The 129082-nt window shown below is 40.9% G+C and overlaps 3 protein-coding genes across 5 annotated transcripts; all 3 read right to left on the bottom strand.

Moving 5' to 3' along the window:
* Positions 1 to 8718: 8718 nt before the first annotated feature.
* Positions 8719 to 54590, bottom strand: gopc (golgi-associated PDZ and coiled-coil motif containing). 2 transcript variants are annotated; one of them, XM_026318186.1, is made up of 9 exons: positions 53910 to 54590; positions 39196 to 39360; positions 38505 to 38528; positions 28972 to 29147; positions 24078 to 24243; positions 23886 to 23981; positions 22764 to 22928; positions 22521 to 22686; positions 8719 to 10693 (listed from the first exon to the last, which is right to left on the bottom strand). In XM_026318186.1, the coding sequence occupies exons 1-9, from the start codon at positions 54168 to 54170 to the stop codon at positions 10578 to 10580; spliced, it is 1335 nt and encodes a 444-aa protein (XP_026173971.1). In that variant the 5' UTR covers positions 54171 to 54590; the 3' UTR covers positions 8719 to 10577. The 2 variants fall into 2 exon arrangements, with proteins under 2 accessions (XP_026173971.1, XP_026173972.1); XM_026318187.2 differs by lacking the exon at positions 38505 to 38528 and having other exon boundaries at positions 53910 to 54589.
* Positions 54591 to 60215: 5625 nt separating this feature from the next.
* On the bottom strand, positions 60216 to 107053 carry cfap206 (cilia and flagella associated protein 206). 2 transcript variants are annotated; one of them, XM_026318184.1, is made up of 13 exons: positions 106887 to 107053; positions 106506 to 106589; positions 105633 to 105723; positions 104799 to 104987; positions 104416 to 104583; positions 97432 to 97646; positions 97156 to 97275; positions 96396 to 96594; positions 92230 to 92370; positions 85659 to 85721; positions 61193 to 61386; positions 60892 to 61035; positions 60216 to 60493 (listed from the first exon to the last, which is right to left on the bottom strand). In XM_026318184.1, the coding sequence occupies exons 1-13, from the start codon at positions 106986 to 106988 to the stop codon at positions 60272 to 60274; spliced, it is 1932 nt and encodes a 643-aa protein (XP_026173969.1). In that variant the 5' UTR covers positions 106989 to 107053; the 3' UTR covers positions 60216 to 60271. The 2 variants fall into 2 exon arrangements, with proteins under 2 accessions (XP_026173969.1, XP_026173970.1); XM_026318185.1 differs by lacking the exon at positions 85659 to 85721.
* Positions 107054 to 108440: 1387 nt separating this feature from the next.
* LOC113137240 (uncharacterized) lies at positions 108441 to 125604 on the bottom strand. Its single transcript, XM_026318756.1, is given in 15 exon segments — positions 108441 to 108786; positions 108788 to 108890; positions 109008 to 109141; positions 109643 to 109827; positions 114735 to 114854; positions 114933 to 115043; positions 115232 to 116581; positions 117273 to 117380; positions 117556 to 117652; positions 119399 to 120340; positions 121042 to 121295; positions 123080 to 123262; positions 123462 to 123590; positions 124968 to 125070; positions 125526 to 125604. Coding segments are annotated over 15 exon segments (4005 nt in total). The 5' UTR covers positions 125585 to 125604; the 3' UTR covers positions 108441 to 108659.
* Between the last annotated feature and the right edge of the window lie 3478 nt (positions 125605 to 129082).

The raw sequence follows: 129082 nt of genomic DNA, 5'->3' as shown, positions 1-129082 counted from the left end.
ATCAAAAGCTGAATACAAGACTAATAGATTAATGCCTTCTGACCCATTTAAAGGTCAAATGGTGTTTCTAGATGAAAGTATGCTGACACAGTTAAAGCTGAAAGGGGACAAAGTTGAAAACGATTTGAAGAGGATTTGAATATTTTCTCCATTCATCTCTATGGGAATTTTTTTTGGAAAAAGCTGAATATCTTAAAAAATATGAAAGATATCAAAAAGCTGAATACAAGCAGAAATGTCCTTAAAAAGCTTGATTTTGATACCTTTCTAGCACAAAGCATGCAGAACAAGTTAGTGACCAAAAAAAGGGGGGTGGGGGTTGGATAATAAAGATTTGGATAACAATAGTGTGAATGCTGTACTATGGCCTTGTCCTGTTTCAATCTCCCCAGCTGCCTCTTCACTTGGCTGGTGGAGACAGGGTATAGAGGGAGCTACCAGGTTTCTGGGTATGGTGGGTGGAACAACTAGGGGAAGATGATGGAGCTGTGCTCTTTTGTGTTCCTTGTGCTCTCTCCCTCTCTGTCTGTCCTCTCTCTCTCTCTGTATATGTGTATATTGCTGATGTGCAGTTACTGGCCCCACCAACCTGCAGCGTCTTATTTGTTGTTTATTGTTGCTGTTCTTTTCTCTCTCCTCTATCCACTTATCCCAACTGGTTGAAACAGATGGCTGCCCAAACTGAGCCCGGTTCTGCTGAAGGTTTTTTCTTCTGTTAAAGGGAGTTTGATTTGGCGCTATACAAAATAAAAATTGAAATTGAGTTTTTCCTCTCCACTGTCGCCAAGTGCTTGCTCATAAGGGAATTGTTGGGTTTTTAGTTTTTGTAATGTGCATTGAGATGATTTGTATTGTGATTTGGCGCTATACAAATAAAATTGAATTGACTTGAATTGAATAGAACTGTCTTAACTCTTCATGGCGTAGATTCAATAACATTCCTCAGAAATTTTTATATGATAGCATCATGCAGTTGCTGCAGATTTGTCGGCTGCACATCCGTGATGTGAATCTCCTGTTCCACCACATCCCAAAGGTGCTTTATTGGATTGAGATCTGGTGACTGTGGTGACCATTGGAGTACAGAGAACTCATTGTCATGTTCAAGAAAGAGATGATTTGAGCTTTGTGACATGGTGCGTTATCTTGCTGGAAGTAGCCTTCAGAAGATAGATACCCTGTGGTTATAAAGGGATGGACATGGTCAGCAACAATACTCAGGCTGGCTGTGGCATTTAAACGATGCTCAGTTGGTACTAAGAGGCTCAAAGTGTGCCACGAAAATATCCCACACACCATTACCACCACCACCAGCCTGACCTGCTGATGCAAGGCAGGATGGATCCTGCTTTCATGTTATTTATGCCAAATTCTGTCCCTACCATCTGAATGTTGCAGCTGAAATCGAGAATCATCAGACCAGACAACGTTTTTCCAATCTTATTGTCCAAGTTTGGGGAGCCTGTGCAAATTGTAGCCTAGTTTCTTGTTTTTAGCTGACAGGAGTGGCACCCAGTGCGGTCTTCTGGTGCTGTAGCCCATCTGCTTCAAGATTCCATGTGTTGTGCATTTGGAGATGGTGATTCTGCATACCGTGATTGTAACGAGATCCTTTTAGTCACCCACGGAGCGGATCCGCTCTAAAAGTTGTATGTTTCTATTTTGTCACAAAAAGATCGTCGAAAAATGTGGATAAAGTACAATACATTTTATGTCTAATAAAACCTTAAAGTCTCACGATTAAAATGGCATAAAGCAATTTAGGATCGAATAATCACAGCGACTACAGTTTCTTAATATTTAACAACAGTAAACATACAGTACAAAACGCCGCTCTTTACCTTTCTCTCGTGTAACTTCATAGGTGTACTCAAACATGGAGTGCCGCATATCGTTCTGTTCGTTAGAATCCATAGAACAAAGTGCACCCATGTTTTAGTCCAAAAAGACGTAATATTGTACAGTAAATCCATAAATCCATCGTCCTCCTCATAATAAGCCGTAAACCGCTTCGTTTTACGGCTGTTTTGTCCGTTTATTCAATAAAGTTTGACATAGCAAGCTTCTGTGAATCACATGAGGCCTCAATCAAAACGTGTGGTTACGTTTCACAGCGTAACAAACGGTAAAACCAATAGAATTCACATCCTCAGAGAAAATCCCAGTCAGGGGGCATAGTCTAACTTCGATTGACAGGAGAATTAGTCAGTCAAATTGTTCGTAAATGGTGACAGACGCATCTTGTAGCCAATGATGAGGCCTAAAAATCAACATATCGCATGTCGTGCCAGATGACGCAACAGTGGGCTTTAACGCAGCCCCCACTCCTACTGTAAATGTAGCCATGACAACACTGGGCAGGCAGCGCTCGACGCTAGAGGGGGAGGGGAGTCATGTTTCACATTCTACAGCGCGCCGATAGAAAACTGGGACGCTTTTGCTTCAATCGGCACCAAGGCCGTCAATATTACTCTTAAAATGTAAGAACAACAGCTAGTTTTATTTATCTACGTGTTGTCGGCCATTAGCAAAAAAAGGGGGCGGGGTGACTAAGAAGGAGCTTGATTATGAAGGGATTTGTATGTGAGAAGAAGGATTTTAAATTCTATTCTATATTTTACAGGGAGCCAATGAAGAGAAGCCAGTATAGGAGAAATATGATCTCTCTTGCTAGTTCCTGTCAGGACTCTGGCTGCGGCATTCTGGATTAATTGGAGGCTTTTCATGGAGAGATTGGGACATCCAGATAGTAATAAATTACAGTAATCTAGCCTTGAGGTAACAAATGCATGGACTAGTTTTTCTGCATCATTTTGAGACAGGAAGCTCCTAATTTTGGAAATGTTGCGCAGGTGAAAGAATGCAGTTCTAGAGATTTGTTTTATGTGTGAGTTAAAGGACATGTCCTGGTCAAAAATAACTCCAAGGTTTTTTACAGTAGTGCTGGAGGCCAGGGCTATGCCATCTAGAGTAGCTATAATTTTAGAAAAGTTATTTCTGAGATTTTTTGGCCCAAATATAATGACTTCTGTTTTCTCTGAGTTTAAAAGTAAAAAGTTGCTCTCCGGGTAAGCGAATCACTTTTGTCTTGCAAGCGTATCGTGTTGTGTGTGTTGCATAGTTCGTCTACAGACTAGCAACAGACTAGCGACAGACGAGCTATAGTTTAACACACCTAAAAACTAACTAAACTCTAAACAATTCATTAACTGCTACATTCCGGTACTAGTCGAGTACATTTCTATTTTGACCGGTATTTATTGCTATTTCCTGACTTAGCGCTCGTTAGCCTACCGGTTAGCTTAGCTAGCTAGTTTGCTTAGCTAACATGGCCTCTCCCTCTCTTTCTTGCTCGGTGTGCCACATGTTTAGTTATTCCTCTGCCTCCTTTAGCGATAATGATACCTGTAATAAGTGTAAGGTTCTGTTAGCCTTGGAGGCGAGGATCACTGATTTGGAAGCGCGGCTCCGCACCTTTGAACAAAAGCCAGCTAGCCTAGCCCTGTTAGCTGGTGTGGAGCCACCGAGCTCAGGGTCTGTTAGCGGTCCAAGGGCAGCTCCGGAGCAGCCCGGAGAATTAGCCTGGGCGACAGTCCGACGGAAACGTACTCCTAAGCAGAAGCCCACGGCTCATCACCTGCCTGTTCACGTTTCTAATAGATTTTCCCCGCTCAGCGACACACCCGCTGAGAAACCGACTCTGATAATTGGCGATTCCATAGTCAGGAACGTGAAAATAGAGACACCAGCGACCATAGTCAAATGTATTCCTGGGGCCAGAGCGGGCGACATCGAGTCAAATCTGAAGCTGCTGGCTAAGGCTAATTGTAAATATGTTTTTGTGTTTTCCAGTTTGGATGTGAGAGACTAAGGGTGAGGCTCTCAAATGAGTAATAACTGCTCTGAAGATGAAAGTTTAATAGGTTTGAGTGGAAAATTGCAGCTACTCCTCCACCTCGACCTGTGCTTCGAAGAACATGACAATGACAATTTTTATGACTGAGGGGGGTTGATTCATTCAGGCTGACATATTCATATCAAATCATTTACTAACAGAGATTTAGATGAAAGAGACCTAATATTTAATAATCCACATCTGACTGTTCTGTTTTTCTGTTCAATAAGAGGAGTGGTCTTAATTTTTATTAGGTTTTTATGAATAACTCCTCTTCTGTTAACTTCTGATTTATTTGATTTATATATTCAAGGGGCTGACACAATCTCTATGTGTGGTTTGAGGGGGGCGACGGCTCTAAGGAAACTGCAGAGGCGTTTTAGACTGAGTCTCTGTGTCCCCACTCTGGATTGTCAGGCTTTAGGTTGGCTAATAAACTCGGCCAGATTTCTAGAGATGAGAGCCGCACCATTCAAAGTGGGATGGATGCCGTCTCTCGCTACCAGACCAGGTTTTCTCCAGAAAGTGGTCCAATTGTCTGAAGCCCACATCGTTTGCTGGACACCACCTAGACAGCCAGCGACGGAACGATGACATGCAGCTAAACATGTCATCGCTGGTCAGATTGGGTCCAGAGAAAACTACGGAGTCCGATATTAATTTGGCAAAGTTACACACTGACTCAACATTAATTTTAGTGACCTCCGATTGGCGTAATCGGGTGTTATTGCTGCCTTTTGTTTTGTCTTTTTCCACTTTACTTTGACCCAACTTGTTGATTGTTTTCACCTGTGCCTCGTTTGTGTTCTTCCCTTCATGTACCTCGTTTCAGGCTCAGTTCCTTGCTAGGTCATCTGCCCTCATATGCGTTTGTCTGCCATTACTGCCAGATCTGCCGTCTCTGCTTTTTGTTCTCCTGGGTTTTAGATAAGTTTTGTCTGCCTCTGTTGTATGTGTGTTTCACCATGTCTCGTCTTCTTGTTTACCTAGCCACATGTTTAGTCCCTCTTGTTTTTGCTTTGTCCCTTTAGTCTGTGCGTTTGTTTGTGTGAGTCTGGTGTGTCCTCCGAGGTGTGTGTGACCCCAGGCCTTCGACCTTGTTGTTTGTGTGAGTCTGGTGTGTCCCCGAGGTGTGTGTGACCCAGGCCTTTGACCTTGTTCGTTTGTGTGAGTCTGGTGTGTCCTCCGAGGTGTGTGTGATCCCAGGCCTTCGACCTTGTTGTTTGTGTGAGTCTGGTGTGTCCCCGAGGTGTGTGTGACCCCTGACCTTCAACCCTTGTTTGTTTGTGTAAGTCTGATGTGTCCCCTAGGTGTGTGTGACCCAGGCCTTTGACCTTGTTCGTTTGTGTGAGTCTGGTGTGTCCTCCGAGGTGTGTGTGACCCCAGGCCTTCGACCTTGTTGTTTGTGTGAGTCTGGTGTGTCCCCGAGGTGTGTGTGACCCCAGACCTTCAACCCTTGTTTGTTTGTGTAAGTCTGGTGTGTCCCCTAGGTGTGTGTGACCCCAGACCTTTGATCGTGTTTGTTTCCCCCCTTGGTGTGTGTGACCTTGACCCTCTTGTCTCGTCTCCTTGGTTTGTGTTGTCTTGACCCTTGGCCTATGTACCTGTGTCCCTTTAGTTCTCTAGGTTCATGTTTTGGCTTTTTGAGTTCTGTCTGAAATAAAGTTTCGTTTTAACCTTGAGTACCAGAGTGGGCAATCCTTGGTCCGATTTCTAACCCCCTCAGCACCAACCCTGACAGTACTAGCTCAAAAGGATGCTTCTACTCAATACTGAGCACAGGGTCTGAATACTTATGACCATGTGATATTTCAGTTTTTCTTTTTTAATAAATTTGCAAACATTTCTACATTTCTGGTTTTTTCTGTCAAGATGGGGTGCTGAGTGTACATTAATGAGAAATAAAATGAACTTATTTGATTTTGCCAAATGGCTGCAATGACACAAAGAGTGAAAAATTTAAAGGGGTCTGAATACTTTCCGTACCCATCTATCTATTGATCCATCCATTTATTCATCCCTCTATTGATCTATCTATCCATTCATCTATTTGTCTATCTATCATCCATCCATCCATCCATCCATCTAATGCAACCACAAAGTGACATTCTAGGTTGAATGTCACTAACCTTGTGCTCTCTCTCCCCTAGTTTGTGCTCTCTCCCTCTCTCTCTGTTCTCTCTCTGTACCTTCTGCAGGTGTCCCTGGTCCTGGAGCTGTATATGTCTGATGTGCAGTTACTGCCCCACCAACCTGCAGTGTCTATTTGTTGTTTATTGTTGCTGTACTTTTCTCTCTGCTCTATCCACTCACCCCAACCGCTCGAGGCAGATGGCCGCCCAAACTGAGCCCGGTTCTGCTGGAGGTTTTTTCTTCCGTTAAAGGGAGTTTTTCCTCTCCACTGTTGCTAAGTGCTTGCTCATAAGGGATTTGTTGGGTTTTTAGTTTTAGTTTTTGTAAAGTGCCTTGAGATGATTTGTATTGTGATTTGTCGCTATACAAATAAAATTGAATTGAATTGAATTGACAAAGGGGCACAATCCAGTGTCTTCTTGTGCTGGTCCCAAGTCCAGATAAATGCAGAGGGTTGTGTCAGGAAGGGCATCCAACGTAAAATCTAAGCCAAATCAAACATGTGAATCACAAAGATGACCTTCCATACCGGATCGGTCGCGGCCCAGGTTAACAACAACCGCCACTGGTGCTGTTGACCAACAGGGTTCCAGTGGAAATTGGACTACTGTTAGTCGAAGAAGGAGAGGAGGAAGGCATGTTTGTAGGCAAAGAGAGAAGAGGAAGTGGTGACTCTCTGCACTGGGCCATTTTTAAAGCTTTGTTAATATTAAAACAACTTCTAATCAGAAAACAGCAAAGGTATGCCAAAATTCGTAATCACTTCATAATGAAACATTTATTTCTGCAGTTCTTTGGCTGGTCTTTCAGTGAGTTTTTAGTGGTAGAAAAATAGGACTTGTACTGCTGGAATCTGCTTAGTGTTGATGCATAGCTTGTCGCACCAGCATATGTTTTATGAATTTGTTCACAACATATTATAGGTGTCATAAATTATGTGCCCATTTAACTGCTCGTTTTTAATTATGGTTCTTTTAACTAACCTTAGTTTTAGTGGACTTTCTGCTGGATATGTGGATGAATAACGTGTATATTGCTACAAACCTCTCGTGTCTGGCGTCGTAAAAACAAGGACGCAGCCTGGCTGCCCCAAGTACAGGGTTGAATAGGTTCCACTGGTAGAAGCAAATCACTGCAGACCAGTGACAAAACGGAGCAGCAAGTGGGTGGTGTTTAGATATAAAACGTGTTTCGTATTTTTTGTTTCCACATTGGCCACTAATAACACTGCTAAATACTTCAATTCAATTCAATTTTATTTGTATAGCGCCAAATCACAATACAAATCATCTCAAGGCACTTTACAAAATAAAACTAAAAACCCAACAATTATGAGCAAGCACTTGGCGACAGTGGAGAGGGAAAAACTCCCTTTAACGGAAGAAAAAACCTCCAGCAGAACCGGGCTCAGTTTGGGCGGCCATCTGCCTCGACCGGTTGGGGTGAGTGGATAGAGCAGAGAGAAAAGAACAGCAACAATAAACAACAAATAGACACTGCAGGTTGGTGGGACCAGTAACTGCACATCAGCGATATACAGCTCCAGGACCAGGGACACCTGCAGAAGGTACAGAGAGAACAGAGAGAGAGGGAAAGAGCACAAACTAGGGGAGAGAGAGAGCACAAGGTTAGTAAGATTCAATGGTGGAATATACATGAGGTGGGAGGAGAGAAGAGAGGGGACGGGAAGGGAAAGGGGGGGGGTTAGGGTAGGGGAGCTCAGTGCACCGATGGTCCTCGGGCAGTCTAGGCCTATAGCAGCATAACTAAGGGATGGTTCAGGGTTGCCTGAAGCCAGCCCTAACTATACGCTTTGTCAAAGAGGAAGGTTTTAAGTCTAGCCTTAAAAGTATAGAGTGTGTCTGCCTGCTGCGGTCAAACATGCCCTAAGATGTGTAGTGCTTACTGTAAGGTGTGCTGGATATTGTGTTCACTTACTTGTTAGACACTACATTTAACTGGAGTTCTGGGGTTTTGTTTGGGTTCTGTTAGATTGTAGAAAAAGGTTAGTGAAGTTTGGTTTTGTTAATTTTAGTTTATTTGGGTACAGTCTGTTCTAACATCCTGCATCACATTATTTTGGTGTTAATACTTTAGTTTTTTTAATCTAGTGATTATTGTAACTGTTGAAGGTCCTCTGGCGGGATTTCACCTTTCACAAAAGGTGACAGGTCAGTTTCAACTGCAAACAAAATCATTTTATATTGTATTATGTATTTTTACATTATGGGGGTTTTATACTTATTAAAGCTTCCTGCAACCTACAAAACTTTTAGTTTTATATTCTTGACCATCCCAATGTGTAAAGTATGTTAGCCAAGTGAGAACATGTGGGCAGAGCCAGCAGGAGAAACACTAATGTGAGCTGTATGATGCAGAAACAAATTCAGCAGTTAGAAATGTTATGTATGCAAATGTCTTGCAAGTTGACCAAACTGGAACCAAACTTTATTTAAAGGTTAAATAAATTGCTGAGTTTGAATACATTATTTCTAAAGAAGCACACCATGTGACCACGTCAACAGTTTAGTGATGCAAACCAAATGCAGAAACACTAACAAAAAGCAAGATGTGACTGTTTTAAGATCACAGTCAGAGCATACAGACAGTTCTACTCATTTTCCACTTATGTTCATGTAAGTCAGAATATTTTCAGATAGCATGGGTGACACAAGGTACAGACACAAGAGTTGGGTACAATAATGTATTCAATTTAATATCTTTGCACCAAACAGTACGTTGGAAAGGCTTTTGTCAACAACCGATTGATTAAAATCTTTACAAAGAGTGTGATTTGCTTTTGTGTTTTACTCAATTATATTGGGAAGTGTTTCTAACAAACCACAATTACAACAAAATGTAAAAGAAGTGCCCTATTACTAAAAATTACTGAATTCAGTTGTATTACATCATGCAATTGTTATTGTGCCCATCCCTATATCAAACATATAGTAACATATGAAAACATATGACATACTGTATGATAATGATAAAACTAATTTAAGAAGGTGGGAGAACAGGTCAAGGGCACATCTACCTTAAAATGTCCACCTTATAATTATAATACTAGAACAGGATTGTGAAGTCAAGTACAGTTACTGAAATAACTGCAGTGTCCTCAAGGAAATGGGAGCATATTTGCAATGTTAGGCATTAAAAGTTACAACATGCTTTTTAACTTTTATGAATAACAGATCATTTAGTTATTCCATGAGCCTAAAACTGACATATCCCTTTGTCATGTCTTTTGTTTGACTGCTTTGCTAATTATAGTTCAGAACACACTATGCCCTAAAAAGTTAGAAAAAACAAAAAACATTGCAGCTCCAGATGGGATTACTTACAGGAAATGCTTACTTTAAAGGTAACCTGTGCTGTAGGATGCTGATACTTTTGCCTGTAAGTCTCTGTTAACAAAAAGGCAAGAACAATCAGCCGAGGATAAAGAGGATCAACTGAAAAGCCGCAGTTACAGATTTGTATGTGAAATTGACTTGTGTAGCCAAGTATGGTGACCCATACTCAGAATTTGTCACCCATCCCAAAGTGCACACATACAGCAATGAACACACACTGCGAACAAATGGAGCTGTCATCGCCGGGGAGCAACCATCAACCTCAGTCGTGATATTGAAGGTGGCTATACACCGACAATTCATGCCGGTCCTGAGACTCGACTTGTAACCCACAACTTTCGGGTTACAAGTCCAACTCCTTATCCACTAGGCCACGACTGTGACTGAGTAGCAGTTATGCATTTTATGGAACTAAATTTCAGAGCCAAAAGTAGCTGTTCAAGCATTCTATGAAGATGTTTTACCAGTTGTTCCTCCTGGATCCCAACATACTGTATGTTCATTCATATGGTTGTTAAATTAGAAAGTGGATAAAATTTAACAGGGTACCTATCTTTTTGACTTGCCTTTAAACATGTTTTAAAAACGTATACTGGTGATGACATTTGACATTTATTCCACAGCGTTTTTCAACTCCACATTTTTACTGAATGACCATGAATGGCGTTTTTCTTGCCAACTGGTGACCACTTGTGTCTGACAGGATGTCTTTTTAAAATAAACACAAAATATTTTTTCATTTATGTCAAGACCAGAATAATTTTTCAATAATGAGAAACCTTTTCCTTCCTGATGTCCATATGCTGTTTTCCCATCTAGAGCTGTCCTGCCAGTTCCTATAAATATTTTGATAAGATAGAAAACACACACACGTGTGCACTTACACCCTCTCTCTCTCTCACTCTGTCTCCCCACACACACACACACACACACACATATCAGTATCACATATCTCTTCTAGATATCTTACACCTCTGCTTTTTCAGACATTTGTACTTTTACCCCCAGATCACTGCCACATGCCCAGGCTAACACCCAAAGCCCATCACCATAAAACCAAGAAAGAAAAGAGAAAATGGTTTCTGTTCGTGTTTCCTTCTTTGTAGCTTTGCCATAGAATTCATTTCAGTTCTTCTTTGAGACAAATTTTCCCCCCAGTCCTGTCATGTCTCCAAACACTAATGGCTGAACATCTAGGAGGCACAGTCAGTCTGAGGAGGCTTTGATGTGGTTTCCTCTGAGGGTGTCTCACTGGGGATCCTTCTATCTCCACTGTCTGGTCCATTGCTTAGTGACATCTTCTCCAGAGCTGCAGGGTATGAACAGATTCAGGTATATAATTAGAAACATGTTCTAGAAAAAATCCATCACAACAGAATTCTGTTTTAATCAGCAGCTTGAGGTGGCAAGAGAGCATAATACATTCCTAGTGTATCAGTACAGTGCTGTAGCCTTTAGGAATTGCTGTCATTTATTGTCAATCTTGATGAAAATAAGTACTGTAAGAATTATCATCTGTACATGTATAGTGCAGTCAGAAAGTATTCAGACTCCCTTCACCTTTTTCAGTTTTGTTATGTTACAGCCTGATACTACAATTACTTAAACCAGGGCTCTCAAACTTCAGTCCTAGAGGGCCGCTGTCTTGCTTGTTTTCCAAGTATCCCTACACCACCCATTGCTGATGACCTGGATCATGTGTATTCATCCAATTAGAAGTTGCAAGGGCAGGGATAGTTGGAAAACAAGCAGGAAAGTGGCCCTCTAGGGCTGGAGTTTTGAGACCCCTGGTTTAAATTCTTTTTTTTTTTTTTTCACGAATCTATACTCAGTGCCACATAGTTTTAGCAATGTTTTCACATTTATTTAAAAGAGAAAACTAAAATATCACATTCGTATTCAGACCATTTGCAACAACAACAAAATTAGCTCAGGCTCCTCCCGTTTCACTTGACTGGTGCTCAGATGTTTTTACACCTTGACTGGAGTCCACCTATAGTAAATTATACTGACTGAACATGATTGAGAAAGGCACACACCTCTCTATAGCAGACCTCACAGCTAGCAATGCATATTAGAGAAAAAACCAAGCCATGAGTGATGGAAAAATATAGGGTACTCTGCAAAGATTTATTAATTTAGTTATTCTCTTAAAGTCAAGCATTTACGGCCCCCTCTACTAACACCTTTAGTCGCAGGATAGCCTTTGACCCTGGGAGGATTTCTTAAACAATGCACAGGGATACATTTGATGTCTTTATAATTGTAAAGTAAATCACACCTTATCTGTAGTTACTTCCTTGGTGTGTCCCACATTCTTCTAACCTATAAAATAATATTTCTAACACTATAGCTACTTTAGATGACACAGTCCTATCCTCCAGGACTACTGTGAAAAACCTTGGAGTTATTTTTGACCAGGACATGTCCTTTAACTCACAGATAAAACAAATCTCTAGAACTGCATTCTTTCACCTGCACAACATTGCCAAAATTAGGAACATCCTGTCTCAAAATGATGCAGAAAAACTAGTCCATGCATTTGTTACCTCAAGGCTAGATTACTGTAACTTATTACTATCTGGATGTCCCTCCATAAAAAGCCTCCAGTTAATCCAGAATGCTGCAGCCAGAGTCCTGACAGGAACTAGCAAGAGAGATCATATTTCTCCTATATTAGCGTCTCTTCATTGGCTCCTTGTAAAATACAGAATAGAATTTAAAATCCTTTTTCTCACATACAAATCCCTTCATGATCAAGCTCCTTCATCACACTCGATCTTGTGCTTGACATATGGCTTTTCTCTGTATGATCTTGAGGTAGCCGATAATGGGTTTTCTGATCATAAATCGGTTATGTTTTCTGTTCCTTGGGTTTCTAATATTCCCAAAGTTACTCAATTTACTCGTCATTCTCAATTAATTACCTCCTCTACTAGTAGAGCCTTTTGATTAGCTTTCTCTATTATATCAATAGATGTCAATCTGTGTGATCTGAGGGTTGATGAGTTTCTGTCTAGACTTCAGTTGCTCCCGTAAAATCTTCAAAGCTTAAACCCAGATCAGAACCCTGGATTGATGACAACATATGCTCTCTGAGGAAGATGTGTAGGGGAGCGGAGCAAAAGTGGAAAAAAAGATAGACTCCAAATTTCTTTTGAAATCTTAAGAGATTCATTATTCAAATTTCAGAGGGCAGTCAGAGCAGCAAAATCCAGGTATCTCAGGACTCTTTTTACTATTTTCAATGCTGTCATAAATCCTACTGTTTGTGAGTATCCAGCTTTGTTAAAAACTATGTGCAATGACTTTCTTAGATTTTTTTTTTTTATTAATAAGATCCATGATATCAAACTAGGGATTTCTCCACCTGCTTCTGCCCTTCTATTTCTTCAGTCCGCTTGGTTGAATTCAGCCAGTTTGAACCTATTTCTCTTACACATCTTCAAGAAATTGTGTCAGTTAAAGCCGTCTGGCTCCTCCAATGATGTCCTCCCACCATACTTCCTTAAACAAGTTTTTGATGCAGTGGGTCCCTATCTGGTGACTTTGGATGAAGTTTCGCGACTAGTACTGTAAGTGATGCGCTAAAGCTTGCTACTGTCCACCCTTGCTGAAGAGGCCGAACCTAGATCTCTCTGTTTTAGCAAACTATAGACAGCTCAAATCTCTCTTTTACTACAAAGATCTTAAAAAAAGGTGTTTTGCAAAAGCTACTGATATTTTTAGATGAAAATAAGATTTTTGAAGTTGAAACCTTTCAATCAGGTTTTAGAAAACACCATTCAACTGAGACTGCCCTTTTTAAAGTTTTAAATGATATTTTATTAACTGGTGATGCTGGGGATCATGCTATACTTGTGCTCTTAGATCTGAGCTCTGCTTTTGACACTGTCGATGATGCTGTTTTACTTGCCCGTTTGGAGCACTATGTAGGCATAAAAGGGAATGCTCTCAAATGGTTTAAATGACAATTCTCCAATCAGAGTTTTAGAGTCAACATTGGTGAATATTCATCTGAGGTAGAAAGCGATCACAGATGTATATTCCAAAAAATATGGTGTCCATATACAGTGGGTACGCGAAGTATTCAGACCCCTTTAAATTTTTCACTCTTTGTGTCATTGCAGCCATTTTCCAAAATCAAAAAAGTTCATTTTATTTCTCATTAATGTACACTCAGCACCCCATCTTGACAGAAAAAAACAGAAATGTAGAAATTTTGGCAAATTTATTAAAAAAGAAAAACTGAAATATCACATGGTCATAAGTATTCAGACCCTTTGCAGTGACACTCATATTTAACTCACATGCTGTCCATTTCTTCTGATCCTCCTTGAGATGGTTCTGCTCCTTCATTGGAGTCCAGCTGTGTTTAATTAAACTGATTGGACTTGATTAGGAAAGGCACACACCTGTCTATATAAGACCTTACAGCTCACAGTGCATGTCAGAGCAAATGAGAATCATGAGGTCGAAGGAACTGCCCAAGGAGCTCAGAGACAGAATTGTGGAAAGGCACAGATCTGGCCAAGGTTACAAAAGAATTTCTGCAGCACTCAAGGTTCCTAAGAGCACAGTGGCCTCCATAATCCTCAAATGGAAAAAGTTTGGGACGACCAGAAGTCTTCCTAGACCTGGCCGTCCAGCCCAACTGAGCAATTGTGGGAGAAGAGCCTTGGTGAGAGAGGTAAAGAAGAACCCAAAGATCATTGTGGCTGAGCTCCAGAGATGCAGTAGGGAGATGGGAGAAAGTTCCACAAAGTCAACTATCACTGCAGCCCTCCACCAGTCGGGGCTTTATGGCAGAGTGGCCGACGGAAGCCTCTCCTCAGTGCAAGACACATGAAAGCCTGCATAGAGTTTGCCAAAAAACACATGAAGGACTCCCAGACTATGAGAAATAAGATTCTCTGGTCTGATGAGACCAAGATTGAACTTTTTGGAGTTAATTGTAAGCGGTATGTGTGGAGAAAACCAGGCACTGCTCATCACCTGCCCAATACAATCCCTACAGTGAAACATGGTGGTGGGAGCATCATGTTGTGGGGGTGTTTTTCAGCTGCAGGGACAGGACGACTGGTTGCAATTGAAGGAAAGATGAATGCGGCCAAGTACAGAGATATCCTGGAAGAAACCTCTTCCAGAGTGCTCAGGACCTCAGACTGGGCCGAAGGTTCACCTTTCAACAGGACAATGACCCTAAGCACACAGCTAAAATAACAAAGGAGTGGCTTCGGAACAACTCTGTGACCGTTCTTGACTGGCCCAGCCAGAGCCCTGACCTAAACCCAATTGAGCATCTCAGGAGAGACCTGAAAATGGCTGTCCACCAACGTTCACCATCCAACCTGACAGAACTGGAGAGGATCTGCAAGGAAGAATGGCAGAGGATCCCCAAATCCAGGTGTGAAAAACTTGTTGCATCATTCCCAAGAAGACTCATGGCTGTACTAGCTCAAAAGGGTGCTTCTACTCCATACTGAGCACAGGGTCTGAATACTTATGACCATGTGATATTTCAGTTTTTCTTTTATAATAAATTTGCAAAAATTTCTACATTTCTGGTTTTTTCTGTCAAGATGGGGTGCTGAGTGTACATTAATGAGAAATAAAATGAACTTTTTTGATTTTGGCAAATGGCTGCAATGACACAAAGAGTGAAAAATTTAAAGGGGTCTGAATACTTTCCGTACCCACTGTATACTGTGGAAAAGCTGGGGTTTGTTCACATGCTGAAAGTTTTGGACCCCAGGTATGTGCTACCAAGCTGCAAAAATTTTCCTGAAGTTGCCTTGCCTCACCTATATACACGCCAACGATCACTGGGGAATTGGAAGGGGTGTCACTGTAATCAGCACAAACTAGGCTACAATAATATGTGAGCAGCATGTTCATACATAATTGTGTTTTTGAGAAAACAGTGTTTATGCATGGTTAGTGAAAAACTACAATTTTTCAGTCACTGAAATAAGACCATAAAACACAAAGAGAAACATTGGTTCACAAGACATCTTGTTCACTCATTGAACATCAATGATGAACAAAGTATATAGGGTGGTGTGAAAAAGTGTTGGCCCCCTTCCTGATTTAACACTTCACACTTCAATGTTTCAGATCATAAAACAAATTTAAATATTAGTCAAAGATAAGAAAAGTAAACACATAATGCAGTTTTTAAATTAAGGTTTTTATTATTAAGAGAAAACAAAATCTAAAACTACATGGTCCTGTGTGAAAAAGTATTTGCGCGCCCTGTTAAAACATAACTTAACTGTGGTTTATCTGAGTTCAATTCCTCTAGCCACACCCAGACCTGATTACTGCCACACCTGTTCGCAATCAAGAAATCACTTAAGCCTCTGGGGTCTGAGGGGGTTTTGGGGCCTGGACAAATTTTGACATGTCCTGACATTTGTGCTTTTTTCAGTGTTTTTTAAACATATTAATGTCTAAAGTCTAATAACACTGTAATCAGCACAAAATTGGCTACAATAATATGTGAGCTTCAAGTTTATACATTATTGTGTTTTTGAGAAAAAAGTGTTTATGCATGGTTAGTGAAAAACTACAATTTTTTACTCACTGAAATAAGACCATAAAACACAAACAGAACATTGGTTCACAAGACTTTGGAGACCAGCATGTTGTAGGCTAAAGTGTTTACTTCAGAGTGCTGTGAATGTCATCTTGTTCACACATTCACAGTAAACAATACACTGATTTAAATTTTCTAAGACACTTTTTGTCCAGAAAGGCCATATGCAAGAGGGTGTGTCTGAGGATGAATAGTCATGTGATTTACCTGAGAACACAAAAGACGCACTGAACGACCAGACAAAGACGCGCATAATGAGCCTTTCAGTCAATGTAGATGGGACGGATTAGTACTGAAGCACAATTAGCACAATACAAAACAATGAGGAGCCAAACGATCCTCATTTGAGTTAAAATCAGTGTTTTTACTCTGAGGACAAACTAAACTATTTGTCTCTGTGTGGAATATAAGGAGCGCCGCTTCACATGCGTAACGCGCCATCATCCAAACGCGCCGAAAAAGTGAGTAAATTCTATGATGAAGTTTGATATTTTGTGTCATTTCTCGGGGGTGTGCACATATTTACCTGGTTCATCTGAGATTATTTACATGTGAACAGTGGACAGTGTACAAGGTGGGACCGCATTACCTGTAATGAGGTGAGACAGGAAAAAACGGACTTCTCCTTACGTTCATACGGATTAAATAAAAAGTGATGATTTGTTTTTGACTTGAATTGTTTCACTCAAAAGAAAACATTTCAAGCTTTCTAGCAATATAATTCTTATTTTTATGAGGCAAGTATTGTCTGTGAAGAGAAATGGCAGAGAAAGAAAAGTCCGAGAGCACACCCTGTCTGCTTTCTTTATTTAAAAAAAGCACAACGTTTTGTTTTTATTATGATGGTACACCACTAAAACTAGACCCTTTACAGATTTGAATGATATACTTCTTTTATCTGTACGATCAGAATTGACGGAGTAATTTAAGTTTGTTTCGGCCTTATCAGAAAAAGATGCGTCAAAACGCGCCGGCGCGTGCGTCGACCCCAGAGGGTTAAATAGGACCTGCCTGGCAAAGTGACCAAAAGATCCTCAAAAGCGAGACATCATGCTGAGATCCAAAGAAATTCTAAAACAAATGAGAAAGAAAGCAATTAAGATCTTTCAGTCTGGAAAATGTTATACAGCCATTTCTAAAGCTTTGGGACTGCAGCGACTCACAGTGAGAGCCATTATCTACAAATGGCGAAAACAAGGAACAGTGGAGAACCTTACCAGGAGTGGCTGGCCGACCAAAATTACCCCAAGAGCGCAGTGACGACTCATCCAAGAGGTCACAAAAGACCCCACAACAACATCCAAAGAACTGCAGACCTCACTTGCCTCAGTTAAGGTGTCCATGACACTGTCCATGACACCACCATAAGAAAGAGACTGGGTAAAAATGGTCTGCATGGCAGAGTTCCAAGATGAAAACTGCTGCTGAGCAAAAAGAACATAAAGGCTCGTCTCTTTCTTCCGTTAAAGGGAGTTTTTCCTCTCCACTGTCGCCAAGTGCTTGCTCATAAGGGATTTGTTGGGTTTTTAGTTTATGTAAAGTGCCTTGAGATGATTTGTATTGTGATTTGGCACAATACAAATAAAATTGAATTGAATTGAAATTTGTTTTATGATCTGAAACAAAGAATGACAAACATGCAAAAAAATAAGAAATCAGGAAGGGGGCCAACACTTTTTCACACCACTGTATCTATCTATCTATCTATTCATAGAAAACAATACACTAATTTAAATTTTCTAAGACACTTTTTGTTTAGAAAAGACATATGCAGGAAGGTTTGTAAATGTGTGGTTCACCTGAGAAGACAAAGACCCATATAATGAGCCTTTCAGTCAGGAACGTGGCTGAGAGGGAATTACTGCAATACAATGCAGATGCAAACGTTCGTCGTGTTTTTCCTCTGAGGACAAAGTAAACTCTTCATCACTGTCTGGAACATACGAAGCGCTTCTTCACTCGTGTAGCATGCCATCATCCAAACGTGTAGAAAAAGTGAGTAAATTCTATGAAGCTTGATGTTTTTTGTCATTTCTCGGGGGTGTGTACATAATTACCTGGCTTACCTCAGATTATTTCCATATGAACAGTACGATCAAGTGCTATATTAGCTATATTAGTGCGATCATTAGCTATAATGAGGTGAGACAGGAGAAAACGTATCGCTCCTTACTTTCATATGGATTAAATTAAAAGTGATGATTTGTTCACGACTTGAATTGTTTAATTTAAAAGAACATACAACATACAACATACAACAACGACAAAACGTGGTTCTCTGGAAAACTCAGACAGCTTCGTAAAGCCAAAGGAGATGCCTACAGAAGTGGTGATTGGGTCTTGTATAATCAGGCCAGGAACACACTGAATAAGGAGATCAGAGCAGCTAAGAGGAGCTACTCCAAAAAGCTGGAAAACCAGTTTACAGCTAACGACTCTGCTTCAGTGTGGAGAGGCCTGAGGAAAATAACCAACTATAGGACTCCATCCCCCTCCTCAATAGGCAATCAAACGCTGGTGAACTAATGAGTTCTATTGCAGATTTGAATCACCCCCCACCCCCTCTGATTGTCCTCCAGAGCAACCATTAACACCTCCAACCATCAACCCCCTCTCCCCCGCTCTGATACTTCAGACCAGTGTGGACGATGTGTGTCGGCTCTTCAGGAAGCAGAAGAGAAGGAAAGCACCAGGACCAGATGGGGTTTCACCAACATGCCTCAGAACCTGTGCTGACCAGCTGGCTCCCATCTTCTCTCTGATCTTCAACATCTCTCTGATCTTCAACAGATCACTGGAGCTGTTTGAAGTCCCTGCATGCTTCAAACGCTCCACCATCATTCCCATCCCCAAGAAGCCAAAAATCATGGGACTCAATGACTACAGACCAGTGGCTCTGACATCTGTGGTCATGAAGTCCTTTGAAAGACTGGTGTTGGCCCACCTGAAGAACGTCACTGGACCCTTCCTGGATCCCCTGCAGTTTGCCTACCGATCCAATCGGTCCGTGGATGATGCAGTCAATATGGGGCTGCACTACATCCTGCAACATCTGGACAAACCAGGGACTTATGTAAGGATTCTGTTTGAGGACTTCAGCTCGGCATTCAACACCATCATCCCATCACTCCTCCAGAATAAACTCTCCCAGCTCTCCGTTCCCGACTCTACCTGTCAGTGGATTACAAGCTTCCTGACCGATAGGCAACAGCTAGTGAGGATGGGGAAATTTACTTCTGGCTCCCGCATCACCAGCACCGACGCCCCCCAGGGGTTTGTTCCCTCCCCACTGCTCTTCTCCCTCTACACAAATGACTGCACCTCCTGTGACTCCTCTGTGAAACTCCTGATATGCAAGAGGGTGTGACTGAGGATGAATAGTCAAGTAATTTACCTGAGAACACAAAAGACACACTGAACGACCAGACAAAGACGCGCATAATGAGCCTTTCAGTCAGTGTAGATGGGACGGATTAGTGCGGCTAAATACAAAACAATGAGGAGCCAAACAATCCTCATTTGAGTTAACCCTCTGGGGTCGACGCACGCGCCGGTGCGTTTTGACGCATCTTTTTCTGATAAGGCCGAAACAAACTTAAATTACTCCGTCAATTCTGATCGTACAGATAAAAGAAGTATATCATTCAAATCTGTAAAGGGTCTACTTTTAGTGGTATACCATCATAATGTTGTGCTTTTTTTAAATAAAGAAAGCCGACAGGGTGCGCTCTCGGACTTTTCTGTCGCTGCCATTTCTCTTCACAGACGCGTAAATAAAACAACCAGAATCTCAGCGAATACTTGCCTCATAAAAATAAGAATTATATGGCTAGAAAGCTTGAAATGTTTTCTTTTGAGTGAAACAACTCAAGTCAAAAACAAATCATCACTTTTTATTTAATCCGTATGAACGTAAGGAGAAGTCCGTTTTTTCCTGTCTCACCTCATTACAGGTAATGCGGTCCCGCCTTGTACACTGTCCACTGTTCACATGTAAATAATCTCAGGTGAACCAGGTAAATATGTGCACACCCCCGAGAAATGACACAAAATATCAAACTTCATCATAGAATTTACTCACTTTTTCGGCGCGATTGGATGATGGCGCGTTACGCACGTGAAGCGGCGCTCCTTACATTCCTCACAGAGACAAATAGTTTAGTTTGTCCTCAGAGTAAAAGCACTGATTTTAACTCAAATGAGGATCGTTTGGCTCCTCATTGTGCTGCACTAATCCGTCCCATCTACATTGACTGAAAGGCTCATTATGCGCGGCTTTGTCTGGTCGTTCAGTGCGTCTTTTGTGTTCTCAGGTAAATCACATGACTATTCATCCTCAGACACACCCTCTTGCATATGGCCTTTCTGGACAAAAAGTGTCTTAGAAAATTTAAATCAGTGTATTGTTTACTGTGAATGTGTGAACAAGATGACATTCACAGCACTCTGAAGTAAACACTTTAGCCTACAACATGCTGGTCTCCAAAGTCTTGTGAACCAATGTTCTGTTTGTGTTTTATGATCTTATTTCAGTGAGTAAAAAATTGTAGTTTTTCACTAACCATGCATAACCACTTTTTTCTCAAAAACACAATAATGTATAAACTTGCTGCTCACATATTATTGTAGCCAATTTTGTGCTGATTACAGTGTTATCAGACTTTAGACATTAATATGTTTAAAAAACACTGAAAAAAAGCACAAATGTCAGGACATGTCAAAATTTGTCCAGGCCCCAAAAACCCCCTCAGACCCCAGAGGGTTAATATCAGTGTTTTTACTCTGAGGACAAGCTAAACTATTTGTCTCCGTGTGGAATACAAGAAGCGCTTCTTCACGTCCGTGACGCGCCATCATCCAAACGCGCCGAAAAAGTGAGTAAATTCTATGATGAAGTTTGACGTTTTATGTCATTTCTCGGGGGTGTGCACATATTTACCTGGTTCACCTGAGATTATTTACATGTGAACAGTGGACAGAGTACAAGGTGGGACCGCATTACCTGTAATGAGGTGAGACAGGAAAAAACGGACTTCTCCTTACGTTCATACGGATTAAATAAAAAGTGATGATTTGTTTTCGACTTGAATTGTTTCACTTAAAAGAAAACATTTCAAGCTTTCTAGCCATATAATTCTTATTTTTATGAGGCAAGTATTCGCTGAGATTCTGGTTGTTTTATTTACGCGTCTGTGAAGAGAAATGGCAGAGACAGAAAAGAGCGCACCCTATCGGCTTTCTTTATTTAAAAAAAGCACAACGTTTTGTTGTTATTATGATGGTATACCACTAAAAGTAGACCCTTTACAGATTTGAATGATATACTTCTTTTATCTGTACGATCAGAATTGACGGAGTAATTTAAGTTTGTTTCGGCCTTATCAGGAAAAGATGCGTCAAAACGCGCCGGCGCGTGCGTCAACCCCAGAGGGTTAATTGCATAGATTTTGCACCCTTCATTCACTTTTTCTCAATTATTCAAACTGAGTCAGGCAATTAATTAACAAACTGTTTAGCAATCAGCAACACAGTTTACGTCAAACTTTTATTGCAGCCAGCAATCCCAATGGAATTTCTTCAGAAATTGCATTTTCTAGTTAGCCCAGGGCCCCAAAATACCCTTAGACCCCAGAGGGTTAAGGGAACAGTGTTAAAGTGCTTACAATCTTATTTGTAAGACCGACTCCAATTTGTTGATGTCTATGATGAGCCTTCCATACGCACAAAAGTTAGTCATGGAGTTCCATAAGGTTCTGTGCTAGGACCGATTCTCTTCACCTTACACATGCTTCCCTTAGGCAGTGTTATTAGGAAGCACTCTATTAATTACCTTTGTTATGCAGATGACACTCAGCTATACCTATTGATGAAACCTGATAACACAAACTAGCTAGCCGGACTTCAGGTATGTCTAAAGGATGTCCGGCGGAGTCAGCTGGAACACAACGCGGCCTCCCCGTGGATGTCCGGCGGGTCCTCGGCCCCAGAGTGAGCTGGAACACAACGCGGCCTCCCCCTAGAGGGCCGGCAGTCCGGTACACCGGAGCCAGTCGCAAAGCGACGCGGCATACCCGTAGATGTCCGGCGGGTCCTCCGCCCTGAAGTTAGCTGGAAACAACGCGGCCTCCCCGCAGATGGCCGGCAGCACAAAACGCTGAATTTGCGCGTTGTATGAAACTATCGTGGTCAAAGAGTCTGTCAATGTTATTCCCTTAATCTCCCTTAATGTACAAACATGTGCATATCATTGTGCATCATATATACTTCTGGCATTCATACATTCATAGTGCATCCTCATTCGAGTGGTTAGGTTAAAGTAAGATTAGGTTTAGGTTAATTTTGCGTTTGGAGTTTACAAACGGTTGTAGTTAGAGTAAGTCTATGAAATGTCTGCAAGTGAATGGAAAAAAGTAGTGTACACTCTTCCCACTTCACAGATTTATTTAAATAAAAGTCAAACTATAGCAGTTACATTGCATCCACCTTGTAGTTCTAGTATTAGTAAACAAGTTCCAGTAAACAAGTCTTGCAAACTCACCCTGTATTGACGCAGAGCTGTTGCTAGGCTGTGTTGTGTTGCTGTCATCCAGTTCATCCAAATAGAGTCGATAGCGATGGCCACTGTCGTCTTCATACTCCACATTTTCATCATCGCTGTCCACCTCTGGAGCCACATAGACCACCTCAAATTCTATCTGTCCTCGCTGACACAGAAACCAAGAATGAGTATTCAGGTAGAAATGGTATATAGTGAATGCATATATGTGCACGCTTGTGTTACCTGCTGAGACAGAATGGTGACAGCCTCCTTGTGTTTGGCATCTCGCAAATTGATGCTGTTGACAGCAAGGATGGCATCTCCAACATGCAGACCTCCACATCTGTCTGCAGGTTGACTTGGATGGATCTCTGAAATTAGGATAGGAACGCCATGCTCTTTCCCACCCTGATAAAAACAGATAAAGGGTTAATTAAACTCATTTAGCATATGATTTTTCAATCAATAAATGAGCAATGCTTGAATTTTATAATTAATTAAATGCACCACAGATATTGATATCAAACGCGACAATGTGACTACAGTCAAAAAAGTCACGCTACAAAAAATGTATTAAGAATCAAACAACGATGAACTACAGTGAATATTACTCATTACTCTCAATATTGCATCTAATCACACATGAATAATGCCAAAAATATAGTATCTCTGTTTTAACAGCATAGTAACAGATGATATGCTGTCATGATTCTCTGATAAATGGTAATGAACTGTAACATTATGTTTTACGTTGCTCATTACACTGTACACTATTTATGATAAAAAATGTTGTATGGTTATAGTTATATTATCAAGTTTTAGGGAGTTTAGATGTTTTTGATTCTTATCACACACCATCAGGTGTCCGTCTGATCCCAAATTCATAGTGCATCCCACTGTGCAGGACAACATGCCTAAAAAGAACCAATTACTGAACTACATAAACTATTTCTAGGGGCAAGAAGAACCAGGAGTCCTACAGAGCCCTGATCTGGGCAGTGTGGAGTCAGTCTGGGATCAGTTAAAGAGAGATATGTCACTGGGACAGCCTGAATCTACAGAAGAAGTGCAGCAGCTTCTCCAAGGTGCTGCTAAGTACCAGGAGAAACTGTGTGAAGGACAAACTAGAGAGACCTGCTGTAAGCTCAATGGGAAGTGCTGCAAATACCGATTAGATTTAGGTTTGATTCCATTTACTGCACTTTGCATGAAGTTAACTGATAAATTAAAAACTATTCATGTCATTTATGTCAAAAGCATCTCCTGTGTGTTTTAAGTGCCTAAACCTTTTGCACAGTACTGTATAGTCAAAGCACTAGTATCAATACTCCAATCAAGCACACACAAAAAACTGTGACTTCTTACTGTAATGGAGATTCCCAACCCCTCATGATCATCTTTGACCAGAACCACCTTTCTGATAGGGCCTACTCCCTGGGATCTCTTCAATATATCTGGGTCCTGTAATTATATATGCACATTAAACTTTGAAAGCACGAATTAAGTTTCAACTGCTTTGTGCTTTCGAGGTCAACTGCTTTGTAGTTTTCCACTCACGTGACCCACTGGAGAAGAAAGAGGTTTCTTAGGATCACTGCGTCCTCTACATGCTCGGATAACAGTCTTATGGCGGTGAAGGTGTATCTCTGCCTCTAATTGGTTCCACAGCTTGTCATGTGCTGGCCCTTTCATGTCACGGCCCAGTAATTGGATCTGCTGTACCCTGAAAGACAAATCAAAAGATTCTGCTGTTATTAGGTTTAGCTAGTAAATATATAGACATATATGTATAAAGTGGATGTTACAGAAGCCCATAACAACATGCCCAAACATTACTAACAAAGCACCCCACAAGCATTACACAAATAGCACAAAAAATAAACAAAATAAAAAATTAAAACTTGAATATATGGAAAGATGATTTAATGATGATGTCAGTGAGTGAGTGAGTTAGGCTACTTCCTGCTTCTGAAGAGTGCAGACGCTTCTCTGCTTGTCCCTGCTTCTTCCATTTGCATTTATTCCTTTTAATTTTTATCCAAAGATTTTATAATACACTTTTTATATTATTTTTACTTTCTTTTAATAAGATTTGAGATTTAAGTAAGGGATTTTTACTTTTAAAAGTTGTTAAAAGTAAAAATCTGGCCTACTGAGTGACTACAGCCATGGATTGTTTATTTTTCAACATGTCTGGAAAAGAAAACACATTGTGCCAAAACTGCCAGATTTATCTTCAGGAAATCAGTGTGTTACAAATGAAGATTCTTGCTTGAAATCTGAAAAAGGACTTCACGACACGCTCCTGTTCAGACCCAGTGGTAAGAAGGCAAAACCTACCATCAATATTAAATGCTATGTTGACCAAAATGCTACTCTGGACCTGGACGATACAATATCTTTCCCAAAACTTTCAAAAGTGGGAATTGATCAGAATAAAGCCATCTGGCATAAACTTTGGTGGCAAACCAAAGCATCACAGAATTACAAAGAAGAATGCTTATGTAGCATCATCAAACATACAGCTCAGTAACAGGTTTCAACCACTGTCTGAACTAAATTCTAATGAGCAAGAAATGTCTGCTGTGAGAAAAACACAAAAAAGTAGTTATTTTAAAAATCGGAGCCATGGAACTAGTCAGTCACTTGTGACAGAGACAAAGAATCTGTACCAAATGTAGAGGACAGAGATATCCGACTGCTTGGGGACGGTGCTGTCAGTGACATAAACAACAGCAGAATTATTACATGCAGCTACCCAAGTGCCATAGTCACTGATATAGCAGCACTCCTCCACCAGGTCATCTCAAAACACCAAGTAGTCAAATAGTTGATCCTGCATGTGGGTGCAGTGGAGACCAGAAAGGGGGAATCAGACGTTTTAAAACAGGACTTTTCTAAATTATTAGAGAAATTTGACAACCTGAAAATCCAGCCATTTGTCAGTGGACCTCTCCCAAACAACGAAAGGAGGATTAATAAATTCAGTCGGCTGCTTGTACTGAACACATGGCTGTCCAAGCCCTGTGAGATAAGATAACTGCATTTCATTGATAACTTCACACACCATCCCTTTTGCCACCCAGGAACAGGACCTCTGTCCCTCTATCCACCAAACTCCACCAGTTCCACCACCTCAGCCAACACCTACAGGCTTCCTCAAAACACCCCTGTTAAACCCCTCCTCCATTAAATCACCCCCACTTGCTCCAGACCAAAAACCCTGACTAGAATCAATGCTGCTAATAGCGACTAGGACACCCAGGGCCTCTGCATTCCCAGGACTTATAACCATAATAAACCACTTATCGACTTGAGGCCCAGGGAGAAAGCAGTCTCCCCTAGTGCTATAGCTCCAGTAAAAAGTCATATAGTGGATAAGAGAGTGACAGACTGTCCAATCAGAGAAATCTGATTCAAATCCCTTGTAGACAGATAGTTTAAGGTTCTTAATCAAACAGATTCGAAACTTGCAGTGCTCAATGTCAGATCTTTATGTAAAAAGTAATTTTTTTGGGGAGAGTGTAGCCAGACAGCATAGGATGGTGGTGTGTAGGATGACTCTGGTGGTGAGGAAGATGAAGAGGACAAGGGCAGAGCAGAAAACCAAGTGGTGGAAGTTGAAAAAGGAAGAGTGCTGTGTGGCTTTCAGGGAGGAGCTGAAACAGGCTCTGGGAGGTCAGGAGGTTCCTTCCAGATGACTGGACAGCTACAGCTAAAGTGATCAGGGAGACAGGTAGAAGGGTACTTGGTGTGTCATCTGGAAAGAGGAAAGCAGATAAGGAGACTTGGTGGTGGAATGAGGAAGTTCAGGAGTGTGTTAAGAGCAAAAGGTTATCTAAGAAGAAGTGGGACACAGAGGACAGAAGAGAACAGACAGGAGTACAGGGAGATGCAGCGTAAGGTGAAGGTAGAGGTGGCAAAGGCCAAACAAAGGGCGTAGGAGGATTTGTATGATAGGTTGGACACTAAGCAGGGAGAGGTGGATTTGTACAGGTTGGCAAGGCAGAGAGACAGAGATGGGAAGGATGTGCAGCAGGTTAGGGTGATCAAGACAGGGATGGAAATGTATTGACAGGTGCCACAAGTGTGATGGAAAGATGGAAGGAGTACTTTGAAGAGTTGATGAATGAGGAAAATGTTAGCAAGCACAGAGTAGAAGAGGCGACTGTTGTGGAGCAGGAAGTAGCAAAGATCAGTAAGGATGAAGCGAGGAAGGCGTTGAAGAGGATGAAGAATGGAAAGGCAGTCAGTCCTGATGACATACCTGTGGAGGTATGGAAGTGTTTAGGAGAGGTGGCAGTAGAGTTCTACTTAACAAGATCTTGGAGAGAGAGAGGATGCCTGAGGAATGAAGGAGAAGAGTTGTGGAAACTACAGAGGAATAAAGCTGATGAGTCACACAATGAAGTTATTGGAAAGAGTAGTAGAGGCTAGGCTGAGGTCAGAAGTGAGCATTTGTGAGCAGCAGTATGGTTTCATGCCAACAAGAGTACCACAGATGCAATATTTGCTTTGAGGATGCTGATGGAGAAGTACAGAGAAGGCCAGAAGGAGCTGCATTGTGTCTTTGTAGATTTGGAAAAACCGTATGACAGGGTGCCGAGAGAGGAGCTGTGGTTTTGTATGAGGAAGTCTGGAGTGGCAGAGAAGTATGTTCGATTGGTGCAGGACATGTATAAGAGCTGTAAGACAGCGGTGAGGTGAGCTGTAGGGGTGACAGAGGAGTTCAAGGTGGAGGTGGGACTGCACCAAAGATTGGCTTTGAGCCCCTTCTTGTTTGCTGTGGTGATGGACAGGTTGACAGATGAGGTTAGACAGGAATTTCCATGGACCATGATGTTTGCAGATGACATTGTCATCTGTAGTGAGAGCAGGGAGCAGTTGGAGGAAAATCTAGAGAGGTGGAGGTTTGCTCTGGAAAGGAGAGGAATGAAGCTGAGCCGCAGTAGAACATAGTGCATGTGTGTAAATGAGAGGGACTCAAGTAGAATGGTGAGGTTATAGGGAGTAGAGGTAAAGAAAGTTAAGGATCTTAAGTACCTAGGGTCAACAGTCCAGAGCAACAGAGAGTGTGGAAAAGAGGCGAAGAGACGTGTGCAAGCAGGTTAGAACGGGTGGAGGAAAGTGTCAGGTGTGATGTGTGACAAAAGAGTGTCAGCAAGAATGAAAGGAAAGGTGTACAAGACCAGCAATGTTGTCTGGTTTACAGACAGTGACACTGAGAAAAAGACAGGAGGCAGAGCTGGAGGTAGCAGAACTGAAGATGTTGAGGTTCTCTCTAGGAGTGAAGAGGATGGATAGGATCAGGAATGAATACATCAGAGGGGCAGCTCATGTTAGATGTTTTGGAGAAAAAGCCAGGGAAGCCAGATTGAGATGGTTTGGACATGTTCAGAGGAGGGACCTTTACCAATGTATTCAACATTGGTAAAAGGATGCTGAGGTTAGAGCTACCAGGAAGGAGGCCTAGAGGAAGACCAAAGAGGAGGTTCTTGGATGTAGTGAAGGAGGACATGAGGATAGTTGGTGTGGATGTGAAGGATACAGAGGATAGGGTAAAATGGAAGCAGATGATTCGCTGTGGCGACCCCTGAAGGGAGCAGCCGAAAGGAGAAGAAGAAGTTTTCCATTATTCAATCTGTTACAAATCCTTCTGTTACCCCCTTGCCTGGTGACTCTAATGCTCTCAGTGAAAGCTTCTTCAGATGTTTTAGTGACAAAATTACTAACTTGAGACTTGCCCTAGTGTTTGCCCTACTTTAACTGTTTCTCCAATCACGTCTTCTGCACCTGCCTTCCTGGATGTTTTTGAACCTATGAACCTCCTGGAATTGAAGGAGGTGATTGACTATCCTAGTGATATCACTCACCCGAGATTTCTAAAATTAATTATTGACTCGATTAGGCCAGGTCTGCTGTCTCTTGCTAATAAGTGTCTCCAAACTTGCTCTAGTCCTGCCAATCTCAGAACGGCTACAGTCACTTCCCTGCTCAAGAAGCCAATTAATAATTCAGGTTTTGGTGAAAATTATGCTGAATCAACTTCAATCTATAAAGTTTTTCAAAGCACTTTGAATTATTGTGTATGAATTGTGCTATGCAAATAAATTTACCATGTCCCTACTGTACTGTACTGTATTTCAATTCACTAAAATCTTTAAAACAATCAACATTAGTAATACATTTTCATCAAGCCAGCTTACATTAGAAGTTACATTTGCAGAGCAGATACCCCAGCCTAAAACTCCAAAAATATCCTACTCTATTTAAGGTTTCTCTCTGTTGCAGAGATAAAGAGAAACAATACACATCATTTTGCAATATGTACTTAAACCTGCCAATAAGTGTCCTGGTAGGATTGTGAAGAGAATAACTGACAATTGGACTATAGGGTCTGCTGACAAAGCAGGCCTTTACCCCAGAAGTGTTAGGAGCTCTATCTACTTACCTGCCAGCCAGTTCCTTGTCCAAATATTTGGCAGCAAGTCTAGCTCCGTAAACTTCAGCCTGCAGGACTGCCATGTGCCTGCGAAGTGCCTCATTTTCTTTCTTATACAGTCTCACTTCTGCCTCCAGCTTTGTCACTGCTAGTTTCTCCTTCTTACTGGCTTCAAGCTCCTGTTCCTAAAACAACCATATCACAGGTAAACACCACAAACAATGTTCACTAAAAGCAAGATATAGCCACATTCCACAGACTCAGGACCTGTTCATGCTCTTCCTGCTCTCTCCCAACTTGGCGCTTATGCTCAGGTCAGGAATAGTCGGGAATTTCCTGAATATACGCTTTACCCACACATTACTCACGCTTCAATCACGTTCTACCTCCGACCAATACGCTTAACTTATGATACATATACACTTAAACCCTGAGTCAGTTGCTGTTCGACTGGTTTATGGGAACTTGGAGGCGTTGTTTGGTCGGCAGTCAAAATCAGAATGAGTGGCAGTAGTCGGCTATCTGTTTTATATAACACAGACGGTGTGAGTTAGTCTGCAGTTGGGTGCGGTTTAACTTACAATTGAGTGGGAACGGATCTGATTGGGCAGGGATGAGTGGGTGTTAATGAGGAGGTAATTAACGGTGGTCAATGAGCGTAATGAATTAGGTGCTAAACGGGACCGTCGGGAATGGATCATGATGGACCAAAGTCACTTCATTCCCGTCCTCGTGGGAACATCCAAAATTTCTAGGTCAGGAGTAGAGATTGGTCTGTGGAATGTGGGTAATAAGTAAATGAACAAAAATCTTATTGCCAAATACAGTAATACTTAAAACCAGCCAAATGTTACTAAAACATAAATTTAAATATATAAAACACACACATTATGGAGTTTCAGATATTTTTACAAGAAAAAGAGATTTCAAAAGAATTCCCAGTAAAAAGCAAGATTAAATGAGGTTAGATTAGGTCCTAGTTACATTTATCTCCATTTAGTAGACCTACCAATAAACGCAATAATTCTACGTTACTGGCTTAAAGTTGTTAATGGTGTCACTAACTTTGTGCTCTCTCCCTCTCTCTGTGTACCTTCTGTAGGTGTCCCTGGTCCTGGAGCTGTATATCGCTGATGTGCAGTTACTGGCCCCACTAACCTGCAGTGTCTAGTGGTATCTAGCCTTGGATTTACCACTACATTTAACCCTCTGGGGTCTGAGGGGGTTTTGGGGGGCCTGGACAAATTTTGACGTCCTGACATTTGTGCTTTTTTCAGTGTCTTTTAAACATATGTAGTAGCTTGAGAGTTGCTAATTCTCAGAGGAAGCACTTTGTGCTTTTTAAACATATTAATGTCTAAAGTCTAATAACACTGTAATCAGCACAAAATTGGCTACAATAATATGTGAGCAGCAAGTTTATACATTATTGTGTTTTTGAGAAAAAAGTGGTTATGCATGGTTAGTGAAAAACTATAATTTTTTACTCACTGAAATAAGACATACATAAAACACAAACAGAACATTGGTTCACAAGACTTTGGAGACCTGCATGTTGTAGGCTAAAGTGTTTACTTCAGAGTGCTGTGAATGTCATCTTGTTCACACATTCACAGTAAACAATACACTGATTTAAATTTTCTAAGACACTTTTTGTCCAGAAAGGCCATATGCAAGAGGGTGTGTCTGAGGATGAATAGTCATGTGATTTACCTGAGAACACAAAAGACGCACTGAACGACCAGACAAAGACGCGCATAATGAGCCTTTCAGTCAATGTAGATGGGACGGATTAGTGCAGCACAATACAAAACAATGAGGAGCCAAACGATCCTCATTTGAGTTAAAATCAGTGTTTTTACTGTGGGAATGCAGACACACTCTGTGACTAGTATTGCAGTATAGTGTAATCCTATATGTTTAGACACGCGACAGGGTCACCGCTCTTCACTATGTCTTCACTATGAGGGAAGGTAAAGGGAATAACAACTCCATATATGGTAATGGTCCGAATTCCTTTTGTGGAAAAGTACTGCCATGTAGGGTGGTGACCAAGTTACAAGGTCTATACATTCTACAGATTTCGCCTAGAGCTCAGATCTCTCCGTGTGTCCCATGAGGGTTGATCTCCAGAGCGCTCTGTATAGTTTGAATAAAACCTATAATCAGCTGAACCACCCCAGCCGCCTCTGTGTACTTCCTCATCAACGGACCTGTGTAAAACGTGAGTATTCAACAATTTGGTGGCCCGTACGGGGATGAGGAAAATTGGATTGACTGCCTGAAGAACGCATTGACAATATACAGTGGGTACGGAAAGTATTCAGACCCCTTTAAATTTTTCACTCTTTGTGTCATTGCAGCCATTTGCCAAAATCAAAAAAGTTCATTTTATTTCTCATTAATGTACACTCAGCACCCCATCTTGACAGAAAAAAACAGAAATGTAGAAATTTTTTACAAAAGAAAAACTAAAATATCACACCCTGTGCTCAGTATTGAGTAGAAGCACCCTTTTGAGCTAGTACAGCCATGAGTCTTCTTGGGAATGATGCAACAACTTTTTCACACCTGGATTTGGGGATCCTCTGCCATTCTTCCTTGCAGATCCTCTCCAGTTCTGTCAGGTTGGATGGTGAACGTTGGTGGACAGCCATTTTCAGGTCTCTCCTGAGATGCTCAATTGGGTTTAGGTCAGGGCTCTGGCTGGGCCAGTCAAGAACGGTCACAGAGTTGTTCCGAAGCCACTCCTTTGTTATTTTAGCTGTGTGCTTAGGGTCATTGTCCTGTTGAAAGGTGAACCTTTGGCCCAGTCTGAGGTCCTGAGCACTCTGGAAGAGGTTTTCTTCCAGGATATCTGTGTACTTGGCCGCATTCATCTTTCCTTCAATTGCAACCAGTCGTCCTGTCCCTGCAGCTGAAAAACGCCCCCACAACATGATGCTCCCATCACCATGTTTCACTGTAGGGATTGTATTGGGCAGGTGATGAGCAGTGCCTGGTTTTCTCCACACATACCGCTTACAATTAACTCCAAAAAGTTCAATCTTGGTCTCATCAGACCAGAGAATCTTATTTCTCATAGTCTGGGAGTCCTTCATGTGTTTTTTGGCGAACTCTGTGCGGGCTTTCATGTGTCTTGCACTGAGGAGAGGCTTCCATCGGGCCACTCTGCCATAATGCCCCAACTGGTGGAGGGCTGCAGTGATAGTTGACTTTGTGGAACTTTCTCCCATCTCCTTACTGCATCTCTGGAGCTCAGCCACAGTGATCTTTGGGTTCTTCTTTACCTCTCACCAAGGCTCCTCTCCCACGATTGCTCAGTTTGGCTGTACGGCCAGGTCTAGGAAGAGTTCTGGTCGTCTCAAACTTTTTCCATTTGAGGATTATAGAGGCCACTGTGCTCTTAGGAACCTTGAGTGCTGCAGAAATTCTTTTGTAACCTTGGCCAGATCTGTGCCTTTCCACAATTCTGTCTCTAAGCTCCTTGGGCAGTTCCTTCGACCTCATGATTCTCATTTGCTCTGACATGCACTGTGAGCTGTAAGGTCTTATATAGACAGGTGTGTGCCTTTCCTAATCAAGTCCAATCAGTTTAATTAAACACAGCTGGACTCCAATGAAGGAGCAGAACCATCTCAAGGAGGATCAGAAGAAATGGACAGCATGTGAGTTAAATATGAGTGTCACTGCAAAGGGTCTGAATACTTATGACCATGTGATATTTCAGTTTTTCTTTTTTAATAAATTTGCCAAAATTTCTACATTTCTGTTTTTTTCTGTCAAGATGGGGTGCTGAGTGTACATTGAACTTTTTTGATTTTGGCAAATGGCTGCAATGACACAAAGAGTGAAAAATTTAAAAGGGGTCTGAATACTTTCCGTACCCACTGTATGTATAATGTTCTCTCGTTAACTAAGTTCTCTCTCTTTCTCCGTCTCACTTTACAGTTTCTCTCCCTTTGTTTTCTACATGTATCGCTCTCTTTCTTTTTCTTTGTACTGTCTTTTCATGCAGTGTTGCCAACTCATCAGTAAGGAAAGTAGCTATTGGCTGTCCTAAAAGTCGCTAGAAGTCGCTGAATGATGTCATCGCGTAATTTGCATAATGTTCATGGCACATGCTGTAATTGTGATGGACGCTTTTGCCAACTTCAGAAATGGAAAGTAAGAGACAATTGTGATTCCTTATAAGAAATAAGGGACAGAATAAGGGACACTCAAAATATTTGTACTGTGCTATATAATGTAGCATGACGGCCTGCAGTTAATAAGTTCTCAGAAATTAATACATTTGCCTTGCTGTAAATGACTGAGGCTGTTTGAGTCAAATGCAGTGATTTATTTTAGACAAAGAACCTTTTACTTTTTTTTAAATTTTATTTTATTTTTTATTATGCCATGCATCAGTACAGATCATGCACATACATGATCGCACGCGCGATTCATTTGCAGTCGGGACGCGGAGGCGTGAACATTTCCTGCTGTGACTGCAGCTGGGAGGGAGGGACTGCTGCGAGAGGACTGGGCCGCCTGTGAAGGCTTTGGGACGGGGGAGGGGCCCGCGGCTGCAGCTGATTTGCCGTCTTGCTGCGGCAAATTGAAAAGTGTAAGAACGGTGCAGTACAGACACATCCTAGTCTCCAAAAGTCTCCAGTAACACCAGAAAAACTCACCAGATTTGTCGCTAGTCGCTTTTTTAAAAAAATGTGTCACTAGAGGAGTCTGAATACTCGCTAAATATAGTGACAAAGTCGCTAAGTTGGCAACGCTGTTTTCATGTGTAACTTGCCTCTGGCGCTGTTTACACTGTAGAGTCGTAATGTTTACCACCTGGGATGCACAGACTTGATTGGCTGAGTGGTATTACGTGGAATGGCTCAACTCGCATGCAATTGGTCTGTGCGTTTCTACTACTGTAAAGTTTAAAAAAGCTGCGCCAGTGGAAATAGAAGCGCCCCGTTAGGTTTTAAATCACAATCTTCTGTTTTGGCTGTAGGTCCGGGTCCATATGGGGCGGCTTCTGGGTCCGCACCCGGACCGCGGTCCGCCTGTTAGTGACCTATGGTATAGAGGATCTGGATGATTTGTTGAGCCAGCAGAGTTGCTTTCCCTAGAGGTGTTAGACCAACTCCTCTTGCTAAATTTGCTAGCTACAGGACAAGTCAGGGGGTGGGGGGCAAAAAGGTATAGGGATAGATATAGATACAAGAGAGATAAAGACATAACAGAAAACAACAACTGCAGTGATGCATATACAGTATAAACAATAATGCTTATACAATATCTGCAATGCAATGTGAACCAAAGTCACCTATAACAATGCATTACTATTGTCAGTGATAAGGCAATACAATATTGTTAAGAGTAACATTAACAATGTTGCTCATAAGGGTATTCCTGGGTCTCAAGTGCCTTGAGGTGTGATTCAAGAGATGTGCCTTGTATTGTGATTTGGCACTATACAAATAAAACTGAATTGAATTGAATTAATAACTATAATTATATTGTTAATAATGCAATTTACAGTGTCAGCAACGACACACAGAGATGACAACTACCATATAAAGTGTGAATAGATGAATTTGTGCATAAGTATATATGTATGTGAGTTTGTGAGTGCGAGTGTGCGTGTGTATGTGCAAACTTGTTACTTGTTGGTTGGTACCTTGGTGATTTTTTTTTTTTTTTCCATCTTGGAGGAGCTCAGGTATTACTTAATTACTATCAATGACATAACCAAAAGTAATTTTTCTTTTTCTTAAAAGAGCACAGTTATCCAAGCCACTGCCCTGCTTGTTATCTAACTATTCCTGCCCTATCCACTGCTGATTATCTTGATCAGGTGTATTCAGTCAATCAGAAGCTGGAAGGGCATTCATTAATTAGGATAACAAGACTTTTTTTTTTTTTTTTAGTAAAAAACTGCCAGGAGGTAGATGGATGTCCCAAGTGGTTGGTGGAAATTCCCCAGATTTTGTATAAAACCCTTGAGATTTTGAGTGTTGGGGCTGACTTTCTGAGGTGCCTCGGTACTCTCTGTCAGTTTAGAGCTAAAGTTTGAGGTGCAAGATTGTCTTTGAAAATAGGGGCCCAATCTAATTAAGACAAAGCTGTCATGTGAGTGACTTGATATCAATTTTGCTCATTATAAATTTAAATTTGTGTATTAATCCTTATTTTCTGCTGATTGTTTGAACCTTATTTTTATACCATTTTGATTTTATATTTTTTCATTACCCTTTTTCTTATTTTGTGAAACCTGAATACTCCTTTCTGAGAAAATAAATGGAGTGTTGAGCTACTTAATCTCAGGTCTTTTACGAGGAACATTTCCTCTGTGCTCCTCTTATCTCTGACACAAGGATATGGCTGAATGTTATTAAACGCAATGGGTTGCCTGAATAAGGTCTCAGTTTTGACCCTTCTGAGACCATTTGGCTGCATCTGAAGAATTTGGAATACTCTGTCTGCTGGATTATGATATTTTAATAGATTTTGTTGTTTACAAGGAGGTGGCAAAAGGGGTGCATGTCAGTGCTTGCTAGGTTCTATGGGGATTTGTGTAGGGTGTTCAACTAGAAAGAACTAAAAAGTGTCAACATAAATACTCACCGGCTGAATAATAAATAAAATAAAATTATATTCATGTCAGAAAGGAATAAAAAGGTAGATGTTAAATAATATTAAAAGGGGAAACTAGTCTCATGTAGGAGTGATATAAAATGAAAATTATTACACTGTTTTCATTCGAAGCCAGTTAGACTAGGTTAATAATCTTTAAGTCTCATGCCACACTGGGGAAAGTAAAATAATTAACCTCTGGAAAATTTATCTGAAATAAAATTACACCATCTTGTAAACAGAGATTATGTGTCTTCCAATCTAAAACACCCTACACACAGGTCTACAAGTGAATAGAAGCAGAGGACACTAGACACTGAGGAGTAGCAGATTTATGAAAATTTCCCCAACCGCATGTAATCCCTTGACCGTGCTACACCCTCATGGAAATGCATCTTCTGTCTTCATCGTTCCTTTTTACAATACCGGGAGTGTGTTCACTTGCACATTGAAAGTGCTTTGTTTGCAAAGAGCACACAAAGGAAGAACACCTGGGACTAGGAAAAACTACAGCCTAAAACTTCCAACAGAAGAGGAATATTGTAACCTATGGGTTATGTTGGGGTTATACGGACAAAAGTTCAAATTGTTGCCATTGTGGAATTAGATCTGAAGATAGGATGTTTATGTGAGAGGTCTGTTTCTCCAGCTGACCTCCATAACCTTATGACCCATGATGAACTGAAGTTTTATTGCACCCAAGTATCCTGTGTCTGGTTTTGTTCCCCACTATATAAATAAAGGACTGCTAAGTGAAAAGAGTGAGAGAAGGGTGAAAGTCGCATGGGGAGAGAAGAAAGTCTCTTCTCTCCGTTTGCAACTGAGGCGTTTTTCACTTGCAGACAGATACTCGGTACAAAGTTGTCGTGTGTTTCATTGCCTTCAGGAAAAGAACCATGTCAGTGTAGCGTAAACCTGACAGGTTACATCATAGAAGACACAGTAAAACTAATAAAGTATTAAAAAAATAAACTCTTTGAAAAAACTGAGTTCAGCTGGATTGATACAATAAATGATGGATTGTGGTTTATCTGTGTTCACTGGATGTACTTCTCTATTTTGGTCAAATTTTGTGGAATACTGTGTTCAGAATTAGAGATTTCTGGATTTATGCTAAAAATCTGTACAGGTTCAGTGTTTTTAAACACAGAAAACCGATCAGGAATCTATAAAAGGGAATTGATAAAAAAAAAGAACCAATGAGCAATGAGAACCAATGACATCAGTATCAGTAAAATCTTATCAAGTCTTGTCACTTCTATTGAACATTTACATTTGCATGCAACTTTGAGGACTTTCGCAGGACATGCATGAAAATCAGTCACAAGGGAGGGGCAGAATTACATAGCACATAAATAGTTTATGTATTTGTGTATGGATTTATATGTAGTAATATGCAAAGAAAAATGCCTGTATTTTTTGTGGTTCTCATGCATATTAAGAAAAAAAAAAACATTTACATTAAGGAGTTTAACCCTCTGGGGTCTAAGGGTGTTTTGGGGCCCTGGACAAGTTTTTGACATGCCCTGACATTTGTGCTTCTTTCGGTTGCTTTGAAAAACAATGGTTAAAGACTGATAACACTGTAATCAGCACAAACTGGGCTACAATATGTGAGCAGCAAGTTTATACACGATTGTGTTTTTGAGAAGGCCATAAAACACATACAGAACATTGGTTCACAAGACTTTTAAGAACTGCATCTTGTAGCCTAAAGTGTTTGCTTCAATATGTTGTGAAAATCATCTTGTTCACTCATTCACAGAAAACAATACACCGATTTAAATTTTCTAAGACACTTTTTGTTTAGGAAAGACATATGCAGGAAGGTGTGTCTGATCATGAATAGTCATGTGATTTACGTGAGAAGACAAAGACCTGCACAAAGATCCTTTCAGGCAGGAATGCACCTGAGAGGGAATTGGCGCTAATCTTACTTTCATATGGATTAAATAAAAACAGATGATTTGTTTGCGACTTGAATTGTTTCATTTAAAAGAACACATTTCAAGCTTTCTAGCCATATATTTATTTTTATGAGGCAAGTATTCGCTGAGATTCTAGTGAATCTGTCTGTGAAGAGAGATGACAGAGTAGACAGAGAGCGCACCCTGTCTGCTTTCTTTATTTTGCAAAAGCACAGCATTTTGTTGTTATGGGTGTATACAAACAAAAGTAGACCCTTTACAGACTGGAATGATATATTGCTCTTATCTGTATGATCAAAACTGATGGAGTAATTTAAGTTAGGCATTATCAGGAGAAGCCACAAAACGTGCCGGCGCATTTGTCGACCCCTGAGGGTTAAGGAAAATCAAACGCAATAGTTTGTTGTTCTGATTCAAGAATTTGAAATATCAGTACATTTTCAGGACTCTTTTTATTTACAATATAACTATTTTAATAATTTTTAGAATTTTTTATAATATAGAAAAACAATGAGAAATACAAATTTCAGCATATGCATACAGTAAGCACTGTAAGTCAATGGTATCTGGATTTATTGTTTTATAAAACTTCCCCCTGCAATTCCCCTGCACGGAAACATCCAGTGATACACAAAGAATTTCTATTATGTGCTAAATTTATTGTTTTTTCCATTTTACTGTAATTTAATAATTCTGTACCAGTCCTCCCTATTTGCTGGTTTTGTTTTATGTTTATGTTTTTATTTCATGTCTATCTACAAAGTATCTGTGCTTAATTCCAACAAGCACTTGCATGTATGTGTACCTAATATGCTCTGGAAAACATTCACATGCATGCAGTCTTACTTAAAACATGTCACACAAGTATTTGTCTGACCCACTGGACAGCTGAATGTCAAATGGCATTAATAGTAGAAAGACTGCTATGATACGACTGTTCTACTTGTGTTTTCAACATTTTCTGAAAAACATATGCATATGCAAACTTACCATCTGTTCCATTGTTGGTACAGGCTTTACAAGAAAAGAGGCAGAGAAACAAAAGAGATAAGAGATTAGAGAAATTTTAATTTAGAAACAAAAGAGACTGTAAGCATACAGGTTGCAGATGTACTGTAGATGTACGGGGGTGGTGTGAGAGTAGTAGTAACCAAAGGGATTGGAAGCAATGGGAAAGCAAGAGTAAGGAGCACCAAAGCAAAAGCAGCTTACACTGGCCCCATTAATGGTCAGTTCATGAACACCACTGCAAAGTGAAATGTAGTTTTAGACTTTATATATCTCTTTCTTACTTACATGAAACTTCTTTAAATGTGTGTTAAGCTATACAGTTATATTAGTTAATGTTTGCTTTTAATGAGCAAAGAAATAATTCTCATAATTCTACTAATTTTCCATGGACATTCTTTTAAATTCATTTGTAGTATCTGCGTGACATAGTCTTAAGGAAGGAAACATACAAATTTTGTTCAAAATAATTGTTGACGGGATAAACTGAAGGTGTAATCAAATGATTCCCCTTGTCCTGGACTTTGCTGACAAATAAGCTCAGACCTTTGATAGGTCGTACCTTTCTGAAAGTAGCTGTTTTCAGTATCTCTATCGTCTTTTATCAAAAAAGGAAAATAATATTGTAGTTTCATTGCAAATCTTGGGGACACCATCTCCTCCTCCAACGTACCAGTCTTTCTTTGATGGTGCCTGAGTCCTCAGCCTGGCCTTGTTTAGCATGAAGCTGGAGCTGAAGAGCATGAAGCTGCAGGAGCTGATCATGGAGCTCCCTTTCTACCACTGCCCGCTCACCCTTAGCCTCAGTCAGTTCGGAACGTAGGTCCACCAGCTGAGCCTGGAGTTTAGGGGTGGATGAAAGGAGTAAAAGAAGATTGTAAGAAGCAGGTTAATAGGTACAATACCAAAAATCAACAGTGCATTTAAAAAAAAGTGGACAATGTCAAATCTTTCACTAACAGCAGGATTGTGTTAGGTTATATAGAGGCTGGAAAGGAAGTGGCACTCTACAAATTTAGAGGAATTGTATCTAGCCTGGAAAAACAGTCTATTAACATATAAAAAAGCTCTCCGTAAAGCCAGAACTGCATATTATTCATCACTAATAGAGGAAAATAAGAACAATCCCAGGTTTCTTTTCAGCACTGTAGCCAGGCTGACAAAAAGTCACAGCTCTGTTGAGCCCAGTGATAATAATAATAATACATTTTATTTATAATGCACTTTATATTTGAAGCCAATCTCAACGTGCTAAGTGTTCCCTTAGCTCTCAGCAGTGATGACTTCAAATAAAATCACGTATTAGAGATAAAATTCAGCAGATGCTTCCTATATCTACAATAAATGAATCTTCTACTACAGTAGCTCTTGAATCATCTGTAAGACTTCAGTTATGTTTAGACTGCTTCTCTCCCATCGATCTCTCTGAATTTACATCAGTAGTTGCTTCATCGAAATCATCAACGTGTCTCTTAGACCCCATTCCAACTAGACCGCTTAATACCTACCCTGCCACTAATTAACTCACCTTAATTAGACTTGGTAAATTTATCTCTAGTATCAGGCTACGTACCACAGGCCTTTAAGACTGCAGTAATCAAACCCTTACTCAAAAAGCCTAGTCTTGATCCAGGAGTCTTGGCTAATTATAGACCAATATCCAACCTACCATTTATTTCTAAAATCCTTGAAAAAGCTTTCGCTAAGCAGCTATCAGACCACTTACACAGGAACGAACTATTTGAAGATTTTCAATTAGGATTTAGAGCACATCATAGTACAGAAACTGCACTTTAAAAGTCACCAACGATCTTCTCTTAGCCTCAGATTTCTATACTTGTCCTCCTAGACCTTAGTGCTGCGTTCGACACTACTGACCACAACATCTTATTACAGAAACTGAAGCATGTGACTGGTATCAGAGGAACAGCATTAAAATGGTTCAAATACAATTTATCAGACAGATTCCAATTTGTTCATGTCCACGATGAACCTTCCACGCGCACAAAAGTTAGTTATGGAGATTCTGTGCTAGGACCGATTCTGTTCACCTTGTACATGCTTCCTTTAGGCAATGTCATTAGGAAGTACTCTTAATTACAACTGCTATGCAGATGACACTCAGCTGTATCTATTGATGAAACCTGTTAACACAAACCAGTTAACCAGACTTCAAGCCTGTCTAACTGATATCAAGGCCTGGATGACCAGTAACTTTCTACTTTTAAATTCAGAGAAAACAGAAGTTATTGTATTTGGGCCTAAAAACCTCAGAAATAGCTTTTTCTCACATGTATATTCCACCATTGAATGTCACTAACTTTGTGCTCACCCTCTCCCCTAGTTTGTGCTCTCTCCCGCTCTCTCTCTGTACCTTCTGCAGGTGTCCCTAGTCCTGTAGTTGTATACTGCTGATGTGCAGTTACTGGTCCCACCAAACCTGCAGTATCTATTTATTGTTTATTGTTGCTGTTCTTTTCTCTCTCCTCTATCCACTTCACCTCAGCCGTTTGAGGAAGACCCAAACTGTGCCGGAGGTTTTTTCTTCCGTTAATGGGAGTTTTTCCTCTCCACTGTCGCCAAGTGCTTGCTCATAAAGGATTTCATATTTTTGATATTTTTTTGTTTATTTGTAAAGTGCCTTGAGATGATTTGTATTGTGATTTGGCGCTATACAAATAAATTGAATAGAATTGAATAACCCAAGAAGATTTTATATGTATGTCGCTAACTGGGTCACGTGAATCAGAGCATCCACACACCCCAACCAATGGCAGCATGTCCCAGCTGAGCTAACTCCAGCTGATCAAGCCACGAGATCTACTCCAGCAGCCGAGCTTCAAAACAGTAACTTGTTTTCAGGCCCAGCCTTCCTGTATTCCGACAAACTGGCAGTGTCGCACAAATCCAGTCCTTTCACACTGATTGAACCTGAAACTGATAGAGGTACGTCCAGACGTTACTGCACTGGTAACTGCAGCATCACCTCAGCTGGGCTCTCAGCGCTTCTGGAGGTATTCAAGTTGGACTACACTTTGTCAAGCCATAGCCAGACTCATTCATGTCATTTTTCAAACAAGAGATTAGTAATCAAAAAGGATGGAAAGGTTTCACTGAAACACCCAGTATCAGAGAACTGGCATAAGCCAATATTGTTATCACTCAAGATGTTCGCCACAAAACTTTCAAAGAGACATTCAAAAACATTAAAGGAGGAAAACAGACACAAAACATAAAAACATGACACTGTTGGAAAAGAAAAAAAACTCAATCCGATCGTTGACAAAGATGGCCTCCTACGAGTTGGTGGGTGTCTCTCTTCTGCTGACTTCACAGAAAACAAAATGCATCTTCTGATTATTCTATCTGCAAACCACATTGCCACATTACTTGTTAGACACTTCCATAAACAAGTGGCTCATCAAGGACGACATATTACTGAAGGAGCTGTCCGTGGTGCCAGATACTGAATAGTTAGTGGTAAGTGTCTTGTGTCCTCAATCATTTTAAGCGTCTTACCTGTCGCAAACTGTGAGGCAAGATAGACAGTCAGAAAACGGCAGACTTGCCTGCAGACAGAGTCACTCCTGAACCTCCTTTCACTGGTGTTGGTCTAGATGTTTTTGGGGCCATGGTCTACAGTTACACATCAAACAAGACGAGAAACTCTGTCTGCATTTCTTACGTAACTCCAGTGTGGCAACTTGGCGAAAATGTGTACGGGAGGGCATGTGCCACTTATCCATACATGCAGGCTTGGTTACCATACTGAGGGGCATCATATCTTTCACTATGAACTCTGTTATTGCCTGATCTTTCACAAGCAGTTGTGAATCAAGTCCACTACTGTACTGACCAAGCTAGTGAAGTGGTTAGCACACAAAAGTTTTTGCCCACCTTTTCAGAAAGTTCACCATCAAAAATAAAGTTCAGCCATTTAGACTTTGCGGAGTCCAATGGTCGATGTCGTACTAACGACTACAGTGATGTGTTAATATCCACTCCCCAGTGTACACAATATCATTAATTCTTTCACTCTTCTAAAAACCAGATCTGGTTCTTTTCCCTTTCTGCACAATGGTTTACTCCTGGTCTGCGAACAATGAAAGCTAAAGGATGACAACTTGAGCAACTTTACAGGAAAATTGGCCTCGTTCACTCAGACATGTAAAAAAATCACATATCACACTATAAAGACTGCATTGCAAAAGCCAAATCCAACTGTTATTCTTCCATAACCTGTACTGTTGAGGTGGAATTAAAGTGATGAGGTGTGCTTTCTTTACATCTTCAGGATATTAAGAAGAGGATATTAAGTTGAATGCTGAATAAAAATGTACTGATAGAAAAGACGAAAAGATTAAACTGATTGGTTATTGCAGTTAAAAGTTCCTATCAAATTGAATTGAGTCTAAGTTCAAGTTTAAAATATACTGGAAACTTTTTACCGCTCTGTGCAAGCCACACAAGGTAACAGTGTACATAGCTTGCATGCACATTGAGCGGATGTCAGGTGGCGAATTGCATAAAGAAACTGTCATCAAGATTATACGTATAAAAACTAGTATGAACCAGTCCAAGTGGGGGATTTTGGCAGTGTTCACAGTGGGGAAACCCACCCAAAAAGACTTATTTAAAAGGTCATTCTCCGGTCACTCAGCCCCCCCACAATGTTCCAAATTTACCACAACTAGTCTCAATCGTTTGTGCTTCATTTGTGCTGGTTTGTGCTGTAAAAATTTTCGTTTGTGCTGTTTTGGTTTTTTAGATATAAAAGATTTATTTAAAGGTCATTCTCCGGTCACTCAGCCCCCCCACATGCTGCAAATTTACCACAACTAGTCTCAATTGTTTGTGCTCCGTTTGTGCTGTAAAAATTTTCGCTTGTGCTGCTTCGGTTTTTAAAATATTAGACATTATATTTTTGGTGATGACGTCATCAGCCCCCCTACATGCTCCAAACTCACCCAAAATAGTCTCAATCGTTTGTGCCCACAAACCAGCACAAACGAAGCACAAACGATTGAGACTAGTTGTGGTAAATTTGGAGCATGTGGGGGGGCTGAGTGACCGGAGAATGACCTTTAAATAAATCTTCTATATCTAAAAAAACCAAAACCACACAAACGAAAATTTTTACAGCACAAACGGAGCACAAACGATTGAGACTATTTTTGCGAAATTTTGCGTTGGGTGGGGGGCCAACTTCACGGAGGTTCTCTGAAGCACTCGAATTTAGTTACCTTGTTTTGAAAGCCTAAACCAAATATACTGTGATTGATTAAAACAGAGTGTTAAACTCTTAATACTTGTTTTTTTTCTTCTGACAAGAGAGCCAAAAAGCTACACAAGGACCAGGGTCTCCTCAAAAGAAGACTCAGATGGGCCCCCGAAGGTGAGCTGATGCAATACTCACACCATGGCACGCACACGCACACACACGCACGCACACACACACCTCATATTTTGGATTGAAAATCTCAACGGATCCTTTTCTTTAATTTAAATTTCTAGTTTAAGAGCTGCCTATAAGTATTAGGGTCTTCTAGGAAGGGAGTTTCTGTAGGATTTTTGAGTTGAAGTTACAGACAGGTTTGTGAGGTCCTTTGGCTCCAGTCAGCCGCACAACAGACCTGTAAGAGAGGGTGTGCCACTGAGGAGACAGACACTGGAGAACAATATTCACGCTTAGACTGCTGAGGATAATAGGGGAAGATGTATGTGTTCCTTTTGTCAGATGTATGTCCTGTAAATTTAATGGGCAGAGACCTCATGTGTGCACTAAGGGTTGATGTTAAATGTGAGCCCACAGGCATTAACATAACTTGTGCAACAGCCGGTCTCTATCCCTTCTCTTTGTCACAACCTGCCTGTTATTACTCATGGGATCTCATACAGTTCCCTGACATAGATGAATTATATTCAATGGTGCCACAGATAACACAGGCACCTGCAATCCTACAATATATTTCTCATGTTTCGGCAGAAAACAGAGATATCACATATGAAGAAGCATGGACTACAACTGACAAAGACACACTGGAAATAACCTCAGTATTAATTGGACACAACTGTGCAGCAGCTGTAGTAAGCCTCTCTAAGTCACAATTAGCTGTGTTTACAGAAAGGGGTTTTGTCCCACACATTGCATTGACAAAGCAACCATATCAGTCCTGGGAAGATATAGGTGTGTGGGTTAAAACAGCCCTAGAGGCTACAGACTGGCAGCCAGAGTGTGATGGTAGATTACATTGCAAATCATTGAACATTACATCCTGCTCCTTACATATCCTAGTACCAGTTATACGATCTATTCATAGGTTGTATTCACAGCATAAAGAACCGTTACTCCTTATGCCTCTGACGGCTGATGAGGAAGCATTACTTTCAACAGTACCTAGCAAATTGTGGGCTACAAATAAGTTTGATTTTGGGGAAATAAAAGGTGCAACTCCTGTTGTTGTACAGCCAAAGTCTAATTTTAGGCCTTGTAAAAAACAGTATACACTGAGTCCTGAAGCTGTTGAAGGCATTGCTCCTGTCATTCAGTCACTGATAGATAAAGGTGCTATTGTGGAATGTCCTCAGTCACCCTGCAACACCCCAATCTTGCCTGTAAAGAAACCAAATGGTAGTTGGAGGCCGGTTCAGGACCTCAGAGCCGTGAATGCAGCTGTTCACCAAGTGGCTCCTACAGTACCAAACGTAATAACACTAGTGTCTCAAATTCCGGGGGATACTCGTTGGTATTCTGTTATTGATTTAGCAAATGCATATTTTAGCATTCCTGTTCATCCTGACTCACAGTTCTGGTTTGCATTCACTTTCAATGGTAAACGTTACACATGGACTCGCATGCCCCAAGGGTTTTCTTCAAGTCCTACTCTGTTCACAGTGGCAGTGGCTGAAAACCTCTCACATTGGGAGAGTCCATGTGGTAGCACACTAGTTCAGTATGTTGATGATTTGTTAATATGTTCCCCAACAAAGCTAGCATGCCAAACAGACACAGTGTCTCTACTAAGTTTTCTGGCAGAAAACGGCCACAAGGTTTCAAAAGACAAATTACAACTTGTCTCACAATCTGTGTGCTATCTTGGCCATATTTTAACTCCGGAGGGTCGCAAATTGGGTCCTGAACGCATCCAAGCAATTCTGGATGTACCAAAACCGCAAAATAAAAAACAAATGATGTCATTTTTAGGATTAGCAGGCTATTGCCGTCCATGGATTCGTAACTATGCGGAGATCTCCCAACCCCTTAATGACATCACACATGGGGGAAAACATTTGGCCATGACTGACGATTTGACTTGGACTTTGACTGCAGAGACTGCTTTCACAGAACTAAAACAGGCCTTGGCAAGCACACCCTGTCTAGGACTTCCAGACCACACTAAACCATTTAATTTATTTGTATCTGAACGAAATGGCTTCATGTCTGCTGTCCTCACCCAGCAACATGGTGACAAACAACGACCCATAGGTTATTATTCAAAATATCTTTCTATAACAGAGAGAGGTATGGTACCATGTTTTGAGAGCAGTAGCAGCTACTACTGAAGCTGTCTTAGCTACAACTGATATTGTTGCCATGAGTCCTCTTACAGTACATGTCCCCCATGCAGTCCACTCTCTCATTCTGCAAGCAAAAACAGCTCATCTTACACCAGCTAGACAGATGCACTGGCAGAATATTTTATTAACAATGTCACATGTTACTCTCAAACGCTGCACTGTTCTTAACCCTTCAACCTTGCTCCCTACAGCTGAAGACGGAGACCCTCATTCATGCTTAGAGCTTGTAGAAGCTACAGCTAATCCACGTGATGATTTATTTGACACACCTTTGGTTAATGCTGAAGCTGTATTCTTTGTTGATGGGTCTTCAATGAGGAACCCATCAAATGGGGCACCATGTGTGGCTTATGCAGTCTGTACTGAATATGATATAATTGAAAGTGCTAGATTGCCCTCTCACTTATCAGCTCAGGCTGCAGAGTTGTTTGCCCTAACCAGAGCTTTCATTTTGGGTACCGGAAAACGCATCACAGTCTACACTGACTCTCAATATGCATTTAATGTTTGTCACAACTTCCATGCTTTGTGGAAGAACAGAGGTTTCCTCACCTCAACGGGTAAACCTATTGCTCACAGAATTCTCATTATTAATCTTCTGAATGCCTTATTGCTCCCTACTTCAGTAGCAGTGTGTAAATGCCAGGCCCACACTGGTGCTACTGATCACATCTCGCAGGGGAATGCAACTGCGGATGGAGCAGCTAAGGCAGCAGCAAATTCACCTGTCTCCCCAATTCTACAGATGCCCCTGTCTATTCAGGAAAATGTTTTTTCCCTTGATGATGTCTCCTTATTACAGACAGGAGCTGATGTGGGTGAGCAAACTGCCTGGAAAAGAAAAGGGTGCACACAACTTCCCTCGGGTATCTGGGTTAGCCCTACTGGGCTCCCGGTGCTCCCTAGATCCATATTTCCCTTCTTGGCAAAATTGACTCATGGGCCTGACCATGCGTCAAAAGGGGGGATGGTGGATATTGTAAATAGATTTTGGTATGCACCAGGATTTTCAGTGTTTGCTGAAAATTTTTGTAAAAAATGTGTGATTTGTGCTACTAACAATATAGGTAAAAGTTTAGAAGTAACTATGTCTGCGCATCCAAAACCAGAAGGCCCATTTGAACACTTAATGATGGATTTTATTGAACTCACTCCATGCAATGGCTACAAATATTGCTTAGTAATATTGGATATGTTTTCAAAATGGATTGAGTGTTTTCCATGCAGAAATGCTACTGCTGTTTCAGTGGCAAAGGCATTACTGAAAGAAATCATTCCACGATGGGGACTCCCTTCCAAACTAAGTAGTGATAATGGGTCACATTTTGTAAATAATGTGATACAGAGTCTGTCAGTAAGTCTTCAGATTAATTTGAAGACACACTGTGCATACCATCCATCTAGTGGTGGTGCAGTTGAGAGAGCTAATCAGACACTGAAAACCAAACTTACAAAATTAATGGCTGAAACACAATTGTCATGGGTAAAAGTCTTACCTTTAGCGCTAATGTTTATGAGAGGCCGCCCACATAAAACAACTGGGCTCTCTCCTTATGAGATACTCACTGGACGACCCATGCGAATGACAAATACGCCTTTCCCCCAGAATAAGTTGACTTTAACAGGAATGGATGATGAGATGTTACAATACTGTTGTGCACTTAACCAGACTCTCAAGCTCATTTTCCCTAAGGTAAAAGCTGCCCTTCCTGAGCCTGTGGTAGGACAACTCCATGCCATCCAGCCAGGAGACTGGATAGTGGTTAAAGACCTTAGGAGGAAGCATTGGAACCAGCCCCGTTGGACAGGACCATACCAGGTGCTACTGACAACCCCAACGGCTGTCCGGATTGCAGAGAAGGATACGTGGATTCATGCATCCCACTGTAAACCCTTCCCACAGGGTGCCACCGATGAGACGACGACGAGGAGCTGAGAAGATGCGCGGACTGTGGGTGCTGTTAGCAGTTGTCATCACTGGAGTGATCACCACTGCAGCCATAATTCAGACTGCATTCAGAACAGACAAAACCATGAAAGGAAGAACCAAAGACATGTCATCCAGACTCCCAGAAGATGACATCTTACAGGCAAACAAAGAACTCTTAATAAGACGCAAAAGACAGTTGTTCGAACAGTCCGAGTGGAAACCTTGGGGGTTTGACGCAGAGGAAGTGCTATCTCAACCTGCTGTTCATGTTAATAGTTGGTATTCCTACATTCAGTGGCATAAAAACAACCTCTACGGACCGTTTTCTAACATTCTAGCTATTCAGGGTCCTCCTGAAAGTTGGCATTCTCTTTTTAAATTAGAAACACAGCATTGCCCTTGTTTGGACCCTGTTATTAGTTTAGTACAGTCTTTTACAAAATATACATCTGTAAGCAAACACAGCAGGCAATACTGTAAATATTCCCATCGAATGTGGTATGGTGCAACCGCAGATGCATATGGACATACACAGGAACAGAAATCTATTTATTTATCATGTGTAGATTGGTTTTGTGATCACATGTTGCCTGCACCATTTCCATTGAATTCTACTATAGCTGACCCTGTGGAAGTACCTTTGCAACCCACAAATATTTCACATTCGGTGTGTTTGTGTTCAAATGGCACAGGGCAGTTTATGGGAATATCACAATGTACAAACCCTGTTGCAGGTCTTACAAGTCGAACAATCATGACTGCACATGGGACTGAGCACCAGCCAGCTTCTGGTTCAGTTAATATCACTTTCAAAGATGGACAGACAATATTAGTAAATGATTACCTTCATGCTCCTGCATATATGGGTATACCACCTATTGGAAATTTTTATTGGCTTTGTGGGAACAGAGCATTTCTTTTCCTACCGTCAGGATGGTCAGGGTGTTGCTATTTTGTTAATCTTACAATTGTTAACTTAGCCTTAGTTCCTGTTAATTTAATGCATAGTGTAAACCACATTGAGAAGCGAGAGATAGCAAAATTCTCAACCCTTGAAGCTTTCCATTGGCGTATTTCTTTAGGTGAAAAATGGGGAATTGGGTTGTTACCTTGGTACGGTGTAACATTCTTAGCCGATCACATTGACAATATTACCTATTCAATGTCTGCATTTGCCAATGAGACTATAAAAGGGTTTTATTTACTTCAAGCAAATGACAAATCTCATAGACTAACATTATTAAAACATGAAATGGCTTTAGACTATCTTTTAGCCAAAACTGGAGGCCTGTGTTTAACTTTAAATTTGACAGGAGATGCTTGCGTCACTCTCATTCCTGACAATTCTGATAATATGACAAATGTTATAGCAACATTACAACGGATTCGGGATGCTTTTGGGCCATCCGAATCTTCGGGTTTCAGTTTTAGAAATTGGTTATCAGATAAGTTTGGTCCTTGGGGTGCTGGAATTGTGCAAATTTTAATCCCTGTAGTTATTATGTTCAGTATGCTCCTGTGTTTTTGTACATGTGCACTCACTTGCATGCGGGCCCTGATGTATAAATGGTTAGGAGGAGTACTTGGAGGAGAATACACTTCACTTTATGTTAGCTTACCAACTGAATCGACAAATACTGCTGAAATACAGTTAAATGATTGGGCCCCGGGAAACCCATACACTGACAGTGATCTAGATATAGAAAAACCCTGACTAATGATGTAACATTTTGTTAATGTCTTGTCTTGAATGTGTTGACACTTTGTGTCAAAAGGGGGGAATGTGGGATTTTACGACAGAGCAAATGGTCACTAACTTAAACCAATGTGGGGGTTGAATGTTTGCTTGACCCTTTCATGGTATGTGGTTCTGTCTGTTTTATTGTTTTAGTGTTTTAGGGTAGAAGGTTGTAAATAACTGCCAACAATTTGTTTCTTTGATGGTAAGAAGACTGAAGATAGTACCTGAACAAACATGTGGAGTCTGTTCACGATTAGTCCACCCCTTTCTTGTCAAAATGTATATAAACTGGTCTTTTAACCCAAACGGGAGAGGACTTCTGCAAGGACGTCCTCTCCGGGCCCGTGATTAAACTGAGATGATTCATCACACTTGTGGTTGTTTTCTGAGAATTAGCAACTCTCAAACTTAAAGGAATTTCTACCACATTTCTTGTTGCTGTTCTTTTCTCTCTCCACTCACCCCAACTGGTTGAGGCAGATGGATGCCTGCCCCATTCTGCTGGTTTCTTCTGTTAGAGTTGTTCCTCTCCTCAGTTTCCATATGCTTGCTCGCGAAGGATTTGGTGGATTTCTATGTAAAGGTCCTCGATATAATTTATTGTGATTTAAAATGATACAAATAAACTGAATTGAAAATTGAATTGTTTCGCCACTTCCCAACCTTGTTTGAAGACTAGCAAATTCCTTCCAATAGGAGAAATAAATGTCAGCACAGACTATGGCCAAGTCTTTTGCTCTATTGTCACCAACATAAACACTGAAGCCACTTTCCACAGGCCACATCTTCCAAATGTTCTGACACTATAATGGCATTCATCAGGCTGACAAATGTAGAGAAAATTAACTTTGAAACTTGCCTTTGTTTCACCAACACACTTACAAAAATGGCAACATTTCTTCCGAAGAAGATGAAAACAAGCAGCAAAATCAAGTGCAAACATTATTCTGCTGGCGTTTTGTGTTAGCAGTAGTCTATTAGTGCATTGCGCAGGCTTTGTGTTGAGATTCATAATGTTCACAACACTCCTGACTATTTCCCTTTAGAAGACAGGAAACGTATACTATGCTTGCAATGATATACCGCTTTCAAGCTAAACTGTGTTAAAGAAAATTCATGGTTATCCATGACATCTACATTTGCCAATTGCTGGAATTGAAAAGTCAAAAACTTTACAGAAATTCTCACCTGCATGTGTGGCACTATGGGTGCCGTTTACAGCTTTAATCCCTAACGAAAAATTGTGTGTGGGGGTATTTCTCATAATTAGCAGAATTTCTACAAACCAAGAAATTGATTAATGGAGAAAATAATCAGCAGATTAATCCATTATGAAGATAATTGTAAGTTGCAGTTTGAAAGAACAGACTTGATAGAGCTTTACCTCAACCATCTGTGAGAATAAAATCCTGCTTTTACACATTGATGTATGAAAGGGGCATATCCACATGGGAGTAAAGAGGGGCAGCTGCCCTCCATCCCAGATCATCCCCCACACTGATTTTGTTCCTTTTGTCCAACATTAAGGATGTCAAGGAAGGAAGGAAGTTTATTAATACTAGAATAAATATACTGTAATAATATATTTGTTTGTTATGTTTACGCAGGTTTTATCACCTTCATATGTCTCATCCAGGGGAAGTGTATCTAGGTTGAGTCATGGCAATTGGACTTTCAGTTTTTCTGTTCCCCTCATGTAAAAATTTCTAGATCCACCCCTGATATATGAGCAATAATACAGAACACTCACTGAAGAGTTTTTGGGTTTTTTTTGCATTGAGCATTTTTAGAGTGTGGTATTAGTACTTTAACTTAAGTCAATGACATGAATACTCACCACTGATGATAAATGCAATCTGACATGCTTAGTTATAGAATTTATTAAATGTAAAAATAATTAGTTAGAATACGTCTCACCAATCAGTTTAGTCTTTGCACTTTAACGTTCTACGGCAGCAACAAATAAGCTAAACCAGGACGTTACAGTGAGTACACAAATTTCCTAACTGGGTTTTAGTCTCTGAATGGGATTTGTGGAAAATACCAGAACCACTGGATTCAACCTTTAAACACCACAGAATTTGTGGAAAGCCCTGAACATGGCAGTTCAGAGACATTTTTGATAATCCACCAGGAGAAATGGACAAATTTTAGAGATTTACCCCAAAATACTTAATATGACTGTAATTGCTGCCAAAATACTAAATTCAAAGCTTTAGGGGGCCGCTGGTGGGGTAGCGGTAGCGTGCCGGGGACGCCAGTTCGACTCCCGAGCCAGCTGTCACAAACGACCTCCATGTCTTCTGTTCCTGATTTCCTGTCTCTCCCTGCACTGTCCTATCAATAAAGGCAGAAATGCCTGAAAATTAAAAAAAAATAAAAAATTCAAAGCTTTAATAATATTCTAAACCATAGGTCACTAACAGGCGGACCCAGAAGCCGCCCCATACGGACCCGGACCTACAGCCAAAACAGAAGATTGTGATTTAAAACCTAACGAGGCGCTTCTATTTCTACCGGCGCAGCTTTTATAGACTTTACGGTAGTGGAAACGCACAGACCAATTGCATGCGAGTTGAGCCATCCCACGTGATACCACTCAGCCAATCAAGTCTGTGCATAGCGTGCGGTAAACATTACGACTCTACAGTGTAAACAAAGCTAGAGGCAAGTTACACATGAAGGACACACACAAAAAAAAAGAAAAAAGGCGATACATGTAGAAAACAAAGGGAGAGATACAGGCGAGTGAGACGGAGAAAGAGAGAGAACTTAGTTAATGAGAGAATATTATACATATCTACAGCCATACATATATGTTCAGTTGTATGTTACATGACAATAAATATTGTCAAAAAGTTTTTGAATTTTACTGAATTCATTTGATTTGACAGTCAGGTATTGATTACATGCAGATGTTGATAAAACTACTAGGTTACTTAAATATATATCACACTAACTAGTTAGACATTATGATCTTCCGCACCTTTGCTTCAAGAAATTTTCTCTAACTGGACCTCTTTAAATTTTAGTTGAATACCCCTGTTCTAAACAATCGATTTCAGTTTACACACATATGTGCCAAGAAACCAGGGGTCAAAACTCCATTCTTACAGTTAACAGACAACAGATGCTCTAATGCAACTTCCTGGACCACAGTCACCCTATTACTGCAAGCAAGATTAAGCAAGGGGGCAGTCATGGCCTAAAGGATAGAGAGTCGGACTTGTAAAGTTGCGTGTTCGAGTCTCAGGACTGGCAGGAATTGTCAGTGGGGCGGAGTGAATAGCCTGCACCCTCTCCACCCTCAATACCACGACTGAGGTGAGACCCTTGAGCAAGGCACCAAACACACTGCCCACTCCATGGCATGTGTTCACTGCTGTGTGTGTGCACTTCGGGTGGGTTAAATGGGTTAAAGTGGGAATTTCGAGTATGGGTCACCATACTAAGAATAGTCTTTTTTCAATCCATTTCAAATTTGTCAATTTCATACACGAGAAACCTACCAAAACATCACTTTTTACACTGTTCAATCAGCCAATTGGTACCATTTTTTTAAACAGTGTTTTGAAAGAGCTGTAAAAAGTGGTGCTCTATTGATTGGAATATTAATGCACTAGTAGCCAATTTTAAATATATGAAATTAAATGTTGATATCTTAAACATTTTGTTAATGTCTGCTTTTCACGGCCATTTTGATTTTACGTTTAACTTCCGTTTGTCATAAGACAATATACTGTTTGGTCAAACCATTTCAGATGTATTGGCTGTAAAAATCATTGTTCCAAATGAGAGCAGCGCTTTGTAAGAGCTTTCTGTCATACAGGGCTGCGTAAAAAACACGACTAACGCAAAAAGTGCTTTCAAAATGTCAAATATTCTGAAATATTACAGCGTAAATATTAAAAACTGACTGACTGAACGGAGTTTTAAAAAGTGGCGAGTTTTGATATGGATGGTTTGCTACAAGTCGTATTACTGCAGGCCTATAATCTGTCCACTATATCACAGTGACACGAGTGGTTTAAGATCCACTATCAGTCATCTTTTAACATCATGACTGAGAAACGACCATTAACAACTCACAAGTACCATATGTTCCATGTTAACTGAGTATCATACAAGAGTTACTAACCTCGAGTTTATGGTTGAGTTGGAAAACCGTCTGGGTTTTATGGCACAGCTGAGCAAAACACGAGCTTAGGCTTGTCATCTTCTGGCGACCCTCGTAGGTAAGATCAACTTGATCTGGGTCTATTTCTCCGAGCAGCAGATCCACGTCCACAAAGGCCTTGTCAAACTCTTTCTCCAGCACTTCTAGCCAGCGAAACATCGACATAGCGGAGCCAAGGCCCGGGCTGTGGCCCGCTGGGGAGCATCCGGTCGAAGCGGACATGTCTGAGTTTGTAGCACCACAGTCGTAGCTTCTTAGTTAACTTCGACGACGACAAGATAACGTCGATGACTTCCCTCTCTGCTGACCACTGCGGTACACCGACGATTAGCTTTAACGTTGAAAGAGCTGTGTTTTCTAACTTCACGTTATGTAAACACCAGTCGGACCAGGAAGTCCGACATTAACACTAGCTAAACTACTGAAGCCTGGATGGGGTAACACAACGAAAAGTAGAGTCTGGGGTACTACATACATTTCCTCCTACATTACTCTGAACCTAACCTTCACCCTAATCCAAATCAGCCAACCAAGTCACAAAACCTGACATTCACGTTGAGAATTATTTAGTGCTACTGCTGCTTCTTTCTTCTGCTCTTTCTTCGGTCATTCCGGCATCTCAAGACCCTTCTGGGAGCAATAGAGCCCTCTGCCGGATGTGTTGGTCAGCTCGTCTGCTCATACTGCTTCTTCTGCTGTTCTTTCATCTTAGTGCTTAGGTTTGAGGTTTACATTATGAGTTTGTTGCATTAGCGCCCCCTTCTCTACTGCTGACAATTTACAGATGCTTAGGCATCTATTATAATGGAGTGTGGCTTTATTTATACGGAACCATTTCCCAAACACTCTAAATTAAATTTGTCCTCTTTTTCTTTTTCTCAGCCCCTTCTAAGCAGATTCAGTGTCTCTATTTATTAGAGAAAAAAAGAAAAACGTGACATACTCTTTCTGCTTCCTGACATTGGTCACAGTTGCAAATATGACATTTGTTAGTTTCAGTGTTACATTTAACTTCTAATCTGGAATGCTTATTCTCTCTGGCTTTATATGTTTCACCAAATAAACAGAGCATCCTCAACTTTTGGTTGTATAGAATATGCCCACTCTTCATCCCACTCTTGTTGACAACTATTAATAGTCTATGTCCATGTTAATTTTTAGCCTCTGCCTTTCTAAATGGTCTTGACTACAGTTTCTTGTTAAATGGTATAACAACAGTACCTGTAATTAAAGGATTAGACAATGTCTGGTGGTATTATTCCAAATAAAGGAGCAGACAGCAGGGGATGTTTCAGTCATTCACCTACATAGAATTAAAAAAATTAACAGACAAAACAGTCCAAACAGAATTCCTTTAGAATTCCAGAATTCCAATCTGTCACAAAATGTGACAGGAATTCAGAGTGACACACTTATACTCCAACATGTGCTACAGAGTTAAAACACCAAATAATCTAAGGGCTGACAACAGTTTTGATGAAATAACAACTGTACCCTTAAGACAAAATGACTGGTGTTATATAGTCAGAGAGGGTGGCAACAAGGCACAAATGGAAACAATCAGGGAGCTAATGACAGGGTGAAATTAGAAACAACAAGAAAGACACCAGGGACCATTAAACAAAATTTTTCAATTATATTTCAATTTATTTACTAGTATAACGCTACATCTCAGTAAAAGCCATTTCAAGACACTTTATATGTCCCAACAAATCCCTTATGAGCAGCACTTGGTGACAGTGGAGAGGAAAAACACCCTTTAACAGAAAAAACCTCCGGCAGAACTGGGCTCAGTTTGTGTGGTCATCTGCCTCGACCAGTTGGGGTGAGTGGATAGAGGAGAGAGAAAAGAACAGCAACAATAAACAGCCCACATAACACATACAGTGGGTACGGAAAGTATTCAGACCCCTTTAAATTTTTCACTCTTTGTTTCATTGCAGCCATTTGCCAAAATCAAAAAAGTTCATCTTATTTCTCATTAATGTACACTCAGCACCCCATCTTGACAGAAAAAAACAGAAATGTAGAAATTTTTGCAAATTTATTAAAAAAGAAAAACTGAAATATCACATGGTCATAAGTATTCAGGCCCTGTGCTCAGTATTGAGTAGAAGCACCCTTTTGAGCTAGTACAGCCATGAGTCTTCTTGGGAATGATGCAACAAGTTTTTCACACCTGGATTTGGGGATCCTCTGCCATTCTTCCTTGCAGATCCTCTCCAGTTCTGTCAGGTTGGATGGTGAATGTTGGTGGACAGCCATTTTCAGGTCTCTCCAGAGATGCTCAATTGGGTTTAGGTCAGGGCTCTGGCTGGGCCAGTCAAGAATGGTCACAGAGTTGTTCCGAAGCCACTCCTTTGTTATTTTAGCTGTGTGCTTAGGGTCATTGTCCTGCTGAAAGGTGAAACTTTGGCCCAGTCTGAGGTCCTGAGCACTCTGGAAGAGGTTTTCTTCCAGGATATCTCTGTACTTGGCCACATTCATCTTTCCTTCAATTGCAACCAGTCGTCCTGTCCCTGGAGCTGAAAAACACCCCCACAACATGATGCTCCCACCACCATGTTTCACTGTAGGGATTGTATTGGGCAGGTGATGAGCAGTGCCTGGTTTTCTCCACACATACCGCTTAGAATTAACGCCAAAAAGTTCAATCTTGGTCTCATCAGACCAGAGAATCTTATTTCTCTTAGTCTGGGAGTCCTTCATATGTTTTTTGGCAAACTCTATGCGGGCTTTCATGTGTCTTGCACTGAGCAGAGGCTTCCGTCGGGCCACTCTGCCATAAAGCCCTGACTGGTGGAGGGCTGCAGTGATAATTGACTTTGTGGAACTTTCTCCCATCTCCCTACTGCATCTCTGGAGCTCAGCCACAGTGATCTTTGGGTTCTTCTTTACCTCTCTCACCAAGGCTCTTCTCACACTATTGCTCAGTTTGGCTGGACAGCCAGGTCCAGGAAGAGTTCTGGTCGTCCCAAACTTTTTCCATTTGAAAATTATGGAAAATTATTTTGTAACCTTGGCCAGATCTGTGCCTTGCCACAATTCTGTCTCTGAGCTCCTTGGGCAGTTACTTCAACCTCATGATTCTCATTTGCTCTGACATGCACTGTGAGCTGTAAGGTCTTATATAGACAGGTGTGTGCCTTTCCTAATCAAGTCCAATCAGTTTAATTAAACATAGCTGGACTCCAATGAAGGAGCAGAACCATCTCAAGGAGGATCAGAAGAAATGGACAGCATGTGAGTTAAATATGAGTGTCACTGCAAAGGGTCTGAATACTTATGACCATGTGATATTTCAGTTGTTCTTTTTTAATAAATTTGCAAAAATTTCTACATTTCTGTCTTTTTTCTGTCAAGATGGGGTGCTGAGTGTACATTAATGAGAAATAAAATGAACTTTTTTGATTTTGGCAAATGGCTGCAATGACACAAAGAGTGAAAAATTTAAAGGGGTCTGAATACTTTCCGTACCCACTGTATATGTCGTGGAAAAACACTTGGAGGCAAATCTCAGGTCAAAGGATGGCAAATTTAAATATAGCCGCAAGCGGCGATGATCGGCCCTCGCCTCGAGCGGACCGCCTCCCCCGGCGCGCCATCCCCGCGAGCGAACCGCGTCCACGAACGAACCGCCTCCCCCAGCGAACGGCCTCCCCGAACGAAACGCCTCCCCAAGCGCCCCCGCCCTCTAAATCGACCGTCCCCCAAAAACTGGCGGACCCCCCAAAACCCCTCCCCCGAGGAGACCGCACCTCCCCAAGTAGACCACGTCATTCAGCGGACCCCCACGGAGGTCTGTGCCAAATTCGGTACAGTTCCGGCAAAGTACATGCAAGTACATAGGGGGCGCCATCCGCACCCCCCCACACCCCCCCCAAATAGACCACGTCATTCAGTGGACCCCCACGGAGGTCTGTGCCAAATTTGATACAGTTCTGACAAAGTAAGTGCAAGTACATAGGGGGCGCTATCTGCCCCCCCACACCCCCCCAAGTAGACCACGTCCTTCACTGGACCCCCACGGAGGTCTGTGCCAAATCTGGTACCGTTCTGACAAAAGCTGGACATTTTGCAAAATTCCCATAGGAAACGAATGGCGAGATCCGGTCATCGCCAAGGCAACCACATGCAAATTAGGGCATGGGTCCGATCGGCTTTTATGATCAGGACGCCCTAAAGGATGTGTGTGCCAAATCTGGTACAATTTTGACAAAGTAAATGCTTTGGTTTAAATGGCAATTTTCAAATCGTTATACAGGGGGCGCTATATGGCCTATTTGGATTTAGTTTAATCAGATGGGTCCAGGGCGGCAGGGACTACAATTTATCAATTGGTCCGATTCCAATCCGACAATGCGTGTGAGAGTTATTACAAGTTGAAGAAACGGCGGCGAGCCAAAAGCCTAGGCCAAATTGCCGCGCCCGCCAAAGGAAAACCGTAATACTTATTCAAAGAATTTGGATAACTTTTGCAGCCCCATGGGTCTAGGTGACGCTGGCCAAAAATGAGCTCGATCGGTCAAAAGCCCAAGGAGGAGTTCGAAAGAATACGAGGTGAGCAAAATCAACGAACTCAATGACCTCGAGATAAACCCCCAGCTGGTGGACTTCCTGTCGGTCACACGACCGGGACACAATAAGCTTTTTTGCCTGGCCTGACATGAAGAAGATGTGTGCCAGGTTTTGCGACTGTACGATGAAAAAAGTGTCACATGACCTCCCATAGGCCCAATGTATCTCGACCTCTGTCGGGGGCGCCGCAGAGCCATTCTTTTGAGGTCGTTTATGAAACCCATAAAATATCAAATTGTGAGGCGATTCTGAGGGGGGTGCAAATTTTGGTGAGTTTTCACACACGTTCAGGGGGTCAAATAAGGCTGTAAACGCTTCTTCATCCCTTGCCCATTGAGCGATTATAATAGTCCCTGCGCTGGGACCTCGGTCCCTGCTCGGGCCTAATAAGCAAAACAACGGGCAAAGCAACAGAGTCACAACAGAGCATACGTTCTGTAAAAACTACAATTTTTTACTCACTGAAATAAGACCATAAAGCACAAACAGAACATTGGTTCACAAGACTTTGGAGACCTGCATGTTATAGGCTAAAGTGTTTACTTCAGAGTGCTGTGAAAGTCATCTTGTTCACACATTCACAGTAAACAATACACTGATTTAAATTTTCTAAGACACTTTTTGTCCAGAAAGAGACACTTTTTGTCCAGAAAGGCCATATGCAAGAGGGTGTGTCTTGGGATGAATAGTCGTGATTTACCTGAGAAGACAAAAGACGGACTAAACGACCGTGACGTGCCATCATCCAAACGCGTCGAAAAAGTGAGTAAATTCTATGATGAAGTTTGATGGTTTATGTCATTTCTCGGGGGTGTGCACATATTACCTGGTTCACCTGAGATTATTTACATGTGAACAGGGAACAGAGTACAAGGCGGGATCGCATTACCTGTAATGAGGTGAGACAGGCGGAGAAAACGTACTTCTCCTTATGTTCATACGGATTAAATAAAAAGTGATGATTGTTTTCAACTTGAATTGTTTCATTTAAAAGAAAACTCACTCACAAGAGTTTTGATTGATTTTAAGCTTTCTAACCATATAATTCTTATTTTTATGAGCCAAGTATTCGCTGAGATTCTGGTTGTTTTATTTACGCGTCTGTGAAGAGAAATGACAGAGACAGAAAAGACCGAGAGCGCACCCTGTCGGCTTTCTTTATTAAAAAAAATCACAACGTTTTGTTTTTATTATGATGGTATACAACTAAAACTAGACCCTTTACAGATTTGAATGATATATTTCTTTTATCTGTACGATCAGAATTGACGGAGTAATTTAAGTTTGTTTCGGCGTTATCAGGAAAAGATGTGTCAAAACGCGCCGGCGCGTGCGTCGACCCCAGACGGTTTTAAAGTGTAAATTTCGCTCACAATATACACTGACTCTTCAGTCTCTGGTAGCCTACCTACTGTAGCCTTTATCCTGTCTGATATCCAATCTCCAATTGTAGTCACAGTAACCTCAAAATAAGGTTCCCTAGCAGAAACAGGCTTAGGCATTAGGTGCCTTCCATGTTACTGTATAGTTAGGCTACATAAGAAAACATGAAATAAATCACACAACTTTCTCTGCTTCTTTGGTTTATTCAAGAATTCCATATCCAGACATGCAAATACTCCCTCAAAAAATAAGATGAGAGAGATGAGATGTGAAATTCACCTAAACTAGATTTCACTTAGAGGGTCAACTATATGTTTTTTTTTTTTTAACTTTTTTGTTTAATTAAACAATTCACACTGTACTTATTCATCCACAGATCTGGTTAGGCTTGTTTTGACCATGCGTTCATCTCTTTGTCCCCTTAGACCTGCCAGGTATGCCTGAGGCCTGGGCATACTGCTCTGACCATCTCTCTTGCTTTGACAGACAGCAGCCTTGGGCAACCAGGTTTGAGTGGCATTTTCCCGTCTCATGTGACTCTGTTCAGTCTGCACTGAATGTGTCACTTTGGTCAGAAGATCAGCCTAGAATTATGAAATATAAAACATGACTTTATTATTAAATTAAGTTTTATTGAATCAATAAATTGAATCAGACACTAAAACACACAACTGCCAGGATTCTACAACTATAGAAAGTTATCACTGTGGTAAGTGATCTCTCTTTCATCATAATAACCACACAAAATAAACAATACAATTACAGTGCTCATGATACAAATTAATCAACAGGTAATGTGTTCTTGTATGTAGGTGACTGGTCAAGTTGTGTAGAAAAACTCTGTGTTGGGTTTCCATATACATTGGCAACCAGGCTTCCAGTTTCCTGGTATGTTGTTTGATGCTAAAGAACTGCTGCAAAGACCTGTTTCCAAAACTACACGGTGACTATGGACAGCATCTTGTGAATTCATGTGGCTCACCAATTGGATAGCTTTTCGGCGCAACTCCCACTCATTCCATTCATATACATTGACAATATTTGTCTCCACTGGGTGGATATCAGTCTGTGTGCTGCTCTCACACTTTGTGATGTGTCTTGCCAGTAAAGATTCTCTTGGCTGCATCTACAAAACCACAAGTATAAAAAATTGCCACAGTCTTATTTTTTATAATACCAAAGTCAAAATATTTGAAACCATCTAAATAAATATACTATACTGTATATGCTTTGAGAATATATATATAAAAAGGCAGCAAAAAGCCCCAGAGAAGACTGATCACCTCAGAGTATGGAGTAATGCAGGAAAACTGTTGGTTTAGTTTAAGGAGGTGAATGAGTTCGGGGGAGACCTTGGCAATTTCAGCAACCTCTGCAATGAAGTCATCTGGGCTTGAGGAAAATTTCAAGGCAGCTTTTTTGGAGCTAAAAACATAGAACTTCTCCTTGTGCTTCAGGATTCCAATGTTTGGATTACCTGCAAAAGAAGTGAAAAATATTCAAAAATATTCATTCATTATTTATTTTTAAAGCACATTTAAAAACAACCCAGGGTTGACCCAACTGCTGTACAGATCATAGAAATCAGGAATAAAAACAAAACTATAATTTCTCAGAGAACAAATAAGGATTAGACTGAAATGATAAATGAAATGATAGACCCACACTAAGAAAGTGTGACATCGAGGGATTGTTATAGCGTAAGATGTCACAAAGATACGTCGGTGCTGGGTCATGTAGTGCTTTGTAGACAAAAATTAGAATTTTAAATTTTATTCTCAGTTTGACTGGTAATCAGTGAAGAGAAGTTAAAATGAGAGATACGATCAAAATTTTGACTGCCTGTCAACAACCTGGCTGTGACATTTTGTATTACATGAAGACGCCCGATGGATGATTGATTTTCTCCATCAAAAAAGTAAGTTACAGTAATCAAGGCTTGTAATAAATGCATGAATGACTTTTTCAAAGTTCTCTGAAGTAAGGACTGGTGTAACTTTTGCGAGACGTCGTAAGTGGTAGAAACAGGATTTAACAACAGAATTAATTTGTTTGTCAAACTTGAGACCTGAATCAATCAATACGCCTGAGTTTTTGACACATGGAGAGACATAGGAGCTTAGGTTGCCAAGGTGCAGATCACCAGGAACATAGGAATCCTTTGGACTAAATATAACTTCTGTTTTGTTCTCATTTAGGGCTAAGAATTTATTTGTAAACCAGATTTAAATGTTCTAGATGTAGAATGGCCATCATGTTGTATTCCTAAACAGAATGTACAGATGCCCCTTCAAGAGTCGCCACCTTATCGCGGTGAGTGCTCTAATGATCCTGGGAGCTGCACTGCCCCTGGTAGGGTCACCCAAGGCAAATTGGTCTGAGGTAATGGGTCACATGGGTAAGAGTCCATATGACGAGATGTGGGACCAACCTTCCATGGACCCAACACCTGCAGAAGGACCCATATGTGGGCTGGTGCAATGTGATTTAGGCAGGTGGCTCTAGGGACATGGAATCACTCCTTCCCCACCACTTCACTAAGTGAACACACAGACTGATATCCACCCAGTGGAGACAAATATTGTCAGTTTATATGAATGGAATGAGTGGGAGTTGTGCCAAAAAGCTATCCAATTGGTGAGCCACATGAATTCACAAGATGTTGTCCATAGTCACCATGTAGTTTTGGAAACAGGTCTTTGCAGCAACAGTTAGACACTTGCTGACAAGAATTATCTAGAGTGCCTGAATTCCCAGCGAGAGTGCCTGAATCCCCGGCAAGAGTGCCTGAAACCCCAGCGAGAGAGCCTGAATCCCCGGTGAGAGTGCTGCAGCCTCGGCGATGGCACCGCTTCTACCCAAAGAGGCAGTCTCCGTCTCCAGAGCACAAGTCTCCTCTTCGAGAAGACTCTGTTGGACCTTTTTGGCTATCTGGGAGCCAGCCTTTGAGGGGAGGGGGGGCTGTTACGGTGGTGGGATATTTATGTTTCTGGTATGGACTTTTATTTTGCTTTGTTTGTTACTGACCTGCCGGGTTTTGACTTTGGGTAGCTTTTTCATTATCTGGATTAGTTTCAGCTTAACCTTGGTGGGTATATATACCTCCAAATTTCTTTCGTTTGCTGCTGGAGGATTTATGTTTGTTCACGTTCGCCTATGTTGTGTGTAGCCTACGCCGAGTGGCAGAATTTGCCTATTTAGACGCCGAGTGGCAAAGTTTGCCTGTTTAGTCTGGTGAGTCCAGGAACCAGGAAAAAGGAATACAGATTGTGTCCTCCACTACTCTCCTTTGAGAGGATGGTCAGCAGAGATCATGAATTAGACAGCCTGTATTGGAGAGTGAGCGAGTGTTAAAAAGCCCGATTTTGAGACTGTTTTTAGCAAGTGCTGTGCTAGGAGAGCTAGCTAGCTTGGCTAGCACACTATGGTCCACAGACCAGCAGTCAGATTTCCTTACGGGTCGGGGGGCTGAGGACCAAAATGATCCTATAGCCTTGGTGTCATCATACCTGAATCCCCGACAAGATCCACGATGGATATATTTCTGCCTTGGGCGACGGATGATGTCTTGATGGAGGTATAGAGAAGGCGGTGGTACAATGGAGTAGGGCCATAGCAGGAGATGCTCAATTGCCTTATACTGAAGCACCGAAGTCGCTATGTGTAGCAATGAAGTGAAAGAAATCCAGACAATTACAGTGTAAGGTATGAATATGAACATCAACATAATGTCCCTTGAGCTTAGATAGCAGGAGCAGAAAATACCGCAAAACAAGGTAACAGCAACAAGTAACATGATGTGATAATGACTTCTAAGAGCAGCAGCAGGTAGACACGCCACGGTTGCTGATGTGTCTATGTCCAATACAGGCCACTCAGTTTTAGGGAAGGAGAGAAAGCCAGGGTCTTTGAGCCATTTTCCATATGTTAAAAACTCCTTGGCTGTCATTCCACAAGATGCTTCATCTGCAGTTTTGGATTTAGTGTTTGCTGAATGTCTGTGGATCCTCTTATGACAGAGACTTGGTTAGCAACAAAGGACATACTTTAGGACAGTAGTCCTATCAATCCAAAGAAATTATTTTTCCAGTTGGAATTGCAACTCCCTCAGCAGCATTCTATCCACACGAACAGCAAGCACAGCTGCAGCAAGCTCCAGGCAAGGAATGGTAATTTGCTTTAAAGGTGCAACTCGAACTTTTCCATGATAAAGGAGACGTACAACACTGTCAGCATTTTCAAATCTCAGGTACGAAAGTGTGCCATAACCTACTTGACTGGTATCTCAGAAATGATAAATTTGTGCTTTTACAGGTGTTTAAAATCTTTGAGGCATGATGCATTGCTCAACTTTAACCCTCTGGGGTCTAAGGGGGTTTTGGGGCCTTGGACAAATTTTGACATGCCCTGACATTTGTGCTGATAACACTGTAATCAGCAGAAAATGGGCTACAATAATATGTGAGCAGCAAGTTTATACATGATTGTGTTTTTGAGAAAACAGTGTTTATGCATGGTTAGTGAAAAACTACAATTTTTTACTCACTGAAATAAGACCATAAAACACAAACAGAGCATTGGTTCACAAGACTTTGGAGACCTGTATGTTGTATGCTAAAGTGTATACTTCACAGTGATGTGAAAGTCATCTTGTTCACACATTCACAGTAAACAATACACTGATTTAAATTTGCTAAGACACTTTTTGTCCAGAAAGGCCATATTCAAGAAGGTGTGTCTGAGGATGAATAGTCATGTGCTTTACCTGAGAACACAAAAGACGCACTGAACGACCAGACAAAGGCGCGCATAATGACCCTTTCAGTCAATGTAGATGGGACGGATTAGTGCAGCTCAATACAAAACAATGAGGAGCCAAACGATCCTCATTTGAGTTAAAATCAGTGTTTTTACTCTGAGGACAAGCTAAACTATTTGTCTCTGTGAGGAATGTAAGGAGCGCCGCTTCAAAAGAAAACATTTCAAGCTTTCTAGCCATATAATTCTTATTTTTATGAGGCAAGTATTCGCTGAGATTCTGGTTGTTTTATTTACGCGTCTGTGAAGAGAAATGGCAGAGACAGAAAAGTCCGAGAGCGCACCCTGTCGGCTTTCTTTATTTAAAAAAAGCACAACGTTTTGTTGTTATTATGATGTTATACCACTAAAACTAGACCCTTTACAGATTTGAATGATATACTTCTTTTATCTGTACGATCAGAATTGACGGAGTAATTTAAGTTTGTTTCGGCCTTATCAGAAAAAGACGCGTCAAAACGCGCCGGTGCGTGCGTCGACCCCAGAGGGTTAATGTCCTGGGAACAGTTGAAAGAGCAGCCTGGTAGATTGAAGACAGATTATGTCCGAGTCCTCCATCCCGGTTGAGAGGGTTTCTCCACTTGGACATGGACAGCTTCTCTGACACCTCTTTCAAACCACCTGTCTTCTCTGTCCAAAATGTGTCTTCACTGTCTTCAAAAGAGTGTCCTGATGTCCTGATTCCTCTAAATGGAGGTGCACAGCTAACTGTGGTCCTGAGGAGCTGCTCTTCCTGTGCTGGGCCATCCTCCTGCTGAGTGGTTGTTTGCTTTCTCCAATGTAGAGTTCTGAGCATTCTTCCTTACACTGGAGAGCATACACCACTTTGCTCTTCTTTTGTTTTGGAATCTGGTCTTTAGGGTGAACCAGTCTCTGTCTCAGTGTGTTGGTGGGTTTGAAGTGGACTGGTATCTGATGTTTGCCAAAAATCCATTTAAGCCTCTCAGAAACTCCTGCTACATATGAAATGATCAGGTTCTTTCTCTGTGGGTCTTGAGGCTCAGTTGTGTCTCGTTTTTCTGCCTGATGTGGATGTAACCTTGTTGAAAGCCCACTTGGGGTAGCCACAGATTTTGAGGGCTGTCTTCAAGTGAGTGTGCTCCTTTCTCTTGGACTCAGTGGAGGTAGGGATGTTGTTAGCTCTGTGGCGTCAAGTCCTGATGACTCTCAGTTTGAGTTGCAGTGGGTGATGGGAGTCAAACAGTTGCCATGACTCAACCTCTAGATAAGGGTAACTGATGCAAAAAGTTTTTAATAAGTAATATTTTATTAAATTTTGTCTCTGTGTGGAATATAAGAAGCCCTTCTTCACCTGCGTAACGCACCATCATCCAAATGCGCAGAAAAAGTCAGTAAATTCTATGGTGAAGTTTGACGTTTTATGTCATTTCTCGGGGGCGTGCACATATTTACCTGGTTCACCTGAGATTATTTACATGTGAACAGTGAACAGAGTACAAGGCGGGATCGCATTACCTGTAATGAGGTGAGAGGAGAAAACTTACTTCTCCTTACGTACGGATTAAATACGGACTAAATAAAAAGTGATGATTTATTTTCAACTTGTACTGTTTCATTTAAAAGAAAACATTTCAAGCTTTCTAGCCATATCTTTCTTATTTTTATGAGGCAAGTATTCGCTGAGATTCTGGTTGTTTTATTTACGCGTCTGTGAAGCGAAATGACAGAGACAGAAAAGACCGAGAGCGCACCCTGTCGGCTTTCTTTATTTAAAAAAAGCACAACGTATTGTTGTTATTATAATGGTGTGATGATATACAGGTATATCGGCTGCTGGGAATCAAGAGCTTGAGGACTACACCCTACTACCCACAGACAGATGAATTAACAGAGCGATTCAATCAAACTTTGAAACAGATCCTCCGTAAATTTGTGGATGAATCAGGCTCTGATTGGGACCAATGGCTGCCATACCTCCTGTTTGCATACAGGGAAGTGCCCCAGGGTTCTACGGGTTTCTCCCCCTTTGAACTCTTGTATGGCCATGACGTTAGGGGGCCCCTGTCATTGCTAAAAGAGGTCTGGGAGGGAGACCAGAGGGCGGTGGGGCCAGTAAATGTTGTGTCTTATGTCGTGCAGATGAGAGAACGGTTGGAAAGGATGAGTGAGACGGCTCAGGCCCATCTGGCAGAGGCACAGCAGAACCAGAAACGGTGGTATGATCGCTCAGCCCGTCAGAGGACTTTTGTCCCAGGCCAGAAAGTGCTGGTGTTGTTGCCCATGGAGGAGAGTAAGCTGCTGGCTAAGTGGCAAGGACCATTTGAGGTTCTGGAACAGCTGGGCCCACGAACATACAAAGTGGCCACCCCAGGGCAGCGGCGCATTAGCAGAGTCCTGCATGTGAACTTATTAAAGAGTGGGTGTCAAGGCCAGAGGGGTTCCAAACGGCACTGTTTATCAGGAAAGTGGAGGAGGACAATGAGGCAGATGACCAGTATTTGCCATCCCCAGCACCCATAGACCTTAATCTGGACCATTTGGCAGAGGAACAACAATTGCAGGTGAGAGCACTTTACAATTTGGAAGTTTTCCAAGAATATCCTGGTAGAACAGAAGAAGTTAAACATGATATTGTAGTGAAAGAGGGCACTGCTGTGAGACGTATGAGTTACAGGATTCCAGAGCGCTTGTTGACATCTCTAAAGGAGGTGGACCTGATGTTGACGCCTTTAGAACACTTTGGGGTGTGTTCCAGTTTACAGTTCTGTCATTTGGGTTGCATGGGTGCCCCTGCGACGTTCCAGCAGCTTATGGATCAGGTATTGCAAGGATGCTCATTTGCCTCTGCCTATCTTGATGACATTGTCATTTACAATGCTACCTGGGATGAGCATCTAGCACATTTGAAGAGGGTGCTGCACTGCCTTCGATCAGCTGGGCTGACCATTAATCCTGCCAAGTGTGCCTTTGCCAAAACGGAAACAGAGTATTTGGGTTTCGTTATAGGTAATGGGATAGTCAGGCTCCAAGTTAATAAGATTGCAGCCCATGAGTCCTGTCCATTACCACAAACTAGGAAGCAGTTGAGGTCCTTTTTGGGGATGGCGGGGTTTTATAATTGGTTTATACCTCACTTCTCATCTAGGGCTGCTTTACTGACGGACATGATAGGATCGAGGCATCCTAACCAGGTCCAGTGGACAAAGGAGGCAATGGCGGCCTTTCGGGACATACAGCAATCATTCAGTAAGGAACCCATTTTATATAGCCCTGATTTTGAGAGAGATTTTGTGTTACAGACTGATGCCTCAGATAGAGGCCTGGGGGCAGTCCTTCTGCAGGGATTAGAAGGCAATCTACATCCTGTGGCTTACATCAACCGGAAGCTGTTTTTCGAGGGAGATGCGGTATTCCAATGGAAGAGAAGGAAGCCCTCGCCATTAAATGGGCATTGGATTCCCTGAAATATTATCTATTGGGACGAGACTTTATCTTCCAGACGAACCATAAGGCTCTGAGGTGGTTGGACCAGATGAAAAACACCAATGGAACGATCACACGTTGGTACCTGGCAATGCAACCCTTCAGGTTCTCCATCCAGTATGTTCCAGGCAGGAGTAATATTATGGCAGACTACCTGTCTCGCTGTCCTAGAGACTTCTGACTTCTGAGGGGGGGGGTGTGATGGCCTTAGCTTTGGCCATTAATTAATTACTTACCATTTTGTGGATCCTGGGGCGTCAGCCATTTGGAGAAAAAGATTGGTCTGAAGTCTTGGGGAGATTGAAATACTGTCTGCCTCAATTGGACTATACCAATGGCTGCCCCAGGAGCAGGGGGATGTCTATAAGGGAGATGTTTAATTTGACTTATATAGTTACTTTGGAATATTATTTGTTATGTCAATTTTGTTTCTTTATTAATAAGAAACAAGTTAGTTTGGAAATTATTTGTTTAGAGTTTATTTGTGAATTATTTAGTATTTGTCCTGTGTTTATCCCCCTGTGTGTTGTGTATTGGTTTGGCCAGCCACTATTGGCACACAGTTCCCCTGTGTGTCCGTTTGGGTTTTGTTAGTTTGCTCTCTAAGATGTTTAGTTAATATTTTTCCTTAGTTGAGTTATCCTTTGTTGACCTCTTTTAGAGTTCTTTAGTTGGTAATTGATCATTTTTGTATTTGCATACATTTTTTTAAGAGTGAATAAATCCCCTTTGTTTTGAAAGTATTCCTGGCATCCTGTGTCTTTCTGCTTGGACCCTCACACCCACGAACTCCCTAAATACAAACAGTTTATTAAGTGCCCGACCAGAGAGGGAAACGTACTGGATCACTGTTACTCCACCATCAGCGGTGCTTATTGTGCTGTCCCTAGTGCCGCACTGGGCCAGTTCGACCACATCATGATGCATTTGATTGAGAAACTAATACTCTGCAAACCTGTTGTGAGGATATCAAAGAAGTGGACCAGTGAGGCTGCGGGGGAACTTCAGGAGTGTTTGGACTGTACAAACTGGGATGTTTTTAGGTTTGCCACCAACAGTGAGGAACTGTTTCCAGGTAAGTGAATACTAGAGAATAGTACTGGGTACTAAAAGGGAAAGAAATGCCTGGCCAGGGTCTACCAACTTATTTGTCACTGTTAAATGAAGAAATTAGAAAAAAGTGCAACGCAAGTTGTAAGCAACTGGTGGGAGCTGGGGTTTCCTGTGGAGTTTAGTCTGAGTAGTCAACAGTTAGCGTTGTTTAAAAGATAAACTTAAAAAGAAGAAAAGGAAAGAGAGAGTGCAGTCTTTGTCCAAGAAAGAGAGAAAGAAACACAAGGTCAAGTGAGGGAAAGTAAGATGAAGAGAAGGCAGTATGAAGATGGAGACAAAAGGTCTAAACAGAAACAAACAGAAGCAGAACATATAGTATATAGACCAAAAGATTGTTCTGACACTAAATCTCTGTATCCTGTTCTGTCTGAGTTAGACAAGGTGGATCCAAGACCTGGACTCTGCTCCCCCACCTCCTCCTTATCACAAACAAAGACAATACACAGGAAGAGAGACTCCAGCTAGCGTCCCCCCACTGGAGTATGAGGCACCAGGAAACGACACATTTGAAACACCTCCACCAGAGACTGACTCTGAAAGTGTGAAGGGACACACCATGCTGACCAGATCCAAAGGGCAGAGCCACTCGTCTGGTGAAGAAGAGGAAAGAAAAGATGACTGGGGACACGTGGACAACGCCCTATACAGAGATGCCGTCGTTCAATTGGTACAGGGAGTGCAAGCAAAATTCCCACCCCCAAACAAGATATGGGTATGATCAGCACAATGCATCAGAAGTCGGAGGAATCTGTGGGAGCCTTTCTTTCCCGGCTTATGACATCCACAGCGGTCATGTCCCACCTGAAGATGGGCTGGGAGGCAACCCAATGAGTACCTATGAAGTCCACCTGAAGGATGCCTTTTTAAAAAGGCTGAAACCTGAGGTCACAAGATACTGCTCTGTGAATAAACAGAAAGTGGACTGACTTGGAGAGGGGATGGTGCAGATGCCAGGTCAGGTGACACCTACACAGGAACAAACACCAGACCAGGTAACTCCAATCCACACATCTACACATAGGAAGATAGAGCCAAAGTATAAATTTTTCCATGTACTGTGATTCTGACAAATATAAAATATTCCCAGAACTTTGTCTTTCTATTGATAAACATGAAGTGACATTTCTGGTTGATTCAGGAGCTACAAGCTCTGTACTGAAAACTGATTCACTACCATACACTCTTAAAATGAGTGGCAGGTCTTGTCTCACAGTAGGTGCTAGTGGAAAACCTGTTTTGGAAAGCTGCTCTGTTCCTCTCAAATGCACTTTGGGGAAACAGACCACCAAACACTCATTCATTATGTCACAAAATTGTCCTGTAAATTTATTGGGTAGAGATTTGATGTGTCAATTTGACATAGTGTTACACTCAACACATAATGGAATAAAGGTCCTGAAACAGGGAGATGAGGATTATCCAACTCAACTCACTCAGATGGTTAATGTCCATTCACAATTTGCATATAAATGGCAGGTTGTTGGTGAAACTCCTGTTACACAACAACTCATAGACTTTGCACACTCACACTGTACACAAGCTGTCATGAACTAGGTCGTGGTCAGGAGCAAACTTCAACCAAAAACACAGGAGTGAAGGGAAAGGGGCTTTATTGAACAAAAAACAAGACTAAACAAGAACTAACACACAAGGCAGGAGTACACTAGGACATGAAACCTGAACATGAAGACAAGACAGGGACTCAAGGGCAACAAAGCATGAGGGTCTGGGTCACACACTTAGGGAGACGCACCAGACCAAACAAGAAAACATGAACATGAAAGTCAGGGAAAACAAGGCATGAGGGTCTGGGTCACACACAAGGAGGACTCACAGACCTAGGGGGAAACATGGACATGAAAATCAGGGAAGGCAAGGAAGGAGCACACAAGGGCATCAAACATAGAAAAAAGACACATGGACAGAGGGACAGGGAATGGACAGAGGGGTGCCAAAAACACAAAAGGAACGAGACAAACACACAAGACAGTGGCAACGTAGTAACGGAAAAATAAACCAGAACAACTTAACTGAGTGTGAAAAAGGAGCAATCCAGGAACAACATACAGTGGGTACGGAAAGTATTCAGACCCCTTTAAATTTTTCACTCTTTGTGTCATTGCAGCCATTTGCCAAAATCCAAAAAGTTCATTTTATTTCTCATTAATGTACACTCAGCACCCCATCTTGACAGGAAAAAACAGAAATGTAGAAATTTTTGCAAATTTATTAAAAAAGAAAAACTGAAATATCACATGGTCATAAGTATTCAGACCCTTTGCAGTGACACTCATATTTAACTCACATGCTGTCCATTTCTTCTGATCCTCCTTGAGATGGTTCTGCTCCTTCATTGGAGTCCAGCTGTGTTTAATTAAACTGATTGGACTTGATTAGGAAAGGCACACACCTGTCTATATAAGACCTTACAGCTCACAGTGCATGTCAGAGCAAATGAGAATCATGAGGTCGAAGGAACTGCCCAAGGAGCTCAGAGACAGAATTGTGGCAAGGCACAGATCTGGCCAAGGTTACAAAAGAATTTCTGCAGCACTCAAGGTTCCTAAGAGCACAGTGGCCTCCATAATCCTCAAATGGAAAAGGTTTGGGACGACCAGAACTCTTCCTAGACCTGGCCGACCAGCCAAACTGAGCAATCGTGGGAGAAGAGCCTTGGTGAGAGGTAAAGAAGAACCCAAAGATCACTGTGGCTGAGCTCCAGAGATGCAGTAGGGAGATGGGAGAAAGTTCCACAAAGTCAACTATCACTGCAGCCCTCCACCAGTCGGGGCTTTATGGCAGAGTGGCCCGACGGAAGCCTCTCCTCAGTGCAAGACACATGAAAGCCTGCATAGAGTTTGCCAAAAAACACATGAAGGACTCCCAGACTAGGAGAAATAAGATTCTCTGGTCTGATGAGACCAAGATTGAACTTTTTGGCATTAATTCTAAGCGGTATGTGTGGAGAAAACCAGGCACTGCTCATCCCCTGCCCAATACAATCCCTACAGTGAAACATGGTGGTGGGAGCATCATGTTGTGGGGGTGTTTTTCAGCTGCAGGGACAGGACGACTGGTTGCAATTGAAGGAAAGATGAATGCGGCCAAGTACAGAGATATCCTGGAAGAAAACCTCTTCCAGAGTGCTCAGGACCTCAGACTGGGCCGAAGGTTCACCTTTCAACAGGACAATGACCCTAAGCACACAGCTAAAATAACAAAGGAGTGGCTTCGGAACAACTCTGTGACCGTTCTTGACTGGCCCAGCCAGAGCCCTGACCTAAACCCAATTGAGCATCTCTGGAGAGACCTGAAAATGGCTGTCCACCAACGTTCACCATCCAACCTGACAGAACTGGAGAGGATCTGCAAGGAAGAATGGCAGAGGATCCCCAAATCCAGGTGTGAAACACTTGTTGCATCATTCCCAAGAAGACTCATGGCTGTACTAGCTCAAAAGGGTGCTTCTACTCAATACTGAGCACAGGGTCTGAATACTTATGACCATGTGATATTTCAGTTTTTCTTTTTTAATAAATTTGCAAAAATTTCTACATTTCTGTTTTTTTCTGTCAAGATGGGGTGCTGAGTGTACATTAATGAGAAATAAAATGAACTTTTTTGATTTTGGCAAATGGCTGCAATGACACAAAGAGTGAAAAATTTAAAGGGGTCTGAATACTTTCCGTACCCACTGTAATACAAAAGGAAAACCAGGAAAACCAGTGGCGTAGGGTGGCAAAAGAAGTCTGGCAAGCAAGGCATGGGCAGCACGACAGATAAGGTAGGACAACAGACATGGTACAACAGTCGAGGTGAGACAACAGACAACCTGGCAAAGGGCAGTGACTGAAACAAGGTACTTAAAGACAAACAAGGCACAGGTGAAAACAATGAACTAATTGGATCAAAAGGTCAAGGAAACAGAAAACAACAAAAACTGGTTCCTGCCATGATCCTTCAAAATAAAACAACAGGAAGTCCAAAACTGCGGCTCATGACACAAGCAGGTACCCTCACACAACATAAATCACTACACTGCACAGCATATGTAGGTATAGGACCAGAAGTTGAATATGAAAGACTGTGGAAGGTAGAAAATAAGGAAGTAGAAGTAATAGATTTGACACATCTATTGGACAAAGAATACTGCAGTTGCCTCTATTCTGCTCTCCCCTACCCAGAAAGAACTTTTTACGGGAAACACTCCACAGATCCCTCTGCTAAAACCTGTTGGCTGGAGTTGGAAAAGACCTAAACTGCTGGTTGCAGAGCTTGCTGTTCCTCAAGAAGTTTCAACCAACAGCATCAGATCCTAGGACAGAGTGTAGTAAGAATGGTGATGTACATCGTACACTATTTACTGTACATCAGTTGTACAAATTTGTAGAACAGTTGAGCTCATTAATAGCCAGAACACCACTAATGTTGCAGCCTTTACCATCACAGAAACTAGTTTACTACCAGAGCTCGAGCAAATTCCAAGATCTCTCTGGGCAGCCCATAATTATGATGTAGGCCTTGCAGAGCCTCTGATAGTACATCCAAAATCAGAGTACAGGCCTTGTAAAAAGCAGTACCCTTTAAGACAGGAAGCCATCAATGGTATAAAGCCTGTGTTCAATTCTTTGTTAAAAGCAGTAGGAGATTTGGCCAATGCTTTCTTTTCTGTCCCTGTGAAGGAAAGATTTACACCTGGACCAGATGTCCTCAATGTTACTCTGAAAGTCCGACTTACTTTCCTCAGACTTTCAGTAGAAACCTTCAAGGCCTTTATTTACCTGCCGGCTCAGCATTACTACAGTATGTAGATGATTTGCTGATTTATAGTCCATCTGAAGAAGCATGCAAAATAGATACATTGCACCTGCTAAAACATATTGCAGAAAATGGCCATAAAGTAAGTCTTTCCAAACTGCAGTTTGTACAACAAAAGGTGACATATCTGGGTCACATCATCACCCCAGAAGGAAAGACACTGTCACAAAAAAAAAAAAAAAAAAGATTCAAAATGTTCCTAAGCCAATTACAAAAAAAAAAACAAATGATGAGTTTTCTTGGCATGACATCATTTTGCAGGCAGTGCATCCTAAATTATTCGCTGTGTGAAGCCCCCCTGTCTGCTGTGGTGCATGGTAAACAACTCTCTGCACATGACAAAATCATGTGGATTCCTGAAGGAGAAAAGGCCTTTCTGGATTTAAAGGCAGCACTCACCGTAGCTCCCACACTGGGTCTGCCTAATCCTAATTTAACCTTCACTCAATTTGTAGACCAGGACAGTTACATGACTTCTGTGTTATGCCAACCTCACAGCGGAAAACTACGACCTGTTGCTTATTTCTTGTCAAAGCTGGATCCAGTAGCAACAGGGCTTCCTCGCTGTCTGAGAGCCGTTGCTGCAGCAGAGAAAGCCATTCTAGCATCACGCGATTTTGTTTTGTTTGCTATTCTGATCTAACATTGATGGTTCTGCATGCCGTTGCACACATACTACACTCACAGAAAACTGCACACTTGTCAACACAGCGCTGGCTAAGATTTCACAGTATTTGGTAGCATCACATCTAACATCACTGTCAAAAGGTGTAACGTGCTAAACCCTGCAACTCTTCTTTCCACAGAAAATGATGGAGAGGCTCACATCACGGACTGGTGACCTGTCCAGGGTGTACCCCTGCCTTTCACCCGAGAGAGAGCTGGGATAGGCTCCAGAAGATCCCCGTGACTCTGGCTTTCAGGAAAAAGCGGTTGTAGAAAATGGATGGATGGATGGCTCACATCAGCTGGAACACCCATTGCACATCATGCTCTTGTTTCAGCTCTGTTAGATGCCATCCTGTTGCCTAAACAAATCTCAGTCATGAAATGTGAAGCTCATACTAACAAAAAGGATCCCATTTCTACAGGAAACTCAGCAGCAGACGCTGCTGCAAAAGCTGCAGCCACGATGGGTCAGATGTCTCATCTCACTCAACTTTCTCTTTCACAGGAATTCAACCTACAAGACTGACTTGTCAACCATGCAGTCAATAGCAAGTATATCAGAAAAAAAAAATTTTGGAAAAACTCTGGGTAGAGGTTTTTCCTTCTTCCAAACAGGATGCTTCCACAGTGTCGAAAGCCCTGATCAGAGACATCATTGTACGATGGTGTATTCCAAAAAATGATCAGCAGTGACAATGGTCCTGGGTTTCCCAACAAAGTGTTAAAAGATTTGTCTGACTACTTTGGGTTTGATTTCAAATACAATTGCTCTTATCATCCACAGAGTACAGGTGTGATAGAATGATAGAATGGCATACTCAAGAGCAAACTAACAAACCAGTTAACCAGACTTCAAGCCTGTCTAACTGACATAAAGGCTTGGATGACCAGTAACTTTTTACTTTTAAACTCGGAGAAAACAGAAGTCATTATATTTGGGCCTAAAAATCTCAGAAATAACTTTTCTAAAATTATAGCTACTCTAGATGGCATAGCCCTGGCCTCCAGCACTACTGTAAAAAACCTTGGAGTTATTTTTGACCAGGACATGTCCTTTAACTCACACATAAAACAAATTTCTAGAACTGCATTCTTTCACCTGCGCAACATTTCCAAAATTAGGAACATCCTGTCTCAAAATGATGCAGAAAAACTAGTCCATGCGTTTGTTTCCTCAAGGCTAGATTACTGTAACTCATTACTATCTGGATGTCCTAATATCTTAATAAAAAGCCTCCAATTAATCCAGAATGCCGCAGCCAGAGTCCTGACAGGAACTAGCAAGAGAGATCATATTTCTCCTATATTGGCTTCTCTTCATTGGCTCCCTGTAAAATATAGAATAGAATTTAAAATCCTTCTTCTCACATACAAATCCCTTCATAATCAAGCTCCTTCATACCTTAAAGACCTCATAGTACCATATTATCCCAATAGACCACTTCGCTCTCAGAGTGCAGGCCTACTTGTGGTTCCCAGAGTTCTCAAAAGCAGAATGGGAGGCAGAGCCTTTAGCTATCAAGCTCCTCTCCTGTGGAACCAGCTCTCAGCCTGGGTTCAGGAGGCAGACACTCTCTGTACTTTTAAGGCTAGACTTAAAACCTTCCTCTTTGACAAAGCATATAGTTAGGGCTGGCTTCAGGCAACCCTGAACCATCCCTTAGTTAGTTATGCTGCTATAGGCCTAGACTGCCCGAGGACCATCGGTGCACTGAGCTCCCCTACCCTAACCCCCCCCCCCCCTCTCCCACCTCATGTATATTCCACCATTGAATGTTACTAACCTTGTGCTCTCTCTCTCCCCTAGTTTGTGCTCTCTCCCTCCCTCTCTCTCTCTCTCTCTCTGTACCTTCTGCAGGTGTCCCTGGTCCTGGAGCTGTTTATCGCTGATGTGCAGTTACTGGCCCCACCAACTTGCAGTGTCTATTTGTTGTTTATTGTTGCTGTTCTTTTCTCTCTGCTCTATCCACTCACCCCAACCGGTCGAGGCAGATGGCCGCCCAAACTGAGCCCGGTTCTGCTGGAGGTTTTTTTCTTCCGTTAAAGGGAGTTTTTTCCTCTCCACTGTCACCAAGTGCTTGCTCATAAGGGAATTGTTGGGTTTTTAGTTTTAGTTTTTGTAAAGTGCCTTGAGATGATTTGTATTGTGATTTGGCGCTATACAAATAAAATTGAATTGAATTGAATTCAAACTAACAAAATGCTGTGAAGAAACAGCCCTTTGTCCACAGGTGAAAGCTGCTCTGTCTAGACCTGCAGATACCACACTTCATGATGTTGAACCAGGTGACTACGTGCTCATCAAAAACCACCGGAGGAAACACTGTAAACAGAGACGATTCACTGGACCACATCAGGTGCTGCTGACTATGAACACAGCAGTGAAGGTGGAGGGATGTACTTCGTGGGTCCACGCCAGTCACTGTAAGAGGATTCCAACACCAGACAACGACCCCCACCCAGATGCACCCCGACTGGACGAGGAAACAGCACAGCAGACGATCAACAAGGCACAGAGAGTCAAATTTGTCACCAGAATATTCACCTCGGTGAGGGGGGAGAAGTGCCGAATCACTGCTTTGGAAGCGCGGCACCGTACCTTTGAACAAAAACCAGATAGCCTAGCCCCATTAGCAGGTGTGGAGCCAACGAGCTCAGGCTCAGGGTCTGTTAGCGGTCCAAGGGCAGCTCCGGAGCAGCCCGGAGAATTAGCCTGGGTGATGGTCCGACAGAAACATACTCCTAAGCAGAAGCCCATGGCTCATCACCTACTTGTTCACGTTTCTAATAGATTTTCCCCGCTCAGCGACACAACCGCTGAGAAACCGACTCTGGTAATTGGCGATTCCATAGTCAGAAACGTGAAGTTAGAGACATTAACAACTATAGCCAAATGTATTCCTGGGACCAGAGCGGGCGACATCGAGTCAAATCTGAAGCTGCTGGCTATTCACATCGGCAGCAATGACACCCGATTACGCCAATAGGAGGTCAGTAAAATTAATGTTCAGTAACTTTGCCAAATTAATGTCAGACTCCGTAATTTTCTCTGGAACCCTTCCCAATCTGACCAGCGACGACATGCGGCTAAACATGTCAACACTTTCTGGGGAAAACCCGGTCTGGTAGTGCGGGACGGCACTTTGGATAGTGCAGCTCTCATATCTAAAAATTTGGCCGAGTTTATTAGCCAACCTAAAGTTTGACAATCCAGAGTGGGGACCAGGACACAGAGACTCAGTCTAAAACTCCTCTCTGCAGTTTCCTTAGAGCCGTAAATGGTAAATGATTTGATCACCAAATTGACTTACCCTATCATACTGAAACCTGGCTACAGCAGGTTGAATATTTTTATAATAGAGTATGTATATTTTAATATTAGTGACTTGTGTAGCCAAGTATGGTGACCCATACTCAGAATTTGTGCTCTGCATTTAACCCATCCTTGAACCCGAAACTTTCAGGTTACAAGTCTGACTCTCTATCCATTAGGCCACGACTGCCCTGATATGAACCCCCCTCAGTCATAAAACTTGTCATGCTCCTCTAAGCACAGGTCGAGGTGGAGGAGTAGCTGCAATCATCCACTCAAACTTATTATTAAACTTTCATCTTCAGAACAGTTATGACTCATTTGAGAGCCTCACTCTTCCAAACTGGAAAACACAAAAACCAGTTCTACTTGTCATTGTGTACTGTCCACCTGTCCCTTACTCAGAGTTTTTAACTGAATTTACAGACTTCCTATCTGATTTAGTTCAGATAAAGTCATTATAGTGGGAGATTTTAACGTTCATGTAGATGTTGAAAATAACAGTCTCAGCACTGCATTTAATTCAATATTACATTCAATTGGTTTCACTCAAAATGTTAATAAACCCATCCACTGTTTCAATCACACCCTTGATCTTGTTCTGACCTATGGCATCGAAATTGAACATTTGATTTTCCCCCAAATCTTATTTTGCCAGATCATTCTTTAATCACTTTTGAATTTAAGATAATGGATCATGCAGCATTTGGAAGAAAATTCCACTACAGTAGATGTTTATCCGACAATACTATTAATAACTTTAAGAAAATGATTCCATCTTTATTTACATCTATGCCATGTGCCAACACTACTCCCTACCAAATTGATCATGTTGTTTACAGTGCTGTAGCCTCACTGCGTGAAACGCTTGATACTGTGAATCAGAGGAGATTAATTAATTAACTCACCTTTATTAGACCACTAGTACTGTAAAGTGTTCTTTGTTGTACCTGGCAATAAAACTGATTCTGATTTTGCTTTGATTGTCCACACAGAGGAGAAAAGACAAAGACTTCTACCCTGTGTGTAGCTGTCCTGCAGTGAATAGCTCACCTCCAGGTGATCATCACACATCAACAAAAGTCCATGTGACCACCCAGCAGCAGCGAGACGGAGAGCGATGAAAGGCGGCAAACTAACTCCAGACCTGAAGCCAAAGACTTCGGGGAACGCTAACGATTCTCCTGTGGAAATCCGCTGGCCAGACTGCAGTCAGGCCAGCCCACAAGACTCAGTAAACTCAAGGCCAGATAAGTAACCCATGGTTATGCTGGTTGTCTCAAACTGATTTCAGTTGGTCCCTATTACCATGTCAGACAGATGCTTCAGAGACTATAGGAAAACAAGCTATTCGTCAAAGCAGAAAAATCTGAGTTCCACGTAACATCTATGTCCTTACTTGGTCATCTCATTGACCGTGGCCAGCTCAAAATGGATCCAAGTAAAGTTCAAACTGTAACAGATGTGCAAGCCCTTCTAAATAGGAAACAGTTGCAATGCTTTCCACGTTTTTCTAATTTCTACAGACATTACATCAAAAACTACTCATAAATAAGTGTTCCTCTCACATAAAAATGGCAGTGGAAGAGTGGAAACATCAGTTTGTGGTTTACACTGATCATAAGAACTTGGAGTATATTCAGCCAGCCAAAAGAAAAAATTCAAGGCCCTCAGTTTATTTCCTCTCTTTGGAAGAGCTTCTTCTTCTTCCAGCCTTTCATCAGGGTGTCATCCGCCAGTCCAATGGTCAGACTGAAAAACTTAACCAAGACCTGGAAGCCGCCCTGAGATGTGTGTGTGAGTCTAATCAGAGTAACTGGAGTTCAGAGTTGTGTTGGATAGAATATGCATACACATATGCACATGAAGTGCCCCAAAATTTGGCAGTACGCTCAGGCTTCCCTTTTTCACACAGGGATTCACAACAAGGAAGTGGCTGACCCTGGAAGGACGGCCCCACCTACCTATGCTCTAGGTCAGAAATCTAGAGGCTGAGTCATGGCAACTGGACTTCTAGTTCTTAGGTCGAAACATTTCACTACTCATCCAAGTAGCTTCGTCAGTCTGAGGGAAAACTGGTAAGAATCTTAAATTTATCTTTCAGGTCGGTTTCATTCCACACCTGGCATAAATCGGCTCACTAGGTAAATAACAGAAATGAGCACAGGTGAGGGTCGTTAGGATCTAATTGTTGACTCTTGTGACCCCTCTGATCCACGAAAGTAAAGTGTGTCCTCCCCCAATTAAGGGAGGGTTTTTCCACCTGAACATGTATGGCATCTCTGACTCCTCTCTCAAACCATCGATCTTCTCTGTCCAAAATATCAAACAATCAATCAACATTTATTTATATAGCCCTTTATAACGCTCACAAGTGATCAAAGTGCTTTCCAAAAGAGCAAAATAAAACAGTAAAAAACAAAGTAAAATATGTACATCGCTGTCTTCCAATGAGTGCCCTGTGTCCTTTAAATGGAGGTGCACAGCTGACTGTGGTCCTGAGGAGCTGCTCCTCCTGTGCTGGTCCATTCTCCTGTTAAGTAGTTGTTGGTTTCTCCAATGTAGTGTTCTGAGCATTCTTCTTTACACTGGACAGCAAATACTACGTTGCTCCTCTTTTGTTTAGGTGTCCGGTCCGAACCAGTCTCTGTCTCAGTGTGTTTGTGGGTCTGAAGTGAACTGGTATCTGATGATAGCCTCTCTGAATCCCCTGCTACATAGGGAATGACCGGGTTTTTCCTCTGTGGGTCTTGAGGCTCAGCCATGTCTCTTGTTTTCCCTGTCAGTGTTCTCTTAGCTCTCAGCAGTGATGACTTTGAGTGTCTTTACAAAAAAAATCACAATTATTAGAGATAAAATTCAGCAGATGCTCCCTATACCTGCCATAAATGAATCTTCTACTAGAGTAGCTCTTGAATAAGACCTGTTATGTTTAGACTGCTTCTCTCCCATAGATTTCTCTGAATTCACATCAATAGTTGCTTCATCCAAATCATCAACGTGTCTCTTAGACCCCATCCCGACTAGACTGCTTAAAGACATCCTGCCATTAATTAACTCATGTTTATTAGACTTGGTAAATTTATCTCTAGTATCAGGCTATGTACCACAGGCCTTTAAGACTTCAGTAATCAAACCCTTACTCAAAAAACATCATAGTACAGAAACAGCACTATTAAAAGTCTCCAACAATCTTCTCTTAGCCTCAGATAATGGACTTGTTTCTATACTTGTCCTCCTAGACCATACTGCTGCATTTGGCATTACTGAACACAACATCTTATTACAGAGACTGGAGCATGTGACTGCTATCAGAGGAACAGCATTAAAATGGTTCCAATCCTATTTATCGGACAGATTCCACTTCGTTCATGTCCATGATGAACCTTCCACACACACAAAAGTTAGTTATGGAGTTCCACAAGGTTCTGTGCTAGGACCAATTCTGTTCACCTTGTACATGCTTCCTTTAGGCAACGTTATTAGGAAGCACTCTATTAATTACCATTGCTATGCAGATGACACTCAGATGAAACCTGTTAACACAAACCAGTTAGCTAGAAAACAGAAGTTATTGTAAAAACCTCAGACATAGCTTTTCTAAAATTATAGCTACTTTAGATGGCATAGCCTTGGCCTCCAGCACTACTGTGAAAAACTGTGGAGTTATTTTTGACCAGCACATGACCTTTAACTCACACATAATACAAATCTCTAGAACTGCCTTCTTTCACTTATGCAACATTGCCAAAATTAGGAACAACCTGTCTCAAAATGATGCAGAAAAACTAGTCCATGCATTTGTTACCTCAAGGCTAGATTACTGTAACTCATTACTATCTGGATGTCCCAGTACCTCCATAAAAAGCTTCCAGTTAATCCAGAATGCTGCAGCCAGAGTCCTGACAGGAACTAGCAAGAGAGATCATATTTCTCCTATATTAGCTTCTCTTCATTGGCTCCCTGTAAAATACAGAATAGAATTTAAAATCCTTCTTCTCACATACAAATCCCTTCATGATCAAGCTCCTTCATACCTTAAAGACCATCCCATATTATCCCAATAGACCACTTCGCTCTGAGAGTGCAGGTCTTCTTGTGGTTCCCAGAGTTTCCTAAAGCAGAATGGGAGGCAGAGCCTTTAGCTATTAAGCTCCTCTCCTGTGGAACCAGCTCCCATTCTTGGTTCAGGAGGCAGACACACTCTGTACTTTTAAGGCTAGACTCAAAATCTTCCTCTTTGACAAAGCGTATAGTTAGGGCTGGCTTCAGGTAACCCTGAACCATCCCTTAGTTATGCTGCTATAGGCCTAGACTGCCCGAGGACCACCGGTGCACTGAGCTCCCCTACCCTAACACTAACACTCCCTTCCCTTCCCCTCTCTTCCTCTCCTCCCCCCTCACATGTATTATTCCATCATTGAATGTCACTAACCTTGTGCTCTCTCCCTCTCTGTACCTTCTGTAGGAGTCCCCGGTCCTGGAGCTGTATATTACTGATGTGCAGTTACTGGCCCCACCAAGCTGCAGTATCTCTTTGTTGTTTATTGTTGTTGTTCTTCTCTCTCTCCTCTGTCCACTCACCCCAACCAGTCGAGGCAGATGGCTGCCCAAACTGAGCCTGGTTCTGCTGGAGGTTTATTTTTCCGTTAAAGGGAGTTTTTCCTCTCCATTGTCGCCAAGTGCTTGCTCATAAGGGATTTGTTGGGATTTTAGTTTTTGTAAAGTGCCTTGAGATGATTTGTATTGTGATTTGGCACTATACAAATAAAATTGAAATTGAAATTGTAGTAAGAGAGTGAGCCATTTCCTAATGTACAGCTTGACCTACAAGGCAATGAAGATGACTCCCCACAGCTTAACTTTTGAACTGCCTCTTTTTACTTCTACAGGTCTGAAGTAATTCATACCCACATGACTGAAGGGTGGTGGATCTGAGCACACACAATCTTCAGGCAAATCTGCCATTTTCTGCTCTGCAGGCTTTGATTGCATGTGTCTACAAGAAACACAACACCCTATAATCTTTCTGGATAGAGAGCTTGCATGAGGCAGCTAGAATCTTTGTAGTAATCGAGAAAGCATATGATCTCTTCCGGAGTGGCCTAATTGGTAGGAGTAAAAGTATAAGAGATACAGTATGTGTGAATCTTTAGGTAGGATAATTTTCTGGTCGATTGGAATTTCTGTCTTATTTATGCGAACTCCTACTCTTAGTATGCCATTGTAAATGATGGGATCCAATTTGCATATGGAGCTTTTAAAGCCAAGAGGTTTTCTGTTTTCCAAAAGGACAATTCCTGTTTGAAGTAACAACGTTGCTCAAATAGAATGAGTGTTCTTCCTGCCTCTTTAATCTCATACACAGTCAAAGTTTCCATGTCATTAGTTGCTTTAAGTTGGTCCGTTTTTGTTTTCAAAGATCAATCTTGTACATGTCCTGGGTCATTTTTTTTTTTTTTTAGATTTTCTCTTCTAACTTATCATATGAAGCATCTTCCTCAGTATCCATACTATGCCTCTCAGAGGTTTGTTCCACAAAGAGTAAAAGTCAATCAGTGCGTTCATTGAATCTTTGTTCTCCACTTTCAGACTGTTAACTGTGATGTTTCTTTTGACTTCAGGACCCTCTGACAAGATCCCTCCTGGATTTTGTGAAGTATCTGGCCATTCCCTTTTAACTTTCTCCAAAAATATTGGTCCTTTTAGTCATCTTGAGTTCAGAAAGGATTGCACATGCAGCTCATGCGCTGCATTATCTGCAGGATTTTGCTTTGACTTTAAGTCACCATTGTCTGGACTGTGACGGGACATGAATTATAGCAAATCTATTTGATACAAATGTGTAAAATCTTTTGGTTTGGTTGTGAATGTATTTCAATACAGATGTGCTATCTGTCCAGAAAGTTGATTCCTTAAGTGGTATTTGTTGCTCTTCCTTTAACATCCTGTACTTTTACAGCCAATGTTGCTCATGATGAGGTATTGTGGTCTTCTTGATTAGAATAGATAAACTTTATTGATCCACAAGGGAAATTCCTTGGTCACAGTAGCTCAGTTACACACGGACACTCTTGAAAAATCTTAAATAATTTAAAAAAGACAATAGAATAGGATAATAAAGCAGAAAATACAACATTTGCATATGTACAAGATACACAGAAGTAAATAATCACTATATACAAACATAAATAGTCAACACCACAGAAGAGACTGTGGTGGAGGATGGTGAAGTCATCTGCTGCAAAGGGGGAGTTATTAAACAGAAGGATGAAGAACGGAATGAATAAAGTCTTGTACTGTTCACTGTGACAGCGGAGCTGGAAGAGTCTGTTGAAGAATGAGCTCCTCTGACCCTCTATAGTCTGGTGAAGTGGGTGTGAAGGATTATCCATGATGGAGAGCAGTTTGTTCAGTGTCCTCCTGTCCCTCACTGACTCGAACATCTCCATGTCCCTGCCAATAATGTGTCCTGATTTCTGGATCAGTTTGTTGATCCAACTGATGTCCCTCTTGGTGGTGCTGCTCCCCCAACTGGCCACAGCAAAGTAGAGGGCACTGACAACCACAGACTGGTAGAAATGTTCCATCCCATTCGACTGGACCTTCGTCTTAAATCCGCTCGTTATCTAGATTCATGTCTTTCACCAGTGCAGTTCTCTGATGCTCAGGAATGGAGTCCAGCATTTTGTGGTTATTACTGACCCACTTTGTTAGTGTAAAGCCTCCCTGCTTGCAGGCATTTCCCAGATCTTTATAGAGTTTAATGGCATGGTCCACTCTGGCAAGTGACTTGAGACAGTCAACATAGAAATTGGTTTTGATGAGTTTGAGTGCTTCCTAACTTAATTTATTATCTCCTGCAGTGTAATATAAGGGAAAATTGGTAATACTTGGAGATGATATGGCTCTAAACAGGTAAACTTTCATTCTATGCTCCAGTTCTTTGCTGATTTTGCCATCTGGCCACCACAAGAAGCGCAAGATTTATTGACATGAACCTGGTAGAACATCACTTCAATGTGTGTCATAAAAACGACCTGATCCTTCCAAAATCTTAACAAGACTCCAATGAGGGTGTTTGTCAAGTTTGGACCTTGGAGGAGCTCCTTATTCAAGGATGTTCTTTGATAAAAGGTGGTGCAATCAAACACTACTCACAACTCGAGTTTCCTCTTATGGTAAACACCATGATGTGGACTTTCAGAGAAAGTCCAGGGAGAGGACGCTGGTGTATTTTAATGGTCCACTTAAAACCCATCCTAACAGTGTCTTTATGGCATAGGGTCCATTATTTTCACTGTTGACAGTTAACAGTTAACATGCCAAGGTCAGCTCTGGTGGTGGTACAGTCTTTGGATACAGACATTTTTCTTTGAGTGTAAACCCTTGGCAGATCCAGATATACATTTCCATTTACATGCCCTACTTCCAGTCCTATGACCTCATAGGACTCTTCATGTCCTCCCTTCATCGTGTCATCAGAATATTTCCAAATGTGGCATGAGAGAGATTTATATGCAAGGTCAGCAGTGTACAGGATAAAGAGATAATAATGGAGAATACACTGTTACCTGTGAGGCACAAGTGTTGGTCACTGGGGTCACTATGTCCCAGCCTGATATACTGTGGCCACCCTGTAAGATAGTTGTGAATACAGGATATGAAAATAGGATCCACTCCCATCTTCTCGAGCTAATAAGGGGTTGGCTAGTATTAAATGTGTAAGTAACTACAGGCCAATATCAAAGCTTCCATTTTTGGGAAAAATAATTGAAAAAGTAGTTGTTAAACAAAATTCACAGTTTTATGGTGCAAAACAATCTTTTTAATGCTTCAGTCGGGATTTCGCGCATAAGACAGCACTGAGACTGCAATTTGCAAAAATTTTAAATGAATAATGATGAGTCCAAAACCTCTGTTTTAGTACTACCGGATCTCAGTGCTGCATTTGTCACAGTTGATCATGATGTGCTGCTTGATAGACTAGAAATGTGGGTGGGAGTTACTGGCACAGTGTTAAATTGGTTAAACTCTTACTTACAAGACAGAGACTATTTTATCTCACTTGGTAATTACAACTCTGAGCGAACAAAAATTAAATGTGGGGTTCCTCAAGGGTTTATTCTTGGACCTCTCTTATTCAATATCTATATGCTGCCCCTCCGCCACTGAGGATGCAGAAAAGAACATAGTGCAAATCCCCATCACTTGCTATCTGGAGAGATGGGGATGAGGCGCCATGGGAAATGGGAATTGTGATAGAGAGAATTAAAGTCCTAAACAACTTATGCAATGTCATCATGCTGTTTTGCCTCATTTATGCCCTAGATCTAAACTTCCCAGAGAACGACAAGTTAAACCTTTGACTTTTTCCATAAGATGGTAATGTATCTGGATGGGCACAAGCTTAATACAAAGATAGCTAAAAAAGTTTTTTGCATAAAAGTATTACACGAAGAGAAAACGTATTTTGTCAAGTGTCCTTATCAGATCTTTTTTTTTTTTTGCCCCATTTTCAAATTCTGCCTAGTCAACAACCAATGATGTATTGTGCTGTTATGGATGTTTTCGTTTTTCTGACACTGAAAAAAATGACACCTCCACAGTTTAACTTAACTTTTACTTTGGACTGCAAGCTTCCATTTAAGTATAATATAATAACTGTGATACCCAGCCATGGATCACTTCCCTCTGACAAATCAAGGGTTTATTACTGGAATTTCAGTGGCTTGGACAAGTCTTTTAATGTCTTGCCTCATCCTAACTCCTTGTGTGTGACTCTACAATCACCACTCCTGGAAGATGTTCATTCAACAGTTTAATGTTACAGAAAGGGCACAGATATTTAGATGCTCAATAATATGTTCATTTATTTACCTTGTGAAAATAGCGTGTAGTGAAACGAAGCGGTCAAAAACTGTGAACAACTTCCCTTCAAGAACACACCAAGTGAAGGAAGGTTCCTAACCTTTATACAAATTTTCCACAGTGACACCTAGTGGTGGTTTAAAATATTATCACTTCTACATGGCTCTTACAGGCAGATTTAATCTGATGCAAAACTGTAAATTACAGGGTGATTCCTTATTATTTTCCTCAGAATTGAGCGTTTCCGTTTTTCCCTCTGCTTGATCTAAAAAGAAATTGTGACCACAATTTGCTTTCTTTCATTTTATTAGAGTTTCTTAAAGCCAGAATGTTGGAATGTTAATTAAAATAGTTTTGTGGTATGTGATTGGTTGTAACTTTTTTTGGTACGCTTTCTCAAGCTGCCATTCGGCTCTAGTGTCAATGATTCCACTGAGATTGAATAGGATGTAAGCACAGTTTAACACACTGAAACTCTCTTTGAATGTGAATGGTCACAACCAGTTTAAACCCACAGTCACATTTTAAATGACTATGTTATCAGACTCCACCAGGTTTTGTTTCATGTATGACTTGAAGGATCACATGAAAAAGAAGCATACTTTATTACTTACAATATTTTCAGTGAAATACAACTTTTGAGTTTGACAAAACTAAATTCATTTGCTTTATATATTGCAACAGTTTCACTGTAACAGGATTTGAAAATGAGATGGACTAACTGTAAATAATTTGCAAGAACATACTTAATTTGTATATCTATATTTTATTGGATGGAAATTCTGCCCAGAATTTGAGTTCATCCAATTAGTTATTTGAGTGTATTAGATCTATAATATAACAAAATTATATAAATATAATTAGCTAATGCGTATCTGTTTCTATAAGATATTACAGGGGAGTGAGGAGAGGCAGGGTCTCCTCTTTTCTGACAAAAAAGCAAATATTAATACTTTCACAATAAAATTCTACAGTTATTTATTGGAAGATATTACATTTTTGTAAAGTATAAGGAATGTTCAAAATAAAGTCCAGATTCTTGTATGAGGTCCCATGAGTCTTCTTCAGCACTTTTCCCTTTCCAAATAAAAGCCCCGAAATAGCATTTTCTCAACAGAAAAGCCTGAAACAGCAACTCAATATTAAAACGGTCGTTGCCTATTGGCATACAGCTTCGGGCACCAAGTGAGGCCATTTTCAGTATCAGCCATGGTGCCTGCTACCAGGACATGGTCAGACTTTCGCAATAAAAGTTTACAGTTATTTACAGGAAGTTAATGCAGTGTTCCAAAGAATAACAAATATTGAAAATTAAAGTTCAGATCTTAAGTCATGGTTACACGAGTCTTGCAGCAGGCTGCCTTTTAAAATAAAAGCATTTGTATTTCATGTTTTCAAAATAGAAGCTAAGAAATGCTAATATTTGCTCTTTTCCAGCACATTTTTCCCTTCAGCCTTTTTATCACTGCACATCTGTTTATTCTTTATTCATATTACTTCATATTGCTTCATATCTTCCCTTTTTCAGGCTTTTTTTCCATCTTCTGTTCTTTCTCTAAGAAAACCGTCCTTCAAATATTTGTGCTTTGCTTACACAGACTTTACCTTCTTTATTTTTCAGCAGTATTTATTAGTTTTTAAACTATACATTGTTTCTGTCTATACAGTCTTTCTACAAGTTCACTTTTTTGCTGTTTCATTCTTCCCTTTTTTAACTCATATATTCAAATCCTTTAGTTCTTCCATCGTTCACCACACTGTCTTCTTTCTTTCAACAAGTTAAGCTTCAAAATCCATTTATATTTCAGCTTCCAGGATTCTTCAGCATTGCATTTCAGCTTTCAGCTTATTCAGTATTGCATTTCAGCCTTCAGCTTATTCAGCAATACATTTCAGCCATTTTCAGCAACGCTCAAAAGTTTTTTTAGCTAAACAGGTTAAGCTTCCAACTCCACTTTTACATTTCAGCTTCCACGATTCTTCAGCATTGCATTTCAGCCTTCAGCATTTTCAGCATTGTTGGGCAGCTTCATTCAGCTTTCAGCATTCACACGCATCTTCCGCAGGAAATGCAATTTTCTAGTTTTCTTAATGTGCTTTTACATCTTATTTTAATTTACTTTATTTTATTTAAATTTATTTTATTTTAAATGTCTTTGTTTTTAAATGCTCTTTTCCATGCTTTTAATGTAATTATATGCCTTGTAAAGCACTTTGAATTGCATAGTGTATGAATGGTGCTATACAAATAAATTTGCCTTGCCTTTTGACTTGCCTTGTCGCACAGGGTTTATACAAGGGTTTGAGGTAAATCAAGTTGTGATCGGATTTACTAAGTGGTGGCATAGATAGAGCATTGTAAGCATCTTTAACATTGACATAACACAGGTCTAAGTGTTGTTATGCCTTGTGGGGCGGTTGACATACTGTGTAAAACCATTTTAAATTGTGCAATATAATGTCTTTTCGATTCTTTAACCTCTTTGCTAAAACAGTCAATATTAGTTATCCTTGGCTCATACCAATCATTATAGTGCCTCCTTTTCCTCTTCAGACAAAAGTTTTTGCACAGAAACCTAGGCACTTCCTGCATGATTTTTGTTTAATTCATAAATGTTCACACCAGCCTTTACCTCATTCCTTCTGCACGTGCATACTGCTAATTTGACTCGCTCGTTGTTCGTCATGCCATCTTTAAGTTATTTACCCTTATTAGTCCCACAATGGGGAAATTGCATTACCCACCCAAAGTGCACACACACAGCAGCAAAAGTGAACACACAGTTGGGGGTTCGGTGGTACTCAGTCGTGGTATTGAAGATGGAGAGAGCGCTGGCTATTCACTCCGCCCCACCGACAATTCCTGCCAGTCTTGAGACGGAGTCGGATTTTGTAATTTGCTATGGCTAGTTTCAGTTCCTTTGCTTGGAGGTTTGTGAGTCACAGTACAAAAAGCACTCGCTGTTTGAGAGGTCTGTACTTTGCAGTTTTGTACTGTATCTTCCAGGTGGGAGAGGGAGATATGGAGGGCAGCAGCGATGGTGTCTGAGGTGGACCTGTTGGGCTGGTATGCACACTGCAGGGGGTCCATGTGTCTGGCATGCTGCTCTGAATGTGGGCCAGCATCACTCTCTCAAAAAACTTCAGGATGATTGGAATGACTGGACAAGCTCTGAGGGCCCACCCAGGGATGTGGTCTGGACGTATTGCCTTGCAGGGGTCCATCCCATTCAGGGCTTTGTGTACCGCTGATGAGACGGTAGGTTGGTGGGATGTGTGCGTCCTCTGTTGATGCTAGAGGTCTCAAAGCGGGTGTAGACATCCCGCATCCAACATCCAACACGCTGTCTGAAGAGCTGATAGTGGTGCTCATGGTGGGCCTGTAGCTTGTGAAGTGCTGCAGGCCCTGCCACATCTGCCTGGCATCAGCAGTAGAGTAGAAACTGTCTAGCTTCTCTCTGTACTGCTTCTTGGCCATTGCAATGGCTCTTCTCAGTCCATACTTTGCAGCTTTGTACTCTGTCTCATTGCCTGATCTAAATGCAAGAGATTGAGCATGTAGCATGTGGTGTACCTGACTGTTTATCCAGGGCTTCTAGTTGAGGAACTTCCTGACTTGTAAGGTGGGTACGATGTTAGTGCTAAATGTACCCAGTCACATACTCAGCATACTCTTGTATGCCTCCCAAGTGGCTGTTGCTTTAAATACATCCCATCCCCCTGTCAGAGCAAAACAGTCTAGCAAGATGGCCACAGTCTCTGGGGTCCAGAGCTTAACCTGGTTGGTGACAGCGGTTGTTTTGCGTAGTTGTTGTTTTGTAAAATCAGGTCCCCAGTCTTGCGCATATTTTTGAAAAGAGTAAACTGTTGTAGAAAGATTTGAGGATTTAGAATTGGCATTGAGAAATGTTACCAACAGGTCAGAAGGTATGTGCAAGGTTTGTTTAAATCTGACAGGACAACTGCTGAGATATTGGTGATGTTGGAAAGATTCTGAGTTTTTGGATCAATAAGTTAATAGCAAAACATTGCAAAAACTCATACAATGCCTTTTACAACTTTCGTAAGACAGACGAGCTACAGCCAAATTTCATCAGAACAAGCTTTTTCCACACTGGAAATGCTCCCTGTGCACTCATCTCACAGAGACTGCACAGGCCGAATGGTTCAGTGATAGTTTAATTTGTAGCTTGCTGTTTGTCTTACTAAAGGTGGAATATGATTCTAAATTTACTGCAGTGGTGCAGACCTGAGGTACACAGTCGTGGAGAATCATTGAAACTGCAGGTGTGTTTTTGTAGCTGTTCGATGCTTTGTCAAGCAATAAACTGAAAATGTCTTTTAATTTATGAATGAAGTTTCATAAAAGTGTTTCTTTAAAGTACAGACAGATTTTAAAAACTGACATAAAATTGAAACACTATAATTAAGTTATACAATATAATGAGGTCCTTAAACTAGACTATTTTGAAAATTAAGGGAGCAAGAAAAAAAGGATTTCTTTGATTTCTGAAATATAACTCAGACAGGGTGAAGACAGGTCGGCCTGGTAACCTGCATACCCCACAAAGCCTACGCGCCCCCACAGTTACACACTGAGCTACATGTAGGAATGTCAGAGAGAGAATAAATGCAGTTACACTCACAGCACAATACTGCACAAACGTAGATGCACCACCCTGTGGCAGTACAATGTATTGCTATTTCACACCAGAATAAAGCAAATCATGCTCAGATGGCCAGCTATAGCCTACAACAGGCAGTGTATGGTGTAAATGCACCGCACAGTTATTTTAATGGGCTTTTCATTTGAAATGTGTAGTGCCCCTTTTTACACATTAGAATCAACAATAACATTTCACATTTGACCCACTCAGAACCAAACTCATACAGCTTATTTTTCTTTCACAAGGAGCTAAAATGTGTGTGCTTGTTTGTTGCTCTTTAGTTTGAATAAATGAAGAATTTATGTGTTTAATGAAGCCAGTTTACAATATTTCTGCTGATAAAATTAAAGATGACATGACAGAAGATGTGTTCACAAAGATGTTTTCATTCTAGCAAACTGTAGATAGTGTTTACTGTTTAGTAGGTTATGGTGTAGTGCTCCATTCTTAATAGATCTTTGACTAGATACATGAACAGTGACAGAAAGAGGGACTGCATGTTGGATGTTTTTTTTTTGCCTGGTGCAGGATTAAAACCAGTGCATTCCTGGGAGGGACATCCAAATACCCTTTTTGATATCCTATTGGTGTATTGTAAGATTACTACCTGGAAGTAGAAGTCCATCTCTGCTCACAAGTGTGTAGCCACAGACTCCATTATACTGTAGTGGAAGATTATTCAAGTTGACTATAGTGTCAGGCAGGAGCCATTCCAGCATCTTCATCTCAGCTGGAACAATATGATCATCTGAAACATAAAATTAATAAAAATAACAGTATTTAAGTCCAGCACATACAGTAGTAGTGGTTCAAAGTGTCACACTGCCACAGTAAAGTTTCCACTTTCACTGCAAAGATTTGGTGGAAGTGAACATCGCTGCACGTTTATACAGGAAATGTGAGTTCGCTCCCACTTTAAGATTGAGATGGGAAGTACTTTTAATTTTCTCTGTGATACTCTGCTCATAATAAATGTTTAAAGTAAAGTTTAAGCTATAGTCAGAAAACTATAGAGGGTCAGATATTTAGGCAGAAAAAAAAATGTTGGCTGCAAAACATTTTACTGACATATAAATGTATTGGCACTTGCACTTTGCACTGCCTCTCAGGTGGGTAGGCTTGGTCCTGGTCCACACCATGGGCAAGAGCAGGAACGGGAATAGTCTTGGCTGGGGCAGTCGCATCATTGACCTATACTCGATCAGGCAGGGCAGTGATGTCGCCAAGGGCGACCGACCCACTTGGCAAACCAGGAACTGGAAGGATGTACCAACTAGGAGGATTAATTGATTAACTGATTAATTTTCCCTCCTATCTTGTGGTGTCAATGCCTGCTGGGTCCATAGTGGCCGGATCGTTCTGTCATATTTCAGTAAATAACTTTAAACCTAGACGCAAGCTTGCAGCAGAATACCTTATTACTCACAACACAAAGAAGAAAAACTCAACTAAGACATTTACACAGTGGAGGAGTGTATCAGGAGATTCAAGATACCTAAATCAGGGAACACTGAACAAAGGAACCAGATGAAGCAGACCACAAGGACCAAGAGAGAACTGTGGAGACTTAAGGCCTATACAGTGGGTACGGAAAATATTCAGACCCCTTTAAATTTTTCACTCTTTGCGTCATTGCAGCCATTTGCCAAAATCAAAAAAGTTCATTTTATTTCTCATTAATGTACACTCAGCACCCCATCTTGACAGAAAAAAACAGAAATGTAGAAATTTTTGCAAATTTATTAAAAAAGAAAAACTGAAATATCACATGGTCATAAGTATTCAGACCCTGTGCTCAGTATTGAGTAGAAGCACCCTTTTGAGCTAGTGCAGCCATGAGTCGTCTTGGGAATGATGCAACAAGTTTTTCACACCTGGATTTGGGGATCCTCTGCCATTCTTCCTTGCAGATCCTCTCCAGTTCTGTCAGGTTGGATGGTGAATGTTGGTGGACAGCCATTTTCAGGTCTCTCCAGAGATGCTCAATTGGGTTTAGGTCAGGGCTCTGGCTGGGCCAGTCAAGAACGGTCACAGAGTTGTTCCGAAGCCACTCCTTTGTTATTTTAGCTGTGTGCTTAGGGTCATTGTCCTGTTGAAAAGTGAACCTTCGGCACAGTCTGAGGTCCTGAGCACTCTGGAAGACGTTTCCTTCCAGGATATTTCTGTACTTGGCCGCATTCATCTTTCCTTCAATTGCAACCAGTCGTCCTGTCCCTGCAGCTGAAAAACACCCCCACAACATGATGCTCCCACCACCATGTTTCACTGTAGGGATTGAATTGGACAGGGGATGAGCAGTGCCTGGTTTTCTCCACACATACCGCTTAGAATTAACACCAAAAAGTTCAATCTTGGTCTCATCAGACCAGAGAATCTTATTTCTCATAGTCTGGGAGTCGTTCATGTGTCTTTTGGCAAACTCTATGCGAGCTTTCATGTGTCTTGCACTGAGGAGAGGCTTCCGTCGGGCCCCTCTGCCATAAAGCCCCGACTGGTGGAGGGCTGCAGTGATAATTGACTTTGTGGAACTTTCTCCCATCTCCTTACTGCATCTCTGGAGCTCAGCCACAGTGATCTTTGGGTTCTTCTTTACCTCTCTCACCAAGGCTCTTCTCCCACGATTGCTCAGTTTGGCTGGATGGCCAGGTCTAGGAAGAGTTCTGGTCATCCCAAACTTTTTCCATTTGAGGATTATGGAGGCCACTGTGCTCTTAGGAACCTTGAGTGCTGCAGAAATTCTTTTGTAACCTTGGCCAGATCTGTGCCTTTCCACAATTCTGTCTCTGAGCTCCTTGGGCAGTTCCTTCGACCTCATGATTCTCATTTGCTCTGACATGCACTGTGAGCTGTAAGGTCTTATATAGACAGGTGTGTGCCTTTCCTAATCAAGTCCAATCAGTTTAATTAAACACAGCTGGACTCCAATGAAGGAGCAGAACCATCTCAAGGAGGATCAGAAGAAATGGACAGCATGTGAGTTAAATATGAGTGTCACTGCAAAGGGTCTGAATACTTATGACCATGTGATATTTCAGTTTTTCTTTTGATTTGCAAAAATTTCTACATTTCTGTTTTTTTCTGTCAAGATGGGGTGCTGAGTATACATTAATGAGAAATAAAATGAACTCTTTTGATTTTGGCAAATGGCTGCAATGACACAAAGAGTGAAAAATTTAAAGGGGTCTGAATACTTTCCGTACCCACTGTACATACTCAAGGAGAACAGAGAAGTTTGTTCTCTCTCTTAGGGCTGGTTTGGGAGTTCTCACGGATTGTTTGCGACACATCATCTGGGCAGAACTTTTTTCTTGTGTGGTGTCCGATGTGTGGTGTGATTGGTCAGAAATTTGAAGTGGGTGTGGTTAACACAAAGCAGAAATGTCATTCCCACTTTTTTTGCTGGTAGTTGTGATAGAAATGGATAGTTTTGAGGAACAGCTGGCAGAGAGAGGATGTGAGAGGACGTGTGTGTAATACTTTTAACATATATCTACTTTTAATATTTCTACTTTTTATGTTTTTTCAAATTTTCTCTATTTATTATTGAGGATGGTGCAAGTAAATTTCATTATATGTTTCTACATTGATAACAAATCTTGAGATTTAAATGCAGTAATCAAAAGGTATTCACATCTTTTCAGGTGGAAAACCATCTCCATGGCAACCACGCCCCATACTCACTGTATACATTTTTGCTGAATTTTTTTATTTTGGAGAAATTATTACAATTTACCACAAGGGGAAAGAACTTTATTTTTATTTTACACAGCCAATGGACATACACAAAGGATTGAATGTAAGACGGAAAAGCAGATACATGGAGCAATATAAGCACAGTGCAGGAAAATCTCCCCTGTTAAATCAACACTCAAAAGGGTTTATATGTGAACAGCATTTAGTGTTACATTAACAGACTCAGAGTTGATTTAACACTGGTGATTTGCTGTGTAGTTCATGTTTATATGTCAACCAGTCAAAATGAACACAGGACGAGTGAGTGTGGCTCTACAGTGAATACTAACTTCATTACCAAGATGAAGCTGTTTTAGTACTGTATGTGCCTAACAAATAATGTGCACATAATCTTGTGCTTCTGTCAGTAGAAATAAGTTGCCTTAATAGTATTGATTCTGAATTGATCAATCAGTTTATGTCAAGGAAGCACAGCCAGCTTTAAGCAGCCTGCTATCACATTATATTTTTTTATAGATTTACAATGAGCTTTGTTTTATCAGCATTAACACAGTGTCATTCATTGCTTAATGGGCATGGCTTAGGATTTATTTTGTTGGTGTAAAAAGTCAGTTGCTAGTTTTTCTCCTCTGGGACTCTTTTCTGCCCGTCTGCACACATCTACCAACATCTTGTATTGTTGTGGTACCTAAAGTAAAGTGTCCAGCTGAACTAAATAGCCACAGGCCAGTGGCACTCGTGTTCCACATTATAAAGGTCCTAGTCCTGATTCTACCCGATTCGAGGCTTGTCGCAAATGATCATTTGTCTAAACAATCTACAATTATATGCGATTATTTTACTGCTCCTGTTCAGGAGCCTTGATCGTAAATATCAAAATACTTGCAGAGTTTATAAAAAGGTGCAAACTGAAATTTACTGTAGAGCATAAAGATTTCATAACCCTACACCCCCATCCCACACACAACATAACAACACAACACACATATTGTAAAACTGTGAAAATGTTCAACTTAATGTACAATATAGTTTCATCAGTTTCACCATATAAAAAAATGTATCTGATGATGATAGCCATACCTGAAAACTCAGTTTTTCTCTGTTCATCTGTCTTCACCTCGGTTGCTTCCAACAGGCTGTCCAAATAAGATTCAGAAAAAATCTTTCCTTGAGAGGCCAGAAAGGGCCGTAGATTAAGCATGATGTTATTGAGGATATTCAGGAGCTCAGCTTCATCCTGAAGTCCAGACCACAACTTTGATAGGGCCCTGAACAATGGCTGAAAGCCGGTAATAAGAAGGACATAAATGAGCTATAGAATTAACAAAAGTAAGGCAATAATTATTTTTGTTTATATTGCACATATAATCAATAATGCTGCATAATTTGCTTAACAATGGATGAAAATACACAAAACATATAAAAACAGCAGAAACAACAAAAATGTGCTTTTCTCAATCAAACCAGAATGCATGTTTAAGAAAGAGGCACCACTATTGGTCACAAGATCCCTAGTGGAAAGGAGTTTACTCTACACCAATCTTCTACTGTACATTAGATTTATTGAGGGGTGTGTGCACATAAAGCAGCAGATTCACATTTTCAGAAATGAACACATTTACTTTGTATTTGCATTTAGCTGTTCCTTTGCTTCCTGTCTATATGTAAACTACCCAGAGCCTATACTGTACTTAATACATATATTGATAGATAGCAATTTTTCAACACACTTTCAGGATTGAAATGAACACTGTATGTATGTTTCCTAGAATGCTGAATTATTTTTTAAAGAGATGATACAAGAGATCATAATAGGAATGCCAGTGAGTAAGATACTTACAAAAACTTTTGCAGTGGGTACAGCTGCCTTTAACTGCACAATTTCTTTCAGTAGCTTTATCTGTGATGACAGCTCCGTCTGCAGGATTTCAACATGTTTAGCACATAAACATGCATCCTCCTAGTGGTAAAAAATATGAAAATATGCATTTTTAAAACTATTCACCCATGGAAATGAATTCACTTGCTTTTTAATAAGCTGCAAAAATGTATATTCATTATAATGCAGCATACAAATTCCATGATTATACATAATTACAAGCTAGTATTATCTTACCAGTAACAATTTAAGAAAAACCTCATGTTGCCTGACATTGTACAGAGCCTGTTTGAACAGGATCATGGACATGCCACCTTCTCCAGGCTGAGTGACAGACTCTGTTAGCTTCTCCAGCACAGCTGTATATTTCCATGCCAAGCTCTGAGATACACTCAGCTCACTTTCTATCCTTTTATTGATGACTGGCAGAGCTTCATTAAGAACTGTGGGCACTGAAGACAGAATGTAAAAGGAATTATCAGAAAGATCAAATGCAGTATTGATCATTAATAAAGAAGATAACCTAGATAACCTGTACTATAGAGATAATCTTTTCCACTGTGGGGACCGGTAGCTTCTCATAATCTGATTCTGCAAGAACTAATATAACTAATTATATCTTGTTTAGGTCTTGTGTTCAATGTGCTACACAAGCTAGAACATTTTGGATATACATCACTGAATGAGCAACACAGGGCAAACAATGACGTTTTTAATCTGCTGTATTGTATGCAAGTGTGCTGAGTGCACTTCCATTACTGATGGTAAAAGTGGCACTAGTATAGATTTAGTTTTACATTTGATCTTTAAGTCAGTATCATTAAAATAACAGAAGAGACCAAGAGAATGACTAAGAAAGAAAGGCTGGTACCAGACCAGTTCGCACCAGAGTGTCCCCAGCTCTCTCTAGGTCAGGTGTCTTAAAGGATGCACTGAAAACTGCCAGTATCACTGCTGTAACACTGAATTCAGTAACATAACCCAGAGACCAAAGAACGGTTCGAACATTTAATTAAAGTAATACATGCAAAAGCAGGTAGGGGCTTGTGCAATGGTAAGGTAACAGACACTAGGAAAAAAGTGAAAAACAATTATGAGGTATAAGGTGAGTGCTCTGACTAGGATGGTACAATAGATTGGTTAGGGGGCAAAGACATATACAGTATACTGAAGTAGTAATGAGGGCATGGGGAACAGATAAGCAGGTGACCAGAAAAATAGATGCTAATAGAGCAGGCATCAGAAATTCCTTAATTTTTAATAAAAATTGAAATGGCAAATCAGAACCAGAATAGAGGAAATACCACCAAAAAAGAACAGTGACCAATTCCATAGCAGAAGAACCAGAATTGTTTAGCAAATATTCCATCTGCTTATCTCCAATACCAGGAATCATATTAACAAGAGCATTAAGGATCTGAAGACCAATGATAAACAGTAAGATGCGATGATGGCTTTACTAGTTATTTTGAAAAAATTCTATAATGTGATTAATGTCTAACTCAATATAGTGTGTAATGCTGAAGTAAAGGAAATGAAGAGACGGGGAAAAGGAGTAGAAAGCTAGTTAGATGTTTTGATTAACCATGAAGTATTGGAGTTGGAGCATTAGTTTAAGGCCAAAGTAGACGCATATTTATAATAGAATGTACAATAATTGTGCAGGTAGGATGTTGTTACCTGTCATGAGCTGATCATGCTGCCTGGGCTACGATTTAACGTGGGATGTCGATATTAGAAACAGTCCAGCATTACTTGTCCATCAATAAAAGATTAGAGTATAAAAACCCTTAAGTTTTGCCAGTCAGATACTGTTCAATGGGTTATTAGTTTTAGCTGGACTTTAACGAGGCATTGGTTATTGCTACTTTCTGTGCCTGGACACGGTGTGTTCACTTCGATCGGAGTGTCCCCAGCCTCCCTCAGTTAGCAGATAGCTCTCCTCGGAGAAATCCATTTTCTACCCCACTCAGGAGTACACTTCGTTTGGAAATTGTTGTTCCTCATGTTTGAGTTTGTTCTTATGTAATGTAAGTTTATTCTCCATTGCTATTGCTTTACTAGTTTATTCGAATGGTCTTGTAAGTGTATTGCATTTGGTTTACTCAAAGTAATTTGACTTAGGAACGGCCAAAACGGTTTTTCTTGTGAGTTTTAAAGTTGCATTTATGTTTCCTACTATATTTACTTCTTTTCATGTGTTTTTTTTTTTTCATCTTAATTGATACGTTATCGCTTGACTGCATGCAAATCACGTTACATAAGCCTGGTGAAACGGTAAACGGGGCTTACTCACGCAGTGTTTACCGTTTAGGGTAAAGTTTTAATACTTTGTTAAATATATAGATAGATAGATGTTCTTAATGATTACGGATTCTGTTGTATTATATGTTCATGGTTATTAGTCATGAATCTGACCACCCTCAATAAATGAGTCGCATGAGTGTGAACTGTCATTTGTTCTAAACGGACAACCTGATAAGATTGCGGACAGCCAGTGCGTAAGGTTTCAGTCAAGTAGGGCTGCAGCTATCAATAATTTTTGGAGTCGAGTATTCTACCAAATTTCAGCAATTACTGGAGTAATTGGATAAAACAGACTTTTTGATTTTCAAACAATAATACTATTGTGTAATATCTGACAGAAACGACAGGTTACACTGAAGTCAGCTCCACTAACCGGTCTGGTTCACAACTGGATGCTTTAGGCCAGGGGTATTCAACTAAAATTTAAAGAGGTCCAGTTAGAGAAAATTTCTTGAAGCAAAGGTCCGGAAGATCATAATGTCTAACTAGTTAGTGTGATATGTATTTAAGTAGCCTAGTAGTTTTATCAACATCTGCATGTAATCAATACCTGACTGTCAAATCAAATGAATTCAGTACAATTCAAAAACTTTCTGACAATATTTATTGTCATGTAACACACAACTGAACATATCTGTATGGCTGTAGATATGTATAATGTTCTCTCGTTAACTAAGTTCTCTCTCTTTCTCCGTCTCACTTTACAGTTTCTCTCCCTTTGTTTTCTACATGTATCTCTCTCTTTCTTTTTCTTTGTACTGTCTTTTCATGCAGTGTTGCCAACTCGTCAGTAAGGAAAGTAGCTATTGGCTGTCCTAAAAGTCGCTAGAAGTCGCTGAATGGCGTCATCGCGTAATTTGCATAATGTCAATGGCACATGCTGTAATTGTGATGGACGCTTTTGCCAACTTCAGAAATGGAAAGTAAGAGACAATTGTGATTCCTTATAAGAAATAAGGGACAGAATAAGGAACACTCAAAATATTTGTACTCTGTCATATAATGTAGCATGACGGCCTGCAGTTAATAAGTTCTCAGAAATTAATACATTTGCCTTGCTGTAAATGACTGAGGCTGTTTGAGTCAAATGCAGGGATTTATTTTAGACAAAGAACCTTTTACTTTTTTTTAAAGTTTATTTTATTTTTTATTATGCCATGCATCAGTACAGATCACGCACATACATGATCGCACGCGCGATTCATTTGCAGTCGGGACGCGGAGGTGTGAACATCTCCTGCTGTGACTGCAGCTGGGAGAAACTGCTGCGAGAGGACTGGGCCGCCTGTGAGAGTGCTTTCGGACGGGGGAGGGGCCGGTGGCTGCAGCTGATGCGGCAAGTTCAGTGTAGGAAGGAGTGTAAGAACAGTGCAGTACAGCCACATCAGAGTCTCCAAATGTCTCCAGTAACAACAGAAAAGTCGCCAGATTTGTCGCTATTCGCTTTTTAAAAAATGTGTCGCTAAAGGGATCTGAATACTCGCTAAATATAGCGACAAAGTCGCTAAATTGGTAAACTGCTTCCACTGCAGCACACGTCACGCCCGCTAAGCATTGTGGGAATCTGACAGGAACTACAATACAGCGGATAAGGTATCGGATATTGTCATCCTTTATGACAATATTCTCCGGACACAACATATAATCTTTATACGAATTATTAGCAATTTGTGTGTCTTCATATGTCTTACAAGATGTGTTATAAATATTTTCATACTTCCTCACCACCTCTTGCAGCTGTTCCTCAAAACTATCTATTGCTATGACAACCAGCAGCAAAAAAAGCGGGAATGACATTTCCACTTTCTTCGTTAGCCACGCCCACTTCACATTTCTGACCATTCACACAATAGCTGTCGCACACAACAGGAGAAATAAGTTCTGTCCAGATGATGTCTCGAGAACAAGCTGCAAGCTACCAGGGCTGCAAGGAAAAAATGACGCCATTCTTTTCTCGAAGCCCTGGGAGAGAGAACTAATTTTTTAGAAGTCAATGCAGGGTCATAGTGTTATAGTGCCTTATAGTGAGTACTCGGGGGACATTAGACAAGTCGGGAAAATCTCTAAAGGACTCTAATTATAAGGAGGAGATCACAACGCAGCTCCATATGCTCCATATTCCATACTGTCAAAAAACATTCCATTTTCTCAATTTGCCTGAGAAAATTATTTCTGAGATTTTTTTCTTTCAGTATATAAGGTATTATACTTCAGCTGTTAAGACAAATCTGTTGTGCTGAATTTAATCTAGATTCTAAAGCCTGATACATACTCCACGAGAAGCGAGACATTTGTTCGTACGTCACGCGCACTAAGCATTGTGGGAAGACAGAAACTACAATACAGCAGATATCAGATATCACCATGTTTTACGACAGACGTTCTCCGTACACAACGTATCCTCTATCCACGAATTATTAGCCATTTGTGTGTCCTCATATGCTTTACAAGATGTGTTATAAAGATTTTCATACTTCCTCACAGTCTCTGGCAGCTGTTCCTCAAACTATCCATTGCTATGACAACCGCCAGCAGAAAAAGCGGCTTTCCTGATTAACCACACCCGTTTCAAATTTCTGACCAATCACACAATAGTTCTCGGACACCACACGTTCTGACAGTTTGTCAGATTCCCACAATCCTTAGCGCGCGCGTGACGTAAGCTGCAGTGGGAAGACCTCCCAACTTCCGAAGAATTCGGCAGTTGAGTTTCTCGTGGAGTATGAAATGACCTGGTGAGAACAAAAACATAGTTCGTTCTCACCACCTTGAGAAAACGAACATTAGTGGTGGGCAAGTGAAGCCTCATGAAGCACTGAGGCTTTCCTGACAATTGTGCCGAAAAAGATTCAAAGCTTCGAGACTTCAGTGACGGTGACATCTGGTGGACAACTGAAGCCATAGCAACCTATGAAGAGCACGACTGAAGCACTGGCACTGTTTCAATCCCATGACAGCAATAAATGTTCAGACCTCTTGAGATCAAAATGATCCCAAACTTTAGAACGTCGCTTACTGGTGGGACTCACCATGAAACTTGCCAAAATACTCTCACTCTCACTCTCCAAATCCTAAAGCATAATGATGCATCTTACATAGCTGGTATGGCACCAAACCACTCAAATCATTGAAACGCCATGAGCCAATGACACACACTGAAAGACTATGAGCCAATGAAAAGCTTTGAAACATTTTGAAGCAATGAAGCGCGAAGCGAAACAGCGATGACGTTCGAAGCTTCGAACGTCATCAGTCACGTGACACTGGTGTTTTGATACAAGCTCCGACACAGCGTTTCGAATCACTCCGCTTCAGGAAGAGTGACACAAGCTCCAAAGCCTCGCTATCATTTGCCCATCACTAACGAACATATTTCTTGCTTCTCATGGAGTATGTATCAGGCTTTAAGGAATCGTGTACTGTACATCAGTGAGCTACACTCTGAATCCTTCTTCCTTCATAACAAACAGAAGTTATTGTATTTGGGCCTAAAATCCTCAGAGATAGCTTTTCTAAGAATATAACTACTTCAGATAGCATAGCCCTGGCCTCCAGCACTACTGTGAAAAACCTTGGAGTTATTTTTGACCAGAACATGTCCTTAAATTCAAACGTAAAACAAATCTCTAGAACCAATTCAATTCAATTCAATTTTATTTGTATAGCGCCAAATCACAATACAAATCATCTCAAGGCATTTTAAATTCTATTCTATATTTTACAGGGAGCCAATGAAGAGAAGCCAATATAGGAGAAATATGATCTCTAGAATAGAATTTAAAATCCTTCTTCTCACATACAAATCCCTTCATGATCAAGCTCCTTCATACCTTAAAGACCTCATAGTACCATATTATCCCAATAGAGCACTTCGCTCTCAGAGTGCAGGTCTACTTGTGGTTCTGAGAGTTTCCAAAAGTAGAATGGGAGTCAGAGCCTTTAGCCATCAAGCTCCTCTCCTGTGGAACCAGCTCCCAGTCTGGGTTCAGGAGGCAGACACTCTCTGTACTTTTAAGGCTAGACTTAAAACCTTCCTCTTTGACAAAGCATATAGTTAGGGCTGGCTTCACGTAACCCTGAACCATCCCTTAGTTATGCTGCTATAGACCGAGACTGACTGGTGACCTGTCCAGGGTGTATCCCTACCTTCCACCTGAAAGAGAACCGGGAAAGGCTCCAGCAGATCCCAGTGACCCTGGTTAAGGAATAAGCAGGTATAGAAAATAGATGGATGGCTGGCCTAGACTGCCCAAGGACCATCGGTGCACTGAAATCCCCTACACTAACCTTTCCTTCCCCTCTCCTCCCCCCTCACATGTATATTCCACCACTGAATGTCACAAACTTTGTGCTCTCTCTCTCTCTGTACCTTCTGCAAGTGTCCCTGGTCCTGGAGCTGTATATTGCTGATGTGCAGTTACTGGCCCCACCAACCTGCAGTGTCTATTTGTTGTTTATTGTTGCTGTTCTTTTCTCTCTCCTTTTTCCACTCACCCCAACTGGTCAAGGCAGGTGGCCACCCAAACTGAGCCTGGTTCTGCTGGAGGTTTCTTCTTCCGTTAAAGGGAGTTTTTTCTCTCCACTGTCGCCAAGTGCTTGCTCATAAGGGATTTGTTGGGTTTTTAGTTTTTGTAAAGTGCCTTGAGATGATTTGTTTTGTGATTTGGCACTATACAAATAAAATTGAATTCAATTCAATTCTAACATGGCTGATCAATTCATACCTGCTTCTACTTTGTTCTTCCACTTTTTATGTACTCAGATCACAGTGATCTTATGATACTTATGTCTGGTCACGTCCACTATCTTTCGAAGAGGCATTATATTACCACTTGTAACGGTTATACTACCATGCATATAATACTTTCAATAACAGTTAAAGTGTTTTTTATGTAAGTAGGTTGTTGTACTTACTGAGTTTATGGAAGTCAGTCTTGTGTTCGCCCATTTTACTGGCTTTGTTAAAGAGGAGGATCCCTGTGACTGTCATAGTAAGCTCAATGATTTGTTGCTCCTTGTCCCTCTTTAACAACACCATGAAGGCTCCCAGGTCAGTCTGAGGGAAGACACTCTGCAGGGCAGCTGGGAGAAGTAGAAAGAACTAGGAAGAGTTAAGAAGAACTTAACTGTCCCATTTAGCCAAAAGAACATTACGGAGCTCCAGCACCAATGACCATTTCTAATTTGTTAAAATGGGTGGCACTTCCCTTTACACTGCATTCCAGGAAGTGTAGTGCTGTCACTGTGCTTTTAATGATTAGTTTCCCAGAAAGTGAAAGAACATATTAGTGTGAAACCTTTAGCCTCTTGCATAGTCTTGAGATCTGTAGGTGAACCCATGCCAGAACGCAGAAGAATATAAGTGACAATTTTATGGTACAGAGCATTGTATTCTTCCCGTGATTTCACTCTGCTGTCAGTGATATCTCTTCTCATTGGGCTCAGCCCAGATTCGAGCATCCGGTGGATTTCCTCAAGAAACTCACCTAACAAACAGAAAGTACATGCTAATTTATGACATGAATATTCTAACAGATTTTTACTTTTTTTTATATATCAATATGCAGTACTTTTCAAAGTATCAATAAGGATGTAAATCTTCTTCAAAAATATTACTACAGACAAGAAGCATGACTATCTACCCTGAAGAAATGGAAACAGCAGACAAAAGTATCATTAAGTAGCTAAATCAAGTCAGCTTAAACCAATTAATCCACAGCTTAATAAACAGAAAATCCAAAACAACCAATTTAACATTTAACTATCATCAAGTGAAAATACCAATCACTCATTCATTTGCTTATCAAATGTGAGAATTTCCTGTTTTATAACATTACAAACATATTTGGGTGAGACAATACAAGACATTTGAAGATGAAAATTTGTGATGGCCATTTCTCTTTTCTGACAAAAAAAAAACATTCACTGATCATGAAAACAATTTTAATTTAAACAGTTTTTTTTGAGTCAGCCCCTTAGAGTGGCAAACTCATGTATCAAAAAATATATATTCATAATATACAACTCGTGTATTTGAGTGTGGAAAAAAATCAATTAATTTGGATAAAAGACAAAGGAAGTCTGAAATTGTAGCTGCAGAAGACAGTATGAATGTGGACTTTGTTACTTACGTCTAGAGGTATAGTTTGTATCAAAATACACTTGCATTTTGAGTGTATCAAGGGATGGACTGCACTTTTCAATGAGTTTATCCAAACACAGCTGTAAGAAATATTGCAGATAGTGATTAAAAACAGGGATTCAGCTTACAATGCTAAGACCATGTTCTGGCCAATGTGTTATACAAGAAAATTTGAACTGAAAGGGGATGAGTCAGGTTAATCTTAAGAAAATCCCAAACTGGTCTCATATTTTTACGTGAAATCATCACAAAATTTAATCTCTGAGAAATGGAATATTTCCTTATTTGAAAAGAAAAACCTATAGCTAGTTGATGTTACAAGAAAAGGATTATTTGTACATTTATAATTTAACCCAAATTTCAATTTGTCCATTATATAAAGCAAAGCATTTTCGAATTGTGATCATCCTGCAATTTTCCTTACATTTCCACAAATTTAATCTGCACAAAGTATTGAAGTAAATACAAAAACACGAGATGTCCATTCACAATAGCAATTGAAACGGCCCAAATCGTAATCAATTAAGAGATGAAAAACAGAAACGCGATTACTACACACGTAGCAATCACAAGAGTAACAAAATATCAGAACGAGAAAATCACAACTAGGAAAAATCTTCTTGCCACACACTGGATGATATAACTAACGTTTGGTTTTGAACATGAGAAAACATTGCGGTCTTGGGCTGCCCAGTCAGTCCTGGTTGCTGATTGACATGGAAGAGACACGCAAACGAAATGAATGAGTTTGAAAGTCGTGCTTGCTGTTACGAATAAAGCGAATAAATGGTGTCTGCATTTCGTCACTATTTCACGTAGTTAATGATATGAGACCGGTTGAAAATCCAGTACAGTAACTTACCCCCTGAAGTTTTTGGATGTCTTGTTTTGTCAGCGTCCGATCAACATTAAAGCTATTTCTTGGATCCAGAACAACAGCTTTCACCTGAAAATATTAAAGGGGGGAAGGTTTCCCAAATTGACGTTAGGGATGCCAAGATCACAGTAGAATACTTTACGCCCCAAAAGTGTCAAAACTCTTGATCAGTTTTGAATCATTATGTATAACACAAGGCTGTTATTTTCATTGAAATAGGGATTTCAGTGCGAAGGAAGTTTAAAAACAGCCTGAAGTATATCTAATAAACATCTAACGCTACACTTAGTTAGCTGGCTAACGTTAACTAGCTAGTCTAACAGGCAGAAGGTTGGTTTAACTAACTAGCAAGCTGATGGTACTGACCATGAAAGCCGCCAAAGTGTCCGACACAACATGCCCCCTCACAGAACACTCCTGCACTATTTCATGGATTATATTTTTAACGACGGCTTCTCCGTGAGACATTTTTAGACAGGAAATAACGTTTTAACTGCGTTAGCTAGCTAACTGTACACTGCTGCTTGTTGATTGTGGTTGCCACAGAAACAGAGTTGTCCACGAGAGCGCGCTCGTTACAATGAAGGACAGCTGTGAATGAAGGATGAAGGTAAGACAGGAGCTGGCTCGTACCCTGCCAGAGGCCAGCTTCTTTTCCTTCAGTATCAGTGTTGACATAATGTAGGCTACACTTAAAATGTGTGGTCTAAATACGTTTTCATATGTTATAATAACTGGTTTGCAGCTGATTTACAAATATGTTTTTGCAAAGAAATAAATTTACTAAAATGTAAATACTTTTAGGTATTTTTGTTTATTTTAAATCACGTTTTAAAGGGGTGTCTGATTTGGTGCTGGAAATTAGCTAACTTGCTGAGTCAAAAAGAGCTTTAGAGAATTTATTTGACTTAATACATACACCATTAGCCTACATATGGATTAACTATTAAAATCTACCTTCCAACTGAGACCTTTCCCCATTTATTTAGGATACAGATTTGCTTAATCTACTACAGTGGAAAGGAATCAAACAAGTAAACCAAACACAAAACTTGCCAATTAAAATATTTATTATAAAAACTAACATAACATAGAAAGCATGTTTAGTTTGCCAGACTGAGCCCAGACTATTAGAGTAGAATAGGAGAAGGAAGACGATGAACCACATAAGGCAGACTCAGACACAGACACACTATGCAATTCAGTTCTGCCTTTCATAAGAATGGTTACATCTCAGTGATTTACACTTAAGAGCTGTGCTTTCACAAAAACACTGGGAAACACATGCAAAAATCCACACAAAATCTAAATTTCATCCAACAAATAACTTCATGCAAGGAAATAATGGCAAACAGTAAAGCAAATATAAATACACAGGGCTGATAAAAGATTTTTCAGATTTCATGATGAGGTATATGCAGTAGTTTTGGCACACTTGGAACACCTTCCATAAAAAATAAACTCTACTCTGCAAGTGTTAGAAATCCACACAAATGAAAAGATATTTTAGAAAAGAAAGGAAAACCAGTAAGAAGACACAGCACTCAGAATGTTGAAAACAAATTCAGACAAAACACTGCACCCACAGCATTCAACATTAACCCTCATTTAACATTAGAATAAAATAAAGTGAATGGTGTTAACAGACCAATACTGTAATTCATATAGTTCACCATGGACTTGCATGTCATTATTACATTACATAAAAACCCTGAGATAGGACTTGGCAAACGAATTCTCGCTTTCCTTCTCTCCAGTCTACATGACTGCAGTAAGAGCAAACATGTACCAAACATAACCTACAAACATTAAAATACCTGTGCTTAAATTTTCAAAAGTGTACTTAAGACAGTAAACGTTCTTGAGGCCAATAACAATTGAAAGGAATTTTATGACAAAGTTTTTGCCATATTGGTGGATTTCAGTAAATTAAGGAAGAAGCAGGTCAACAGAAACTTGCTGGGGGAAAATAAGAGCTCACAAGTTAAGAGCCACACTTATAAAACAAATATTTAAAAAGGTATTCAATGGCTCAGACCAATTCATGGCACCTTACTAGAGCTGACATTACATTTGGTGAAGTAAATTTAAATGGTACATTACACAGGAGTCAGACTTGCGGCATGATAGAGGTTAATCTCAGAAGCACTTCCTGAAGACAATCTGCAGCCCAAACTCTTCATATTCTTCTTGACTAATCCATGCAGAGCTGAAAGTGGGTAGGTTGGCCATCACTGCTCCTCCACACCATACTGAGAACACTCTCTATAGGGCTAGTGACATGAACACTCTCCCCATTCTCAGCAGGTACCAGCCTTTTGATTTCAGCCTGGAGCCGCTCAGGCAGCCCTGGCAGGAGAGTGTTCCCACCTACAGCAAGATAAAGAAACTCATTCAGTAAAGATCAGATTGCTGCTCTGTGCTTTGATTTCGTAGTACAGCGGGAGCACATTTTTGAGCATTCCAAACTGCAAAACCAACTATTACCTGACAGTACAATGTCTCTCAGGAAGCAGTGCCATAGGTCAATGTCCGAGCAGAGTACTGAGTTGAAGATTTTCTCATGCATCCCATAATGCTTCCATTCAATCAACTCTGGTTTAAACACAATCTCAGGGGCCCTGGATGAATTGGGGTTTGGTGATGGATAGGTAGAGTCATTCTTATTACAGTAGCCTTTCACAAAAGGATCTAATCTGTGTGTGCCTCTCAAAACAGTATGATGTGTGTATCACTTGTGGCCTACATGTATGTCATACATCACAAAGCTTGGATAACTGTGCTTTCTGCTGATTACAAGCATTTATAAAATTGTTAGCAACCATAAATGAAGTACTTAAAGCAAAATGAGTGAGTAACTTTGGTTAAAAGTACATGATCACATACCTAGAATAGTATACAGTAAGAACACTAGATATGATTTTGAAATATTAAAGCAAGGATATAAACAAGTGCTGGAATTATCTCTTTAGTACACATTTAGTGCTTTTTTGTATGATGCATCCAACAGGGACCATGAACAGTATACTTCAGTCTGAATCTGATTGCCCAAGATTTTCGGTGTTGGTACTGATTTCCTTATAATCCCAGTCAGTGAATTGCACGGCATGGCATGCAGTTACCTGAACCATTCTATGCCAAGGGTGACAATTTGTCCATCTGGCATAGTGTAATGCATCTCTGTGCTGGATGACCTCCAAGTCAGCTCAGCTTCATAGTTGAGAGCTACACAGCAGCACTTCTTCATCTCCCTCGCTATCTCCACCTCTACAGTGGTGTGCAAGCTCAGTCCTTGTTCCTGCAGAAGCTTTAAAGGTAGAGCAAGTAACTTTTTAAGATATTTTTCAGTAAGAAAAGCAAAATCATGGGCACTATTCTGAACATTATTTAAAAAGGTGGTGCTCTCTGAGAATTAAGGATAATGCATAAAAAATAAGGGTTATGCACAACAGTAACATACTGCCTTCGTCTTGGTATAACCTGTGGTTCATAGATTGACCACACGGAACCATATGACATACACCTACAAACTCTGTCAAGACAGGCTGGCCATACAAAGATGGACCTCAAACAATAACAGGTAGACCAATTCAACAAATAATAATCTGCACTGAATGTACAAAAACTTAACTGTATACACGTAAAGAAAATTGAGTTTTCCTCTTCACTGTCACCAACTGCTTGCTTATAAGGGATTTGTTGGTTTGTCTTTTTATTTTTTTGGAAAGTGCCTGATTGTATTGTGATTTGGTGCTATACAAATAAATTGAATCAAATTAAAGTCAAAGTCATCATTCAGTCCTGGAAAGGATGTACACTGAACTTCTCCGAAGTCACCAAAATCAAACAGAATATTTCTGTTAAACACAAACAGCCATGATCTTTCATGTCTTTAAATCATCACACTTTCTAAAAAATGAAACCCTTATCATGAGCCAAATGGTAAAGAAGTAATAGTAGTAGTAATGGATAAATTTGTTGAAGAGACATTATAGCAACTGAATAATCCTGTTTACCATCACAAACCGTCCTCTTTTGGAAAATATACAGATGACTTTAAATGGTATGTTAATTGCAGCGTGAAAGGATGAGTCAGATTTTTGTGGTGTGAGCATCCAACTATATACTATATATGTTCCGAATTGTTTATAGAAACTCTACATTTCCCAGGAAGACCAATGATATCCTCCAATGGATCCCTCACTGAACCGGTTTCTCAATTTGTGGATTTTCACCTTAAACCTGTAGACAGGTGCTTAGTAGTCTCTTTTCCTGTTTGCCAGTGGATTGAGTGTGCGCTCCAAACACTTTAGTTTTTCTTTTGCAAAATGTACAATTTTAGACAAATGCGAGAAGAAAGAAATACCAAATCAGCAAAAAAAATCTTTGAGGAAACGTCAGGAACTTTCTTTCAAATGTTTTATAGGAATGATTCTGAATTCTACAAACAAAGGTGTGTAAGTTGAAAAGCATTTGCATCTGTTCAACTCAATTCAATTCAAACAAGCCCACAGAATGGGGAAAGTTAGAAGAGGCCACAAAAGACTAAGAATTATTTCTGTGGAGCCTCTGAGATATAAAGAAAACTACTTCATACTACTTCCACTCAGATTCTGTAGTATGCATACGATGGACACCTTGCTATCCTATGAGGCCATGGGAGAGGAGACGTCATATGCCAGAAAATAGAGGAAAGCGGCTCCTTACAAGTGTACCTCAGAGAAAAAAATGTGGTTAAATGGCACTTGTTTAACATAATTTAAATGAACGGCTGACTTATTGAAAGTTTAAACAGTGTAAATTGATGAGATGATTTTGTGAATCATTATTTTTGAGCAGATCAAGTTAACATCAATGATGTAAACCAGCTTGTTAAGACAGCCTTTTTAACAGGGACCTTGGTTGTTAAACAGTTTGAGATGAGAAAATTTAATGGAATTTAAATATTGCTGTGCTCTAGTGGGCTCTTTAAATATTTGCGTGGTTGTGACGACAACACTTGACAATATCAACATGCCGGATGTAGTACGTCCAAATTCCATCTATACTACCCTGATTCACACTATATAGAACGTACACTATATAGAACGGTCGAGAAGTACATACTTACTCAAATGTAGTACCTCCTAGATAGTATGTGATTTCAGATGCAGTCCAAGTATACTGAAAAATGCATCTATGGCCATGTATTCTGATAATACTATCATTTATTTAACTGCTAGTAATTTTGCTTCAGGAAGAGCTGATGTTAAAACTGAACATACAGTGGGTACGGAAAGTATTCAGACCCCTTTAAATTTTTCACTCTTTGTGTCATTGCAGCCATTTGCCAAAATGAAAAGTTAATTTTATTTCTCATTAATGTACACTCAGCACCCCATCTTGACAGAAAAAAAAACAGAAATGTAGAAATTTTTGCAAATTTATTAAAAAAGAAAAACTGAAATATCACATGGTCATAAGTATTCAGACCCTTTGCAGTGACACTCATATTTAACTCACATGCTGTCTTTTTTCCTTCTGATCCTCCTTGAGATAGTTCTGCTCCTTCACTGGAGTCCAGCAGTGTTTAATTAAACTGATTGGATTTGATTAGGAAAGGCACACACCTGTCTATATAAGACCTTACAGCTCACAGTGCATGTCAGAGCAAATGAGAATCATGAGGTCGAAGGAACTGCCCAAGGAGCTCAGAGACAGAATAGTGGCAAGGCACAGATCTGGCCAAGATTACAAAAGAATTTCTGCAGCACCCAAGGTTCCTAAGAGCACAGTGGCCTCCATAATCCTCAAATGGAAAAAGTTTGGGATAACCAGAACTCTTCCTAGACCTGGCCGTCCAGCCCAACTGAGCAATCGTGGGAGAAGAGCCTTGGTGAGAGAGGTAAAGAAGAACCCAAAGATCACTGTGGCTGAGCTCCAGAGATGCAGTAAGGAGATGGGAGAAAGTTCCACAAAGTCAACTATCACTGCAGCCCTCCACCAGTCAGGGCTTTATGGCAGAGTGGCCCGACGGAAGCCTCTCCTCAGTGCAAGACACATGAAAGCCCGCATAGAGTTTGCTAAAGACCACATGAAGGACTCCCAGACTATGAGAAATAAGATTCTCTGGTCTGATGAGACCAAGATTGAACTTTTTGGCGTTCATTCTAAGCGGTATGTGTGGAGAAAACCAGGCACTGCTCATCCCCTACCCAATACAATCCCAACAGTGAAACATGGTGGTGGGAGCATCATGTTATGGGGGTGTTTTTCAGCTGCAGGGACAGGACGACTGGTTGCAATTGAAGGAAAGATGAATACGGCCAAGTACAGAGATATCCTGGAAGAAAACCTCTTCCAGAGTGCTCAGGACCTCAGACTGGGCCGAAGGTTCACCTTTCAGCAGGACAATGACCCTAAGCACACAGCTAAAATAACAAAGGAGTGGCTTCAGAACAACTCTGTGACCGATCTTGACTGGCCCAGCCAGAGCCCTGACCTAAACCCAATTGAGCATCTCTGGAGAGACCTGAAAATGGCTGTCCACCAACATTCACCATCCAACCTGACAGAACTGGAGAGGATCTGCAAGGAAGAATGGCAGAGGATCCCCAAATCCAGGTGTGAAAAACTTGTTTCATCATTCCCAAGAAGACTCATGGCTGTACTAGCTCAAAAGGGTGCTTCTACTCAATACTGAGCACAGGGTCTGAATACTTATGACCATGTGATATTTCAGTTTTTCTTTTTTAATAAATTTACAAAATTTTCTACATTTCAGTTTTTTTCTGTCAAGTTGGGGTGCTGAGTGTACATTAATGAGAAATAAAATGAACTTTTTTGATTTTGGCAAATGGCTGCAATGACACAAAGAGTGAAAAATTTAAAGGGGTCTGAATACTTTCCGTACCCACTGTATCTAAAACCACAGCTACGATAATAGCATCTAGTCTACCCCACCCATTGTGCCTGGTGGAGCCTGTGCCGACAATCAACTGACAGCAGTTGGTGAGTGCATAGCTTTCTCTGAATTGCTTCCTCCTGGCTGTTTGTTTCTTAACCCATCTAGCCTCTGGTAAAGGTGGAGGCCTACCATCTGTGTTCAGTTCCATCTTCCACTGCAGATAAACCCCATCAAGCACTTTTTCCAGTTCTGAGCTGCAACTATTTCAATTACAGCTCAATGTGCCTGCATTGTGTGTGCTTATTTACCGCCCACACAAGTTTAATTCAAACTTTATTCAGGACTTTTTAAATGGGGATTATTTTGAGAACTGACCGCTTTTTAAATTGTGGGTGACATTCATATGGGCTGTGACCCTAAACCACAAATAAAGCTTGCGTCAGAGCCATGGACCAATGAAACCATTCGTGCGCTCAGACGTGAATGTAGGCGGGCTGAGAGGAAATGGAAAAAGGACAAACTTCAAGTGTCTGCTTGTGCCATTATCAAGAGCTGCTTGTGCAATTATCAAGAGCTGGAAAGACTGCAAAAGCACAATACATGTGTAACTTTGTGTCCAGGAACTGTCACAGGCCTCAGGTCCTTTTTATCCCTCTGGGTGGGTGTTTTGACATCCCTTGACATTTGTGATTTTTTCAGTTGCTTTTAAACATATTAATGGCTAAAGTCTGATAACACTAATCAGACCAAACTGGATTACAATAATATGTGAGCAGCAAGTTTATACATGATTGTGTTTTTGAGAAAACAGCGTTTATGCATGGTTAGTGAAAAACTACAATTTTAAGTCACTGAAATAAGGCCATAAAACACGAAGAACATTGTTCACAAGACTTCTGAGAAATGCATCTTGTAGCCTAAATAGTTTTTCACATGTCAAAACTTGTTCAGGGCCCCAAAATACCCTTAAACCCCAGAGGGCTAACATTAACTGTTGATATGATATTTATGCTTTGTGTTATTGACTGGTGCCTTTATCTGTTTATTGTGTATGATGAAACTTCAGTGTAAAATAAATGTAAGAGCTGCAGGACAATCTGAATTTCCCCTATGGGGGATGAATAAAGTTTCTATCTCTATCTAATTCATACAGAATAATTTGATTGTTTGCAGGCAGCACCCCAATGATTATGACCCAATAATCTCACTTATGAACTTGTATTCCAAGATTTTCTTCCCCCCAAATGAATGAATGATTTATACAATAGCGACAGTACCGAAACATGGACATAACATCTCATATATTTCGCATTTTAATTCCACTTTACCTTTTCATCCCAATTACTAATGATCCCAGTCTTTACAGGGTGGTGCAAAGCCAGCCCTCGCATTTGCTGAGCTTCATGTCCAATGTAAGTCTCCCTTACAATATTACCATTCAAGATTTCCTGAAAGAAAATATTACATTAACATTGCATTTTGTCCTAAAAATCTGTGTTGAAAAATAAATTCAGAACACAACCTACCTCATATTTTGGCACCCCAATTATAATGCTGGGAATATCTTGATTTGCATAAACTGCTTTCATAAAACCAGAGCCACTGTCCAATACTATGGGAGTCTTAAAATCTGTTATCTGCAATTAAATAATTGAAAAATAAATCCATGTGAATCAAAGTAACAAATCTAACTGTTCACAAATATAGGGTTGGATTAATATAGTGAATAGTAGAAATACTGACAGGTCTTAGGGAACAGTTCAACATTTTACAAAATGTAAGTATTTGCTTTCTTCCTTAGAGTGAGATAATATGCATATTGTACCTCTCTCATGTCGTTAGTCTTGGCCTGAATCCCAGATGACCCAGAACATGATATTCTCATTGCCTCAAATTTCTGCATATCATCATGCAGGTCATTCAGCTCTTGTCTTCCACCAGGATCAAACTCCAGAGGGTGGTCAGGAAACGGCTGGGGCGCCGACTGCTGATGTGGGCAGTGAAACATAGGAGATACAGTCTGGATGTCCGTTATTAGTTGTATATCTCTCTGCAGCAAACACACGGGTACCAATGATGTATCCTCGTCATCTTTAGTGGTTATTTCAGACAACTGATCTGATGACAACCCATATTTCTCTGGGTGGTTATTGTTGTGCTCCTTTATATTTGTATTGAGAACAAACTGCAGTGCATTAGGTGGCTTATCATGAAGATCAAGTTGCTCAACTTCAAGATGTTGAGTAGATAAAAACAGATGTGCATTAAACTGCTCTGTGTTATAAGATATACTGTGTTCTCTGAGATTGTTCACAGGTGAAGTTTTTCTTGGCTCAGGCACAGAAAGTAGGTTTGATCCATCATCCAGCCTCATCTCAGGGGTTAAAAAAACTTCTGCTTTGTATATCATAGCATTCTGACAAGACCTATTGAATTCCTTCCCATAGAAACATCCTGTGGGTGGAATTCCCACCTCCTCAGAGGTTTTTTTAAAATCAGAAGTAACTCTATTACTTAAGGTTGGATTAGCTTTAAAGTACATAATATTTTGATACTGAGAAACGGCATCATGTGGTGTGGCATCTTCAGCAAGATTAGGACCTGATTCTCCTTGAATGTTTTCAGTATTACATTTATCCTCCTCATCCACAGGTTTGGAATGTGTTCTTTGTGATACATTAAAGGTATTTGATAAAAGTTCATCGGTGAGTGCTTCGTCCTCCTTAGCAATTTTAGCCATCCCCATTATAGAACATTTTACAACCTTTCTAGCCCTTTGCTTGTGCTTCTTGACCTCATCACATTTCTCTAACTCCTGATTCTCCTCCAGTTCCAGCCAGAAAGCCTCCCTCACACTAAATGGCCAATTGTTATTTGAAGGTTTGTTCCAGGAGAGTTTGCTGGTGACGTTTTCTTCACACTGTAGGAGCTCATAGATTTTCAAGTTCTCCTCAACAATCAGTTCATTGAGAACACAGACTTTCCTTAGCTCTGTCACCATGTCTGGCTTGTTGTTAAGTGGTGCTGCAACTTCAGTACAGTGGCCCTCATCTTTAAAAGTCTTATTGTCACTTACAGATCCAGCTGATCTGGAATCACTTAAGTCAGAATTTGCACGATCAAGGTAGTTCTCAAGGCCATGTTCTTCAGCTTCAGTCAATTTACTGGATGACATCTTTAAAAATGAGCATAAGCAGACAGAAAAACATTGCATGTTTACACAGGTTATATCAAATATACTGGCAAAAAAGGTAGACATTTGCTCTGTAGTCAAAGCCTATCAAAGTACAAATTGTACAGGACCATAAACCAGACTGATTTTGACAGGCTACACTGATATCCACAGTCAACAATATAGTAGACAGAGGAGACTTAAGTCACTAAGACGCTGCGTGTCTAGGTGGCCACCAGCTGATAAGTTACTAACAACATTTCAGTACCATCAAAAACGAGCTCTCTGTACTATTATTGGTCAACATAACCTAATAGCAAGTCATCATTCTCAAGATAGCAAAACACTAGTTCTTACTTGAAATATTTCTCTGGCATATTTTTAAATGCTGAACTCACTTATTTTATTTATTTTTTGCAAGTACCTACCCACAAATCTTGCATTTTGCAGGTACTTTGTCAAAGCAAACAAGCTGCACTTGCACTTTTCAACTTTGATGTTTATGACAGTATACCCAAGTCACCACAAGTTTGTAAACTTTTTTTTTTTTTTACTAGAAAATGTACATGACTGATGTTAAAAGGATTTTTTTTGGCCAGGGACCTTAACAAATGCAGGTATTTTAACAATTTATCCAAAAACCATTTATTAGAACCCATCCCTATCTGCAAAATCAAATCACTGCTTAATTTACCACACAAAGCTGGCCCTCACTGTCCCACTGCGGCCACTGATTGTGGATGACCTCAGACTTCAACAGGGTCTCAAGCACAACCTCTTGAGCCAGAACATTTTCTTCCTCCTGTATAGCAAGACATCATCACATCAAGTTGGAAATGGCTTTATTAGCCTGTTGTGATTTAAACCTGATGGTATTTTCCACATTACAGCCTAACTTGTAGCCATGAAAATTATTAGTTGTAGCCTTTTCATGGCAGAAATCAACAACCCCCTTACTTAAATGGTTAATCTCTTACCTCCAGTATTTCATCAGCTCTGTCCAAGATCATCTCTACTTCTGTCAAACTTTCCTGCTCATTCACATCCCAGTCGTTTAGAGAGATATCAATCACGCTGTACAAAAGGAAAAAAATAAAAGCTATTGGTCATTTCTTTTAGCCCTGTTCACCTATTATCAAAGTTCTAAAATGCATACTTGACATCCAAATTCAACAAAGGACTCCCTGTAATGTGCAACTTTTGACAATGACATTCAGTTCAGCCCAGTCTTCAGCCTTTAGATTAAAAAAAAAGATCCACAATCGTAGTTTTTACAACATACACACATCTGGTGTGTGAAAAGAACACCTAAAGAGTTCCAATACATTTCAGAATCACCATCTTCAGCAACTAAATTCCATTTTCAAAATGGGAACTCATCAATCCTGGAAACATTTGTTATATAAGCTAAACTTCTTTTCCTTTCGGCTGCTACCTTCAGGGGTCGCCACAGCGAATCATCTGCCTGCATTTAACCCTATCCTCTGTATCCTCCATACCCACAGCAATTATCCTTAGGTCCTCCTTCACTATGCAGCTGCTTCTGGCCTTCTCTGTACTTCTCCATCAGCCTTCTCAAAGCAAATATTGCATCTGTGATACTCTTTCTTGGCATGAAACCATACTGCTGCTCACAAATGCTCACTTTCTGACCTCAGCCTAGCCTCCAGTACTCTTTCCTGTAACTTCATTGTGTGACTCATCAGCTTTATTCCTCTGTAGTTTCCACAACTCTGCACATCTCCCTTGTTCTTAAAGATGGGCACCAGTACACTTCTCCTCCATTCCTCAGGCATCCTCTCACTGTCCAAGATCTTGTTAAGAAGCCCAGTCAAAAACTCTACTGCCACCTCTCCTAAACACTTCCATACCTCCACAGGTATGTCATCAGGACTGACTGCCTTTCCACTCTTCATCCTCTTCAACACCTTCTTCACTTCATCCTTACTGATCTTTGCTACTTCCTGCTCCACAACAGTCACCTCTTCTACTCTGTGCTCACTAACATTTTCCTCATTCATCAACTCTTCAAAGTATTCCATCTTTCCATCACACTTGTGGCACCTGTCAACACATCCCTGTCCTTAATCACCCTAACCTGCTGCACATCCTTCCCATCTCTGTCTCTCTGCCATGTCAACCTGTACAAATCCACCTGTCCCTCCTTAGTGTCCAACCTATCATACAAATCCTCATACACCCTTTGTTTGGCCTTTTCCACCTCTACCTTCACCTTACACTGCATCTCCCTGTACTCCTGTCTGTTCTCTTCTGTCCTCTGTGTCCCACTTCTTCTTAGCTAACCCTTTCCTCTTAAAACACTCCTGAACTTCCTCATTCCACCACCAAGTCTCCCTATCTGCTTTCCTCTTTCCAGATGACACACCAAGTACCGTCCTACCTGTCTACCTGATCACTTCAGCTGTAGTTGTCCAGTCATCTGGAAGAACCTCCTGACCTCCCAGAGCCTGTTTCAGCTCCTCCCTGAAAGCCACACAACACTCTTCCTTTTTCAACTTCCACCACTTGGTCCTTTGCTCTGCCCTTGTCCTCTTCATCTTCCTCACCACCAGAGTCATCCTACACAACACCATCGTTTGCTGTCTGGCTACACTCTCCCCAGCCACTACTGATCTCTTTCAGGTTGAAACGTGATGTACTGCAATTCTTGTCAGGGGTTACAAAACTTTAAGGGGGAGCAAGACTTAGAGAAAGGCCAATTAATTTGTGACCACAAGGGACCATTTTTGTTCAGCCAAAGTTACCTGGGCTCTCCATATATTATGATTAATGAAATTTGAGGTCAGACAGAAGCATTACCCATTCACAGCATTATGTTTCTGATCATGGAGGTCATATGAATCCCACAGAAGAGTAGAAATCCCCTCTGTGGTGTAGATGGACTCATCTCTTCCATCTCTAATGGTGCTGGAGAGTATGTTGTTGATGGGACTTAGTTCAGGATCCTCCAAATTGATTTGTGAATTTAGTATCCAACCCTTGCTCTGTGGCCCTCTGGGCTGTACGCTGCTCGACCCCTCTGTCTGCGTAGAGCAATCTCGACACCTGTACAAGTGGTTGGTAATAGTGTGGTGGTCTAAGGGATCATGCAATTGTAGGTTTCTCTTCTGCGATGTTGGCTTCTGTGTAGTGGTGACACTGTACAAGTTCCTCAGATCATCTAAAGGCAAGCTAAGACAATTATTCAAGTGTGCAGCTGTGCATTTCACTTTGATCTCAAAGTTAACGGAATCCATGGTTGTTTTGGGGATGATCTGGAAGCTAGCCCTGGATGAATTTCCCACAGGGCCAAAATCAAATACCTTTTTATGATCCTCTGAATTTGAGACACTGGAGATTTTTTCACTGTGAATTTGAGACTTGTTCATGGCACGTCTCCCAGTATCCCTAGTCCCAGCAGACAGAACCTTTACTCCTTCCCTCCCTCCCCAGGTCTCTTTTAGGCTGCTTCCTGTTCCATCAAAGCCAGAGTCGAATGAGCTGACACAGGGTGGTTTGCCCTCAGCAGACATGATCCCCATTGACGCACCCTGGGGCATTTCCTTAGCACTTTCACATTTGGTGAGGTTGGACATGGAAGAGATGTCCTGAACATCTTTGGTGGTTACACTTTTAGCACTGTCAGCAAAGGACTGATTTACATGGCTGCTCCTCAAAAATGCATACTGCCACTGTAAGGCCAGCAGGAGTTGACCGACCACCACAGGTCCAGAAGAAAGAAGTTTCCTCAGCATCATGCATCTGTTGAAATTAAAAAAAAACACTAAAGTAGCATTAAAAATAATGTCTGTGAAGAAATGTCATACCAGGTGAAGTTATCTAGAGGTTGAGTCATGACAACTGGACTTCTAGTTTTTAGGTCGAAACGTTTCACTACTCATCGGCTTCATCAGTTAGAGAAAGCTGGTAGAGAAACTTCAATTTATCTTTCAGGTTGGTTTCACTCCACCCCTAGTCCCACAGGCTCATTAGGTGAGCTATGTAAATCAGGTGAGAGTCCTTAGACCCACACTCCTGAGTAGGTTTCACTTCACACCTGGGCTGAATAGGCTCGTTAGGTGAACAATAGAAGTGAGCTCAGGTGACGATTGTTAAGAATTAATAGTAGACTCATGTGACCCCCCTGATTTAGCAAATGGCAAATGGGAGTGTGTCCTCCCTGGAAGACATGTATCTACACTACAAGTCCAAGTCCGGAAAGTTTCCCCATTCAATTCAATGGACAGTGTTTCCAAAGTCAGATGGTAGTGAACTTTTCAACCTTTAATTGTCTTGTCAGAACAAATAGCCAGGACTAGCTTTACATGCTATTCTTACAATATGTCCTAACTTTAAAACACCATTAAACCTCTGATCTCTTATTTATCTATAAGATTACTGTAGCAAAACAAACGAGACCCACAGGCTTCTCTTTATAATCTCATCAAACTTAATTTTCTCACCGCTCAGAGATCTGCTTGCCTGCCTGCTGGAGCTCATCATCTGGGATGACATTAGATAGATGAGCCATATACAGCAGCTCCTCCACATCAGGAGGTGGATTATTCTTCAGGAAAGTGGATAGTTTGTGCCTCCATGCAGGGATTGACTCCCAGTTCCTCCTTTGCTTATGTGTGGGAACACATTCTGCATTAACATCCGAAAGCAGCTCCTGGAGGAAGTTCTCACAGATGACCAGACTGTACCAGCTGCTTGCCTGTAAGAACAACAGTGAACAAGTTCAGAATGAACAGCATACATGGTACTGACACTGCAACTTTACAGTTTAAAAAACAATTTACCTTTTGGTATATAGCATATAGCAGCTTACACTTGAAACAAAAATTCTGAACTGGATAAAATTACAATTATCACCCTAACTGTCACCATCCATCCATTTTCTTCCGCTTATCCGGGGCCGGGTCACAGCACCCTAAGCAGGGATGCCCAGACTTCCTTTTCCCTGGACACTTCCTCCAGCTCTTCTGGGGGGACATTGAGGGATTCCCAGGCCAGCCGAAAAACAATCCCTCCAGCATCTCCTGGGTCTTTCCTGGGACCTCTTCAGGGGTGGGACATGCCCTGAACACCTGCCAGGGAGGTGCCCAGGAGGCATCTGGAACAGATGCCTGAGCCACCTCAGCTGGCTCCTCTTGATGTGGAGGAGCAGCGGCTCAACTCCAAGCTCCTCACCCTATCCCTAAGGGAGCGCCCAGCTACCCTGCGAAGGAAGCGCATTTCAGCAGCTTGTATCCGAGATCATGTCCTTTCGGTCATGACCTCATAGGAGAGAGTAGGAACATAGACTGACCAGTAAATCAAGAGCTTTCCCTTTCGGCTCAGCTCCTTCTTCACCACAACGGATGTGAATACTTGCCTCAATGACATGAGAAATATATGGCTAAAGCTTGAAATGCCTACTTTCAAATTAAACAATTCAAGTCGAAAACAAATCCCTTTTTATTTAATCCATATGAAAGTAAGGAGTGGTACGGTTTTCTCCTGTCTCACCTAATTATAACTAATGTGATCCCACCTCGCACTGAGAGCAATGTTCATATGGAAATTATCTGAGGTGAGCCAGGTAATTATGTGCACACCCCCAAGAAATGCCATAAAATATCAAGCTTCATTATAGAATTTAGCATTTTGGATGGTTCCCGACAGCAACGAAGAGTTTGTCCTCAGAGGAAAAACGCCACTCGGATGACGAATGCTTGCATTTTGAAGAGCAACTGGACCCAGCAGAGGATATAATTCCTGGCAAGTAACTCCCTCTCAGCCACGTTCCTGATTGAAAGGTTCATTATGCACGTCTTTGTCTTCTCAGGTGAATCACATGATTATTCATGATCAGGTACACCTTCCTGCATATGTCTTTTCTACAAAAAAAAAGGGCCTTAGAAAAATGTATTGTTTTCTGTGAATGGGTGAACAAGATGACTTTCACATCATTTTGAAGCAAACACTTTAAGCTACAGGATGCAGTTCTGGATGTGCTTTATGGACTTATTTCAGTGACTTAAAAATTTTAGTTTTTTGCTAACCATACATAAATGCTGTTTTCTCAAAAACACAATCATGTATAAACTTGCTGCTCACATATTATTGTTGCCTAGCTTGTGCTGATTACAGTGTTATCAGACTTTAGCCATTAATATGTTTAAAAGCAACTGAAAAAAGCACAAATGTCAGGGCATGTCAAAACTTGTCTAGGGCCCCAAAACACCTTTAGACCCCAGAGGGTTAAACTCCTCCACCTGAGGCAGGATATCTCCCCTGACCTGGAGATGGCAAGCCACCTTTTTCCAGCTAAGAAACCACCATAGCTATTCAGCTTCAGATTTAAAAAAGAAAAAAAAAAAACTGACAAGATGGCACAGAATATATTTTTTATTTGAGAAATGTCACAAAATAGATTGGTAAAACTGTTGACCTTTTCAGCTAATTGACATTACCACAGTTGATGAAGCGATCTTTAAGCGATAGCAGATAGCTTACCTTATTGTAGTAGTGATGGTAACTGCAAACTGCTCTAAGGGTTTGAAGAATGACGTGCACAGCAGAATGGAGTTTATCCTTCAGCCTCTCCAGATCCAAAACCCAGCGCTCTACACTTCTCCTGTCAAACTGTAGGATTTCCATTAACGTGTGGATCACATCTTCAGCACAGCGAACAAGTGCCTAAGAATTGGGAGGTGAGAAGCGCAATTTTGGGATTATTTATAAATACAAGTAAAGTGGACAACAACGTATCAGCATAAATTAAATTCTAGCAAATATGACAATATGATAACCGCTGCCCACATTTACAGTATCAAAAACTCATAGGAAACAGGTATACTTTACACGAAGGAACAAAACACATCAACTATTCAAGTACCATAGCAGGAGTGTGAATGAATGCTTCAAACTGGGAAACCAACATCACTCCTTTTGCAGTATCCTTGGCAATCTCTATTTTGTAGGGTTGGAGCTTCTCTTGTAGAAGGGTTTCAATCTGTTTTGTGATCTGTAAGCACAAGTAAATAAACTGTTCAAAAAAGCTAAGGGAACATTACCCATACATGCACAACGTAAGACCAAAACAGTCAAACTTCAGGGATCAATCTGTCCATTTGGGAAGCACAAGTGCTTTGGTGCAAATTAAAGTGACAACAGGTGCAATGGAGATACAAAAGCGAGACAACCTCCAAAAAAAAACAAAGAAACAAACAAACAAAAAAAAAAAAAAAAACAACACAAAAAAAAGAGCATGGTTTCGCATGTGGTAGCAACAGGTAAATGCACTCTCCTTAATCCATCCTGACTGAGTCTTCTCATGTTTTGTGTTTTGGTAGTGTCCTTGTCACTACCGGTAGCATGAGGCAATACCTCCAAGATGGAGTAACATTAACTAATAAAATGTATTACATTTTCAAGGTTACTTGCCCAACAAGTTAATGTCATTAAAATGAAAGTAATTACAATATTACTCTCTGAATTGTAATGTGTTAAACTATTTTTAACCACAGAAGTATGAATAGGCATTTTAAAATGCTGATGAGTGAATGTGAGACAGCACAAGAGGCGGAATGTGGGACTGTGCGTCATTAAAAGACCATGCTGATGAGAGCATGATGAAACTAACAGTGTGGGAATTGGAGTTGTCTGACTGGAAATTGATTTTCCCTCTGCTTTTAATTGTATCCATCCAGCCTCATGTTTTAGGAGACAGGCTGAAGAGGATCCACAGTAATCATACTGGTTTGATTTGGTTTCGATTTCTTTTTTTTTTTTTTTTTTTAAAAAGGAAGGTCACAACATATGAGGGTAAAAGGGGGTATTTATTAGATGTTTGTTCTTCCTCTACCGGATCCCCCAAGGGTAGTGTCCTTGCCCCTTTGTTATTTGATTTATATACTAATGAATGTCAAAGTAATCAAGACGGTCACTACATCATTTATTTCGGAGATGATACAGTTCTTGTTAGTGACGGCTCTGAGCACAGTCCTGTAGTCTGTGACTTTACTGATAGGTGTAAATCTTCTCTTTTAAACAATGTGCGAAAGATGTACTGTATACTGATTTTAGTAAGCAACCTAATTATATTTCCTGTTTTTATAGACGCTCAGGATGTGGAGTTGGTGGAACAGTCAGTTTAAGTATCTGAGCGCAATGTTTGACGAAAAATTGCTTTTTATGTCTTAGGCTGATGCAAAAACAGAATCGACTTGGAAGCCAAAATGGCCAGTGATCCTTCTTTCAAGTGGGCTTGGTTCTTGTTTTGTCTGCACAATAGTTTGATATCTTACACATCTGCCACAGACAAATTAACCACACTATACAGGCAAATTTCAGTGTGATTAATGATCTTGTATAAGTAAACCAAACAGGCTCAGTGGTTCACCTGTAGTGCATCCTCTTGCAGATGGCAAACCTGAAGGTGCCGACGAGCTCTATAAAAGGCCTGTTGCCACAGCAACTCCACTTTTTCCAAAGCTGCAGCTATACTGTGAAAGGCAAATCAAAATGTTAACCTTTCCCTAATAGCTGATCTTGTCAGTATCTGTGTGCTGTTCTTACAAAAGGTTTTTACCAAATGCATACAATAAATGCAAAGTTCTTTTCTTGATTAACTGATATATCACTGTCTTAAAATACTCACACTTTTCAACTTTACAGAATGACAATTTCAGAGCAAAGTGTAGTGTCTTCAGAGTAAAATTTTGTAAAAGTCAAATCAAGTGTTTACCATAAAATGTCAAGTATGTTTCCACACATAAACCTAAATATTCCTCAGCCTATATAATCGTTATTAGTGAAACTCATGTTGGCACTGTGCTTCCATTCTCGGGCAACACAGGACTACTGCAACATAGTTGCATGGTATGCATGGGAAGTGTTACTACAGAAGAATAGTGCCATTGGTAACATTTTCTGTGACTGAGCTGGCTGCATGCAGTACCTGCTGTGGTTCTGGAACATTTCAAAGGCAGTGTGGGTGAAGAGGGCAGTGCCAGCCATTGCTTGATAACATGGCTCCATCTCAGGGTGACGCAGTTTCTCTACCACACACTCACAGTGTCTCAACAACTTATCCAGCCCCAGATCTCTGCAAAAGGCAATACATAGTACATATTAATGATATACGGCAGGTTTGGAGATACAAATGAGAGACAACCCCCAAAAAGGACATGGTTTGTTTTGTTTTGCATGTGGCTGGGACCAAAAAAAATGCACTCTCATCATCCATCCTGACTGACTTCTGAGGTTTTGTGTTTTGCTAGTGTCCTTGTCACTACTGGTGGCATGAGACAGTACCTGCAGTTTGCTCAGGCAGTCCAGTTCCTCCAAGATGGAGTAACATTAACTTGTTGGGCAAGTTACTTTGAAAATGTAATACATTATATTTTACTAGTTAATGTCATTTGAAAATAATTAATTACAATATTACTTTTACTATACTATACTTACTTTTACTATACTGAATTTTAATGTGTTTTCACCAAAATAACCACATTCTAAAATATAGAGATTGAGTGAACATGGGGGGGAGGCAGCATGTGGCACGGTGCACAATTAACAGATGACTGTATTGATGAAAACATGATTAAACAACTAGCAAAGAAAAGAAAAACTCTGAACTCTGTGTCTATTAAGCATTTAACATTGGTGCACAATCATTTAGCATCAAATGCACACAAAACCATAAGCAAACTAAACAATCTACTTACTACCAGTAAGTCAGTAGGTGAAGCTGCAGGTAGGAAGCTGGGCACAAGTGTGGGAATTGGAGATGTCTGACTGGGAATCGATTTTCCCTCTGCTTTTAACTGTATCCAGCCTCATGTTTTAGCGGACAGATTGAAGAGGATACAAAGTAATCATACTGGTTTGATTTGCTGGCTGATGGAATTTTTATTTTTTTTTAAAAGGAAAGTCACAACATATGAGGGTAAAAGGGGTCTTATTAGATGTTTGACACAGGCACAGTTTGTTCTTCCTCTACATGATCCCCAAGGGTAGTGTCATCACTCCTTTGTTATGATATATTGTAGGTTTGGAGAAAGTTTGGGTAAAGGAAAACACCATCTAGGACAACTGAGCATTTTGTTGTTGGTGGTGATGTAACTGGTAATATTATTCATGTGACAAAGTATATAGTTGGCTGGCTTCAGGTAACCCTGACCCATCCCTTAGTTATGTTGCTATAGGCCATCGGTGCACTGAGCTCCCCTACCCTAATCCTCCCCTCCCTTCCCCCTCACATGTATATTCCACAATTGAATGTCACTAACTTTGTGCTCTCTCTCTCCCCTAGTTTGTGCTCTCACTCTCTCTCTCTCTCTCTTTACCTTCTACAGGTATTCCTGGTCCTGGAGCTGTATATTGCTGATGTGCAGTTACTGGCCCCACCAACCTGCAGTGTCTGTTGTTTATTCTTGCTATTCTTTTCTCTCTCCTCTATCCACTCACCTCAACCGGTCGAGGCAGATGGCGGCCCAAACTGAGCCTGGTTCAGCTGGAGGTTTTTTCTTCCATTAAAGGGAGTTTTCCTCCCCACTGTCACTAAGTGCTGCTCATAAGGGATTTGTTGGTTTTTTTTTTTTTTGCCTTGAGATGACTGAATTGTGATTTGATGCTATACAAATAAATTGAATTGAACTGAATTAATATTGGCAATAGTTTATTTTTTACTTTTATTTATTCAAATCACGTTAATGTACAGATTTACACAATGAGGATTTTAGAGCAAAGTGTGCAAGATTCACAGGGAGAAGAGCTCAGCTTAACAAAGCCAGATTAATTACAGTTCAATCTAAGGTGGGTTTTGTCAGGCCAGGAGAGGAATTAGAGAAAACAAATCCTTCTTCACAGAAGAAAATGACTCCCTAATATTGAGATGACAACTAACCTTTGTGTTTGGAAGAGGACTGAAATTTGCAAATAAGCACTTAGCTACTGCTAGTCATAACAGCATCGTAATTGTCCCACACAAATAGATATTTCATTCAACGTAGAAGAGGTGACTGTTGTGGAGCAGGAAACAGCAAAGATCAGTAAGGATGAAGTGAGGAAGGCGTTGAAGAGGATGAAGAGTGGAAAGGCAGTTGGTTCTGACGATATACCTGTGGAGGTATGGAAGTGTTTAGGAGAGGTGGCAGTAGAGTTTTTGACTGGGCTACTTAACAAGATCTTGGAGAGAAAGAGGATGCCTGAGGAATGGAGGAGAAGTGTACTGGTGCCCATCTTTAAGAACAAGGGAGACGTGGAGAGTTGTGGAAACTACAGAGGAATAAATCTGATGAGTCACACAATGAAGTTATTGGAAAGAGTCGTGGAGGTTAAGATGAGGTCAGAAGTGAGCATTTGTGAACAGCAGTATGGTTTCATGACAAGAAAGAGTACCACAGATGCAATATTTGCTTTGAGAATGCTGATGGAGAAGTACAGAGAAGGCCAGAAGGAGCTGCATTGTGTCTTTGTAGATTTGGAAAAAGCGTATGACAGGGTGCCGAGAGAGGAGCTGTGGTTTTGTATGAGGAAGTCTGGAGTGGCAGAGAAGTATGTTCGAGTGGTGCAGGACATGTATGAGAGCTGTAAGACAGTGGTGAGGTATGCTGTAGGGGTGACAGAGGAGTTCAAGGTGGAGGTGGGACTGCACCAAGGATCGGCTTTGAGCCCCTTCTTGTTTGCAGTGGTGATGGACAGGCTGACAGATGAGGTTAGACAGGAATCTCCATGGACCATGATGTTTGCAGATGACAGTGTCATCTGTAGTGAGAGCAGAGAGCAGTTGGAGGAAAATCTAGAGAGGTAGAGGTTTGCTCTGGAAAGGAGAGGAATGAAGCTTAGCCGCAGTAAAACATAGTACATGTGTGTAAATGAGAGGGACTCAAGTAGAACAGTGAGGTTACAGGGAGTAGAGGTGAAGAAGGTGGACAATTTTAAGTACCTAGGGTCAACAGTCCAGAGCAACAGAGAGTGTGGAAAAGAGGTGAAGAGACATGTGCAAGCAGGTTGGAACAGGTGGAGGAAAGTGTCAGGCATGATGTGTGATAAAAGAGTGTCAGCAAGAATGAAAGGAAATGTGTAGAAGACAGTGGTGAGACCAGCAATGTTGTCTGGTTTAGAGACAGTAGCACTGAGAAAAAGACAGGAGGCAGAGCTGGAGGTAGCAGAGCTGAAGATGTTGAGGTTCTCTTTGGGAGTGACGAGGATAGATAGGATCAGGAATGAGTACATCAGAGGGACAGGTCATGGTAGATGTTTTGGAGAAAAAGCCAGGGAAGCCAGATTGAGATGGTTTGGTCATTTTCAGAGGAGGGACATCCTTTTCCCATATATTGGGAAAAGGATGCTGAGGTTAGAGTGGTCAGGAAGGAGGCATAGAGGAAGACCAAAGAGGAGGTTTTTTGGATGTAGTGAAGGAGGATATGAGGATAGTTGGTGTGGGTGTGAAGGATACAGAGGATAGGGTTAAATGGAGGCAGATGATTCGCTGTGGCGATCCCTGAAGGC

Source organism: Mastacembelus armatus, chromosome 24 (assembly GCF_900324485.2).
Source record: "Mastacembelus armatus chromosome 24, fMasArm1.2, whole genome shotgun sequence".
NCBI lineage: Eukaryota > Metazoa > Chordata > Actinopteri > Synbranchiformes > Mastacembelidae > Mastacembelus > Mastacembelus armatus.
The sequence above is the reverse complement of the archived record's forward strand: the minus strand, read 5'-3'. Positions and strand labels throughout refer to the sequence as shown.

Coding starts and splice junctions, on each gene's coding strand:
- cfap206 (XM_026318184.1), bottom strand. CDS start 106,988: ATGTCTCACGGAGAAGCCGTCGTTAAAAATATAATCCATGAAATAGTG. Junction 97,647..104,415: donor GACTGACTTCCATAAACTCA/GTAAGTACAACA, acceptor TTCTGTCTTCAG/TGCCCACAGTTCTTAATGAA. Junction 96,595..97,155: donor TACCCACTGCAAAAGTTTTT/GTAAGTATCTTA, acceptor ACCGGCTTTCAG/CCATTGTTCAGGGCCCTATC.
- gopc (XM_026318186.1), bottom strand. CDS start 54,170: ATGTCCGCTTCGACCGGATGCTCCCCAGCGGGCCACAGCCCGGGCCTT. Junction 39,361..53,909: donor AACTCAACCATAAACTCGAG/GTTAGTAACTCT, acceptor CCTAAACTCCAG/GCTCAGCTGGTGGACCTACG. Junction 38,529..39,195: donor GCACCATCAAAGAAAGACTG/GTACGTTGGAGG, acceptor TTTCTTGTAAAG/CCTGTACCAACAATGGAACA.